Below are 134,047 nucleotides of genomic sequence, written 5' to 3' on the forward strand. Positions count from 1 at the left end.
AGTTTTGTATATTTTTATACTTAGAAGTTATTCAAATAGCCAAAGATTATTTACCAGTGAATTCAACCTAATATTTAAAACCTTAACAAATGTTAACTAAAGATCTGGAAATTGTAATTTTAGCTAACACACTAAGCCCTTATGATCTGTAGAATCATAAAAAATTTATAAACTCAAACTCTTTTAAAAGATATCTGTCATTAAATTCTCATTTAGTGAAACACCATTTTCATTTAGTGAAACACAATTTGGTAAACTTTAACATCTTGTGGAAACAATGAAAAGTTATTTGATCCATAAGACCAATGTGGGAAATTTAGGAAATCTAAATCATGAGAAGTTTGGCCTTAGTTTTATATAGACTAGAACACTGGCTTGCATTAATTTTAATAGATTAAAACCAGGAGAAGACATTCTTCTAGTAACAAAGGCTATTATTTAAATGTACTTGTCATATATTTTTTAAAGTGAAAGAAGCACAGTTTATTACACTTTTTCTTTCTCATAGACATTTATGAATATTTATCTGTACTAGATGTTCTTAGAATATGAATATGACAGAATGATCTTTCTGATCAGTTACCTTTAAAATTTCCCAAGTAATGAAAAGAGAAAAAAATGTAATAGAAGAGAAGGAGCAAGTTGTAGAATAAAATTATCACTCTAAAAGCTAAACACCCATTTGGACATATAGTCATATATACACATCCACACTAGAGTCATTAGAGGTGTTTTAAACAATAACTTGGGGCCTTGATAATTTCTTAAAATTTTATTGAAGTATAGTTGATTTACAATGTTGTATTAATTTCTGCTGTACAGCAAAGTGATTCAGTTATACATATATATATATTCTTTTTCATATTCTTTTCCATTATGGTTTATTACAGGATATTGAATACAGTTCCCTGTGTTATACAGTAGGACCTTGTTGTTTATCCATTCTATATATAATAGTTTGCATCTGCTAACCCCAAACTCTCAATCCTTCCCTCCCCCAACCCCCTCCCCCTTGGTTACCACAAGTCTGTTCTTATATCTGAGTCTGTTTCTGTTTTCGTAGATATGTTCATTTGTCGTATTTTAGATTCCACATATAATGATATCATGTGGTATTTGTCTTTCTCTTTCTGACTTACTTCGGTTAGTATGATAATCTCTAGCTCCATCCATGTTGCTGCAAATGGGCATTATTTCATTCTTCTTTATGGCAGAGTAATATTCCATTGTAGATATATACCACATCTTCTTTATCCACTCATCTGTCGATGGGCATTTAGGTTGTTTCCATATCTTGGCCGTTGTGAATAGTGCTGCTATGAACATAGGGGTGCATGTATCTTTTTGAATTATAGGCTTGTCTGGATATATGCCCAGGAGTGGGATTGCTGGATCATATGCCAAGTCTATCTTTAGTTTTTTAAGGAAAATCCATACTGTTTTCCATAGTGGCTGCACCAATTTACATTCCTACCAACAGTGTAGGAGGGTTTCCTTTTCTCCACAGCCCCTCCAGCATTTGTGATTGGCACCTTGATAATTTTATCAAGTCATACTATTAAAAAGCCAGTACTTATTGATATTAACACTTGTATGGAAAAAATAACATGGTCTCTCTCTTTTAGACAAGCCAGTCTCCTCATGAGTATTTTTGGTCTCTTTTTGTTCTAAAGCTCCTCTCAGATGAACAATCTTATTCATGTCAAAGTTGCCCAAAGTGGCCACTACAATTCCAAACTGTCCTCAGTGAAGTTATGCCGGAAGTTAGTACAAGTTTATTAGCAAACAAAGCCAGGAGAAATCGGCTGACACTTGGTCAGGTGTAAAAATATCACTTACAAATGAGTTGGGCCCTTAACGCTAATGTTAAGTCACCTCGACTGCTGACTGGAAGAATCAGCAGCCTCCCGGAAGGCAGAATATTTACAAAGATCTCGTCCAAAGTCAATTTCTCATAAGTTCTCAGACAAACAACAGACAAGATGGTGGACACGCAGATGATAGAAGATGGTGTTAAAAGCTAAATTTCACCAGAGGACACCAAAGTCTGATCAGACCTCTAAAATCCCAGGAGACAAATGACACATCTGATACCAGAGGGCCAAAGAAATCAACAGAGTCCAGATTCAGAGCAAAAATCCATGTAATCAGGGACAGAGATGCCTCAAGTGGACGAGATGCAAGGGGCTGCAGATGTGCACGTGATTACTGAGTCAAAGGCCCTGGTCGGGCTTCCCTGGTGGCGCAGTGGCTGAGAGTCCGCCTGCCGATGCAGGGGACACGGGTTCGTGCCCCGGTCCGGGAAGATCCCACATGCGGCAGAGCGGCTGGGCTGCGAGCCATGGCCGCTGAGCCTGCGCGTCCGGAGCCTGTGCTCCGCAACGGGAGAGGCCGCAACACTGAGAGGCCCGAGTACCGCAGAAAAACAAAGAAACAAACAAAAAAAAGGTCCTGGTCCATGTCAGTGAGGATCTCAGCCGTACCTTGGTAGAAACTCCAAATTATTCTAGCCTAATATGCCCAAGACCACCAGGGACAAACCTATAGCCTGACAAAATCAGTTTTAATTGACCCATCATGGTGAGGGACACCTGGGATGGCTTTGGCTGATGGCCTGGGGAGCCGTTAAAGACCTGGCTGGCATGTCTGTGTGATGAGGGAACAAGAATGAATGGCAGCAGTGAGGCTGTCTCACATGCCTCAAGCTACCATGCACACTATTCAGTTGGGACAGAATTAGGCCCTCAACAAGGCTTGCTACTTTGGATTTCTGTTCCGATGACTACATTATGGCCAACCCAGGAAGACTCTCCCGAGGCTGATAAAAATCTCACGGAATACCATGGAAGAAGCTATTCGAAGCCCGAGTGCTGTAGGTGCTCCAGACTGACAATGAGCATTGGACAGAATGACAGCCCCCCACGATGAGCCTCTCACTGCAGAGAATGGCTGGAAAGATACTTCGATCTGCCCGCCGCCCCAAGTGGAAGAAAGACTCCATTATCTTTGTTTTAGTACTTGGGGGCCCTCTGTGGTAGGCTGTGATGATGCTGAGCCCCAAAATGCCCAGGATAAAGATAGGCACCCCAAACCAGGCACAGACTGTGATCTAAGACAAAACTAAGGAAGGGAAAGGCACAACAGTCTTTTCTTATTTCATGAAAATAATAGAGTCAAGGGAGAAGCAAGCCTAGTCCCACAAGTGAATAGATTGTGGCCACACTTTTAGGGGCCATTGTAGCTCCCTCTCCTAGATGACTCTGAGAGCAGCCTTTGGCTCCCTAGGGAGAAAGAGTGGCTACTGACCTAGAACAAATGAACTTTGTGGCCACGGAAAGAGAACAATAACCCTGGTACCTGAAGAATGAACACCTTCATTCCCTAGGAAGTTTGAGGTGGTGGGAATATTTAATGCTTTCTTTGTCCCCTAGACCCAGCACTGCAGCATCACAAAATAATCACATGGTCCCCTTGAGTCAAGCAGTGGGTGCAATTGGCAATATAACCCTGCTGCTGGGTTTGTCATCCCATCTGAGTGCTAGGAAAAGAGAAGAACTCATGTGGGTGTGGCCAGAACAAAACTATTCTGCTGTGTGGGACACCCGCACCATAGCAGGACTATTCAGTTCTGCCTGATACCCTCAGGAAAGCTGGACTGCTTGGGTGTGTCTGACACCTCAGCTCCCCCCTCATATGCGCACCAGTGTAACCTTTTTTCAATCTGACTGATAGGAATTAAGGCATTGAGCCCTTGGCCCTGGGTTCCTTAGCTGTGATGCATCTCACTGCTCACAGACTCTGTCTGGGCTCATTGAATAACTCCCTGGGACTTGGGGGCATGAGAACCAGAGCTACCATGCTGATGCCTCTGCTGTTGCTGTGCTGAGTCTTACTCTGATCACGTGATCTAGTTCCAGTACCTATGGATGCCAGGTTTACTCCTTGCAATCCAGAGGTTGAGGGTTCTTCCCTAACAAAGGTAGAACAAGGCAAGGTGAGATTTTTTATCTCTTTTTTTATTGCGGTACGCGGGCCTCTCACTGTTGTGGCCTCTCCCGTTGTGGAGCACAGGCTCCGGACGCGCAGGCTCAGCGGCCATGGCTCACGGGCCCAGCCGCTCGGCGGCATGTGGGATCTTCTGGACTGGGGCACGAACCCGTGTCCCCTGCATCGGCAGGTGGACTCTCAACCACTGCACCACCAGGGAAGCCCAGATTTTTTACCTCTTAATGAAGAATATAATAATTGTATTCTAAATGGGTTCCTTCCCCCTTCTTTCTGTTTCTAACAATACCCCTCTTTTCCTCTTTCCTTTGTTCACCCACTAGAAATCATTTATTTAAAAGATACTGAATTTTACCAAGAGGTATCTGCACCCTCCGTGTTCATTGCAGCATTATTCACGACTGCCAAGACATGGAAACAACCTAAGTGTCTGTCAACAGATAAAGAAAATGTGGAATACACACACACACACACACACAAATGCATGCATGCACGCATATTATTTAGCTATAAAAAAAAAGGAAACCCTGTCATTTGTGACAACATGGATAAAACTTTGAGGGCAGTATGCTAAGTCAAATAAGTCAGATGTAGAAAGACAAATACAGTGAACACTTGAACAACATGGGTTTGAACTACAGTGAATTTTTTTATTTGACTAAATTTGTACTACATGATCCATGGTTGGTTGAATCCTCAGATGGAGAACGGTATGTACAGAGGGCTGATTGTGAAGTTAGACATGGATTTTTCAACTGGGCAGACGGTCAGTGCCCTCACCCCTCACCTTTTTAATATTTATTTATTTATTATTTATTTAGGCTGCTCCAGGTCTTAGTTGCAGCACGTGGGATCTTCGTTGCAGTATGCGGGATCTTTTGTTGAGGCATGCGGACTTTTAGTTGTGGCCTGCGGGCTTCTAAGTTGCGGTATGTATGTGGGATCTAGTTCCCTGACCAGGGATCGAACCTGGACCCCCTGCATTGGGAGTGCAGAGTCTTACCCCCTGACCACCAGGGAAGTCCCACCCCTCACCTTTTTAAAGGGTCAACTGTACTCTATGATCTCAGATATATTTAGAATCTAGAAAAGCCAAACTCATAGAAACAAAGAGTAACTTGGTGGTTGCCGGAAGTTGGGGGAAATGGGGAGATGTTGGTCAAATGGTACAAACTTCCAGTTATAAGATGAACAAGTTCTGGGGATCTAATATGCAGCATGGTGACTAAAATAGTTAACATGTATTGTACACTTGAAAGTTGCTAAGAAAGTAGATCTTAAATGTTCTCACCACAAAATTTTTGAAAAGGTAACTATGTGAGGTGAAAAAAAAAGATACTGAATTTTAGCAAAGCTAGAAATTTTTAAGATTATAAATTTGTGTGTGTGTGTGTGTTTTTTGAGAGTCCCTTGGAAACATTCTTATATCAAGGCCTGAAACAGAAATTGTTAAAATATTTGACATTTTCATCTGTTTTACAAGCAGTTATAATTAAAGTTTCTTGTAGTTTTCTTTTTTAATGTTAGTTTTAAACACTCTATAAATTACAAAAAAAGTTTTTAAAATCTGAAAAATTGAGTAGATATATATTAGAGGCTGTTCATTAGGAAAGAAAAAAGATCTGGGCCTTTAGTTTACTACCCATTCTTAATCTTTTTTTTTTTTTTTTGGCTGCACTGCGCAGCATGTGGGATCTTAGTTCCCTGACCAGGGATCAAACCCATGCCCCCTGCAGTGGAAGCATGGAGTCTTAACCACCAGACCACCAGGAAAGTCCCCCCTCCCCCAGTTTTTTTTATTGTGTATATTTTACACATACAGAAAAGAAGAGAAAGAATGGAGTATAATGAACTCCCATGTATCCATCATCAACTTTAACAACTGTCAACGTTCTGCCAATCTTATTTCAGCTACCTCCCCCAACTTTTTTTTCTGAGCCATTTAAAAAGAACTCCTAGACACTTGATTTCACATGTAAATATATGAAAGTCAGTCTTAATCCCAAATAAGTTAATGCAATATAAATAAAATTACAGTGTATAGATGAAGGAATATGCCTGTTCTATTCACTCATTAAAGCCAGATAGCTAGGCACTATGTTAGCTGCTGGGAATATCAGAGAGAGCCACTTGAGGGTAGGAGAAGACAGAACGTTCATAGGTTATTAGGTGAAGAATCAAATATAAACATTATTGCTCCTAGGGGATGATAATGATAATAGTTAATATTTATAGATCAATTACTGTTTTAAGCCCTTTGCAAACGTTATTAAGAATAAATGTTAGGGATTGGTTCAAGATGATGGAGTAGAAGGACGTGCACTAATTCCCTCTTGTGAGAGCACTGGAATCACAACTAACTGCTGAACAACCACCGACCAGAAGACACTGGAACTCACCAAAAAAGATACCCCACATTCAAAGACAAAGGAGAAGCTGCAATGAGATGGTAAGAGGGGCGCAATCATAATAAAATCAAATCTCATAACCACTGGGTGAGTAAGTCACAAACTGGAGAACAATTATATCACAGAAGTCCACCAACTGGAGTGAAGGTTCTGAGCCCCACGTCAGGCTTCCCAACCTGGGGGTCTGGCAACAGGAAGAGGAATTCCCAGAGAATCAGACTTTGAAGGCTAGTGGGATTTGATTGCAGGATTTCAACAGGACTGAGGGAAACAGAAACTCCACTCTTGGAGAGCACACACAAAGTAGTGTGCACATTGGGACCCAGGGGAAGGAGCAGTGACCCCATAGGACACTGAACCCAACCTACTTGCTAGTGGTGGAGGGTCTCCTGCAGAGGTGGGGGGTGGCTCTGTCTCACCACGGAGACAAGGACACTGGCAGCAGAAGTTCTGGGAAGTACTCTTTGGCATGAGCCCTCCCAGAGTCCGCCATTAGCCCCACCAAAGATCCTGTAGCCTCCAGTGCTGGGTATACTCAGGCCAAACAACCAACAGGGAGGGAACTCAGCCCCACCCAATAGCAGACAATTAGATTAAAGTTTTGCTGAGCTCTGCCCAACAGAGCAACACCCAGCTCTACCCACCAGTCCCTCCCATCAGGAAGCTTGCACAAGCCTCTTAGATAGACTCATCTACCAGAGGGCAGACAGCAGAAGCAAGAAGAACTACAATCGCGCAACCTGTGGAACAAAAACCACATTCACAGAAATATAGACAAAATGAAAAGCCAGAGAACTATGTACCAGATGAAGGAACAAGGTAAAACCCCAGAAAAACAATTAAATGAACTGGAGATAGGCAACCCTTACAGAAAAAGAATTCAAAATAATGATAGTGAAGATGATCCAGGACCTCAGAAAAAGAATGGAGGCAAAGATCGAGAAGATGCAAGAAATGTTTAACAAAGACCTAGAAGAATTAAGGAACACACATCTAGAAGAATTAAAGAACAAAAAAACAGAGATGAACAATACAATAACTGTAATGAAAACTACACTAGAAGGAATCAATAGCAAAATAACTGAGGCAGAAGAACGGATAAGTGATCTGGAAGACAGAATGGTGGAATTCACTGCCGCAGAACAGAATAAAGAAAAAAGAATGAAAAGAAATGAAGACAGCCTAAGAGACCTCTGGGACAACATCAAATGCACCAACATTCACATTATAGGGGTCCCAGAAGGAGAAGAGAGAGAGGAAGGACCTGAGGAAATATTTGAAGAGATTATAGACGAAGACTTCCCTAACGTGGGAAAGGAAATAGCCACCAAAGTCCAGGAAGCCCAAAGAGTCCCAGGAAGGATAAACCCAAAGAGAAATATGCTGAGACACATAGTAATCAAATTGACAAACATTAAAGAGAAAGAAAAATTATTAAAAAGCAACAATGGGAAAAACGACAAATAATATACAAGGGAACTCCCATAAGGTTAATAGCTGATTTCTCAGCAGAAACTCTACAAGCCAGAAGAGAGTGGCATGATATATTTAAAGTGATGAAAGGGAAGAACCTACAACCAAGAGTACTCTACCCATCAAGCATCTCATTCAGATTTGATGGAGAAATCAAAAGCTTTACAGACAAGCAAAAGCTAAGAGAATTCAGCACCACCAAACGAGCTCTACAACAAATGCTAAAGGAACTTCTCTAAGTGAGAAACAAGGAGAAGAAAATGACCTACAAAAACAAATCGAAAACAATTTAGAAAACGGTAATAGGAACATACATATCAATAATTACCTTAAATGTGAATGAACTAAATGCTCCAACCAAAAGACACAGCTTTGCTGAATGGATACAAAAACAAGACCCATATATATGCTGTCTACAAGAGACCCACTTCAGACCTAGAGACACATACAGACTGAAAGTGAGAGGATGGAAAAAGATATTCCATGCAAGTGAAAATCGAAAGGAAGCTGGAGTAGCAATACTCAATCAGATAAAATAGACTTTTTTTTTTACATCTTTATTGGAGTATAATTGCTTTACAATGGTGTGTTAGTTTCTGCTTTATAACAAAGTGAATCAGTTATACATATACATATGTTCCCATATCTCTTCCCTCTTGCATCTCCCTCCCTTCCACCCTCCCTATCCCACCCCTCTAGGTGGTCACAAAGCACCGAGCTGATCTCCCTGTGCTATGCGGCTGCTTCCCACTAGCTAGCTATTTTACGTTTGGTAGTGTATATATGTCCATGCCACTCTCTCACTTTGTCACAGCTTCCCCTTCCCCTTCCCCATATCCTCAAGCCCATTCTCTAGTAGGTCTGTGTCTTTATTCCTGTCTTACCCCTAGGTTCTTCATGACATTTTTTTTCTTAAATTCCATATATATGTGTTAGCACACGGTACTTGTCTTTCTCTTTCTGACTTACTTCACTCTGTATGACAGACTCTAGGTCCATCCAGCTCATTACAAATAGCTCAATTTCGTTTCTTTCTATGGCTGAGTAATATTCCATTGTATATATGTGCCACATCTTCTTTATCCATTCATCTGATGACGGACACTTAGGTTGTTTCCGTCTCCTGGCTATTGTAAATAGAGCTGCAATAAACATTTTGGTACATGACTCTTTAAAATAGACTTTAAAATAAAGAATGTTACAAGAGACAAGGAAGGACACTACATAATGACCGAGGGATCAATCCAAGAAGAAAATATAACAATTATAAATATATATGCACCCAACATAGGAGCACCTCAATACATAAGGCAAATGCTAACAGCTGTAAAAGAGGAAATCGACAGTAACACAAAAATAGTGGGGGACTTTAACACCTCACTTACACCAATGGACAGATCATCCAGACAGAAAATTAATAAGGAAACCAAGCTTTAAATGACACAATAGACCAGATAGATTTAATTGATATTTATAGGACATTCCATCTGAAAGCAGCAGATTACACTTTCTTCTCGAGTGCATATGGAACATTCTGCAGGATAGATCACATCTTGGGTCACAAATCAAGCCTTGGTAAATTTAAGAAAAGTGAAATCATATCAAGTATCTTTTCTGGCCACAATGCTATGAGATTAGAAATAAATTGCAGGGGAAAAAAACGTAAAAAGCACAAACACATGGAGGCTGAACAACAGTCTACTAAATAACCAAGAGATCACTGAAGAAATCAAAGAGGAAATCAGAAATTACCTAGAGAGAAATGACAACAAAAACACGATGATCCAAAGCCTATGAGATACAGCAAAAGCAGTTCTAAGAGGGGAGTTTATAGCAATACAAGCCTACCTCAAGAAACAATAGAAATCTCAAATAAACAATTTAAGCTTACACATAAAGGAACTACAGAAAGAAGAACAAACAAAACCCAAAGTTAGCAGAAGGAAAGAAATCATAAAGATCAGAGCAGAAATAAATGAAATAGAAACAAAGAAAACAATAACAAAGATCAATAAAACTAAAAGCTGGTTCTTTGAGAAGATAAACAAAATTGATAAACCTTTAGCCAGACTCATCAAGAAAAAGAGAGGACTCAAATAAATAAAATTAGAAATGAAAAAGAAGTTACAAGAGACACTGCAGAAATACAAAGCATCATAAGAGACTACTACAAGCAACTGTATGCCAATAAAATGGACAACCTGGAAGATATGGACAAATTCATAGAAAGGTATAGTTTTCCAAGATTGAACCAGGAAGAAATAGAAAATATGAACAGACCAATCACAAGTAATGAAATTGAAACTGTGGTTAAAAGTCTTCCAGCAAAAAGAAGTCCAGGATCAGATGGCTTCACAGGTGAATTCTATCAAACATTTAGAGAAGAGCTAACACCCATCCTTCTCAAACTCTTCCAAAAATTTGCAGCAGACAGAACACAGCCAAATTCATTCTATGAGGCAACCATCACCCTGATACCAAAACCAGACAAAGATATTACAAAAAAAGAAAATTATAGACCAATATCACTCATGAATATAGATGCAAAAATCCTCAACAAAATACTAGCAAACAGAATCCCATAACACATTAAAAGGATCATACACCATGATCAAGTGGATTTATCCCAGGAATGCAAGGATTCTTCAATATATGCGGATCAATCAATGTGATACACCATATTAACAAATTGAAGAATAAAAGCTATATGATCATCTCAATAGATGCAGAAAAAGCTTTTGACAAAATTGAACACTGATTTCTGATAAAAACTCTCCGGAAAGTGGGCATAAAGGGAACTTACCTCAACATAATAAAGGCCATATATGACAAATCCACAGCAATCATCATTCTCAATGGTGAAAAACTGAAACCATTTCCTCTGAGATCAAGAACAAGACAAGGACGTCCACTCTCACCACTATTATTCAACATAGCTTTGGAAGTCCTAGCCACAGCAATCAGAGAAGAAAAAGAAATAAAAGGAATACAGATTTGAAAAGAAGAAGTAAAACTGTCACTGTTTGCTGATGACATGATACTATACATAGATAATCCTAAAGATGCCACCAGAAAGTTACTAGAGCTAATCAATGAGTTTGGTAAAGATTCAGGATACAAAATAAATGCACAGAAATCTCTTGCATTCCTATACACTAACAACAAAAGATCAGAAGGAGAAATTAAGGAAACAATCCCATTCACCACTGCAACAAAAAGAATAAAATACCTAGGAATAAGCCTACCTAAGGAGTTTAAAGACCTGTACTCAGAAAACTATAAGACACTGATGAAAGAAATCAAAGATGACACAAACAGATGGAGAGATATACCATGCTCTTGGATTGGAAGAATCAATATTGTGAAAATGACTATACTACCCAAAGCAATCTACAGATTCAATGCAATCCCTATCAAGTTACCAATGGCATTGTTTACAGAACTAGAAAAAAAATCTTAAAATTTGTATGGAGACACAAAAGACCCCAAATTGCCAAAGCAATCTTGAGGAAAAAAAACAGAGCTAGAGAAATCAGACTCCCTGACTTCAGACTATACTACAAAGCTACAGTAATCAAGGCAATATGGTACTGGCAGAAAAACAGAAATATAGATCAATGGAACAGGATAGAAAGCCCAGAGATAAACACACACACACCTATGGTCAACTAAACTATGACAAAGGAGACAAGGATATACAATGGAGAAAAGACAGTCACTTCAATAAGTGGTGCTGGGAAATCTGGACAGCTACATATAAAAGAATGAAATTAGAACACTCCCTAACACCATACACAAAAATAAGCTCAAAATGGATTAAAGACATAAATGTAAGACCAGACACTATAAAACCCTTAGAGGAAAACATAGGAAGAACACTCTTTGACATAAATCACAGCAAGCTCTTTTTTGACCCACCTCCTACAGTAACGGAAATAAAAACAAAAATATGCAAATGGGACCTAATGAAACTTAAAAGCTTTTGCACAGCAAAGGAAGCTATAAACAAGAAGAAAAGACAACCCTCAGAATGGGAGAAAATATTTGCAAATGAATCAGTGAACAAAGGATTAATCTCCAAAATATATAAACAACTCATGCAGCTCAATATTAAAAAAACAAACAACCCAATCAAAGAATGGGCAGAAGACCTAAATAGACATTTCTCCAAAGAAGACATACAGATGGCCAAGAGGCACATGAAAAGCTGCTCAACATCACTAATTATTAGAGAAATGAAAATCAAAACTACAATGAGGTACCACCTCACACCAGTTAGAATGGGCATCATCAGAAAATCTACAAACAACAAATGCTGGAGAGGGTGTGGAGAAAAGGGAACCCACTTGCACTGTTGTTGGGAATGTAAATTGACACAGCCACTATAGTGAACTGTATGGAGGTTCCTTAAAAAACTAGAAATAGAACTACCATATGACCCAGCAATATCACTACTGGGCATACACCCAGAGAAAACCATAATTCAAAAAGACACATGCACCCCAATGTTCATTGCAGCACTATTTACAATAGCCAGGTCACGGAAGCAACCTAAGTGCCGTCGACAGATGAATGGATAAAGAAGATGTGGTTCATATATACAATGGAATATTACTCAGCTATAAAAAGGATGAAATTGGGTCATTTGTAGAGACGTGGATGGACCTAGAGACTGTCATACAGAGTAAAGTAAGTCAGAAAGAGAAAAACAAATATCCTATATTAATGCATATATGTGGAACCTAGAAAAATGGTACAGATGAACCAGTTTGCAGGGCAGAAACAGAGACACAGATGTAGAGAACAAACGTATGGACACCAAGGGGGTAACGTGCCGGGGGGGGGACGGGTGGTGGTGGTGGGATGAATTGGGAGACTGTGATTGACATATATACTCTAATATGTATAAAATAGATAACTAATAAGGACCTGCTGTATAAAAAAATTAAATAAAATTCAAAAAAATGTCAGTTTTCAATAAGTTTTAAGAAAACACAAATGAATATATCTATGAAACAAAAACAGACTCACATATATAGAGAACAGACTTGTGGTTGTGGTGTGGGGGACATGGGGGAGGGAGGGTTTGGGAGTTTGGGATTAGCAGATGCAAACTATTATATATAGGATGAATAAACACCAAGGCCCTACTGTATAGTACAGGGAACTATATTCAATATCCTGTGATAAACCATAATGGAAAAGAATATGAAAAAGAATATATGTGTGGGCTTCCCTGGTGGCGCAGTGGTTGAGAGTCTGCCTGCCGATGCAGGGGACACGGGTTCGTGTCCCGGTCCGGGAAGATCCCACATGCCGTGGAGCGGCTGGGCCCGTGAGCCATGGCCGCTTAGCCTGCGCGTCCGGAGCCTGTGCTCCGCAACGGGAGAGACCACAACAGTGAGAGGCCCGCGTACCGAAAAAAAAAAAAAAAAAAGAATATATGTGTGTATAACTGAGTCACTTTGTTGTATGGCAGAAATTGAACACAACATTGTAAATCAACTATATTTCAGTAAAATTAAAGAAAGAATAAACATCATTTAGTTTTCATAATCATCCTTTGAGGTAAATACTATTATTACAGATGAGCAAACTGAGAAACCCAGAGAAATGAAGTAACTTCCTGGAAAGCATTAAGATCATAAGTGGTTGAGCTAGGATCTTTTTCTAAGTGGTCTGATTTCAGATGTTGTGCTCTAAGAAAAAAAGACTACCTTAATATTGTGGTAAAAACAATGTTATTTGTTCACCAAACCATTTCATTTTCTTCCTAGGCACACAGGAAGACTATACTTCCCAGCTCCCTGGCCTTTTAAACAAGCCATGTGGCTAATTCTGGCTGATGGAATGTGGGTGGATATATAAAAAAAAAAAAATCTCCAGGTTAGAGCGATGGCTTCCCAAGATGAAAAGAGACTGTATCTGTAGGTTATTACTTACAGGAGAGCCTCTCCATCAGGTACATCTTTACTGAACTTTGTGAGCACAAGAAATGAACCCTTTCTGTGCTAAGTTACTGAGATTTGGTGGGGTATTCGTTATGGCAGCTTGTGTAAATAATACTAATAGAAAATTTAAAAATTTAAAAATTATGAAATATTTCAAAAGTATTGAAAAGTGCAGAATATATTAACAATCATATCTCTATCCCCAGATTTAACATATATTAATATTGTCACATTTCCTTCAGGTTGTTCTTCAAGAAACCCATTAGATATAACTAATAGCTAATAACCAATAAAAAGCATCACCTCATCCCTAACCATTCCTTAGAAGTAACTACTATCCTGAAGGTGGTGTCTATTATCCTCATTTACATTTTTTACTTTGTCTACGATATATTAAATTATAGAGTATTTTGTGTGCTTTAAAAATAGGAATGGTATCAAAAAGATGGGGTTTTTTTCATTCCATATTGTTTTTGAGGTGTCTCCATGTTGGTACATGTAGGTCTAATTTATTCAATTACAGAGGTATGTAGAAATACAGTAATTTATGTATCCATTCTCCTACTGAGAGACAGTTGAGATTCTTCTTATTTTTTTGTTTCTACAAACAACGTTGCGATGAACTTCCTTGTACCTGCCTAGTATCATAGAGTCAGGAGAGGCCTCTCTGAGGATTTTCTCATTTAAGCTGATACTGGAAGGATGAGAAGCCAGCCACGTGAAGAGCTGGGATACCAGTGTTTCAGGTATCTGGAACAGTAGACAAGCCCTAACACCTTAGGGAATGGCATGTACTTGATCCAGTGAAGTTACAGTGAAGTGAATGAAGGAAAGAGTGGCAGGAGATGGAGGTGGAGAAGCAGGCAAGGACCACTGTGTTAATGGCTTTAGAGACCACACTAAGAAGTTTGGGTTTTCTTCTATATGCAAAGCCATCCAAGTGTTCTCATTTTTTCTAGGTTGGTCAGACCATACTCACAGTGAGTTCCTTCCCTCAACTTCACTATGAAAGGAGCATCTCTTAAATGAAAGCAGTTACTGCTTTTGCTCTCCATTTTGGAGGAATTGATTGTAATATCATAAAAAAAAGAAAGAAAAAATACTTTTCATTTCCTTTCCCAGACTTTTGTGTCTGAGGGGCAGCTGTATGTTTCAAAAGGAAACTACATTTGACCCTTGAACAACATGGGTTTGAAGTGCATGGGTCCACTTATATGCAGATTTTTTTTTTTCAGTAAATGTTACTACATGATCCGAGGTTGGTTGAAAATCGCAGAACAGCAGATAAGGAGAAATTCCAGTTAGGGAGGGCCAACTATAAATTATACATGGATTTTTGACAGCAAGGAGGGTCTGTGTCCCTAACCCCCAAGTTGTTCAAGGGTCAACTGTATATGTATCAAATTTTCAATGTTCCATCAAAAGGGCTTATAAGGAAATGTTCTTTTTCCCCCATATTTTGCAGTCAAATTGTTCCTCATTAAAATCAGATTGACTTCATGAAAGATCTAAAGTGTTAGGTTGATTTAGGAGCTGAGGAAATATGCTGCTAGTTCTGAAATTATCTCAGGTGTGATAGAATCTGGTGATGACCAAATAGAGCAACAATTGAAGAGTGGGAATGAAAAATTAGGTATTTATGCTACAGTGCCAAACATTGTACTGTAGGCTTTAAAATGATAAATTACACTATTTCCAAAAGTTTGGGTATGAGCCATTCCTTTAGAAACTCAGCCAAACATGCTAACATTTCCTCTCCTTCCTTATTCATTTTTTCGATTAGCAGTTCCTATATTTGCTTAATTGTCTGTACTATCAGGTTGGGAGGTGCGCTATAACTTTCAGTTTTCATTTAAATTACCTCCCGATCTCCAACAATTCAAGCACATCAAGTCTCACAGTTCTATTCTTGTATTTTCACCCTATTTTCCATTAGAATATCGTTTTTAATAACCAGTACTTTTCAATTTTTAAAGATACGTATTCAGACTCACAGAAATTTCATTAATATCTAACCCGATGGATGCCGGTGAAAATTCCTCTTTTCTAAAACAACCCCCATCCACCCATTACTTTTTTTTATTTGCAAATTGGTTGTAATTTCTCTAGGTAGAATCTTACTGCCAAATAGAATGAATACCAAGAGGCATGGTGTATAACTGTGTTTAATAAATGCAATAAGGCAGAGTTAAAATCCCATCAACATCACACAGAATCAGAATGTGAGTATTAGAAAAGACCTTAAGGACCATCTTGTACATCTTGTGTGTATGTGACCATCACGGCGTTTTAAGTGAAGTCAATAGTTTTCAGAAGAGGAAAAAGAACCTTCAGTAAAACAAATCAAAACAACTGCAAAAAAAGAGGTAACATTCTAACTAACTTAGAAACAATGTGTTTGTTTCCTGAGGTAGCAGCATAGGGATGAATCTTAGGGAGGTTATCTGCCCTCCAGCAACTGTACCTGTGTGTGTGGGGGTGGGAGTGTAAGTAATCTAATGTCTTTTGCTGAGTACTATGATGGTATTGTTTGTGTAAATGTGCTTTAGGATCACAAAAGAGGGAGCAAGTGATTAATTACACTCCAAAAGTTACACCCTCAAAAGACAGGTGAATGGTCTTCAAGAACGACTAAGAATTACACAAGTGGACAAGAATGAGAGTATTTTAACCTTAGGGAACAGCATGTGCATCTCTTACACCTAAGAGTTACAGATAAGAATCTGCAAATAGATGTTTGAAAAGGGTCGCAGCAATTGACGCTTTTAAACGGTTGCACATTAAAATCACTTAGGAAGCTTTTAAAAATCCTGAAGCCCAGACCAATTAAAGTCGAATGTATTGGGGGTGGGGGTGGCATAAATATTTTTTAAAGCCACCCACCCCTCCACCGCCCAAGATTCCAACGTGCAGGCAAGGTTGAGAATCGCCGCTTTAACGCAGGAAGCAAAATTATTAAACGTGAATTATGAGGGGAGAAAAAGTGGCAGTAGGGCACAGAAGATGAACTGAAAGTCCTTGGAAGGCAGGGCGGCTACTTCAAGGGCAGGGACAAGAACCAAGTGGGAGAATCAGCGGTAGAGGATTTAAGGGCTGTTTCCGTGGTAGAACTGCCAGGATTTGGGGGTCGGTAAAGAACTCAGCATATACTCAACTCCGTTAAAGTGAGGTTATTCTGCCAGTGGCCCTGCTCCTACCCCTAATCAGATTTTCTCGAATCTTTTCCCACAGTTTAAAAAAAAAAATGACGGAAACGTCTTCTATCCCACGAAAGGCGCATGGGCAGACTGTGGGCGGGGCAAAGATCTGAGAAGTCAGAAGCACGCAGCCGCAACAATTTGCGAGTCCAGAACCACAAGTCACAAACATCTGGGATGGGGTGGCCTCCCGATCGTGTTGCACCCACCTGGGGAGCGTTGATCGACACCTCAGCGCAAATTGGAGGCTTTTAAATCCCAGAGGGCGGAGAGGGCAAGGGCGCGGCAACTGCTGACGTTCGCACCGGCCCCGCCCTCACATCCACTTCCGGGGGCGCCCGGCCCCCGCTTCCGCTTTTCCCGCCAGCGCGCCGGCCCCGCCCCACTCCCACGCGCCCCCCAGCGTCCGCGCGCCCAACAGCAGGGAGAAAAGGCACAGGTTGCTGTCGGAAGTTCCCCTTTGGCTCCCTTTCAGTACTGCCTAACAACTTCCGCTTTGGGCAGTCAACAACATGGATGCTGCGGCTGCCTGGCGGAGCTGCATCTGATCGGTTGCGGGAGCGCAGCTTTTCTGCGGCGCCCGCCCCGCTTCCCCGCCCTCCCTCCTCCCCCCTGCCCCCTCCCCCCCCGCCCCTTACTCCAGTCCCTGGAGCCGGCGGGCTTGTCGCTACATGGGGGCGGGCCTCCGCGGCCGGCGCACGGCTTCCTGTTCAGAGGCGGCCTGGCGGTAGTAAGCGGCGGCGGCGGCGGCGGCGGCGGCGGCGGCGGCGGCGGCGGCGACTCCGCCCGCGCCCACATCGGCGCGGTGACCGAGCGCCCGGGAGGGAGACTCGAGGTCCGCATCTTGTGCCGCTGCGCCAAGCCCGGTTCTGCGCCGCGATGGCCCCAGTGCAGCTGGAGAACCAGCTGGTCCCGCCCGGAGGCGGCGGAGGGGGCAGCAGCGGCCCCGCGTCAGCCCCGGCGCCTCCTCCTCCGGGAGCCGCCGTGGCGGCGGCCGCTGCGGCGGCGGCTAGCCCTGGCTACCGGCTAAGCACCCTCATCGAATTTCTGCTGCACCGGGCCTACTCGGAGCTCATGGTGCTGACTGATCTGTAAGTGCCGCGAAATCCACGCCTGCTCCCCAGCCCCCCCTTCCCGCCCAGCCGGCTGAGAGGTTCGCACCTCCTTCTCCCCAAAAGGCTGCTGCTTTCTCCTCTTTGCTGGACTGCTTAGTCTAGAATTTTTGAACTCTTGGGGCCCAGCGGAGGTGGAGGAGAAGCTTTGCGTTTGGGGTCTTTCTGGAGATGAAGCAGCCGAGACTTGTGAATTATGCACGTTGTTAGACTCCCTGAAAAGCCAGTCCTTGGAATTTTTGCTCGATTTGCCAGCTGAACCCTATTGATTTCTTGGTTGGAAGCTTTCTAGCCCAGACCCCAAGATTACGGTTTAGGAATACATACTATTCGAGTTACAAAAAAAACCCCCCAAAAAACCCAAAGGTGAGAAATTGTTTTACAGCTTCTTACGGTACATTTTAAATGTGGGTTGTAATTACTCCTGACAAAGTTTGAACTCAGGAGATGTATTGTGTATAAAATAATGTGAAATTTTGGATTCCAAGTTTGTTTGTTTTTCTGGAACGTTTGGGACTGAAGTCTTCACGCATTTAGTGTAAGATTGTTTTGTAACTAGCCTGCTGTTATTGTCTCTTGGGGTATGAACGGAGTTTGTAAATCACCAAGTTACCGGGTGAAATGCCTTGCGACATGATTAGGGTGTTAATCTCTTCAGAATAGGATCGGAATACACTGTAAAGATTTTCACGTGTGTGAAGAAACTAAAATTTAGGGGTATATATACTTGAATTGCTGTTTTACACTTTTAAATTCATGTTCAGAAAAAGTAAGAGTTACTAGTTTTCATCTAGATTCGTTTTTATCTTTTATCTATTGGTAGGCTCCAGATCAGTGTATTCAGTTGAAATACACGAGTATGTAGGTATTAGGCTGTGCAGTGTCACAGTACTTTGTTGCTAGAGACTGTTAAAATATTTTTTTTTTGCAGATGACTTAAAGAATTAGAATAGGCTCCACTTATTCCTGTAAAACATCATTCTGAGAATTTTGATACACTGTACTTTACAGAAAGAAGCCTCCCCCCCCGCGCCCGTGTAATGAGAAACTTAAATAGCTGTCATGAGGGATTATTGTGGTAATATACTTCTCTGCACCATTAGTTGTTGGATTTCATAAGAATTTGAGTATCCATGAGAAGATATCATGTACCCGTCCTATGTAGAGCTATGGGAAACTGTTGAAAACTGCCGCCGTCAGTGTTTGTGTAATTTGTATAATTTGTTTCTCCATAGGGCATTTGTAGCACTTCTTTGAATTGTGTTGTTGTTACTGTTTCAGGACTTAGTTATGAAAAGAAACTTTTTTTTTTTTTTTTTGCTGTACGCGGGCCTCTCGCTGCTGTGGCCTCTCCCGTTGCGGAGCACAGGCTCCAGACGCGCAGGCTCAGTGGCCAGCCATGGCTCACGGGCCCAGCCACTCCGCGGCATGTGGGATCTTCCCGGACCGGGCACGAACCCGTGTCCCCTGCATCGGCAGGCGGACTCTCAACCACTGCGCCACCAGGGAAGCCCGAAAAGAAACATTTTATTGCTGTAGAATAAGTATATAGTTTTATACTTCATCCTGCACCCTTTATAGGTTGATGATTCCCATACTTATTTCTCCAGCACAGGCGCCTCCACTGAGCTGCAGACTCTGTATCCAGGTGCCTACGCTTAAGTACCTAATGGGCAAGTTCTGGACCAAGTCCAGAACCAAACTGCTGATTCCATTCGATGCCCCCAAAACTTTCCTATCTCACTAAATAGTACCTCCATTCTTCCTTTTGATGCTTTTAGGCCAGAAATTTTGGAGTAATTCTTGGCTCCTCTTTCTTCCAATCCCACACTCAGTACATTAGCAAGTCTTGTCATCTCTGACTTCAGAATCTGACCACTTTTCAACGTTTCCATCAAGTGTTAATCCTTTGCTCGTGTTACTGCAGTAGTCTGCTAACTGGGGCCTCTGCTGCTACCCTTGCCCCTCTACGGTTTTTCCTCCATAAAATAGCCAGGATGATCCTTTTTTTTTGTTTTTTGCGGTACGCGGGCCTCTCACTGTTGTGGCCTCTCGCGTTGCGGAGCACAGGCTCCGGACGCGCAGGCTCAGCGGCCATGGCTCACGGGCCCAGCCGCTCCGCGGCATGTGGGATCTTCCCGGACCGGGGCACGAACCCGCGTCCCCTGCATCGGCAGCCGGACTCTCAACCCCTGCGCCATCAGGGAAGCCCCAGGATGATCCTTTTAAAACTTATTTGCTCACAACTTTCCCGTGGTTCCCCATCTCACTTAGAGTAAAAACTTTTTATAGTCACCTATATAGAGAGTGACCATAAAATTTATGGTCCAAGTCAGGACACTTTTGAGCATGAAAGGTGGTGCTATTAATAGCAATGGCAGAACGACAGGCATAAACCGGGACTATCTTGAGCAAACCAAGACTGTGGTCTACCTTTAATATCCTACATGATGTGTCTTCTCTCCCTTACCTCTTTAACTTCATTTCTAATACTCTCCTTGCTTCTTCTGTTTCAGTCACGCTATTCTTATTGATCTTTCTTGATAGGGTCAGGCACACTCCACCTGCGAGCCTTTGCTCTTCTCGCAGAAATCTGTGTGGCTTGCTTTCACGTTTCCTTTAGGTCTTTGTTCAGATGTAACTTATCAGAAAGACTTTTTGGTGATCACCCATGAGAAGTACTCTGCCCCTTCAACCTATCCTTCTTACTCACTGCTTTGTTTTTCTGCAGCACTTACTGTTTGTCGTCTGTCTCCTCCTCACTGGAAGTTCTATGAGGACAGGGATTTTGAGTTGTTTGCTACCTCCCCCAGGGCTTAGAACAATAACTGTTCTAAGTCAGGGCACCTGTCATTGTAGACCTGGGGAATTTAAGGGGAAAATTCACTGTTGCTCTTGATACATAGGTATATAAAATAACTTTTTTCTCTTTTGATTTGTGGTAACCAAAATTGGTTTAGGAATATACCTTGGAAGTTCCTAAATCATGTATTTTTCCTTGTTCCAGGTAAAAACTGCCAGGATTAATGTATTAATATAAAACCAGTGTTCAAGGTATACTTTGAGTCTTATTTCTGCCACATTTGATGCTTGTCTGTGGACTATTGAAAGTAAAAAAGGTGGTTTGTTTTTGGCCCCAGATTTCTATTTTTTTTCCTTTTGCTTGTTCATTTCCTCCCCCGACTCATGTAATACATGCTTTCATTTTAGAGTTTACATTCTGCTGTGATTTTTTAGAGACGTAGGTTCTTCCTTTTAAAAACCTCTTTTAATTAAAATCAGAAAATGCTAGGATCTCAGTCATGTAAACTTGTCTTAAAACGCTTTGGTGTAAACAAGGTTTCTGTGACTTCCTCCAAAGATTCGCCCTTTAGGGTTGGTTTTTGCCCCAAGTGGTGGATTTGTCATCCATAAAGGAATTTTAAATAGATTAGGAGGAATTGGGGGGGGGAGGGATGTAGGCAGCAAAGCCTGTCCTTTGTCCCTGAAATGACACCACCTCTGGCAAGAGATGATCCTTTTAGGGTCTCGGGGGGGGGGGGGGGGGGGGGGGGGCGGCGGCTAGAACAATGATTCCTATTCTTTCTACCCCCAAAGGCTCTACTCTTCTGTTTTTCTCCCTCTCTCACATACAAGTATCCATGGTTCTCATTCTCTCCCTCTCTTGAGGACAGGGGAGTCTTCTCAAGGAGTGTTTTCCGGATCTTTCACAGGTATAGGAACTTCCCAGTAGCTGCTTTTACTTGCAGTCTTATAATAAGGCCTTAATTTTTGCTTCATCCTCTGATCTGCTGGCCCTTCTAGCTCCTATCTAGTTTCTTGTATCACTTGGATCATAACTTGAGCTTCCATCCCATTGTCTACCCGGAGAATTGTAGGTAACTCTAAGTCAGAGCTCATTTTAATAGTTTCCCTTCCTTGTACCTCGAATCTCTGGCGGTGGTTTTCGTTTTTCTGCACTTGTGGCGTGTCGGGGGGAAGAGGGTCTAAGCGGTTCAGTGTGTTTTCTTCAAGAGCCTATCAGATGTAGGGGAGGCTTTAGAGTTCAGGCTGTTGAATCTTGGACCATAGGATAGAGGTTTACAGAATGTGGTGATTCAGGAAGCAAATCAGGATGTTTCTAAGCATCGGTGGATGTGAGAGTGTTAAATGGTATAATTTCAGGGAAAAGGGTGACATTGGTTGCTGGCTTTTGTACTGGACAACTAGCAAAAAAGAGATCAAAACCTCACTGGAGTTGTTTAAAAGTAATCATTTGCATCTAACCAAGCAACATCATAATTACTGTACATCCCTTGGCTGACGCTGGCCCTTTTGTGTGCCTAGCTTCTAGTTTTGCCCACCATAACAAAACATGGAGGGATTAGTGCTTGGAAGCAAGGTTCCATTGAATATGGGGAGGCTGGCAACTAAGTAGTACCTTGCAACCGTGATCATTTTGGTCTTAAAAGAATATTTTCTCTGACTCTCTATGATGTAGTGTGCTAAGGTAAGACTTGGTCTTTTTAAATGTTTGAGGTTCATGCAGTATCTTTTGAAGCACTTTGAATGGAGAGAAATGTTCCTTTGTTAGTTTTTCCTTTGTAGCTATATTGCCGGAAACTCATAAAATAAAAAAGAGTAGGGAGCCACACAAGCCTGTAGTGTCTATTCATCCAGTTTTTCTGAAATACTAAGGTATTTAATAAGTCAAAGTAAAGACCATTATCATATTTTAATGAAGGTGTGCATGTATTTAGTCAGTTTCTTTTTTTTTTCTTCTTAGACTGCCAAGGAAATCTGATGTGGAAAGGTGAGTATGAAAAAAACCTTAAATCTGTGTCTGTGTTGATATATCTATGAGTATGTGTGTGTGTGAGTGAGAGAGAAAGTGGCGGGGCGGGGAGGTATGTGTAGGTATGGGTGGTAGAGCTGTGGACCAGGAACATAGGCGCAGAGAGCCTAGGGTGACTTCACACCATTTGTTTAAGGAGCCCTGGGAAATACAATTTCCTCATCCTTGACAATTCTTGGTATGAGGCCAGCTCTGGACCTTCTCTTCTAGAAATCTTTATTGAATCACTGACCAGGTCAAGTGCCTGAGGGGGTAGGAAGATGTAGAAAATCAGAACTAAATGGAGAAAGCTGAGGAAGAGACTGACTTTAGAAAGTTTGCTGCTAATTTATCATTTGCTGCAGTGATGCTATTAGAGATCTATAGAGAGTGGACATTTGTCTACTGCTATTGCTGTTTTATAGTTAAGAGAATTTTGATTCAGTTGGAGTTTGGGGCTTAAGACATTTCTAAATGCTAGTATGTTTCCATAGTCCAAAGGAACAAGATAAATTAAGCTTTCAAAGAAATTAGGTGAGGGAGATTTAAACTGTGGCTACAGTATAGGCTACGTGACTCTATATTTGGAACTACTTATGCTCCTTGGTTGATCTTTTTATTAAATACCAAGTCACTAGGGCGGACTTGAGCATTTATTAGTGACTACGCTCCACTCCCTACCCCCAGTGACCTTTCTGAGAGAGTTAGACATAGATCGAAAAGATAGAAGTGGAAGAGACAATTGAAGCATACCTGTATTATGGTTTGGCTGGTCCGTTTTTAAGGAAGGAAATGAAAATCAGGATTTGAACAAAAATAAACAGATGGGACCTAATGAAACTTAAAAGCTTTTGCACAGCAAAGGAAACCATAAACAAGACGAAAAGACAACCCTCAGAATGGGAGAAAATATTTGCAAATGAAGCGGCTGGCAAAGGATTAATCTCCAAAATTTACAAGCAGCTCATGCAGCTCAATATCAAAAAACAAACAACCCAATCAAAAAATGGGCAGAAGACCTAAATAGACATTTCTCCAAAGAAAATATACAGATTGCCAACAAACACATGAAAGAATGCTCAACATCATTAAATCATTAGAGAAATGCAAATCAGAACTACAATGAGGTATCACCTCACACCAGTCAGAATGGCCATCATCAAAAAATCTAAAAACAATAAATGCTGGAGAGGGTGTGGAGAAAAGGGAACCCTCTTGCACTGTTGTTGGGAATGTAAATTGATACAACCACTATGGAGAACAGTATGGAGGTTCCTTAAAAAACTAAAAATAGAACTACCATACGACCCAGCAATCCCACTACTGGGCATATACCCTGAGAAAACCATCATTCAAAAAGAGTCATGTACCACAATGTTCATTGCAGCTCTATTTACAATAGCCAGGACACGGAAGCAACCTAAGTGTCCGTCAACAGATGAATAGATAAACAAGATGTGGTACATATATACAATGGAATATTACTCAGCCATGAAAAGAAACGAAATTGAGTTATTTGTAGTGAGGTGGATGGACCTAGAGTCTGTCATACAGAGTGAAGTAAGAAAGAGAAAAACAAATACCGTATGCTAACACATATATATGGAATCTAAAAAAAAAAAAAAAAAGGTTCTGAAGGACCTAGGGGCAGGACAGGAGTAAAGACGCAGACTTAGAGAATGGACTTGAGGCCAAGGGGAGGGGGAAGGTTAAGCTGGGACGAAGTGAGAGAGTGGCATGGACATATATACACTACCAAATGTAAAATAGATAGCTAGTGGGAAGCAGCCAGGGAGATCAGCTCGGTGCTTTGTGACCACCTAGAGGGATGGGATAGGGAGGGTGGGAGACGCAAGAGGGAAGAGATATGGGGATATATGTGTATATATAGCTGGTTCGCTTTGTTATAAAGCAGAAAGTAACACACCATTGTAAAGCAATTATACTCCAATAAAGATGTTAAAAAAATATATTTGACACCAGCCAAAAGTAAATAAAATACCCACAATGCATTCATTTGGGGAAGAAAAAAAAAAAAGAAAATCAGGGTTTGTTCTGTCCACTCTGGGGTAGGAAGGGAAACTGGGCCTTGGAAAACCAACTCATGCTGCCTATCACTTGGGACAGCGTGGTGTCAAGAAAAAACCGTATTAAAATAGTTTACAAAGGGGGATGTCTCCTTTCCAGTAGAGGAGCTCCTCTGGCAACAGAATTAGTAATATACAAATATGTTTACTCTGTGAGAGAAGAGACCTCACATCCTCTGTAAGCCGTTGCTGAGTTAGAATGACAGCACTGAGGCTCCTAGCACTGAGGTGACTGCCAGATCTTAGTGTACATTTAACATTTCTGCTGTGTTCCAGTCTTGCCTGTGATGCTCTCTGCTTGTTTTATCTCTAAGGATCCTTCACAGACCCTGGCAAAGAGTCATAATTGTATCAGTGTCCTTGATTCTTCTCTTTCTACCACCAATAATCATATTGCAGGCTGAACCTTAAGGAAGTCTTTCAGGTTGTTTGTGGGGTATGTATGCTCTCAATAGGATCTAGACTCTGTGGTCTTCAGTTAGGATTATGCTTCAGCAGAAACTTTCATTTTGGCGCATTGCATCATGGTATTGCTGTTGGTGAGATACAGAGGTGTGGGTCGGATCCACAGGTCAGTGAACAGCTGTAACAAGATTAATATGTCAGAGTCCACTTGGAGGGAGGTTGGTGTCTTGCTGGGGCCTGTCATCAGTCCTGGCCTGTCGAATATTTTTGTGTGTGTCATAAGGTAAACCATGAAAGGTATGATTATCAGTTTTGTAGCCGACATGAAGTTGAGAGGTCTAGCTAACACGCTGATTGACAATGTAAAGCTTTTAGTAAAGCTTTTAAGCCTTTATGAGGAGATGATAAAAATACTGATGAGTATGGGGAGAAAAAGCATTGTAGTGGGTATAGTATAAAAATAGATATGGACAGACCTTTTAGCTTTTATTTTTAGTACTTTGTTATTGAAATTAGTTTGGTCAGGAGTTGCATAGTTAAGCTCTTTATTCAATTTTATAAATCATGCTCTTGCAAGATGGGAAATGGGCCCTTGCCTTTGTAGAAATAATACAGTTTCAGGTTTTGGTAAAGAGCTATTTCACTTCCTTTCTCTTACCAGAAAGGTTACTAATTCATAATTTCAACTTCAAACCATAATTTGGTCCCCTTTGTGACCCAGTTAACTTCTATATAATAATTTTATATTTGTGAATTTAGTATATTTTAGTAAACAACTTTTATTGCAGTATAAAATTAATTTGAAAATGTGATTCATTGCTTAAGCATTCTATTGGAGATGTTACTCTGAGGTAGAAAATGAAGTATATGCAGGTGGTATACAAAATGTGACAATAATTCATATTTAAATAAATATTTTAGGTGGTTCATTTCATTGTAATGGTTGTAAACAAAGACTGATTCATATTTTAGCTCAGATAAAATAAATTGTGAAATACTCCTTCAAATGTGTTGGTTCATTAAGAGTTGTTTTGTTTTATTTTAAAGGAAAATAGAAATAGTGCAGTTTGCTAGCCGGACACGCCAACTCTTTGTTCGATTATTAGCTTTAGTAAAATGGGCTAATAATGCTGGCAAAGTGGAAAAATGTGCGGTGAGTTAAACTTTTGACTTTATTTTATATAAAATAACTTTTTTGGAATGTTAGCTTGTAATAGGCATAATTTCTAATTTTAGCTCTAACTTATATCTGCTGATATGTTTTGGGATACATTACTTATGTGAGTAATCATTATTTCTGTATGATACTGTATAGTATATATCTGTAGAAACTTAGTATTTGTTTATGGAAACCTAATCAGAAAAAAGAGTAGGCCATATCTGGAGATGTCGTTACGCTAGAAGACATTAAATATGAGACTGGACCTAAAGGGGGAAATGGTTAGCTTACATTCGTATGCTTCCTTAGAGTTTGCAAAGTATTCCCTAAATTTGCCTATTGATTTCTTGACAACCCTTTGAGAATGGCAGAGTCAGTCTTTTCTTATTTTACAGATGAGGAAATAAGGTTCCTCGAAGTTAAATGGCTTTTTCAAGGCCCCAGAGCTGATGATAGCACTTATCTGTCCCTTCGTTTATTCATCTGTTCATTCTCCAACCCTTTATTGCACACAGGGCATAAGGCATAGTGGATGGAGACTTGAATAAGGCATAGTCCTTGCCCTCAGGAAGCTCATGGTCTTTTGACTGTTGGTTGAGTCATTCTTTTGAATTCAAAGGAGTGACCTGTAGCGAAGTGTACCAAAGATTCTAAAACATGCACCCCCTACCCCCCACAAAAGTTTTAAGCTATGTTCAAGAAACGTTAAGGAGGAGAAACATCAGTAGGGATCTTGTGTTAGCCTATTGAGCTCATAACTTGGGGAGGATGATATGGTGTTAACAGATGAGACACAAAATGAGGAGAATAGATTTCGTATTGGAAAGGGTAGAGTAATTATAATAAAATGAATAAAATCTTAAAATAATGAGAGCATTTATTTATCCACCATAGTTTATTTTTTGCACCCTGACAAGCTAAGTTGAAATATTTTTATAGTAACTTTACATTTGCAGGTCTATTGGGGTTTGCATATTCCATAAAATTTCCCTTTAGAAAGAAATCTACAACACAGTGTGTTTCTGCATATGATTTTCTGACATCTCCCCTCAATTTTAGCCCAGTGCATTTGCTATCCTCAGTTTCACTAGGTTCCCTTATCATTAGAAAGAAAGCTTATGTGAAAATTGCTAAAGTGAAAGGAAAAAAGAGGTTTGAAGAAGTTGAGAATTTAAAATTCTAGAATAATATATTTTTTGAAAGTTAAAAGAAGACACATTTCTAGCCACAGATCTTTTGTCTCTAGGAGTAAGCTGGTATCATCCTTTTATATAGCATTGATCAAAGGGGGAGGATATTTTGTACCATATATTGAATTTTCTTTATGGGGGAAAAAGTTATTTTATTCATGTTGTCATCAAAGGATAGTTTTTATTATAAATATTAATAAACAGGCTTATTCCAAGCTTATTTACCAGAAAGTTTACAATTCATTTCATTGTTTTGCAAATTTGGGCACCAAGTCTAATGAATCTATTTTGGCCAAAATGAAGAAGCATGGTAGTATTTCTGAGAAGCCTAAGGTTTCTTTTCAGTAATTCGTTAATTTGAGGTAATCTTTTCCTAAAGGTATTCAGACTTTCAGTGAAGAGTTAAGTATTACTGAGGTATATAAAATCCAAGTATTCAATTTTTCAAATCTAGCTTTAAATCCCTAATTATACCATGGGTATTTAAATTACCTGTTTGATACTACTGAGCTGTATGTCGTTAAAATAATATCAAGCAAAATCCAAAACTCTTGGTTTTGATATTGAGCCGTATTGTATTTATCTTTCATTAATTCATGGTATAGTATTTTCCTATTAGTTTTTTGAATTGGCTGTTCCAGTAAGTCGCATTCTGAATAAAGTCTCATGTTGAACTTTATACATAAAGTTTTGGTATTTTTGTTTTGTGAATGTAGATACAGAGATGTGTTTTTGTCAGGGATAAAGTCCATCAGCTGGAGAATTAGAGGATTATTCACGTTTTGACACTTGTGTTCTCAACCTAATGATTATTTAACTAGACTCATTAGAGGTTCTTAATAGATAATGATCTTTAGCCACGCCAGACATATAAAGTGTTTAGATGAGTGTATAAATACGCGGTTTATAGAACTCTAACTAATGGTAAAGCAGTCTGGATAATGTTTTAGCTAAGAAAAAGAAAAAATATCTCTCTCCTCCTTGAGCTTTTTTTAAAAGCAATTTTGAGATATAATTCACATACCATACAATCTATCCATTTAAAGTGTACAATTCTGGGAATTCCTTGGCGGTCCAGTGGTTAGGACTCCGCGCTTCCACCGCAGGGGGCACAGGTTCAATCCCTGGTCAGGGAACGAAGATCCCGCACGCTGTGCGGTGCGGCCAAAAAAAAAATAGTAATAATAAAGTGTACAATTCAGTGGTTTTTAGTATATTCACAGATATGTGCAACCATTAGCAGTCAATTTTAGAACACTTTCGTCACCTCAAAAAGAAAATCATTACCCTTTATCACCCCAAGCACCCCCCAGCCCTAAGCAACCTCTGCTGTCTCTATAAATATGCCTATTCTGAACATTTCATGTAAATGGAATCATAATATATGGTCTTTTGTGATTGGCTTCTGTCATTTAGCATGATGTTTTCAAGGGTCATCCACGTTGTACTTGTATCAGTATTTCATTTTTATAGCTGAATTGTATGGATCTGCTACATTTTGTTTATCCATTCATCAGTTAATGGACTTGTAGGTTGTTTCCAGTTTTTGGCTATTATGAATAATGTTGCTATAAACATTCATATACAAGTTTCTCTGTGGACATGTGTTTTCATTTCTCTTGGGTATATACCTAGGAGTGGAATGGTTGGGTCATACGGTAACTGTATATTTAATAATCATTTGAGGAACTGCCAGACTGTTTTCCAGAATGGCTCTACTATTTTACATTCCCACCAGCAATGTCAGAGGGTTCTAATTGCTCCATGCCAGCACTTGTTATCGTCTGACATTTTGATTCTGGCCGTTCCTGGTAGGTAGGTGTGAAGCGGCACTTCGCTGTGTTTTTTGTTTGTATTTCTCTGATGACTAGTGATGTTGAACGTCTTTTCATGTGCTTTTGGCCATTTGTCTATTTTCCTTAGAGAAGTGTCTCTTTGGTGCTCAGTTAAATTTTAAAGGAGATTGGTATTAATCATATCAACAGTTGGTATGTGAGTACTTAAGAATAAAAAAAGAGCATGATTATTAGGGACCTATATGGATTCACTAATAAGTAACTCAAAACTAAACTTTTATCTTTATTAATTTGATTTCGAAGTCAAAGAAATATAGCTGGAGCTAGTTTATTTTGAGTTGAGCAAGGTAGTTTAGAGAGTTTCATTAATAACCCACATTTAAGGTGGAGTGATGTAGGCTCGAAGAACTGTGGCACCCCACTAGGGTTGACGCACATCTTCCTGGACGGAAATCTTTAGTATTCTTTGGCCTAAGCATTTTTACAGTGTCTTGAGTGAATGGAGACTTGGGATGACCTAAATCTGAGTAAAAACCTATACGGAAGTTGAGAGAAGCAGGATTCAAATATGTTAAAAATCAGAGTACAGTCATGCTTTAGGTTCCGGGTGGGAAAGGGGACCTTGCTTGATAGAGATTCATGCACAGAAGATCAAGGCCTTTTAGTTAACTTCAAGCTTGCTGTGTGTTAGCAGTGTCGTGGCTGCTGATAAGAAGTTAGTGTTGGTGGTGTTAATAGAACTCCATTTTACTAGTCATGAGGGGCTGTGCTGGTCTAACTAAGAGTTAGAAAAAACATTTTTTGGTTCCAGCTTCTCTGATTATTCACTATCTTTGAGCAAGTGTCTAAACCTCAGCCTCAATTTTCTCATCTCTAAGATAATAGTAATTATCTTGTTTTGTCTATTTCCTAGAGTCGTGAAAATCAGATAGTAAAATAAGTGTGGGAATACTGAGAAAATGTAGGGCATTATGTGTGCATGATGTGTTATTAATTCTGGATACCATATTTTAAGTTGATCACTGATAAACTGGAGCATTTCCAGGCAGTGGAATAGGGATGGTGAGTCAGGAATTTGGAATGTTCAGCTTGAAGATGGAGTGGGCTTCCCCCGTTTGAAGGACGTGAAAGACTTTTAAGTATTGTTCCAGAAAGGAAGTAGTTTTCAGCTTCGTGATGACCTCTACTAGTTTAGGCACACTTGTGAAATGCATTGAGTAGACAACTGATGGAAAGGATTTCTATATTGGACGTGAAGTTGGCCTAGATCTCATAATGGACAATGTTTACTGTGTGTTTTGTATGTTCTAGGCACTGTTCTAAAGGTTTCATATGCATAAACTCTTAATCCTCGAACAACCTTATGAGGGGGAGGAAATCATCTCCATTTTATATTGAAAAAACTGAGGCAAAGAGGGATTTAAGCAACTTGCCCAAGGTTATAGGGCTAGTGAGTTGCAGAATTAAAGTTGAGACCAAGGCAGTCTGGGTCCAGGAGACCATGCTTTTATGTCTCCTTTATTACCAATCAACTCTAGAAGTCTGTAAGAGAAAAAGCATTGTATTCTATTTATTTTTCCTAACTTGTCATATGTATGTGTAATGTTAAAGATGGAGAAACGAATCGGGAAACCTTTTATTTAAATTGATAGAAAATTACTGGTTTTTAAAAATATTTCTTCTTTCCTCAAATTACTGGAAAATTTTTTGATGAAATATTTTGAAATACGGAAAAGCTATAGTAATTCCTCTCAGAGTTTACTTTGGAATCAATAAATGATATTTGACGTGAAAAGTGGCTGGTTTTCAAGGAAGCGTAATACATATACCCTTTGCTTTGAAGATGATCTCGAGCTTCTTAGATCATCAAGCCATCCTCTTTGTGGATACTGCTGATCGCCTGGCCTCATTAGCTAGAGATGCTCTGGTCCATGCACGCCTGCCTAGTTTCGCCATCCCATATGCTATTGATGTACTGACTACTGGATCTTACCCACGGCTACCAACCTGCATTAGGGTAAGTGCATTCCTACCCCAGCCCACCCTCAAAAGTTGAAGGCTTTGGCATTGGATTCTACAATATTAATAAGTAGCCCAGCCAAAACAAAAAACTGTTCTGTATTTTTAAAACAAATATTTCATGTAGTTTGCTTTTTTCTCTATAATTAAAATTTGGAGGGGGCGGGTTTGAAATAAATTGGAGCCAGAATGTGAGTAGCTATCAAAATGAGTTTGTTTATTTATTTATTTAGGTGGGGGTGAACAGAATTATGAAGGTAACTTAACATCTATTTCAGATGTGAAAATACGGCTCGCTAGTTGCTTTTTGGAAGTGTTTTTAAAAATTTGTTGTTGTGGTAGTTGTTGACTCACTTGGTGCTGTTGTATTTTATACTTCTAAGAAGTGGTGAAAGTCATCTAGTGACATTAAGTTGGTTTCATAAATAGAACATGAAGAAGATCGTGTTGCATTACCATCTTAGCTGGGGGACTGGTGGAATCATTGACACTCTAATGCATGATAGTAATGGTCACTATTATTGGATGTAGACTGCAGAAATGAGTGTTGAGGTTCTCTTGGGTAAAGTAAGAAAATACTGTGTTAGAACAGGCGCAGGTAAAAATTATGTCTCTTTGTACATTATTTTTAGATTACTTAAACTTTTTTGTAGGATAAAATTATTCCTCCAGACCCAATTACCAAAATTGAGAAACAAGCTACACTTCACCAGCTGAACCAGATTCTTAGACATCGACTTGTAACCACAGATCTTCCTCCTCAGTTAGCAAATCTTACAGTTGGTATGTACCTGAAATACATTTTTAAAGAATTGACTCGTTAGAATATTTTTCAAACAGCTTTTGGGGTTTTATCTTTTAAAATATCCTTATGAAGTCTTGACCTACAATTTTGGTGGTGTTTGAATCCGAAACTTGTGCCATATCATTTCCCTTTAGTACCTGGAAATACAGTGCTGGTATTTGAAGCTGGGGAGTGGGCAGGATTACCTGGGGCTGGAGGAGAGACTAGGTCCTAGAGTTGAGCCTCAAGAAAATACTGTTCCTTGATGTTAGAAGAGTTGCCTTTGGTTTCTTGATGACCTGGAAGCTGGCTACTGTTTATGCAGGAACCAGTGAATTGTCTGAACACTTATGAAAGATTCTTAAGTCTGTTTAAAATTTCTCGTGAGCGAGACTGAAAGTTCTAGGTTAGTGGGAAGCTGCTTATTTTCTAGCAAAGTAGACCTTCTTCTTCTTCTTCTGAAAGCAAATGGCCGAGTGAAGTTTCGAGTGGAAGGAGAATTTGAAGCCACCTTGACTGTGATGGGAGATGACCCTGATGTTCCCTGGCGTCTTCTCAAGCTAGAAATTCTAGTTGAGGATAAGGAAACAGGAGGTAAATCATAAATAATGATTTAAATCCTATGTATTGATTTAAATGTTGGGTGTTATATTATTGAAACATTCTTGCAGAATAATACATGTGTTTAGCAATTTATCCTGTAATCTGATGTAGGTTTTATGATAATTGTAACTGCCTACTGACCACAGAAGTTTCAGTGTTTCTCTAGTGTACTCTCTAGTTTTCATAGATAATTTCAGTTCTTTTTTTTAAACTCATCGTTAGTGAATATACTCTTCCTTAGTTGGTCTATGACACAATCTGTACACTTTTCTGATTAACCACCTTCTTTTCTCCTGCCAATGGAAGATGGGCGAGCCTTGGTTCATAGTATGCAGATCAACTTTATCCATCAGCTGGTACAGTCTAGGCTCTTTGCCGATGAGAAACCTCTTCAGGACATGTACAACTGCCTGCGTATCCTTCTGAAATTTGAGCCCTGTATTTGTAAAGAATTTGTGTCCCCCAACACACACACAATTTCCATCTGCCCCTAGTCCTGAACTAGAGCAGCTTAAACTCTCCCCGTCACCCTTTTTGGGTGGAAACGGGGGTTGGGGAACTGGCCAGTGTAAAGAATAGTGATATGTCTATAAAAAATGAAGTTTTAAATTTTACTATTGACTGTGCAGGTAAAAACTTTAAATGATAAGGTAGAAATAGTACTATTTGGAGAGAAAAAATAGTACCATTTAGTCTACCCATATTCTCTAAACTATGATGAATTAAGGGGCAACCTGGACCTTACATTTTGTTTATATTGGTTCAAAATTAAATACAAAACCTTTTTCTAAAATTATGTCACAAATTCCAACACTTTTTGTATAAGTCATTGGAGAAGTATAATAGCCAACTTTTGGGGAATAGAGCGTTTGTTAAATGAAGTTTGCTTATGCTTCACTGGCTGTTGTAGTAATATCTTAGATTTGCTTAACAAGATCCATCAGATTCTTTCTGCTTATCACTTCAGTTAGAAGTGCTACATTCCCAAACTCTAATGTTAATCCGAGAGCGGTGGGGAGACCTCGTACAGGTGGAAAGGTATCATGCAGGAAAGTGCCTCTCCCTCTCAGTTTGGAAGTAAGTAAAGTTGATTCTGGTGGGGTCATGCAATGACTGTAAATACTCTTTTTGTTTCTCTCTTTCTCTCATACATCTGATTTACCATATACCTCTGTGTACCTCTAGCAACATGATTTTGTATGGTAAAGTCCTATGGTATATAAACCACATAGGACATCCATAATTGACACCTTTCTTAGAACATGGCATATTTTAAATATGTAGACGTTTATCTATTTGTACTAAAACTTACTATTCTTTTTTTTTTTTTTTTTTTTTTGTGGTACGCGGGCCTCTCACTGCTGTGGCCTCTCCCGTTGCGGAGCGCAGGCTCAGCGGCCATGGCTCATGGGCCCAGCCGCTCACGTGGCATGTGGGATCCTCCCAGACCGGGACACGAACCCGTGTCCCCTGCATCGGCAGGTGGACTCTCAACCACTGTGCCACCAGGGAAGCTCAAAACTTACTATTCTTAAAGATTAGATTACTCTGGCTTCATACCAGATTGCTAAAAGACCATTAGGTTAGATTATCAGGTATCATTTTTAAAAAAAGTCTTGCTTATCACAGTGTTATATTTTGGATTGCACCTTTTAAAAACTTTTGGGGAAGTTTTTTGGGGGAAAATCAGTATCAGGCTGTTTTCCAATCCTCTATTCCCTATTTGAACTTTGCTTGATTCCCATTTTCTGTAAAGGAATCAAAGGTGAATAGACACCACTTAAAGATTGTTTTGGCCTTTTTGTGTGTGTGTGCATGTGTTTTATTTTTAAATTCTGTGTCTGTGTTTTTTTTTTAATGTAGTAAATCATATTGTGTTGGATTACAGAATAGCTGTCTTCCCAATATTAATATTCCCTCAACGAACAGTGAGGACCTGCCATGTTCTAGACTCTGGATAAGGTGCACAATAGACTGTCTCTCTTTTATTCCAGAAGTTAACAGACTGTGTTGGAAAAAATTCTTAATATTTCTTTTTTCTCTTTAGTCAACAGGTTCTTGGGAGAAAAACAGGAACAGCATCTGTTCACAAAGTTACAATTAAAATTGATGAGAATGATGTCTCCAAGCCTTTACAGATTTTTCATGATCCTCCTTTGCCAGCTTCTGATTCCAAATTAGTAGAAAGAGCCATGAAGGTAAAAGAACTCAATATATTTCAATATTGGTTTGATTAAATGAATATAGTAATATAACTTACCATTTATACTTAAACTGTTAGCACAAATCCTTTAAAATACCTAATTGTTCCTAAAACCCTTTATGAAACTTATTTTAAATGAATGTTATGCTTGTACATTTGTTGTGGTTGTTTTAACATCTAATATAATTTTTAAGATGTTCTTTCAAATTCTGTAATTTAGATCAGATCTATAGTTGCCAGAATGTTAACTGTAGCCTTTAAGTTACCAATACCATTTAAATTTATTTTTTTAATTTTAAGTTTGCTTTCTTTTACTGGTTAACGCTTAATCATTGTGATTCTAAAAGGAAGTATCTTGGAGCACAATGATCTACTCTCGGGCTTTTAAAGTAAAAATGTTTAAATTGCACATACAATTCTGTTCTTGTTTATGCAGATTGATCATTTATCAATAGAAAAACTCCTGATTGACAGTGTCCATGCACGAGCTCATCAGAAGCTCCAGGAACTGAAGGCCATTCTTAGAGGTTTCAATGCCAATGAAAATTGTAGGTTCTTTTAAAATGGCATTTCTGTCTTTCTTTTGTTTAAATTAGTATCCACTTTTATTTTCTGAAGAGTCTTTCTTAATGATTTTTTTCCTGATATACGGATTTTGTTGTAGAGGCTGCATTTTAATTTGTGATCTACCAAGCTTGTCTTAATTTTTCCCTTACTTTCTTCTTTTTCATTTAGCTTGACCTTATTTTTGAAATGTATGTATATCAACTCTCCTTAAAACTTTTCTTTCCTATTGAAATAGAAGCTATTTTAACATATTAATATGAGTCTTCTTTTGTTTTTTCTTCTAAAAGGTTAAGGCAGCTTTGCAAATATTTATAATGTATTTATGAAATAATGCCTGTTTGAATGAAGCAAAATATATCCCTTGTCTTTTTAAAAATGTTTTTGAGTTGTTAATACATTAACAGGATTCAAAATAAGAAATAAAGATATGCACACATAGTGAAAAATCTTCTAATTACCTGGTATATTCAGAGCGTATGGGGACGGTCAGTCATTTACAAAGTAAGTGCTTTCATTCTAGGAATATCGTTTCACAGTATTACAATGAGCATATTTACTATTCCTACCCCAGTTTTTGGCTGTGATTACCTGGTGCCCACAGTATTTTTGCAATCTTAATTTTTCTAATTTTAATTATTTCTAATTTTTCAAAATAGTGAAATTCTAAAATATCATTGGGATTGTAGAAAATTGGGGGTTATGATCTTTTGATAGGCTCTGGTTTACTTTAGTATCATCTGTAAACAAGTCTTAGTAAGTAAAAAAAACCTCAGTATGATTGCCTGGGGGATATTTAAACTACTTTGAAAAATGGACTGAACGTGTGTTTACCTAGGAATAGTTTTGCGTGTTGTTCACGTAAGTTGCGAAGATTTTTCTTTAGCAGCATTTTGTAGAGATGTCACTGCTTGAGTAGCCAAAAGATGTGGGTTCAGCTGCTCTTCTGCTCTTGAACAAGTCACTTAAATTCTTTGGGCCCCATTCTCCTCATCTGTAATTTGAGGATGTTAGTCCAGGCTCTTCCTGGATCTGTTACTGTAGTGGGAGTGTGCTACAGTAGTGGTTTTCAAGCCCTACGAGTCTGTTGAGTCCTCAGTGTTAGAGAAAGGTGCTTTGGAGACTGTTTTGAAGGAGAGGGAGGTTTCTGCACGTGGGGTTTGGCCCCTCAGCCCTGCTTTAATCGGAACAATTCTGGAAACAAGGACTGCTGTAGGATAAGGTATGCTGACCCACCATTTTAGGACATATGCTTTAACTGTTTTTTTAAATTCACGTTCATGCATTTATACTCTCATGTAGTCTTACTTGATCTCTTTTGTGATGGGAAAGCATGCTTTAGTCAGATCCTTTGCTGGGACCAGGGACCATAGTCTGTTCTGCGAACCCCTTAGTGCAATTACCCTTAATTAGCTGGCTTTTCTTCCAACTCCTCACTAGAATAAGCCGAGGAAATGAGTAGCTCGGGAGAATGGAGCATTTCAAGGAAGGGCTAGGGGAGTGTACAGATAGCAGGTTTTAGACAGCCCAGGGGGCATTGTGTGGTTTCTTGAGGGTGGGAGGTGTGGGGTGGGAATGTCTCAGGGAAGGGTAGGCAGGACTCTGGGAGAGCAATTTTAAAAAGGCAGTTCAAGGCACTAAAGGTAACTTGCCCTGCAGCCCCTTCTCATCATCACCTGACTCTAGGAAGCCAGGCTGCTCTCCCTTGGGTTGTGCTCTGTCAGCACCAGATTTGGGGTCTCAAGGTCAGTTCAGAAGCTGTGAACCACACACAGCCATTCCTAATTGGGCTTAGTTGCTTCTCTTCAGTCTTCCCACTTTATATTATTGTCTGTTGGTACATTCCTCATTTTGTCCTCAATAAATAGATAGGGAGAAATGAAAGAGGAGATTTGTATATATTCCTGCTGCAGGAAGAAGTGTGCAGCTCAGTCATTTTGCACGGCCTTTAATTCTCCATAAGCTTCTCCATTCTGGATGCACTCCATTAAAACCTGTTGCCTTTAAATGCTTAAGGCCTTATATATTTTATTTTCTGTAAAGAAAAATACAGACATCGGCAGCCATAAAATATGTTCAGAGATGTACATCAAAGTATTTTCTACCTTTTGGACTGTGTTCTCTGTATTCTTCTCTGATGCCCTATCTTTTCAAAAATATTTAATTTTGTTAATTAGATTGAAATTATAGTTGTCATCCCAATTGTCAGAATTAGTTTTACTCCGTTGCTACACTTTAAAAATAGTTTTGTTTTAAAGAGTACATTCCTATCCCATTAGGAATTAAGACAGTACAGATATATTTTAAAAATCAGCAACTCTGCTTCAAATCTCTAAGCACTTTTTAAATTTGTCACACTGGTCTGAATGATAGAATATTGTAAAAGAAATTCCCGTTTGTGCCTTTTTTGTCCTGTTTTTTTGTTTGTTTTAGATGAGTTATGCTGGACCTGCCTGTCAAAGATTTGTATGCAAATATGTTAGATACACTTGAAAGCAGTTTGTTTTCCTCTGATTAAATATGCTTCCTGCAGTCTTTTTTTGATTTATTATTTTGTTTGTATAGACAGTACCAGTGGCAACATCACCTATTTTAATTGTTGCAAATTTATAACAAGAGGTTTTGGTTTGTTTCTTTGGTACATAAATACAGAAAATGTACATTATTGAGCACTTTGCTTTCTAAAGCACCTTTACAAGCTTGTCATTGCTTCTTCCTGAACCCGTGGCGTGGACAGGAAGATGTCATTGTCCTTGTTTAACAAAGTAGCACAGAGAAGTCACACCTGGTGAAGGGCTGGGCCTACGCTACCACTCTACTCACTCCCCGCCTTTCTCCTGCAGTGTAGCTTTAAAGGACTGTGGTAACCAGAAGAGCATATTCCTTTAGCAGGTCATCAATGTGATGAGCACATGGTGTGCTTTCAGGACTTTGCTCCTTTACTGGATTGTGTTATACCAACTTGTGAGATTAAGAGGAAAGTTAATCGGGCCTGGTGGAAATACTGTGAAACTCTAGAAAGAGTATATTGGCAGCTTTGGGAATTTGTGTTTAGCAGTTGCCTCTGTTCTTATTTCATCTGTGACTTGAAAATGAGGTACATAAATAACTTGAAAAAATCTTTTCCTTTATAATCAATGTTTAATAGCGTTCAGAGGTTTTTTTAAATACATGGGCCCTAATTGCCAGAAAAACCTCTCTTTATGAAAAATGGCATTAAAAATATTTAGGCCATAAATGAAGTTTATTCTATTTACCAAACAATATTTTTTTCCCATTATATCAGAAAGAAAATCCTTCAAATTAGCTTATTAGTAATTACTGAGTGAAAGTAAAACTAGAACTCAGCTCACTGATAAGGTTAAATTTTCACGAGCTATTTTAACCTTTTTAAAGGAATCTTGGAGGGTTTTTTTCTTTGCCGTAGTATTTGAGATGGGTGTGTTTGTTTCAGGTCACCTTGTAGATTACATTCTGCTTTTGAGCTACTAAGTGACGTAATATTACTAACCCAGTTTAGCAAAATTATGTTTTTCCTGTAACATTCAGGATCATTCAGCAGTTGGTTCGTTTCTACTCACTGAGAAATATATGTATTTTTTTGGGGGGGTGGATATTCAGATAGAAATATAACTTAATTCTTAACTGTTCAGCTTCCATAGAGACTGCACTTCCAGCTCTTGTTGTTCCCATCTTGGAGCCCTGTGGTAATTCGGAGTGTCTACACATTTTTGTAGATTTGCATTCTGGAATGTTCCAGTTGATGCTTTATGGACTTGGTAAGTTACTAAATGATAGACTCACTCAAGGTAAAGAAAAATACTTTTAACAAAAGCAGAATAAAAATTTTTTGCCATAAGGTATTGGGAGGGGTGGTATAAACAGTGTATGGAAAGTAGATATGGAAGGAATAACTCTGGCTGATGTCTATTCCTTGGGGCCCATTTTAACTCTCTTGTACCAGAAGTGAAACTCCCCAGTATGAAGTACAGTCATGTTGTTTCTCTTATGTAAAAGTAATAATATTGATGGCTGATCTTTTCTTAGATTAACTATTTTACCACTAATAGTAGGGTGTCATGGAGAAGACTACAATCTAATGTCATTCACAGCTGAAGAACAAATTTATGACAGTATAAACATCTCAGATGACTCAGGGTACAGAATCCTGTAGGAAAGGATTTTTTTTCTGGCTTAAACACAGTAGAAATTGAAGCTTGATTTCTAGCATGTTCTGTTACCAAGTTGGTGTTCTGAAATGATGAAATACTAGGAACTTAGTGTTTTTGTATTGCTGATGGAATAGTGTTCTTGAATATATTAGCACATTTACCATTTGAAATTAATATTAAGCTAGATAGATTGATGAAAATAAAAGGCTTTCTGGTTATATCGTATGGCTATGTCGTATGGCTATAAAGATAGATTTTTCTATGAACTGCTTATGGAAAACTGGCCTCATTACTTTGAATCACATCACATTTATGATGGCTAAATGATAAGTGACACATTAGGAAATTGTTGTTTGCTCTTCAAAACTTCATTTAACTGTTTTCTTGATGATTAACACAGTACATACTCATAAGTAGAAAAACTAAACATGTAAAAACGAGAGGAGCAAAAAAGTAGTTGCCTGTTGGTAATTATTGTTTTTAGGGGATATATGCTTGTCTTAGCTCAGGCTGCCATAACAGGGAACCACAGAGTGGGTGGCTTAAATAACAGAAACTTATTTTCTCACAGTTTTGGAGGTTTCAAGTATGAGATAAGGTTGCCACCATGGTCAGGTTATGGTGAGAGCTTTCTTCCTGGCTTATAGTCATCAGCCTTCATGCTGTATCCTCACATGGCAGGAAGAGAGAGAGAGCAAGCTCTCTGGTGTCTCTTTATAAGGGCACTAATCTTATATGAGGGCCTACCCTCATGACCTTATCTAAACCTAATTATCTCCCAAAGGCTCCACCTCTAAACACTATCACATGAGGAGTTAGGGCTTCAACATATGAATTTGGGGGGATGCAGTTCAATCCATAGCAATGCTCTTCTAATTTTTTCTATACTTCTTTCTTTAGTTGAACTCATTTTATATTTTGCTTTTTGCTCAACATTCTATTATTGGCATTTTCTAGGTCATTAAAAATTCTAAGTGACATTTAGCAAGCTAATCTTCAGCCAACAGATCGTGCTTATGCCAGAGATCATTTGTGTTTAATAAATAAACATTTTAATGGAGTTTTATAATTTTTAAGGTTCTAAGTCTAGTAATACTATGAGTTTGAAATACATACAAATTAATAATATTAACTAATTAGACTAAGAATTTTGGTAATTAAACTATAGGCAAAGAATTAATTCGTGTTGTTTGTTACTTGTTCTTCCTGCTAATGTACATTTGCTATTAATTATCCCTAAATGTTAAAGAGGGAAAACAAATTAGGTTAATTTATGCCTCATGACGCGTTCCGTTTAGTTTTTCTCTGACTCAAAAATAACACTACTTTCTGCCTAAAACAATAATTTTCATTTAAATTTTGGGCTACCTGGATATCTTGTGTCTCATGTAAGCAATTAATTAATGAAGTACTTTATGTTATAGACCAGGCCACACTGGATGACATGGAGAAGTCTGTGAATGATGATATGAAACGGATCATTCCTTGGATTCAGCAACTTAAGTGAGTTTATGTAGTTCAAAACTAAAAATGGAAACTTCTTTTGACAAGATAATATTTTCTTCTCCATCATTACTCTTGATCACCCACTATCCTTAATGTTTATGACATGAAACTTGAGTACCTTTTGGTACTTAGAATCTAAATTTTCTTGGAATAGGTCCAAGATGGCAGTGCTTTGTATCAAATTCCCTTCTAGAGCAAATATAGGTATGAAGGGCCTGACACTCAGCTTTGATTCACTCAGCTTTGACACTCACATTTTCTCCTGTGCAAGCACTCTCCCAAATACTTACACAATGAATTTTATTGTATCTAGTGTTCTTTGCAGTAGAGTCTTATTTGCTCTTATCTGGGATAATCTTCATGGTATGAATCTACCAGCTGACACTTTCAGAGTAGTCATTTCTGCTTCTCTAATACTGTCATTCAGTTTGTCTCAGAATCCTTTGAATGCTTCAGACTGTTAAACTAAATAAAACTGAAAATGGAGCTAGAGATAATTGTGTGAGGTTTCATTACCACCCTGGTACACAAAGGTACCATTATGGCAACTCTAACAGACTCTTTTTAAATCGATAAAACAGAATTCCAAGGGATAAAAATAAATATCAGAGATTAAAACCAAACTGGCAAATGGCGGGGTGGGGGAGTGGGGGTGTGGGGGTGTGGGGCCAGACTGTTCAGTGGGATTTAAATGCTTAAATCTTGATAATTCACATCTTGTATAACTTAACGCTTTTGGGCAGTTCCAGCTAGTAGAAATATAACCTAAAACCAGAAAGTCAAGTCCCAAAAGCTTTAAACTTATCAAATGTGTACCTATACTTAAACTCACATTATTTATAGGAAAGGTCCCCTGGTTGTCACTTACAGTGGTGCTTCTCAGATGATCTTTGGTGAATGACCAGTTTATCACTAATCTATCATGGGACGTTAAATTTTTTGAAATAACTATTGAAATATAATGTACATATCGTAAAATTCAACTGTTTTAAGTGTACAGTTCAGTGACTTGTATTAAATTTACTGAGTTTTGCAACCATAACCACAATCCAGTTTTAGAACAATTAGAACATTTCCGTTGCCTCAAAAAGATGCTCATTTACAGTTAATCCCCATTCCCAGCCTCAGCCCCAGGCAACTATGAATCTACTTTCTGTTTTTGTAGATTTTTCTTTTCTGGACATTTCATATAAATGGAATCATAAAGTATGTGGTCTTCTGTGACTGGCTTCTTTCATTTAGCATAATGTTTTGGGATTCATCCATGTTGAAGCATGTACCAGTACTCCATTCCTTTTTATGGCTGACTAACATTCCCTTGTATGGCTAGGCCACATTTTATTTATCCATTCATCAGTTGATGGACATTTGGATTGTTTCCACTTTTTTGGCTCTTATGAATAACACAGCTGTGAGTATTCATGTGCAAATATATGGCTAGACTTCTCATTCCACTAGGAATGGAATTACTGGATCATACAGTAAATTTAAGCTTTTAAAGAAGTTGCCATACTAGTATGCAAAGTAGTTGTGCCATTTTACAGTGACATCAGCAGTGTATGAGGGTTTCCATTTCTCTACATCCTTGTCAGCGCTCATTACTGTCTTTGACAGTGGCCATCCTAGTGAGTGGGACAGGTGTCTGACTGTGGTTTTTACTTACATTTTCTAGGGACTAATGGTGTTGGGCATCTGTTCATGTGATTACTTTTTTTTATAACATGCAATGAAAACAAATTCTAGAAAAAAGAATTGAAAAAACATGTTCAAAATATAAGCCTCCATTTTTTTTATTAGAGTGAACAGACATAAAATTGCATTTCAATACATAAAATCAGAACAAAAAATACAAGAAAAAAATTCAAAATCTATATATTTTTCATTGAAAGTGAACATATACAGACAAGATACTCTTCACTCAAATTTGTTTTTCTTTTTTTTCTTTTTTTATCATCTTTATTGGAGTATAATTCCTTTACAATGGTGTTAGTTTTTGCTTTATAACAAAGTGAATCAGTTATACATATACATATGTTCCCATATCTCTTCCCTCTTGCGCCTCCCTCTCTCCCACCCTCCCTATCCCACCCCTCTAGGTGGTCAAAAGCACCGAGCTGATCTCGCTGTGCTATGCGGCTGCTTACCACTAGCTATATTTTACGTTTGGTAGTGTATAGATGTCCATGCCACTCTCACACTTTGTCACAGCTTACCCTTCCCCCCCCATGTCCTCAAGTCCATTCTCTAGTAGGTCTGTGTCTTTATTCCTGTCTTACCCCTAGGTTCTTCATGACATTTTTTTCCCCTTAGATTCCATATATATGTGTAAGCATACAGTATTTGTCTTTCTCTTTCTGACTTACTTCACTCTGTATGACAGACTTTAGGTCCATCCACCCCACAACAAACAACTCAATTTTGTTTCTTTTTATGGCTGAGTAATATTCCATTGTGTATATGTGCCACATCTTCTTTATCCATTCATCCGATGATGGACACTTAGGTTGCTTCCATCTCCTGGCTATTGTAAATAGAGCTGCAATGAACATTGTGGTATGAGTTTGAGAAGGATAGGTATTAGCTCTTCTCTAAATGTTTGATAGAATTCGCCTGTGAAGCCATCTGTTCCTGGGCTTTTGTTTGTTGGAAAATTTTAATCCCAGTTTCAATTTCAGTGCTTGTGATTGATCTGTTCATATTTTCTATTTTTTCCTGATTCAGTCTTGGCAGGTTGTGCATTTCTAAGAATTTGTCCATTTCTTCCAGGTTGTCCATTTTATTGGCATAGAGTTGCTTGTAGTAATCTCTCGTGATCTTTTGTATTTCTGCAGTGACAGTTGTTACTTTTCCGTTTTCATTTCTAATTCTATTGATTTGAGTCTTCTCCCTTTTTTTCTTGATGAGTCTGGCTAATGGTTTATCAATGTTGTTTATCTTCTCAAAGAACCAGCTTTTAGTTTGATTGATCTTTGCTATCGTTTCCTTCATTTCTTTTTCATTTATTTCTGATCTCTTTATGATTTCTTTCCTTCTGCTAACTTTGGGGGTTTTTTGTTCTTCTTTCTCTAATTGCTTTCGGTTCAAGTTTAGGTTGTTTATTCGAGATGTTTCCTGTTTCTTAAGGTAGGATTGTATTGCTATAAACTTCCCTCTTAGAACTGCTTTTGCTGCATCCCATAGGTTTTGGGTCGTCGTGTCTCCATTGTCATTTGTTTCTAGGTATTTTTTGATTTCCTCTTTGATTTCTTCAGTGATCACTTCGTTATTAAGTAGTGTATTGTTTAGCCTCCATGTGTTTATATTTTTTACAGATCTTTTCCTGTAATTGATATCTAGTCTCATAGCGTTGTGGTCGGAAAAGATACTTGATACGATTTCAATTTTCTTAAATGTACCGAGGCTTGATTTGTGACCCAAGATATGATCTATCCTGGAGAATGTTCCATGAGCACTTGAGAAAAATGTGTATTCTGTTGTTTTTTGGATGGAATGTCCTATAAACATCAATTAAGTCCATCTTGTTTAATGTATCATTTAAAGCTTGTGTTTCCTTATTTATTTTCATTTTGGATGATCTGTCCATTGGTGAAAGTGGGGTGTTAAAGTCCCCTACTATGAATGTGTTACTGTCAATTTCCCCTTTTATGGCTGTTAGTATTGGCCTTATGTATTGAGGTGCTCCTATGTTGGGTGCATAAATATTTACAATTGTTATATCTTCTTCTTGGATCGATCCCTTGATCATTATGTAGTGTCCTTCTTTGTTTCTTCTAATAGTCTTTATTTTCAAGTATTTTGTCTGATATGAGAATTGCTACTCCAGCTTTCTTTTGGTTTCCATTTGCATGGAATATCTTTTTCCATCCCCTCACTTTCAGTCTGTATGTGTCTCTAGGTCTGAAGTGGGTCTCTTGTAGACAGCATATATATGGGTCTTGTTTTTGTATCCATTCAGCCAGTCTGTGTCTTTTGGTGGGAGCATTTAGTCCATTTACATTTAAGGTAATTATCAGTATGTATGCTCCTATTCCCATTTTCTTAATTGCTTTCGGTTCGTTATTGTAGGTCTTTTCCTTCTCTTGTGTTTCTTGCCTAGAGAAGATCCTTTAGCATTTGTTGTAAAGCTGGTTTGGTGGTGCTGAACTCGCTCAGCTTTTGCTTGTCTGTAAAGGTTTCAATTTCTCCATCAAATCTGAATGAGATCCTTGCTGGGTAGAGTAATCTTGCTTGTAGGTTTTTCTCCTTCATCACTTTAAATATGTCCTGCCAGTCCCTTCTGGCTTGCAGAGTTTCTGCTGAAAGATCAGCTGTTAACCTGATGGGGATTCCCTTGTGTTATTTGTTGTTTTTCCGTTGCTGCTTTTAATATGTTTTCTTTGTATTTAATTTTTGACAGTTTGATTAATATGTGTCTTGGCATGTTTCTCCTTGGATTTATCCTGTATGGGACTCTATGTGCTTCCTGGACTTGATTAACTATTTCCTTTCCCATTTTAGGGAAGTTTTCAACTATAATCTCTTCAGATATTTTCTCAGTCCCTTTCTTTTTCTCTTCTTCTGGAACCCCTATAATTCGAATGTTGGTGCGTTTAAAGTTGTCCCAGAGGTCTCTGAGACTGTCCTCAGTTCTTTTCATTCTTTTTTCTTTCTTCTGCTCTGCAGTAGTTATTTCCACTATTTTATCTTCCAGATCACTTATCCGTTCTTCTGCCTCAGTTTTTCTGCTATTGATCCCATCTAGAGTATTTTTAATTTCATTTATTGTGTTGTTCATCATTGCTTGTTTCATCTTTAGTTCTTCTAGGTCCTTGTTAAATGTTTCTTGCATTTTGTCTATTCTATTTCCAAGATTTTGGATCGTCTTTACTATCATTATTCTGAATTCTTTTTCAGGTAGACTGCCTATTTCCTCTTCATTTGTTAGGTCTGGTGGGTTTTTATCTTGCTCCTTCATCTGGTGTGTGTTCTTCTGTCTTCTCATTTTGCTTAGCTTACTGTGTTTGTGGTCTCCTTTGTGCAGACTGCAGGTTCGTAGTACCCATTGTTCTTGGTGTCTGTCCCCAGTGGCTAAAGTTGGTTCAGTGGGTTGTGTAGGCTTCCTGGTGGAGGGGACTAGTGGCTGTGTTCTGGTGGATGAGGCTGGATCTTGTCTTTCTGGTGGGCAGGTCCACGTCTGGTGGTGTGTTTTGGGGTGTCTGTGGACTTACTATGATTGTAGGCAGCCTCTCTGCTAATGGGTGGGGTTGTGTTCCTGTCTTGCTAGTTGTTTGGCGTAGGGTGTCCAGCACTGTAGTTTGCTGGTCGTTGAGTGAAGCTTGGTGTTGGTGTTGAGATGCAGATCTCTGGGAGATCTTCACCATTTGATATTACGTGGAGCTGGGAGGTCTCTTGTGGACCAGTGTCCTAAAGTTGGCTCTCCCACGTCAGAGGCACAGCACTGACTCCTGCCTGCAGCACCAAGAGCCTTTCATCCACACAGCTCAGAATACAAGAGAGAAAAAGTAGAAAGAAAGAGGATAAAAGAAAATAAAGTAAGATAAAATAAAATAAAGTTATTAAAATAAATATTATTAAGAAAAAATTTTTTTAAAAATGTAAAAAGAAACCGGACGCACAGAACCTTAGGACAAATGGTGAAAGCAAATCTATACAGACAGGGCTTCCCTGGTGGCACAGTGGTTGAGAGTCCGCCTGCCGATGTAGGGGACACAGGTTCGTGTCCCGGTCCACAAAGATCCCACATGCTGCAGAGCGGCTGGGCCCGTGAGCCATGGCCGCTGAGACTGCGCGTCCGGAGCCTGTGCTCCGCAACAGGAGAGGCCACAATAGTGAGAGGCCTGCGTACCGCAAAAAAAAAAAAAGCTATACGGACAAAATCTCACACAGAAGCATATACATACACACTCACCAAAAGAGGAAAAGGGGAAAAAATAATAAATCTTGCTCTCATAGTCCACGTCCTCAATTTGGGATGATTCGTTGTCTATTCATGTATTCCACAGATGCAGGGTACATCAAGTTGATTGTGGAGATTTAATCCGCTGCTCCTGAGGCTGCTGGGAGAGCTTTCCCTTTCTCCTCTTTGTTCGCACAGCTCCCGGGGCTCAGCTTTGGATTTGGCCCCGCCTCTGCATGTAGGTCACCTGAGGGCGTCTGTTCTTCGCTCAGACAGGGCGGGGTTAAAGGAGCAGCTGATTCGGGTCTCTGGCTCACTCAGGCCAGGGGGAGGGAGGGGTACGGATGCAGGGCGAGCCTGCAGAGGCAGAGGCCAGCGTGACCAGCCTGAGGGCGCTGTGTGTTTTCCCAGGGAAGTTGTCCTTGGATCACGGGATCCTGGCAGTGGCGGGCTGCAGAAGCTCCCGAGAGGGGAGGTGTGGATAGTGACGTGTGCTCGCACATAGGCTTCTTGGTGGTGGCAGCAGGGGCCTTAGCCTCTCATATCCGCCTCTGGGGCCCGCGCTGTTAGCCCCGGCTCGCACCCGTGTCTGGAGCTCCTTTAAGCAGCGCTCTTAATCCCCTCTCCTCACACACCAGGAAACAAAGAGGGAAGAAAAAGTCTCTTGCCTCTTCGGCAGCTCCAGACTTTTTCCCGGACTCCCTCCCGGTTAGCTGTACTAGCCCCTTTCAGGCTGTGTTCACGCCGCCAGCCCTCTCCCTGCGCTCTGACCGAAGCCCGAGCCTCAGCTCCCAGCCCCGCCCGCCCCAGCGGGTCAGCAGACGAGCCTCTTGGGCTGGTGAGTGCCGGTCGGCACCGATCCTCTGTGCGGGAATCTCTCCACTTTGCCCTCCGCACCCCTGTGGCTGCGCTCTCCTCCGCGGCCCCGAAGCTCCCCCCCTCCCGCAGTCTTCGCCCGTGAAGGGGCTTCCTAGTGTGTGGAAACCTTTCCTCCTTCACAGCTCCCTCCCACTGGTGCAGGTCCCGTCCCTATTCTGTTGTCTCTGTTTATTTTTTCTTTTGCCTTACCCAGGTACGTGGGGGAGTTCCTTGCCTTTTGGGAGGTCTGAGGTCTTCTGCCAGCATTCAGTAGGTGTTCTGTAGGAGTTGTTACACGTGTAGATGTATATCTGATGTATCTGTGGGGAGGAAGGTGATCTCCGAGTCTTACTCTTCCTCCATCTTCCGCCCGTAACTCACTCAAATTTTTTTTTTCTTCTGCAAAGTCGTAACAAAAAGTTGAGTGAGGGCTTCCCTGGTGGCGCAGTGGTTGAGAGTCCGCCTGCCGATGCAGGGGACGCAGGTTCATGTCCCGGTCTGGGAAGATCCCACATGCCGCGGAGCGGCTGGGCCCATGCGCCATGGCCGCTGAGCCTGCGCCTCCGGAACGGGAGAGGCCACAACAGTGAGAGGCCTGCGTACCGAAAAAAAAAAAAAAAAAAAAAAAAAGTTGAGTGAAATAGCAATCCCATATATGCTTTGAAAGAATATCTTGTATGTATTATTCACACATTTATAATTTATATATATTACATTTGTAATAGATTTAGATTTTTAATGTGGCAAATGAGCTTGTTTCTGGTTTGTTGTAATTAATCTCGGTTGGATTGTTGATGATGAAAATCACAAGAGATAATGTGTATCTTAAGTGTTTCCATGGTTTTTTTAAAATAACATCCATAGTAGAGATACCAGTCTCACAAAGGTATGTTGATGAGAGTGGACGTAGAGATCTGAAAGCAGTTTTTGCAAGTTCAGAATATTCGTTTTTAACTGTCATCCAGAATGAGGCAAGTATTGGTGTATTTTAAAAATTTATTTTCATTGTTTTATTAATAGTTCTAGCAATTGCTCCTGTGAAGCTGTAGTTAAATTTGTTTTTCAGGGTGAAAAAGCAGTTTCCAGATGCTATACATTTTGGGGGGTAATAGTTGACAAAGTGCCCTTAAAATATTATATTATTAAACATGGCTTTACTGTACATGACTAGTACATATTTTGTATCCCATGTGGCTCACCACAGAAATGCAACAACATCCAAACTGGTCTGTGCCCTGTTATGCAAGGCAAGCCTAGTGATCGTGATCTTGGATGTTGTGGCACTGTTATGTTGCTATGAAAAGCTTCTATATTTGTATTCTTATATTTTGAGTTGTCTCATTGTGGATCAGTGAGAGTTTGTGTACCAATCATTTTATCCCTTTTTCACATATTATATGGTATCCTAGCCTCAAGGATAGACAGTCAGATAAAAGGAATAAGAGGAGTACTGTAGTAGAAGCATCAAAGTGAAATCTGGTGGCTTAACTGAGAGAGCGGGGAAGAAGGTAAGCAACACTTACTGGCACCTGCTAGGCATACCTGTCACTTTATTTGCACAGTATAAAAACTGGGACTGAATATCTCCAGTGATACCAGAAAAATGAGATACTTTTATACTTATTGTTTGTTGTTCTATTTTGTTTTATAAACACTTCAGGCATTTTATAAAAGATGTTGAGATTAGTTTGTGCTGTCTTATAAAGCATAGGAAATCTTTCATCTCCTATAATAAACTGATACAGTGTCTCAGCCTTAATACTAGTTAATTCTACCTTATTAATTAAAATCCATTCACACTGCAGTTTAAACTCCTTAAACTAGAACTAGAACTAACAGTCCAGTACAAAACTAGAGGAATGATTCATCATTATGGTCATGTGTCCTTTTACTAGTTCAGTTAAATTTCATATTAATTGGTTTCTTAGTGGTCTTTAATCTATTTATAAATCAGTAGCGCACAGTTAATCAGAAAAGTCTATGATTTTGTGATTTGGATTATCTCTTTTAAGGTTTTGGCTTGGACAACAGCGTTGCAAACAATCTATAAAACACTTGCCTACAATAAGCAGTGAAACATTGCAGCTGTCCAATTATTCGACCCATCCTATTGGAAACCTTTCTAAGAATAAGCTGTTCATTAAACTTACCCGTCTTCCACAATACTACATCGTAAGTATGCAAAGGGGTGATTTGGGTGATCGAGTTCAGTAATTCTATTAGTATCTTGAATAATTTATTGTTTGCTTTAACTTGCAAACGTATTTTATTGGATATTTGAATTTTGTATGGTGATTCTCAACCCGGGAGAGGGGAGAGAGATGGTAGGGATGAGGGAGAGAGGAAAATCATGTCTGTAAGAAATTATATAATGATTAGGCAGGGTTGGTGAATATAAGGTATGCCCCTATCCCTCACCCTAGGATCTCTCCTGTAGTGAGGCCTAGTTTCTGCTTGGAATGAGGCATCTCTGTGTAAGAAAAAATTTGAAAGCAACTACTGTGAAGGTTTGGAGATGTTTTGGTGTCAGATAAACTTGTTTGGCTCTAATCAAATGTTAACTTGCATAACGCTGCCTTTTAAATATGGCTGAGTAAAGTAGCTTTATTTTCTCATCCTTAATTGATTGAAGGCATATATATCCATTTTATTGATTGCACGTACCTTTCAATACACTGTAAAATCCTCATTCCTTTTACACTCCAGATGTTTTCTAGTAGTTTCTTTGAGATCATTGAATTGGTTAAAATTTGAAAGAGTTTGAAATATGGACTCATATATTTTATAAATATATTTCCTGCTTGTAGAAATTTTTGTGTATACCAAGTAGCTATTTCTAGATAAGATTCTAAGGTGTTTGAAACAACTTAATTCAGGATTGTTGGTTGAAGGTAATGGGAGTGCATTTTTTTTTAAGGTTTTAAGCTGTACTTTTAAAAGATACTGTCATAAAAAGGTAGCCTGATATATCTTAAGTTAGGGTTACTTATGTCGATGAATAAGTCTGTCATTGATGTGAAGTTCACTTTTTTCTGAATTCTAAAATACCAGCTGTGGAACTAGATCTGGCACGTGACAGAGGATTGTTGTTTCAGTTCTCTGTGAGCTGCCCGGTCTACATATGAAATGGTATACATAATAATCAAACCTATGAACACACAAAGATCTTTTGTACCCAGCCACACACAGAAGTAAATGGTTATAATTTATTACTTTCTGACCTTATTTAGTATCAACAAAAAGCCAGGCTTTAAGCCTCAGTGACTAGTGATTTACTATAAAGCAATAATTTGTTTCTCGTGGTTTAGACCAAAACTGAATGTATACTACTCTTCATCCTTCATCTTTCTCACTTAAGGATGATACGTTCATAGTAGTGGGAAGAACTACCATGGACATTAAGAACAGAGGAAAGTCTTCCTGCCTTTAAATGTCTTTCTGCTATTTTACTTTGGCCAGCTGTATTGAGATATAATTTATATACAGTAAAAATTCAGATGTTTTAGTGTCTGAAGTTTACAAAATGCATACAGTTTTGTAACTGCCATCATCCCCCAGAACTCCCGCATGCTCTCCTCTATAATCAGGCCCTCCCCCCACTCTCATCCAGTGACCATGGACCTGTTTTCTGTCTCTGTAGGTTTGCCTTTCAGTTTCGTTTCTTTCACTCAGCATAATGCCTTTGATTGTCATCCATATCGTTGTATATATGATAGTTCATGCTTTTTATTGCTGAGTAGTGTTCCATGGTATGGATGTATCACGGTTGTTTGACCAGCCTCTCATTGGAGGCCATCTGGGTTGTTTCCAGTTTGGGGCAATTGTGAATAAAGCCGCTATAAGCCTTTGCATATAGATTTTTTTGTGAGCATAAGTTTTCTTTTGGATAAGTAACTAAAAGTGGGATTGTTGGGTCATACACTAAGTGTATGTTTAGCTTTATAAGAAACTGCCAAACTGTTTTCCAAAGTGGCCAGACCAGGGCTTCCCTGGTGGCGCAGTGGTTGGGGGTCCGCCTGCCGATGCAGGGGACACGGGTTCGTGCCCCGGTCCGGGAAGATCCCACATGCTGCGGAGCGGCTGGGCCCGTGAGCCATGGCCGCTGAGCCTGCGCGTCCGGAGCCTGTGCTAGCCGCGACGGGAGAGGCCACAACAGTGAGAGGCCCGTGTACCGCAAAACAAACAAACAAAAAAAACAAAGTGGCCAGACCATTTTGCATTCCTGCCAGCAATACGTGAGAGTTCTAGTTGCTCTGCAATTCTTGCCAGCACTTGGTATTGTGATTTTTTTTTAAAAAAGTTAGCTATTCGGGACTTCCCTGGTGGCTCAGTGGTTAAGACACAGGTTCGAGCCCTGGTCTGGGAGGACCCCACATGCTGCGGAGCAACTAAGCCCGTGCGCCACAACTGCTGAGCCTGCGCTCTAGAGCCCATGAGCCACGGCTACTGAGCCCGTGTGCCATAACTACTGGAGCCCGTGCTCCACAACAAGAGAAGCCACCGCAATGAGAAGCCCGCACACCACAACGAAGAGAAGCCCCCGTTCACCACAACTAGAGAAAGCCCGCGTGCAGCAACGAAGACCCAACGCAGCCAAAAATAAATAAATAACTTAATAAGTTAAAAAACCCCATAAACCACAACAGTAATTTCTTTAAAAAAAATGTTATCCGTTCTGATAGATGTGTAGTGGTATCTTATTGTAGTCTTAATTTATGCTGCCCTGATGGCTGATGATGTTGAATATCATTTCATGTGCTAATTTGCCATCCGTATAGCTTTAGTGAAGTTCCATTTTACTTTTTTTTTTTTTTTTAACATCTTTATTGGGGTATAATTGCTTTACAATGGTGTGTTAGTTTCTGCTTTATAACAAAGTGAATCAGTCATACATAAACATATGATCCCATATGTCTTCCCTGTTGCATCTCCCTCCCTCTCACCCTCCCCATCCCACCCCTCCAGGCTGTCACAAAGCACCGAGCCAATATCCCTGTGCCATGCGGCTGCGTCCCACTAGCTATCTACCTTACTGCGTTTGTTAGTGTGTATATGCCCATGACTCTCTCTCGCCCTGTCACAGCTCATCCTTCCCCCTCCCCATAACCTCAAGTCCGTTCTCTAAGAGGTCTGCGTCTTTATTCCTGCTTTACCCCTAGGTTCTTCATGACATTTTTTTCTTAAATTCCATATATATGCGTTAGCATACAGTATTTGTCTTTTTCTTTCTGACTTACTTCACTCTGTATGACAGACTCTAGGTCTATCCACCTCATTACAAATAGCTCAATTTCGTTTCTTTTTATGGCTGAGTAATATTCCATTGTATATATGTGCCACATCTTCTTTATCCATTCATCCGATGACGGGCACTTAGGTTGTTTCCATCTCCGGGCTATTGTAAATAGAGCTGCAATGAACATTTTGGTACATGACTCTTTTTGAATTTTGGTTTTCCCATTTTACTTTTAATCCTTCCATTTCCTCAGGTGCCTCAGCGTTTATGCTTACGTGTTGACCAAACAATTTCCTGAAGAGAGTGTGTGGGGAGGAGGAGGTGGAGAGAAGGGAGGCAGGAACAGAGACATAAAAGTATGTGTTGGTCAAGAGCCTTGTCCAATGGCATTCATTTCTCTCACTTCTTAAAGTATTTAGGGGACTTTTAAATTTTAGGTAGACCTTGAAAACAGTAAGCTGTTATAGTGAGTAAGAGCAAGGTCTCTGGATCCAGACTTCTAGGATCAAAACGTATCACTTCTCAGCTCTGAGACCTTGGGCAATTAACCTAACTTTTTTGTGCCTCAGTTTCTTTATCAGAAAAATGAAGATAAGAATCCCTACTTCATAGAGTTTTTAGGAGGATTAAATGTGTTAACATCTGTCAAGTACTTAGGACAGTACGTGGCACACAGTAAGCTCTATATCAGTGTTAACTACTGTTGATGTTATTATCCTCACAGTGACTGTATATTTCAGTTGAAAAATCAGAGTTTATTTTTATATGCTTCCAAGCATGAGAGGTAGTTGTCATTTTTCTTCTGCCATAAGAGTGGAATTCTTAGGCTGTTTCATTGGTTAAGAGAGACAGCAGGGCAATTTAAAATAGATACCATTCTAGAAAATCTAGAAGACCTGCTGGACTTAAGCAGAAAATGTTTTCAATTTATAAGCTAAGGTATGAATTCAAGAACACCTAACGCTGATAGTCTAAATGTTCCATTTGCTCTAGTTTATGGTTGCATTTACTTTTATCATTGTTCTTTAGCCTGATCTATTTTTTTAGAAAACAAATTCCATATTTAATTGCAGTGCCTTTTTTTTTGAGATCATGACTGATTTGTCCTTGTTTAAAGAAAAAAGGCATCCACATTAGGCATATAATTCTGAGCCCTACTTGATATAAGGAGGAAAATATCCAACACTTATCAGTTATGTCTCTGAGACTCATTTCTGATTTGGGGCCTTTTTAGGTTGTGGAGATGTTGGAAGTTCCCAATAAACCCACACAGCTGTCATACCAGTACTACTTGATGTCTGTGAATGCTGCAGATCGTGAAGACAGCCCTGTCATGGCCCTCCTGCTGCTGCAGTTCAAGGAAAACATCCAGGAATTAGTTTATCGTACAAAAAACGGGAAGCAGCCTAGAAGCAGCACCAAGCGCAAGGTACGATCACATACAGGGATGAGCACAGGGTTTGCGTGTATGAACTTTGCTGTGCTCTTTAACCATTTTTAAATGGGAAAGAATTTGGTATGGTTTTTAAGATACTGAGCAGCAATAAGGTTTAGGTAACAAATGTCTATGTATTCTTGCAAATGTTTCTCTCTTAATTAATAATTATATACCATTTTCCAAAAGACAGCTTGTTAAATACATAATATTTACTACTAAATTTCTAGCGTTTAGGTCAATATTTGCTCAGTAAATATTTGTTGAATGAATTAACATTTGTTTTGGTTTACCTTGACTTTTGTTACAGTGGTACAACTGCCTTAACTAATTGCATCACATGTACTTTTTTTACCCACTTGTGTTCTTTACTTAAATTCTAGTTGTCTGATGATCTGTGTCCAGTAGAACCCAAGAAAACCAAACGATCAGGAGAAATGTGTGCCTTCAATAAAGTTCTAGCTCACTTTGTCGCTATGTGTGATACAAATATGCCGTTTGTAGGACTTCGGTTGGAGGTAATTTGGGGTATCTAAGTAATTTTTAAATGCCTTGCTAAAGCTACATGAATTCCATTAGAACCAGATGGTTGTGATCACTTGTATATTTTGGGAGGGGTGGGGTTGAAATCACAGCATCTCGTGGTATACATGTAAAACATGACTTAAATTATTTCATCTCTCTGGTTCCAAATTGTGGGCCTTCTGTTCTTTGTGGAAATGGAAAGTAAATTCTTCTAGTTTGAAAAAAAAAAGACAACTTTTGAGAATTAACATCTTACTTGTATACCTCTTAGGAACATTATTTACCCTTTTAGAGATGGGTAGTTGATAAAGGGGTGGCTCATTTTTCAGTGGGTGAAGCTGTCCATATTGCTTACTAATAAAATTGGGTTCCTTTCTGAGAAGCGGGTCAGAAAGAATATTAAACTAAATTTTTACTCTTTTCCTATGGAAGAAGCAATAGACTTATGCAGAGTTAGTGTCTTTCAAGAGTACACAATCGTGATATCCAGCATGATCCCCAAACATGAAAGTAAAGGGAGGTAACAGAACCTGCGTTTCTGTATTTCCAAAAAGGGCTTTGGCCAAGGATTGGCAGCCCTTAAAAGTAATACATCAAAACCTTAATTATTTCCCTCTAGTTTAAAGTTTTACTTTCTGTAAGACTCCTCCCCTCTGTAAATTATTGGGAATGAAGAAGAGACCTAGAAACATGGAAGTGGATGATATCAGTTGGGCTGACGATGATAGTCTTGGGAAGACTTGTTGAAAACATTTTGATTCTTTAGAGCAGGAATCAACAGACTTTTTCTATAAAGGGCCAGATGGTAAATATTTTAAGCCTTTGTGGGTCATAGTCTTTTATTACAGCTTTTCAAATCTGCTGTTGTAGTGTGAGCCAGCCATAGTTGATATTTAAACAAATGAGTGTGGCTGTGTTCCAGCAAAACTTTATTTACCAAAACAGGCAGTGGCTGGATTTGGCCCATGAGCTGTTGTATGCCAACCGCTGCTTTATAGGGTTTTGGGATCTGAAGGCCGAGAATAAGGTGTGAAATTGTGAGGAGCAGCAGTAGCCCAGAAAATGCAAGCCCAGAAATAGGCTAAAGTAGATACTTATGTCCACAACGTCCCCGCTCCTAGAACTGTAAGCTTGACGGATGTCCTCTTGTCTGGGAACTGGCCAAAGCTCCAAAACTGTGCAGTGTCCGTGCTTGTATCTACTTAACTGTGTTGTTGGGCTTTTTCATCGTGCCATGTGGATTGGTTACATGAATGTCATTCAGTTACTCCCTTGCAGTGGGAAGGGAGGCTACATGATGCCCAGGGGCAGTGTAATGCCTCATTCATTGTCTGCTGTCTTCCCCATTACCCACAGGCTAGAAGTTGCAAAAGCTTGTGTCTTCGTAGTGTCCCTGTAGACACCTGTAGGCATATGGCCTCTGTCCCCCTTCCCTGTGCTCCTATACCTGTTGCACACATAGGCCATGTAACATTCTGTAGTAGTCTAGTGAACTCAGTCAAGCTCTTAAAAACGTAACTTTTTCTTCTCTCAATGAAAAAGATATGTTAAAGGTAAAAGCAAGCACATTTTCTGCTTAAAGTAATTTATATTGAGATGTGAATAACTAAATCTAGTCTTACCAGGAATGTTTATATTTCTGATCCATAGAAGAGAAGCCCTCCCACACTTTGCTTCCTTTTGAATCTGGACCCCTCCTGCCTATTTGGTCAGCAGCTATTTTCCCAAACCTCTGCTCTTCCCAGGCCCAAAGAGCAGGGCTCAGTGAAATGCTTAGGGCTGCTTTAAATCCTTTCTGGAACAAGGTGGGTATAAATAAATAAATACTCTGTCAGAGAAGGCCTGGGAATATGTGCTGAAGGCAGGCATTTCTTTGCTAGATCAGATGACTTCCTGGCATACCCAAATAACCTGTAGTTCCACTGATAAAGTCTCAGGCACTATCCCTGCATTTACCTTTTTAACTCATTTACTGAGTCCTCCAATTGGGAATGATATCTCACTGGGTAAATGCATAAAGTGGAAATCTTTTCTTCTTGGGTTTCACGGAGGAAATAGTTGTTAAAAATAAAAATGTATTCCAGAAAAGTGATAAACGGAAAAATATTGTTTGTGGTTAAAAATGAGATGTGGCTATGACTCGAACTTTGTTTTCAAACAAACATAATTGAATCACACAAGAAAACCAGTCTTATTTGGTTTCCCAGGAAATCGGATGATGGGGCACAATGCTCATGCCTAATACGTTGTCAGTTTGGGACAGAGTGACTCTAGTACAGACGCCACGAGAATAGAGACAGTAGTACTTAGAAAAGGTAGTTTCCTTTGTCAAATTGGTGGTCTGACATAACTGTGCTTTTCTGTTTTCAGCTGTCCAATCTGGAGATTCCACATAAAGGAGTGCAAATGGAAGGTGATGGCTTCAGTCATGCGATTCGCTTATTGAAGTAAGTCCCTGTCACGTGTCTGACTTGGTGCCACACACTGCAGCCACACTGCCAGTGCTGCCCCTCTCCTTCCATGAGTCAGCATAAAGCCGAGTTCAGAACCTGCGGATGTCACAGATTTCTGCATGGAATTACTACGGTCTGGGGGAGCGTTCTCTTTCACCTGCCAAGTGGAGATCCAGCAGCACTTGGTATTTTAGGATGTCTTTCCTCTGGCTTATCTTTCATTCATTCAACAGGTGTTTACTGAGTGTGAGTATGTGTCAGCCTTGAATTCTGAAAGGGCCCTTCAGGATGCTGTGGGTTCACATAGCAGGGGGATCTGGGCCAGTTCAGAAGTCAGGAAGGGTATCCCTGAGGAAGTACCAGTTGTACGTAGACTGAAGGAGAGGTGAGAATTAGCCAGAGGAAAGGGAGCTAGAATGGGAGTGGGCACCCCTAACCAGAAGGAATAACTGCGAAAATGAAGGCTTAGAGGGAAGGGAAAGCTCGGCATCCTGGACCTGAAGGAAGTTGGGCGTGGCAGGAGTTAGGAGAGATGAACCTAGAGACGTGAGCAGGAAGGGGTCAGATCCTGTAGGGTCTTTGTAAGTGTCCTTAAGGAATTTAGACTTTACCACAATGGCAGTAAGAAGCCATCAGATGATTTTAAGCAGAAACTGACATCATTAGATAGGTGTTTTTGAAAGCTCACTCTGATAGGGGAACAAGACTGAAGTAGCAAAACTAGTTGCTGAAATGGTTCACACCAGAGTTCTTAGTAGCTTGGACCAGAGAAAGTTCCATAAGGACTTAGGGGACGAAATCTTAAGGGGTTGGTGATTAGATTGATGTCGAAGGTGAGAAAGAGGAGAAGGTGGCAAAGTTAACTCTTAGTTTTATCTTGGGCAAATGATGGATGACAGTGATGTTTTCCAAGACGGGACCGAAGATGTGAGTTTGAAGGGGCTTTGCTAAGTTTGAGGTGCCTAGACATCCCTTTGGGCAGGCAGGGTTGTGTCTCAAGCCCAGGTGACTGGTCTGGGCAGGAGAAGTAACTGAGTCGGTACCAAGGTGAAAGTAATTGAGCTGGGATAGTAACTTACATCACCAGGAAAGAGCACGCAGGGGGAGATGGGCAGAGGGCTTGGTTCTAAACGGGTAGAGGACAAGGGGGCCAAAGGATGCTTAGAGGGAAAACTAAGGCAGCGTGTGTGATTTATAAGGTGACCAGGATGGACTTGCAAAGCTAGAATGCCATTTAAGAGATCACCCTTTTTGGTGCACAAAGCAGTTTTCTTTTTTGGACATTTGTATTGTTTATTAGACGTTGCTTAATAATATAAATCATAGAAGCAATTTTTATTTATTGAATTCCTGTCTGCCAAGACATGGCGGCTCTGCAATTTGAGCCAGCGGGGCTTTAATTTTTGTTACTTGGGAATCAATTTGCCCTGTGGAAGGTGGGAAGGACTCGCAGATAGCGTGCACTCCACCCATGTGTCATGGTGCTCACGTTAGATAAAGAGTTGAACTAGAATAGCTGCCCTGCCTGGTTACCTTAATGCCATCTCCACAAAAAGCTTTCTGGGGAGAGAGCTGGTCTTAGAATAGACATCAAAAGGAAAATGTAAAACTTTTAATTAATTTGCCTTTGGTTTTATATTACTTCTGCCTAAAGTATAGGGTTTTTTTCTTTTTACTCTTTTTGACAACTGTAGATTAATAGATGATAACATTTGTGTTCTAGTCTCTTAGTTATATTTTTCATGTTTTGCAAGAATCTTAAAATATCTTGCTCTCGGCATTTTTACAAAAGACATTTCAGTCCCCTTTATTCTTGAACTCAAGAGAATTCATTATAGTCCTTACGTGGAGAGGAAGCACTTCATATTTTTTAATCTTCATTTTACAATAATTTTTGAGAAAGTCTTTACTATATCCTGGCTATTGTTTCCTTTATTTAAAACTTAAAAGGAAAATATATAGAAATGGATAAAGAGATCTGTTTGGTACAAGCTGTCCGTTATCGGGGGAAGGAAAAAATAATAAATGTCTAAATATGATTTTATTAAATTAAAATCTGGGATAGATCTAATTATAATTAGTAAGTAATTGCTCCAATTCATTTAATCTTCAGAAACTCTTCTTTTAAGCATTTAGTCCTAGGTATATTCATATTAAACGGGAGTATGACTTCAAAGCTTTAAAATTGAGCATAGTTTTCTCCTCTTTGCTAAAAAATATGTTCTGTTCTTGTTCAGCTTATCTCCTTGAAAATCTGTTGAGCAGGCCTTCTTGCTGTATCTCTGAAAATATGGTAAACACCTTAGACTGCTCTGGTTCATGGGCCTGTTGCCTTGTGCAAACTCAAGAGCCTTGATCCCACCGCTCAGATGACACAGTCTCGAGAGCAGCATGCTCGCAGTGCCTTGTTTTGAGCTCTTAAGCAAACTTTCCACCCTCTCCTGAACTAACATTACAGTAATGGGCAGTGGTGCTGGTCCTCCAGCCACGCCCACAAGGTTTTTTCATCTCGTGATTCGTTTGCCTCTGGTAGCTTATGCAAGTAATGCACAGGCCCAGCTCTTTTTTGCAAGTTGTGTGACTCGGCTTGTCAGTTATGCGACTGAGTCCTGCATATGCACGTGCAATCTATATAAAATCCACCCCACTTTCCTTGTAGGTGCAGTTGTGCTGCTTTTACTAGCACTTTCAGTGATCTTCCTCCCCACTTTTGCACTGTGGGGACATAACGTGGTTACTGATGTTTGTAAAATCCCTCAGAACGAAACTGACACGCAGCACGTGACGGCGGAGAAGGAGCAGTGCTGATACACATCTGCCCTAGAAGACCAGAGCTTACTTTTCTAAATTTGTTCAGTATTCAGAATTACAGGAGAAAAATCAGTCAGGAGTAGCTGTTTAGATCAAAAAACTTTTTTGAAATGATAGAAATTTTCAGATATGTTAAATCCATTGTCCGGGGAACATCTTCCTCGGTTCTTAATTTTTGGCAAATATATTGAATAATAGTATTTTGTGTTTGTAATGATTTTGTCAGGTTTCCTTTTGGGGGAACCTGTTTTTTTTTTTTTTTTCCCCACCTCACATGATCATGCAGGGAGGATTAAAGTTATTGTTATTTCTCTCTGTTACATGTATAACCTTAAAAGCAAGTAGATATTTTGCAGGTTCCTTGAAATAAAGCCAATTATATCGGTATCACAGATTAAGAAAGTGACATAGAATGCATTTTCAGGGTCGTGTTGTCCCTGAGAACATAAATTGGAAGGAGTCTTACTTAATTCTTACTTCCAAACATGCTGACTTCTATGTGTTCATTTTCTAACCAGATGGATTTCATGAAATACCTATTTTATGTGAAAGAAGGATAATGTACTGCATTTATATTTTCAAAATCAGGATTTAAAAAATCTATCTGAATTGGCTGCTTTATAACTACTGTGGTTTAGAGGTACATTTTGAGGGGTAAGGGCAGGCAAAAGTCCTCAGTATACCCGAAGTTCGAAGCATATGTGCAGTGTATGCGATTTCTATAATAACTACCCCAAATAATGTTGGACAGAATCTTCTTGGTAGTGAGTGATAACAAGTATGTAGTATGAAATATTAACTTTTGAAAAAACTTTAAAACCTGTACTTTTTTTTTTTTTTTTTTTGCGGTACGCGGGCCTCTCACTGTTGTGGCCTCTCGCGTTGCGGAGCACAGGCTCCGGACGCGCAGGCTCAGGGGCCATGGCTCACGGGCCCAGCCGCTCCGCGGCATGTGGGATCTTCCCGGACCGGGGCACGAACCCGTGTCCCCTGCATCGGCAGGCGGACTCTCAACCACTGCGCCACCAGGGAAGCCCAAACGTGTACATTTAAAACAAGCTGTGGTGGAATTTTTAATTTACTGAGAAAATTTCAGTACATTAATTCTATTTTTATGCAACCTGGATAGCTTTCTTTCCCCCTACAGATTTTATTTTTTACCATATACAATCTCTGTCTCTTTTTTCTCTCTTAAATTGTTTATTCTAGGTCAGTGGTTCTCAACATCAGGGCAGTGTTCCCTGCCAGGGAACACTGAGCAATGTTTGGAGATATTTTTGGTTCTCATTAACTGAGAAGAAGGGGTGGGAGGTGCTACTGGCAGCTGGTAGGTAGAGGCCAGGGTAGGATAACCTGCACAGGATAGCCCTCCACAGCAAAGAATTCTGCAGCCCAGGATGTCAATATTGCCGACCCTGAGAAAGCCTGGTCTAGGTGTTATATCTGAATGAGAGGCCTGAACCAAAATTCCGTATTTCTAGTTATATTTGTTGTTTTTTGCTGATTTTGATAATTATTATACCAAGTCTGATAATTAACTCACCTTCCCTGTGAGTTAAAGGATAACGTGTAATTAATTATTATCTCATTATTTCATCCATTACTGAAAAAAACAGCCAAAATATATTACCTCATCATGTTTTATGACAAATAAGATAGTTCATAAAGTTGCAAGAGATGGGTATTTTAAGACACCGAAGCTAATACATTCCTCTTGTATATGTGGTATATATAAGTGACAGTATGTATGTTAAATGAGTTGATACATGTGTAGCCCCATCACAGTGAGTTACCTCTACAGAGGAGGAGCGGAGAAGGTGGGGGGAGATAACGAACCTGAAATTTTGTCATGGCAGTCAGTGAGCAAGACTTGGTTTTACTGCAAGGAGAAACTAACATATATGAATACCTGCTGTATCAGCCACCATAAGTACTTTATATATATGTTTTGTCATGTTTTAAAATCAGAGACCCATAAGGTAGTTATTTATCTCCATCTTATAGTTGCGAAACTGCAATTCAGAGAGGTTGAATGTGGCTGAGTCAGAATTAGAATGCAGGTCCCTTACTCCAAAGCCCTTGTTCTTTTCACTGTGTCATCCTGACTTCAAAGAGTGGTCTTAAAAATATTTTGTTCTCCTTAGCTTTTCCTTGAGGATGTTCTAGGTAGATTTCATAGAAAGCCAGTATCTTTGATTTTCTGAGAAATTGTGGTCTTTTCTAATAACAAGATTAAGGATGAAGGCGAGCATCACTGTTAAAATGAGAGTCCTAATCCATATTGATATGAATGGAAGTGGGTTAAATGCTATTAACTGCTGTGAATTGTTTCCTTCTCTTGCAGAAGCTGCCTAGTAGTGGACTTTGAACCAAAGCTCTAATATGCTACCCTGCCTGTCATTGTGTAGATTGTGCTTTTGTCTTTCTGTGATACGAAGTACACTTCATATGCTGTCTTTCATCACCAGAATTCCTCCCTGTAAGGGTGTAAATGAGGAAACGCAAAAGGCTCTGGACCGCTCTCTTCTTGATTGCACTTTCCGATTACAAGGTAGAAATAACCGCACCTGGGTGGCAGAGTTAGTGTTTGCAAATTGTCCACTTAATGGCACCTCTACCAGGGAGCAAGGTGAGATGCTTCACACACTTTGTCTTTGCATATTTCTGGGTTGTTTTTTGTATTGATTACTATTAATCTTTTCTTTTAATCTGTAGGACCATCCCGGCATGTTTATCTGACATATGAAAACCTGTTGTCTGAACCTGTTGGTGGTAGAAAAGTGGTTGAAATGTTCCTTAATGATTGGAATAGCATTGCACGATTATATGAGTGTGTGTTGGAATTTGCACGTTCTCTACCAGGTACAAGTGATAATCTTCCTTTGGTGCGGAGGGAGGGGGGGAAGCATCCGCCACCGCCTTTTTTAACTGAGGAAGTGAAACATGCACGTTGTAAAAAAAAAAAAAAAAAAAAAATCGTCAGTCTATCCCCGAGAGACAGCCACTGTGATGATTCGTATATATTGAGAAATTTTAACACACAGGTATACCAGATTATAATAATAGTGCTTATTGAGAGTTTACTGTGTGCCACACAATGTAATAAACGCTTGTATTAACTCATTCACTCCTCACAGTCACCCTATGAGGTAATTTATCATCCCTCATTTCACAAATGAAGAAAACAAGTCACAGAGACTTAAGAAACTTGCTGAAGTTCACGTAGCTAGCAAAGGGCAGAGTTGGAATTGGAACCCATAAACCACTATGCTGTACTGCTTCAGTACATCTCTGCCCCTGCCCTGGCCCCCTTTTGTCGAAATGGAAATTGAAGCCTACTACCTATTTATTTATTTCTTCTTATTACTGTTGTCAACCAACTAAGTAAACTATTAGAAATACTTTCAGCTTTTTTTTTCTTTTGAAATTTTTCTTTTTCTTTTTTACATTTATTTTTGGCTGCATTGGGTCTTCATTGCTGCGCGTGGGCTTTCTCTAGGTGCGGCGAGTGGGGGCTACTCTTCGTTGCGGTGCGCGGGCTCCTCATTGCGGTGGCTTCTCTTGTTGTGGAGCACGGGCTCTAGGCATGCAGGCTCAGTAGTTGTGGCTCGCAGGCTCTAGAGCACAGGCTCAGTAGTTGTGACGCAGGGGCTTAGTGGCTCCGCGGCATGTGGGATCTTCCCAGACCAGGGCTCGAACCCGTGTTCCCTACATTGGCAGGCGGATTCTTAACTGTTGCGCCACCAGGGAAGCCCTACTACCTATTTATGCTGTTACTATCTTTTCTCCTTTCTTTTTTTTTTTTTAAACTAAGTTATATATACAGAGACCTTTCTATCTAGGCATATACTATTGCCAAGATGCCGTCTTTTTCAAATATATATTTTAAAATTTCGTATGTATAATCTTAAACTTTTTTGTTTTCTTTCTGTTTAGACATACCCACTCATCTAAACATTTTCTCAGAAGTTCGTGTTTATAATTACCGAAAACTTATCTTGTGTTATGGAACCACCAAGGGAAGTTCAGTAAGTCTATGAATTAATTAAAACTAAAGTTCCTCGGGGATGGGGTGGCGGGGGCGGGAGCGGGAGGAGCTGTGGGGGTTCCCGGCGACGGCGGCGGCTGCGAGGAGGAGGCGGAGAAGCCGCCTGGCTGGTGGAGATGACTCCTGTGGGGGACTTGGGGTGGAATCCCCAGGAGGGGCTCCACCTCTTCAGATGGGGTGGGGATTGCCTGAGTGCGAAGCGTAGGCGAGGGGGTTCCCTGGACGGGTTAAACACTCTGTTTGTGGGGATTGGGGCGTTTTGGCAACGGTGAGTGGAGGTCAGAGGGGTTTCCAGGGGTCTCAGGGTGTCCGCTTGGCGGGGTGGGGGGGTGGGGTGCACAAAAAAACTAAAGTTCCTCTCATATATCTTTAAAAACTCAAGAATTCAAAAATTATGAAAACTTTCTTGAAATAATTGAGGGTTCAAGTAAAAATTAGGGATAAAATGGTAAATTTTAAATACTTTGTTGATAAAAAATATACTATAATGCTTAACTCTTTAAAATTGAAAACAAAAACTATACCCTCTTTGGAGTATGTATTCTTGAAGAGTTTTGGGCAAGGTAATATACTTTTGGTATTTATGGGGTTTTTTTTCTTCACTGATTTCAAATCTGCTTAGCAGCGTGATTACTATAATGAAGATTATATATGAATGGTCTTGAACAGTGTGGTATGTCTGTGCTTTTAGTCACATGGTTGTTAACATTATCTGATCCTGTATTAATCTTGAAGGTATTCCCCATAATCTGTAGTTTCTTATTTTTTTCCCCACCCCATATGTAAAGTCCTAGAAATTTAGTATATAAATTCAGCCAGCTAGCTTCTTTCTGGACTCTTCCACATAAAGTAATATCAGAAATTACTTGAGTGTTTTAAAATCTGTTAACCGAAGGTGGCATCTGTTGGGGCTGGCTTCCTTTTCCCTTTAATACGGTACTCACCTAGGGGGTGACTCTTATTCCGTTCAAGAGAAAATGGAAAAATAAGAAACAATGACAATTTTCAAATAAAGTTTAATCAAAATTTTTTCTTTAGCACCTTCTCTTTCTGTTTTATTTAGTAGAAGTGGGCTGTCTAACACACACATACTCAGTGAATGTCCATAGGGACAGCACATCTGCAGTTTACAGGGTCTCATGAGTTGCTTCCAAAAAAGACCTCATTTAGATCTTTGGCATTTTGCCTTACTGTTTAAACATTATTTTTTCTTCTGATTGACTCCGTTCCTTTCTCGGTTTCTGAAACATGTAATCTCTTTGATTTAGATTAGTATCCAGTGGAATTCCATACATCAGAAATTTCACATTTCTTTGGGAACTGTTGGTCCAAACTCGGGATGCAGTAACTGTCACAATACCATTCTCCATCAGCTTCAAGAAATGTTCAACAAAACACCAAATGTGGTTCAGTTATTACAGGTAATTAAGTTCATTTTCTATTTAAAAATAAGACTCAGTGTTAGTGTCTCGTGTAAAACTCCTCAAAAAATCATGTGGACTTGGGGGCTTCCCTGGTGGCGCAGTGGTTGAGAATCTGCCTGCTAATGCAGGGGACGTGGGTTCGAGCCCTGGTCTGGGAGGATCCCACATGCCGCGGAGCAACTGGGCCCGTGAGCCACAACTACTGAGCCTGCGCATCTGGAGCCTGTGCTCTGCAACAAGAGAGGCCACGACAGTGAGAGGCCCACATACTGCGATGAAGAGTGGCCCCCGCTTGCCACAACTAGAGAAAGCCCTTGCACAGAAACGAAGACCCAACACAGCCAAAAATAAATAAATTAATTAATTAAAGTACCCTTAACTAAAAAAAAAAAATCATGTGGACTTAACTTGTCTTTAACGACGAAAGTTTGTATGGAATGTGCCAGAAGGACATTGTCTCATTTGTGACGATTTTACGTTGAAAATTCTGAGGTTTTAGCAGAAACTGGCTGCTCTCACTGCATTTGTTCCTTGTAGGTACTGTTTGATACTCAGGCTCCATTGAATGCCATCAACAAACTGCCCACTGTGCCGATGTTGGGCTTGACCCAGAGAACCAACACTGCCTACCAGTGCTTCTCCATCCTGCCGCAGTCGTCCACCCACATCAGACTGGCCTTCAGGAACATGTATTGCATTGATATATACTGCCGGAGTCGAGGCGTTGTGGCAATACGCGATGGGGCCTATAGTCTTTTTGATAATAGCAAGTTAGTTGAAGGTTTTTATCCTGCACCAGGACTCAAGGTAATGGACTTCAGTGTTTACAGCATTAGTAAACATAAATGTGATCTCTAAAACAGTTCCTTCGAGGGGGAAATAATGGGGAGGAAAAGCAACAAATTCCTGTTTAAATTTAATGAGTAGCCATGTTAATTCATCATCTCTGCAACTTCATTCTGAAGGAGCTAGAACTTCTGGTAAAGTGCTGTGCCTAGGTATATGAAATGATAAGATGTCCTTCCTTTTATTTCCTTACCATGTAATGAGTGAAGATACTAAAGAGAGTCCTATTTGCTCTTTGGAGCTTCAAGGAACTTTAAAAGTAGTCTTTATCAGTGAATATTGAAAAGCTTTGTTCATCAGTTCAGCTGTGATACTTTTTTTAAAATGTAAGGTCTTGGGCCACAACCCCTGGAGATTTTGGTATGACAGCTCAGTTGTATGTTCTTATAGTTTAGAGTCAAATAGTTCCAAATGGCCTGTTTTGAAAATTAGTCCCAGTCTTGCCAGTTTCCTACTCTGTTTTCCACTCTTATACAGTATAGCTCATTCTCTTGGTATTTACATCCTTACCTCTAAATAGCATGCTTTCATTGCTCTTTGCTGACTTCTTAGTTGAGGGCGTTATCTGACTCTCGTAATGGGAGATGAGGATTTAATTCTTTTTTAGTTCTTTCTTATATGCCCCTTCCCCTTTTCAGGCTGCTCCCAGTACCGATTCATCTTCTTTCTTTCCTCCAACCTTGTGATATGGTTAGGTAATTTTTCAGTGTTCACATTATTATGAGTATTTAACACTATTCTACCAAGCTTACTATGATTACTTTTCCTTTCTTGCTCAGCATTTATTTTCCTGGGAACTATTAATTAACTTTTTTGTTTCTTAGCTCTCTCTGTACTTATCACTAACTCAACCTTAAAGTCTCCCATGTATGTAACTCTCCCCTCAGTACGTTCACAAATCAGATACCTTACCAGTTTCATCTTGAAGACATCTCTTCCACAGTCCTCTGAACTCCAGTCTGGAATGGTAGCGCTCCAGACCTTTTGCCCAGTTTTGATTTAGGAATCTGCAGAAGGGTGGTGAAGCAGGAGATTCCTTCACTTCTCTCCTGTGTTGCGTGCCCTGTGGCTTGGACCCCACGTCTCGTTCTTGGTTTACTTCATTGTTTTGGTGGAATACTTTCTATGTAGCTCCCTGGGAGAAGATACATGGGAGGTTAATTTGAGACCTTGTATGTCGGAAAGCATCTTTAGTTTAGCGTCATCTAGTTGAGAGAGCGGCTAGGTGTAGAATTCTAGGTTGCAGTCATTTTCTGGAAGAATTTTGAAGACATTGCTCCATTGTGCCCTAGCTTCTGTTGTGACCATTGAGACATTTCATCCTGTTCCAGTTCTTGAACCTTATGTGACTAAGTGGACTCTTTCAGTCTGGAAACTTACATCCTTTTGTTGTGGGGAATTTCCTTGTGCTCTTCCTCGAGTCTTTTCCTTTGTGTTCACTGTTAGCTCTTTCTGCTACCCCTGCTATTCTGAAGTTGGGCATCCTGGACTTATCCTCTAATTTTCTTATCTTTCCTGTTTTTTATCTCTTTGTTTCTGGGAGATTTCCTTTTTTTTTTCCAATCCTTCTATTTTTCATTTCCATCAAGAATTTTTTTTTTGCCATCTTTTAAAAAAATTCCGAGAGCTCTTTTTGATTCTGAAAGTTCATTTTATGACGTCCTGTTCTATATGGCTGCATTATCTTCTCTTACCTCTTCCTACATAATCTCCATTTCATCCACCTTTTTTGTTTTCATCTCTTTCATATTAGTAGTTTTCAAATATTAAGTGATTCTTAACTCTGTGCTTTTATTTAAAGGTGACACTTGCTGACTGTAATCTTCACTGCAGGATGATCTGCTTGGGCCATTTCATTGGGTAACTCCCAATGTCAGTAGCTTCAGGTCTTTTTGTTGGGCCAGTGTGAGTACCAAGAGAAGAGTATCAAGACTCTGCATAGCCGTTGTGCATCTGGCTCCCAATATTTGGCAAGTCAAATAAGAGAAGGAAACTAGTATTCTCAGCATTCAGTATGTAAACTTTAATCTCTATTTTTAGTATGGTACCCCTGCTGTCAATTGATCCTAGAGGTCCCCCCCTGCCCCCAATCAGAGACCTTCCACCTGGGTGGTAAAGGTCAGCCTAACTCAGTGGGAGTGCCAGAGGCTCTGGAGGGTTTCACTACTGTCTTTAAGACGTTTCACCCAGTCCTCTGCTCTTAGTCTGTTTCATTTCCATTTCCAGGGGTATCTGATGCTGCCAGTTCCTGTGTATCTTGGAGATCTGGATGGAAATAGCTTTGCTTCTTGGCTTTCCCCACTGCTTGCTTAAGAAGAAACTTCCTCACATCAGATAGTTCAGTTACCACTCAACCATCTGCTCTGCAACCTCCTAGAATTTATTGCTATTTCTCTCTTATCCCATTCTTTTTGTCTTGGTGACTTACTGCTTAAAAAAATTTTTTTAGGAGCTTCAGTGGGGTGTTGAGAGAAGATGAAATGTGTGTTGTGAATAATCTATTATCTTTAATTAGAAATCAGACTTTGTACCTTTAAAAGCTTTTCAGTAATTCTGATAAGCTTGTAATCTATATTTTTGAAGATTGGGAAGGTGGAGCATATTAAAGAGAATCTGGGACTTCCCTGGTGGTGCATTGGTTAAGAATCCGCCTGCCAATGCAGGGGACACGGGTCCGAGCCCTGGTCCAGGAAGATCCCACATGCCGTGGAGCAGCTAAGCCCATGCGCCACAACTAATGAGCCTGCACTCTAAAGCCCGCGACCCACAACTACTGAGCCCACGTGCCACAACTACTGAAGCCTGTGCACCTAGAGCCCGTGCTCCACAACAAGAGAAGCCACCGCAATGAGAAGCCCGCGCACCGTAACGAAGAGTAGTCCCCACTCACCGCAACTAGAGAAAGCCTGCACGCAGCAACAAAGACCCGACACAGCCAAAAATAAATAAATAAATAAATGAAATTTACATTAAAAAGAAAAGAGGGGCTTCCCTGGTGGCGCAGTGGTTGAGAGTCCGCCTGCCCGTTCAGGGGACACGGGTTCGTGCCCCGGTCCAGGAGGATCCCACATGCCGCGAAGCGGCTGGGCCCGTGAGCCATGGCCGCTGGGCCTGCACGTCCGGAGCCCGTGCTCTGCAACGGGAGAGGCCGCAGTGGTGAGAGGCCCGCGTATCGCAAAAAAAAAAAAAGAGAGAATCTGTTCTTGAGACACAAATTCTGGTAGCCTTGCTTAATTTTAGATGACATAACCTATAAAACAAGACTGTCCCACTCTTGATGTTTAAGATTAAGTCACATAAAATAAAAAGGGAAAAGGTGGCTTAGTTTCTTTATTCAGCTTTCCTCTTTCATATTTTCTGGCTTAAAAAGTGAGAACTCTCACTAAATAGGAAGTTTTCCGAGTCATTGAAGTTACTTATATGCCTACCATACAACTTTTTATTCTTTTCCACGTTTTTGATTCAGAAATTAATAAGAAAATATTTTGGCCAGGGTGAACTTCTTTCTTCAACTTTTTGCTCACATAATAACATTTTAACTTAGATGTTATTTTTATTGTTGTGTTTAACTTTTCCTCAATTTTCCCCCTTTCTTCAAATTGATCACTCTCTCTTCTAGGTTGGCCTAACAATAGTGGCCACGTGTCAAACTTATATTTCAGATAATGGACATAATATGTTTGTTTCTGTTAACACATTCTCAGTGATTAAGAATATCTTACTAAAGTTAGGTAAAATAATCTAAATTTTACCTGTTTATATCCATAGACATTCCTGAATATGTTTGTTGACAGCAATCAGGATGCTCGAAGAAGGTCTGTAAATGAGGATGATAATCCCCCTTCTCCCATTGGAGGAGATATGATGGATTCTTTAATCTCACAACTCCAGCCACCACCCCAGCAACAGGTGATGTCTAGCTGCCATTCCAAACGGTGTCATATTTGTGTTACTTAACAGGTTCCATAGGTGGCTCTGCTTCTTTGCTGAAAGGCAAGGAGGTCCTTGGTGGACCCGAGATGCCCAAGAAATTCATATGAAGAAATAGTGACAGAGGGAGACAGGAGGAGGCTTCTAGTGATGGGAAGTAAATAGTACCAGAAACAGCATTAACTTCAGACTCCCGCACTTAAAATAATGTCAGGTGATCACCCATGTGGTCACAAAAGATGACGTCCAAATGGCCAGTAAGCACAGAAAAGGTGAACAGTGTCATCTGGCATCACAGAATTATACATTAAAGCCACAGTGAGATAATACCCCCATACCCACAGAAATGTCTTTAAGGAAAAGAAAATTGATAGTCCTTGCCAACATTTGGTATTAGGACCATCTGAAACTCTCATTTACTACTGGAAGGTGTATAAAATGGTACAGCTACCTTGCAGTGGTGTTCAGCATTATTCCAGAGTGCTAAGGCTGAACATTATGCATGCCTGATTTAACAGTTCTACCTTGGGTATATATGCAACAGAAATGCAGCCAAAAAACACAGGAATGTTCATAGCAGCATTATTTACGCAAAACATTGTAAACAACCCAAATATCCGGCAACAGTAGAATGAGTGAGTAAACGGGGGTATATTCATACGGTGGAATACTTCACAGAAATGAAAAAAGCTATTGCTGCATGCAACGAAATGATGAAGTTCACTGACGTAATGTTGAACAAAAGAAGCCAGACACTAATGAGTACATTCAGTATTTATATGAGATGCAAAAAACAGGCAAAACCAAGCTTGAGTGATGGAAGTCAGAGTTTGGGGAGGCGATAGAGACTTGGAAGGTGGGTGAGGGAGGCCTCTGGGGTTCTGGTAATGTCCTTCAGTATCTTGATCTATGTGGCAGTTACACTTATAGAAACTCATCAGACTATACATTTAAGAGTCGTGTGCTTTATGTGATTCATACCTCAAGTTAAAAACATAGACTAGGAAGAATTACATGGTCATTACTGGAGATGAAGGTGAAGCTGAGTAGAGATCAGGCTGAACTACCATATTTCACTGACTCTAAAACTCCACCAAATGCATTGTTTTTATGTACCGCCCGAAACAACACTGCCAGTTCAACTACGACATGCCATGAATTGGAAGACACACACTGATTTCAGAGATGTTAAAATATGGGGAAAATTTATCTTAGAATCAGTCAAATGGTAGATAAATAATATAGATAAGTCAGTTATGTGGTAGATAAAATGAGCAAAAAACATCTTGGGGGCTATAAGCAGTGGTAGTGCAAGGTCAGGAATGAGAATGTTGCTATTTTTAAAACATTTTGAAAGGAAGTTTTTTAAAACTTGCATTATTGATGTGAATTTTGGGCATTTTCATACCTCACCTTTCCTATTTGGTAACCAGGGATGTGTGTAAATGTCAACACTGTAGCTCTTTATTGGGGAAAGCCACACTCACATAACCTGCATGGTTGGCCATTTTACCAACATGGAATGTTCTTCTTTTCAGCCATTTCCAAAGCAGCCAGGATCATCAGGCGCTTATCCTCTAACTTCGCCCCCTACATCTTATCACAGCACAGTTAACCAGTCTCCCTCTATGATGCACACACAGTCTCCAGGTAAGATACTACTTATTCTCTTGTTGTGTTCAACTTTCAGATCCAAAATAGACAACACGCATACACACACGCACACACACCGTGAGAAATACTACAGATGTAGCCGTAGATGTCAGAGGGAACTGCTTTGCTAGTCCGTGGCTGGATATTTGCCATTCATTCATTATGGCAGGGTTGTGAAATCTATGTTCGTGATTCAGGAGCACTTTTAAAAGGTTTGAGTTAAGTGGAGTTGTTGTCACCCAGAGCCAGACTCATGGCGCAACTCCAAGAATCACAACGTGATCTAGGTCAGAGGTCGACACGCTAAGGCCTGTGGGCCACATCCTATCCACCACCTGGTTTTGTAAATAGTTTCATCGGAACACAGCCACATCCATTTATGTAGTGTCTGTGGCTGCTTTCCCGCTACGACGACCCGTTTCAGAAAAGCCCCCTTACAGAAGGAGTTGGCAGAGCCCAGGTGTATGTGAACAGTGCCCCACCTCAGAGTCAGGCAGGCCACAACCTACTTGTCTGAACAAGATGGCTCTGTTGGCGACCCCACGAAGTACGCTGTAAAAACTGCTGGAGAGGGACTTCCCTGGCGGTCCAGTGGCTAAGACTTCGCCTTCCGATGCACGAAAGTGCAGGTTCGATCCCTGGTCGGGGAGCTAAGATCCCACATGCCTCGCGGTCAAAAAACCAACATATAAAACAGAAGCAATAATGTAACAAGTTCAATAAAGACTTTAAAAATGGTCCACATCAAAAAAAATCTTAAAAAAAAAATTGCGGGAGAATGCCGAATTTTGACTTTTAACAGAACAATTAATTCGTTGGTTTGTCTTAAGTGGTTGCTCTGTGTCTAATGCTGCACGGTGCTGGGGATTCAGCAGTGAGCCCGATAGCAGTCCTGCTTCTCGAGCTTACCTTCTAGCGAGGAGCGCTGGTATCGGATTTTTAGCGTAGATGAGCCCTTCCCTGCTCATCAGAGATGGTGGGACCCCAGGTGAAGACTTGGAAGTCATTGTCGTGTCATTGAAGGCCCCTGAACCCTGAGCTGGTGGGAGACTCAGACCCTGTGAAGCTCCGACAGTAGACAGTGTGGGAGCCTGAGGAGGAGCAGCTGGGGAGCTAGGGGGAGAACGGGAAGCGGGGTCCCAGCACCCGAGGGGAGGGAGTTTCTAGGATGTGGGTTGAGACTGGTTTCGTATAGAAGGAAGGAGAGATGATTATTTTGAAATAATTTTAGTAGCAGACAGGTATATAGTGCTTCCTGTGTGCCAAGCCCTGTTCTAAGCACTTTACCCGTTTAAGCCCTAGGCATTAAACGGGTAATGCCTAGGGATTAAACAAATTAAACGAATTCGTTTATTCCCTAGGGAATAAACGGTTAAACGAATACCGAGGCATGGAGAAGTTAAGTCACTAGTCCAGATCACACAGCTAAATATGTAAATATAATACTTAAAGGTTAATCAAGTTGATTAACATTTATTGAATATCAATATGTTACTATTGAATTCATACTGTATTGAATTAGTACTGCATTAGATATTAATAGAACATTAAAAATATGAAATTCTCTTACATAGTAGAGAATTTGAAAGCTGCTGGTATTGGGGATAGTCATGGTAATGTAGCAAGTATTTTAATGTTGCACTGATAGTTTTGATAGCCATAGTCCCCACCCTTCATCATCCTAAATTAAAGCTAGTCCTGTGGCTAAATACCATCTTTAAGCTCATGTCTCCGAGTTTTTTATAGCTCCATCTAGGCCTCTCCCCCAAACTCGAGTCCTGTCTTTTCCAGCTAACTATTCAGCATTTCTATGTAGATGTTTAGTCAACATCTGAAACGCAGCATGGCTGAAACTGAATTCCTAACACCCCCCAACCCTGCCCTGTGCTGCTTCTCCCATAGGCACTGCATCTCAGCAGGTGGCAGCTTCTTCCTTCCTTCCTGTTACTTGGGCCAAAGCTGTAGGAGTCATGTTGGACTCCTCTTTCTCTCACACCCACAGTCAGTCAGTTACCGAATACTGTCAGCTCCATCTTCAGAATTTATCCAGAATCTAACCACCTTCACCATCTCAGCCTTCACCCTTTCCCGGGTCATTAGCCATCCCTCACCTGGGTAATTGCAGTTGCCTCTAACTGGTTTCGCTGCCTCCTGCCCTATAGTCTGTTTTTCAACAGCAGCTAGAGTGATCCTTCTGGAACAGAAGTTAGGTCATGACTCCTCTGCTCCAGACTCTGCAGTGGCCTCCCATCTCATTCAGGGTAAACCCTAAGTCCTTAGAGTGGCCTACAAGTCCCTGTGTGATCTGGGACCCTCCTCCCACCTCTCTGACCTGATCGTCTTCCGTTCCCCGCTCCCCGCCTTGCTCACGCTGCTCCAGCCACACTGGCCTCCCCCTGTTATTTATAACTGCTGCTACCATTGGGGCCTTTGCACTAGCTCTTCTGATCCTTCACTTCATGTCTCAGCCCACATAGCCCCTTCTCAGAGAGGTCCCTGGTTGCTCTATATAAAGAACAGCACCCACCTCCACCACTACACGATACAGCCCCCTTACCTTGCCCTGTTTTTCTCCATAGCACTTAGCATAACCTGACATATATTTGTTTGTCTTTCTCATTATACTAGAATATAAACTCCATGAGGGCAGGAGTTTTTGTCTCTTGTTAACTGCTGCATCCCCAGTACCTACAACAATGCTTGGCATGAAATTGATGTTCATGCCTACTTGTTGAATGAGTGAGTGAGTGGATAAAAAAGTACACTGGCTTTTTTTTTTAAACATCAGTCAATATAAGAGCTAGAATTTGGACCCCATGGAATTGATGTCTCTCTTTTTCCATACTGAAATTGTTCCAGTTTTTCTTTGTGCTACTTACGGGAGCTTTACTACTTGTTTCTTTAGTCTGTAGAGAGTCTTAACTCGGGGTCCTTGGACAGGACATAATATGTGTCCTGCAAGATCATCTATAATTATTTTCCTTTATTAGGAAATCTGCATGCCGCCAGCTCCCCCAGTGGGGCTTTGAGAGCCCCATCACCAGCATCATTTGTTCCAACTCCTCCCCCTTCCTCGCATGGAATCTCAATAGGACCAGGGGCCAGTTTTGCTAGTCCACATGGTGAGTCCATACCGGAAATTGCTAGAACATAAGAGTTTGATGTGAAAGTAGTTTTTGTTAAATAAGTTTTTGTTAAATAAATTTTCTTTTTGCAAAATTAGCACTTGTGTATTGGGGAAATAGCGAAAGAAAGTACGTTTTTCCTGGGAATTCCCTGGTGGTCCAGTGGTTAGGACTCCGCGCTTCCACTGCAGGGGGCCCGGGTTCGGAACTAAGATCCCACGTGCTGCGGCCAAAAATAAGAATACGTTTTTCCTAATCACACAACGAAGAGATCTACCAGTTAGTCTGTCTGCTTCGCACTCTCTCTCCCCCTCACTCGGCCTGTCACGCACCCCCGCTTGCCTGCCTGCCCGCCCAAATCTCTGTTGCTCTATCTTGCTCTCTACCCATCTTCTTCTCTCCCCTTAAACACCACCCCCCACACACAAAATTGGGACCCTACCATATGTATTGTTTTGAGACTTGAATTTTTTAACTCAAAAATTCTATTTTGAATTTGTTCAAAAAGAGAAAGAATAGAAGAGGTAGCCAGTGAGGTGTTTCCTTTCGAGTCCACCAACCACCTAGTTCTTCCTCCCAAAGGCATTTAGTGCTACTGATTTCTCGTGCATTCTTGGAGGGATGTCTTATGCGGGTTGTTCTTCCCCCTCTCTTTTACACACATGGCACCACACTGCACACCGTCTTCGGTGCCTTACGTTCGTCACTTAACTGTATCATGAATCCCGTGCCAAATCTGAACATAAAGAGCTTCCTCAGGTTTTACAGCTGTGTAGCATCTGTGATTTTCCTCTTTACTATTAATATTTGCAGGAACATTTCTGTCAGTAAAAACTACGTCGTCATACTAAATGGCTTCATAGTATCCCCTTGTCTGGGCATACCATGATTTAACCATTCTCTTATTACGATACGTTTAGAATGTTTCTATTTTTTCACAACTGAAAATGGTGTCTTCTCTGCTCGCAGGATTATCTTCTTAGGTAAGTTCCTAGAAGTGGAATTGCTGTCTCAAAGGGTTTGAGAAATTCTAAAGCTTTTGAAACATACTGCAAATTGCTCACCTAAAAGGCCGTACCAATTTCCTCTAGTATTGTACAAGAATGTCTGTTTTCCTGCATCATTGCCAACAAGGGGTATTGTGATTTTTTAAAATCTTGGTCATTTTGATAGGTAAAAAATGGCATATTACTGTTCGATGTGTGGTTTTTTGATTATTAGTGAAGTTGAACTATTTTTTATGTTCATTAGTCTTTCGTGTTTCTTATTGTACACCTGCCAGTTTATATCCTTTGCCTATATTCTTGTGTTTTTTCTTACCGATTTGTAAGATTTCTAAGTAAGGAACATTTATTCTCTGATATATGGTAGAAGTATTTTCTCATTTTGTCATTTGGTTACAAAGAGGTGTAAATAAGTTAAAAGTATCTGCAGGGTGAAATTTAAATATCAGATTGTTCAGGAGGTCACTGCTTTCAAAATTTGATTCTTGGTGCATTTCTTAGTCACTGTACCCTTTACTAAATAAAGAAAATGGAAAATTCCCTCTCTTCAGCCTTCTCTGAGTAGAATGAAAACATAATTTGTCAGGGTTAGTTTAAAAATATAAGATTTCTACCCTTAAAGGAGCTTTGAGATTTTTTTGCTTAATATTTTCAAACACAGTGTTTGTTATATAGTGTAAAGTAGATTGTTACATATTACACATCTTGGAGCTTGTGTAAAGGTAAATTTTATCCTTTCTCAGTATTTTTTTACCTTCCTAATTTTTTTTATCATGTTCAAAAGTACAAAAACTACACCAAATAGAGATTCAAATGTGCCATGTGCATCAGGCTTCAGTGAAATATCTTACTGAAAGACAAAATATCACCACGTGGGGTTTAAGCATTTGAATGTTGTCAGCTATTTAATAGCTTTTCAGCTATTAAAATATAGGTTTTGAAAGCCATTTGTTTACTTGTTTACAGGAACCCTGGACCCTAGTTCTCCATACACTATGGTGTCACCAAGTGGACGAGCAGGGAACTGGCCAGGGTCTCCTCAAGTGTCTGGCCCCTCACCAGCAACACGCATGCCTGGGATGTCACCAGCCAACCCATCACTACATTCTCCAGTTCCAGATGCTTCTCATTCCCCTCGAGCTGGAACAAGTGAGTGTCATCGACACTTTTATGTTAGCTTTTAGAATAACATAAATGACCTGTTTTAATCATTCTATCCTCAACCTCGCATTTGAAAGTCATGACTTAATAAGGATACTCAGTAACTTAAACTTTTATCCATTTAGTAAATTAGTTGTAACAGTAGTTAAATTTGTAAAAGTCGGGCAAAATGTAAGAAAGGAGAATGTCTCCTCCAGAAGTCTTCTGAGGTGAACCCTGTACCTCTGTTATGACTACTAACTTAGCTGCACTACTAGACCTTAAAAGATACCTAAAGGTAACTGACAAGGTTATGCAAATTAACACAGAAAAGAAGAATTGTACACATATGTTCATTAGCTTTTGCCATGTGACTTTTAGTGGCTTAAAACAACAATCATATGTTCGCTCGCTGTTCTGCAGATTGGCAATTTGGGCTGAGCCCAGCTGGGTGATTCTTCCAGGCTCTGCTGGGCTCACTCATGCATCTGTGGTCAGCTCCTGGGTTGGCTGGGGCCTGGCTTCTCTCTGCTTCTTGTGGTCTCATACTTGACCATGGGCTTGCTCACCTGGGGCTAGACAGAATTCCAAGAGAGTCAGTAAAAGCCTAGGCCTGCAGCTGGCACTGTGTCATTTCCACTGCATTCTGTAGGCCACAGCAAGTCACAAGGCCAGCCCAGATCCCAAGTAAAGAAGTAGACCCCACTCCTTGAAGGAACTGCTGCAAAGTCACACTGCAAGGGACCTGGCTGCAGGGAGGAGAATAACTGTAAGGAAACTAATATGTGATTGTTAACACCACAGGGAGTAACGGAAACAGTATGGATTGCTATAGAAAAGTAAAGGTGTTTAATAAAAGCAAAACAGGGAACAACGAGATTGTGTGTATTTGTAAAAAAAAAAATGACGTTTTCCTTCCCAAAAGGTTCCCAAACGATGCCCACAAACATGCCTCCACCTCGTAAACTACCTCAGCGCTCCTGGGCGGCCTCCATCCCTACCATCCTCACTCACAGTGCCTTGAATATTTTACTGCTGCCCTCTCCAACGCCAGGCCTCGTGCCCGGCCTAGCAGGTAGTTACCTTTGTTCTCCGCTTGAGAGATTCCTTGGATCCGTCATCATGAGACGACACCTTCAAAGAATTATTCAACAAGAAACGGTATGTGGGTACCTGCTGAATTCCTAAGTGGTGATTGTCAAAGCAGGTGCTAAGTTGCTTCCTAGAGTAGGATCTGAACTGAAGTGCTATTCCCTCACCTCCTTTAACCAGCCTGTTAGCATTGTGTTTTGCCCTCCACCCTAGCATTAAAAATGGATCCACTATTTTCTTTTCCATTCTTACATTAACAAATTCCTTCACTTATAATTTGCCATACTGTGGCTATCATGGACCTGGGGATAGGTCCCCACGATACCGTAGAACAAGTGCACCCAGGATCTGACTTGGTAGAGAATAGCATACGAGGAACTATTTGCCCTCTGGAATGCTTCTGCAGGCAGGCTGAATCGGAATCTGTGATCGTGAAATTATTTATGATCACAAGGATGAGAGCTACTTTTTAAATACACGAGCGATTGGGGATTTCCATGGCGGTCCAGTGGCTAAGACGTGCTTCCAGTGCACAGGGCCTGGGTTCGATCCCTAGTCAGGGAACTAGATTCTACATGCTGCAACTAAGACCTGGCACAGCCAGAATAAATAAATAAATAAGTATTTTAAAAAAACACATGAGCAACTGAATTGATTTAAAACTCTTATAGAAAAAGACTTCTATGCTGTGGTGATACCTTAGGAGACAGTTCAGAGTTGAGAGCACCAGTTCTATAGTCAGGCTACCCCAGTTTGTAGCCAGGCCATGCCACTGGCTGGTACGAGCTTCGGCACATTTCTTCACCTTTTTTGATAATAGTAGATAGTAGTATCTACCTAACTCACAACAGTTGTGGAAATTTGAGATAACTTCATATAAAACCTTTACATAATGTTTTGGTATTCAGTTACATCTTATTTATAATAATTATTATCGATATTTATGTTAATGAGGTAGTCAGAATGGTGAACGTTTAAAATAGCCTCACCACAGATGGCGCCAAGCTATTTTGCAACCTTTATATTCAAATTTGAAAGAAAGAAAAGTTTTAACGTAAGTTGAAATAAATTAGCATTCAAAAGTTATCATCAGACCTGTGATCTAGCCTCACCTCTGCCACTTAACAGCCATGTAAGCTTTCAGCCCTTTGCACCTCATTTTGCTCATCTGCATAATCAGCATATTAGGCTAGTGCAGAGGTCAGTAAACTATGGGCCTGGAGGCCAAGTCCTGCCCTCCACCTGTTTTTGTAAAGTTTCATTGGAACACAGCCACACGCATTCAATTGCATATTGTCTATGGGTGGTTGCAGCAGAGACCATAGAACCTCAAATATTTACCAACCCCTGGCCTAGCATATCGTCCCAGTCCAGATCTAACATTTTGTAATTGAACTCTTTATTCTTTCTTCCTACTGGATCTTTTTTTTTAAAACTTATTGTGGACAATTTTAAGCATATACAAAAGTAGAGAGAATTATATAATAAACCTGTCTGTTCTCATCACCCACCTTCAACACAGTGAACTCACACTAACATTGTTTCACCTATAACTCCTCCTCCCAGATTGTTTGACAGCAAATTCCTCACATCATTTCATCCATAGTTTCTTTATCATCAGATTTCTAATTGGTGTCCAGATTTCCCAAGTTGTCACAGGTTTTACCATCTGAATCAAAATCCATACATGTTCTTAAGTCCTTTCTAAACAATAGGTTCCCCCTCCATTTCTCATTAGATAATGTATTTGTTGAAGAAGCCATATCATTTGTCCTGTGGAGTTTCTCAGTCTGGATCTTGCTGATTGCATCCCTTTGGAATCATCTAACATGTTCTTTTGACCTCCATATTTCTGTAATATTGATCAACCCTGTGGATCTGACTACTGAATTCAGGCTCAAGCTGGTTGTGGTTTTGATAGGTGGTGTTATGTTCTTCCATCAGGAGACACATAATGTCTGATTGCCTCTCTTTGCTATATGGTTAGCAATTGCTGGTGCCCAGTGCCTAGATACCTTTTTGTGGAACAGGTACCAACTTAGTTGTTTTCCTTTTGAAACATTTCTCTAGTTAACATTTCCATTTTCCCTTTGACTTACATATTATTTCACATGTTAATCTGATGCATGCTTCTTGTTTTTCAGCTACAGCTGATAAATTCCAATGAACCTGGAGTGATTATGTTTAAGACTGATGCACTGAAATGCAGAGTAGCCCTTAGTCCCAAAACCAACCAAACACTTCAGCTGAAAGTGACACCCGAAAATGCAGGACAGTGGAAGCCTGATGAACTTCAAGTTTTAGAGAAATTCTTTGAAACAAGAGTATGTGTTTCTTAATGCATAATTTTAATACAGTCGGTGAAACAGAGGAGTCAAGGTAGAATGAAGAGTAACTTAACTTGCTTTATTTATCCTTGTAGGTTGCAGGACCGCCATTTAAAGCCAATACATTAATAGCTTTCACCAAGCTGTTAGGAGCTCCTACACACATCCTCAGGGACTGTGTGCATATTATGAAGCTAGAGTTGGTAAGTTACAGAGACACAGAGACTTTTCTAGCCAGGTCGGTCTGAGGAGGTTGGAGTTGGTGGGAACAGTATATGTTGGTTTTCACCCATTTATGTTATGTACTTCATTTTTCTCTTGCATCCTTAATTTTTAACTTAAATTTTATTTGTCTTTGGGTAGGTAACACAATCCTCTTATATCTTTTGAATTTAGAACAAGGTGATACAGTGGGAAATTTCACATCCATCCCTATCCAGCCATCTAGTCCTCCTCCCCACAGGCAATCCAAGTTATCAGTGGCTTCTCTCTTATAAAAAGATACATTTAATATACTCTTCCTACTCCCAGATCATGAAATAATCCTCCCGTGGCTTCTCCTAATACTGTTACGGAATCATTTTGTAAACTACTTACATATTTGATCTATTTAAAATATATCTTGGGGTCAAACGGTGAGGTATGGGTCCAATTTTCTCAGATGCCCCCAACTGCCCTGATACCATTTATTGAAAAATCTGTCCTTTCTGTGGAGATTTTTTTTTTTTTTTACATCTTTACTTGATCACTGTACCTTTGTAGTATAGTCTGAAGTCAGGGAGCCTGATTCCTCCGGCTCCGTTTTTCTTTCCCAAGATTGCTTTGGCTGTTTGGGGTCTTTTGTGTTTCCATACAAATTGTGAAATTTTTTGTTCTAGTTCTGTGAAAAATGCCAGTGGTAGTTTGATAGGGATTGCATTGAATCTGTAGATTGCTTTGGGGAGTAGAGTCATTTTCACAGTGTTGATCCTTCCAATCCAAGAACATGGTATATCTCTCCATCTATTTGTATCATCTTTAATTTCTTTCATCAGTGTCTTATAATTTTCTGCATACAGGTCTTTTTTTCTTGATGAGTCTGGCTAATGGTTTATCAATTTTGTTTATCTTCTCCAAGAACCAGCTTTTAGTTTTATTGATCTTTGCTATCATTTCCTTCATTTCTTTTTCATTTATTTCTGATCTCCTCTTTATGATTTCTTTCCTTCTGCTAACTTTGGGGGTTTTTGTTCTTCTTTCTCTAATTGCTTTCGGTTCAAGGTTAGGTTGTTTATTCGAGATGTTTCCTGTTTCTTAAGGTAGGATTGTATTGCTATAAACTTCCCTCTTAGAACTGCTTTTGCTGCATCCCATAGGTTTTGGGTCATCGTGTCTCCATTGTCATTTGTTTCTAGGTATTTTTTGATTTCCTCTTTGACTCCTTCAGTGATCACTTCGTTATCAAGTAGTGTATTGTTTAGCTTCCATGTGTTTGTATTTTTTACACATCTTTTCCTGTAATTGATATCTAGTCTCATAGCGTTGTGGTCAGAAAAGATACTTGGTACAATTTCAATTTTCTTAAATGTACCAAGGCTTGATTTGTGACCCAAGATATGATCTATCCTGGAGAATGTTCCATGAGCACCTGAGAAAAATGTGTATTCTGTTGTTTTTGGATGGAATGTCCTATAAACATCAATTAAGTCCATTTTGTTTAATGTATCATTTAAAGCTTGTGTTTCCTTATTTATTTTCATTTTGGATGATCTGTCCATTGGTGAAAGTGGGGTGTTAAAAGTCCCCTACTATGAATGTGTTACTGTCGATTTCCCCTTTTATGGCTGTTAGTATTGGCCTTATGTATTGAGGTGCTCCTATGTTGGGTGCATAAATATTTACAATTGTTATATCTTCTTCTTGGATCGATCCCTTGATCATTATGTAGTGTCCTTCTTTGTTTCTTCTAATAGTCCTTATTTTAAAGTCTATTTTGTCTGATATGAGAATTGCTACTCCAGCTTTCTTTCGGTTTCCATTTGCATGGAATATCTTTTTCCATCCCCTCACTTTCAGTCTGTATGTGTCTCTAGGTCTGAAGTGGGTCTCTTGTAGACAGCATATATATGGGTCTTGTTTTTGTATCCATTCAGCCAGTCTGTGTCTTTTGGTGGGAGCATTTAGTCCATTTACATTTAAGGTAATTATCGGTATGTATGCTCCTATTTCCATTTTCTTAATTGCTTTCGGTTCGTTATTATAGGTCTTTTCCTTCTCTTGTGTTTCTTGCCTAGGGAAGATCCTTTAGCATTTGTTGTAAAGCTGGTTTGGTGGTGCTGAACTCTCTCAGCTTTTGCTTGTCTGTAAAGGTTTTAATTTCTCCATCAAATCTGAATGAGATCCTTGCTGGGTAGAGTAATCTTGGTTGCAGGTTTTTCTCCTTCATCACTTTAAATATGTCCTGCCACTCCCTTCTGGCTTGCAGAGTTTCTGCTGAAAGATCAGCTGTTAACCTGATGGGGATTCCCTTGTGTGTTATTTGTTGTTTTTCCCTTGCTGCTTTTAATATGTTTTCTTTGTATTTAATTTTTGACAGTTTGATTAATAGGTGTCTTGGCGTATTTCTCCTTATATTTATCCTGTATGGGACTCTCTGTGCTTCCTGAACTTGATTGACTATTTCCTTTCCCATATTAGGGAAGTTTTCAACTATAATCTCTTCAGATATTTTCTCAGTCCCTTTCTTTTTCTCTTCTTCTGGAACCCCTATAATTCGAATGTTGGTGCGTTTAAAGTTGTCCCAGAGGTCTCTGAGACTGTCCTCAGTTCTTTTCATTCTTTTTTCTTTATTCTGCTCTGCAGTAGTTATTTCCACTACTTTATCTTCCAGGTCACTTATCCGTTCTTCTGCCTCAGTTATTCTGCTATTGATCCCATCTAGAGTATTTTTAATTTCATTTATTGTGTTGTTCATCATTGCTTGTTTCATCTTTAGTTCTTCTAGGTCCTTGTTAAATGTTTCTTGCATTTTGTCCATTCTATTTCCAAGATTTTGGATCATCTTTACTATCATTATTCTGAATTCTTTTTCAGGTAGACTGCCTATTTCCTCTTCATTTGTTAGGTCTGGTGGGTTTTATCTTGCTCCTTCATCTGCTGTGTGTTTTTCTGTCTTCTCATTTTGCTTATCTTACTGTGTTTGGGGTCTCCTTTTTGCAGGCTGCAGGTTCGTAGTTCCCATTGTTTTTGGTGTCTGTCCCCAGTGGCTAAAGTTGGTTCAGTGGGTTGTGTAGGCTTCCTGGTGGAGGGGACTAGTGCCTGTGTTCTGGTGGATGAGGCTGGATCTTGTCTTTCTGGTGGGCAGGTCCACGTCTGGTGGTGTGTTTTGGGGTGTCTGTGGGCTTATTATGATTTTAGGCAGCCTCTCTGCTAATGGGTGGGGTTGTGTTCCTGTCTTGCTAGTTGTTTGGCATGGGGTGTCCAGCACTGTAGCTTGCTGGTCGTTGAGTGAGGCTGTGTGTTGGTGTTGAGATGGAGATCTCTGGGAGATTTTCGTCATTTGATATTACGTGGAGCTGGGAGGTCTCTTGCGGACCAGTGTCCTGAAGTTGTCTCTTCCACGTCAGAGGCACAGCGCTGACTCCTGCCTGCAGCACCAAGAGCCTTTCATCCACATGGCTCAGAATAAAATGGAGAAAAAGTAGAAAGGAAGAAATGAAGAAAGAAAGAGGATAAAATAAAATAATATAAAATAAAATAAAGTTATTAAAATAAAAAATAATTAAGAAATTTTTTTTTAAGTAAAACAATAAAAGTAAATACGGACGCACAGAACCTTAGGACAAATGGTGAAAGCAAAGCTATACAGACAGGGCTTCCCTGGTGGCGCAGTGGTTGAGAGTCCGCCTGCTGATGTAGGGGACACAGGTTCGTGCCCCGGTCTGGGAAGATCCCACATGCCGTGGAGCGGTTGGGCCCGTGACCCATGGCCGCTGAGCCTGCGCGTCCGGAGCCTGTGCTCCACAAAGGGAAAGCCCACAACAGTGAGAGGCCCGCGTACCGCAAAAAATAAAAGCCAAAATCTCACACAGAAGCATACACATACACACTCACCAAAAGAGGAAAAGGGGAAAAAATAGTAAATCTTGCTCTCCACGTCCATCTCCTGAATTTGGGATGATTCATTGTCTATTCATGTATTCCACAGATGCAGGGTACATCAAGTTGATTGTGGAGATTTAATCCGCTGCTCCTGAGGCTGCAGGGAGGGATTTCCCTTTCTCTTCTTTGTTCGCACAGCTCCCAGGGGCTCAGCTTTGGATCTGGCCCCGCCTCTGCGTGTAGGTCGCCGGAGGGCGTCTGTTCTTCCCTCAGATAGGACGAGGTTAAAGGAGCAGCTGATTCAGGGGCTGTGGCTCACTCAGGCGGGGGGGGGGGGGGGGGGCGCGGGAAGGGGTAAAGATGCCGGGCGAGCCTTCGGCAGCAGAGGCCCGCGTGACGTTGCACCAGCCTGAGGCGCGGCGTGCGTTCTCCCGGGGGAAGTTGTCCCTGGATCACGGGACCCTGGCAGTGGCGGGCTGCACTGGCTCCCCAGAAGGCGGTTGTGGAGAGTGACGTGTGCTCGCACACAGGCTTCTTGGTGGAGGCAGCAGCGGCCTTAGCGTCTCATGCCCGTTTCCGGGGTCCGCGCTGATCACTGCGGCTCACGCCCGTCTCTGAAGCTCCTTTAAGCAGCGCTCTTAATCCCCTCTCCTCGCGCACCAGGAAACAAAGAGGGAAGAAAAAGTCTCTTGCCTCTTGGGCAGCTCTAGGCTTTTCCCCCCGGACTCCCTCCCGGCCAGCCAGCCAGCCGTGGCGCACTAGCCCCCTTCAGGCTGTGTTCACGCAGCCAATCCCAGCCCTCTACCTGCGCTCCTACCGAAACCCGAGCCTCAGCTCCCAGCCCCGCCCACCCCAGCGGGTGAGCAGACAAGCCTCTCGGGCTGATGATTGATTGCCGGTCGGCACCAATCCTCTGTGTGGGAATCTTCCCGCTTTGCCCTCCGCACCCCTGTGGCTGCGCTCTCTTCCGCCGCACTGAAGCTCCCCCCCCTTCCGCCACCCGCAGTCTCCGCCCGCGAAGGGGCTTCCTAGGGTGTGGAAACCCTTCCTCCTTCACAGCTCCCTCCCACTGGTGCGGGTCCCATCCCTGTTCTTTTGTCTCTCTTTATTCTTTTCTCTTTTGCCCTACCCAGGTACGTGGGGAGTTTCTTGCCTTTTGGGAGGTCTGAGGTCTTCTGCCAGCGTTCAGTAGGTGTTCTGTAGGAGTTGTTCCACGTGTAGATGTATTTCTGATGTATCTGTGGGGAGGAAGGTGATCTCCGCGTCTTACTCTTCTGCCATCTTCCCCCTCTCTCCCTCTGGGGAGGTTTTTAAATGCCTCTTCTTTCCTATGAAAGTATACAGTTATATAGCTGGAATCCAGATGGCAGCTAATTTTATTTTTCCAGTCTTGCAGTAGGCCTTTCATTTTAATGTTTCTAGCATTGCTTTGGGTAATTCCAAATACCTCATTCCTTTTTTCAGTTGGTGTTTTATTATTAATATTGGGACGGCAGTGTTCTTTTGCTAGTAGTGTCAGCATTTGGCTTCTGCTCTGATAGGCTATAGGAAACATTATTTATGTTAAAAAAAATCCATTTGAGTTTTTAAAGGAGTAAATATTTATGTCACTAAAAAAGCTCCAGTAGATATAGTTTAAAATTATTAATGCAGTTTGTTTTAGGGAAGTAGTTGGAAATGAGACTGAGAAGTCTAGATTGGCACCAGTTAAGCGCCTTGAATGCCAGTGTTGGTCCTTGGGGGGTGAGGGGGGCAGCATGGATCACTGCATGTCACTGAGCATTTGTCAGCTAGATTAGAACCATGCTCTAGGACATTTGTCTGGCAGTGGTGTAAGGACGGATTGGGAGAGGCAGCCAATGGAAGGGACCATTAGGGGGGCCACGGGAGAAGTAACGGAGCCCTGAGCTCAGTGGCATCAGTGAAAATAGAGAGGAGGGAACAGATGTCAGAGACACCGAGGAAGGAGAACCCGTAGGCCTTGGGAATTAATGAAGTGGGAGGGAAGGAAGGTGAACATATCATGAATCCAGAGCTGACTCTTCAGTTAGGACCTTCATGTGTATATTTCCTTTGAGAATAGGCAGGTTATCAACTTTATGATCTACTGATAATTGAGTATAAAATTCCCTCTAACCTTTCAGGCTCCTACACTAGAATATAATTTTAAATGTTCATATGACTTTATCATAATTTTTTTTCTTTTCAAAACAGTTTCCTGACCAGGCAACACAGCTAAAATGGAACGTTCAGTTTTGCCTGACGATCCCTCCCAGTGCACCGCCAATTGCACCTCCTGGGACACCTGCTGTGGTGCTGAAATCCAAAATGCTATTTTTTGTAAGTACCACCTGGCGTGCACGTGTTTGTGTGTGTATGTGTGTGTGTGTATATGGGTGCAGGTGCGCAGAGCTTCTGAGGGAGACTCCATTTGAGGATAACAGAGCATCTTTTGGGTACCTACAGAAATTACCTGTTGCTGCCAAATATAGGCCCAGATCCCTTAATTGTCAGACCTCACATAACCTTGGTTCCTTTAGTAAGGAATATATTGAACTAGGTAATTGTGTGACACAGTTGCATCTTAATCATAATATTTAGTTGTTTGTCACTTTTCTTGTTCTATTTAATTTTCTTTTACTTGTATCTTAATCTGACAGTAGAGTAAATGATAGTACTTTTGATACATTTACATAAATATTTTGTTTTCTTACTGTGTTTTTATTCTCTTTTGTTTGTGTTGTGTCCACAGCTTCAGCTAACTCAGAAAACATCGGTCCCTCCCCAAGAACCTGTTAGTATTATAGTTCCAATCATTTATGACATGGCTTCAGGTACCACCCAGCAGGCAGACATTCCCAGACAGCAGAACTCTTCTGTTGCTGCTCCCATGATGGTCAGCAACATTCTGAAGAGGTTTGCAGAGATGAACCCACCACGACAAGGTACATGACAAGTAGATGATATTTTATTGCATATATGTTATAAACGTTCTTTTGAGAGATCCCCCTTCTCCCCTCTGCTCCCTCCTTACCCACCTTGCCCCCCAGTCCTAGTAGTAGAGCTCTGGTTGCTGTGGCCCTCTTAATGTCTGCCTGTCGCTTTCTTCCTTTCTCACTGGTTCTTCAGTTTTGTCCATGTCTCTGCTGCCTGGACTTTATTTTTGTTAGTGATTTACTATTGGGACTGACCCAGTTGCTAATGCCAGAAGCTTGTATTTATAGCACACGTTGCCACAAAGCCCTAGGTTAGGATGATAGAATTTTCCATGGCTGTGAATTCCTGCCCCACCATCGATACCTGCCACTGTGTACATCACCAAGTTGAAATGCATGTTGCTTTCTCCTATTTCATGGTTCAGTCATGAATAGAATAATATCACTCAAACTTCTGTATCTTCTAAATGTTTTGTGAAGAATAAAAGCTGATACAAATGGCATCACTGCTCCTTGGGCTTCTTATATAAGTGTTAGGCGGGTGCAAGTGAACCTTTTCACCAAGTGCACAATGAAGCTCTCAAACTGAACATTTTCGAAGAGACCAGAATGATTCTGGTAGATAAACAAGGTCCCTTCAATACCGGAGTAGCCTATGCTTAACACGGAACTTCTGGCAGTGCTAAATTTTTTACTATAAAACATAAAGCTCAGCAAAGAGAACTTCTCTTCCATTCTGCTTATGTCTAACGTTAAGGAAATTAAATTAAAATTTGCTTATTTCTAATATTAAGGAAGTCCTCTGTATCTTTCTGTTTAGAATAGTATGATAACAGAATTAATTTTTTAAATGAGGGAAAGTTGTTCTCTGAAACATTTTTTAGGTACCACAGTGTCAAAATTTTACTAGACACAGGAATCATGGGAGAAATTATATTTTCAGCTGTTTGTTGCCCCATATTGTATACATAGACAAGTTCTCACCTACATATAGTTTATAAGGAACACACTGGGCAGTAGAGAAGGGTGTGCTTCTTTTGTTGTAATGCTTCTTCCACTTCTTATAATTTTCTGCTTTCATCCTTTGACTTCTCTTCTTTCAGCTCAGAATAGGTCCTTCAGAATCAAAGTTTAAAGCTATCAGCATTTTCCAAGTAGCAGTTCAGTGTAACTTTGATAATAAACACCATTCCTTCGCAAGCAGATGACTATCATTATTATGTCTCATGGAATTTAAAATTTAAAGGAAAGAATGTTTGATCCTGTTGGGATCGAGCAAGTTTTTCTCCCTATCAATAACGAAAATGTGTTTTTTAAAAAATAAAAAGTTGTAACTTCTTTTATTTAAGAAATTGTTGCGATATTTTGGAAGTATATTTCTTTTTTTCCTTTATTTGACCTTAGACTGGTTAAACCTTTGGATTTTTCTTTCTGTACCTTAATTTTCCAGTAGTTGGAGAGAAGGTTGCAGTGACTTGCGCAGGATCACTGCACATCCTGCCCTTTGCCGGAAGGCCATTATTCAATTGAGGTCTTCACTTCCTTCGCTCTCAGCCACTGTAGCGTTAGGCCATGCTCTAGGGAAAGGACCCGGTTTGGGGTTTCTAATATTTACAACTGGTTTTGGTTTATTGTATTGAAATATTTGAGATACGTGTGTGTGTGTGTGTGTGTGTGTGTGTGTGTGTATGTGTATGTACACATACACACACACACACACAATAAGTAAGAGGCAGGGTATTTCGTTCTTTGAGCAAAGGGGAAATTGAGAGGATGAATCATTAACCTCCCCCAACCACCCCCCCATACACACGCACACAAACGAATCTTGTTTTGGGATTGTTGGTGTGCTGTACTTTAGCCACCCCTCCCCTCCTCCCAAACTCATCACTTCCTCCCCGGTGAAGGAGAAATCATTCTATTTTTGTATTAATTGATTTTAACGTTGAACTCCAGAAGTTGATCAATTCCTGGAAATTTGAGGGAGACTCCAATAGGTGTCATAGACCTGCACTGTCCAGTATAACTGCCACTCTTCACATGTGGCTATTTAAATTTATTTAAAATCAAATAAAATGTAAAATTCAGTTCCTCAGTCACACTGGCTATATTACAAGTATTCAGTAGCCACAGCACACATATAGAATATTTCTGTCATCACAGAAGGTTCTATTAGTGCTGTCGTAGACATTTTTATCTGGCCTTTAATGCAACATCAGAAGGACACGATTGATGTTGTTAACTAATATATAAATATAAAATTAGATCTTGCATTAGATTCAAGAAAAGGTCGTCAGGAGCCTTGAAGTCCGACTTCAAAGTCTTATCCAATGCTCCAGTGTTTCTGTAGAGAAACTCTAGGCATATTGTCTTAAATTCAGATCTAACTGGGAGTTGCCCAAAATGTCTTCATGATGAAAAAAACAAAACCCAAACCAAGTATCATCTGATACTTAACGCTTAATCCCCTATAATCCGTGCAGTTAAAATCTAGTCTTTTGTTTTGGTCTTTAAAGTTCTTGCTAATCTTAGACTTAATTACCCCTACCCCCACCGGTGTGTTAACATCATCTTTCCTGTATTGCGAATAGCTAATGACCATTTTTCTCTGTTGCAGGTGAATGCACAATATTTGCCGCTGTTCGTGATTTAATGGCTAATCTTACACTGCCCCCTGGTGGGCGTCCATAGATACTATTGTTTTTAAACCAGGAAGGCTGACAAAAGAGACAAAACAACAAAAAAAAAAATCTGAATTCAGCCTTCAGTTTAAAAAAGCAAAAGGACTTTTTTGACTTTAAGAGCTGAATATTCTAAAGTGGCAAAAATTTTCAGGGTGCACTTCTTTCATCAAAAAGACCATCAATCTTTTGTATAGTGAACTTGTATAGTGTGTTTAAATGGGACACATTTCAAATTAGGTAATACGTCAGTGTCCGCTTGCCAGTAATAGATTTAATATTCTGTTTTATACTATAAAATTATGGAAATGCCAAATTTGTTTATTTAATTGTTTTCTTATGTTTTGGGTGTAATAGTCCTTTTTTGGGTTTTGTTTTTTAAGGCAGGTCTGTCATTTTTGAATACTGTAAAACTGTGATAAACTTTATATTGAAGCTGTATTTTAATATGACCGCTTTGAATCCTTACATGAAAATGTTCTGGGAGTTGTTATAAACACATCCCAAAGAAGCAATATTTAATAAAACTAGGTTAAAAAAGTGACCCCTCACTTGTGTGTATATCAGCTCTGTAGACTTCTCAGGGCCTCCCTTCATCTTTAACCTGGTGGGGCCAGTAATTAATTTCTAATAATACATGTCTGAAATTTGACCAAAATATCTTTGTTTCAAGGTTAATTTATTTTCCTTAAACATTCCTAATTTGACTGGTGGTTAACATTTAGGACCTTGGTTGTCTTTCAGTGTAGGATTTGGGTAAAAAAGAAAGAACCCAATCTTTGAGAACAAACAGTAAGTAGTTCATATTGATCAAGGATCCCAAATACTGCAGTCATTCTCTGTTGAGGATGTGGGAACTTTTCTGTTAGGCAAATTTAGTTTACAGGATACTTCTGCATATAGCATTAATTAGGAAACCAAGAACTTGAATGCTCTACCCTTGCATGAAATTTCTGTGACGTTTCTTTATCTTGATTAACTTCTCCCCCTTGCCTTCCCCACCAGAATTGGGGTGGTTCTAAACAATCCCAATTTAATTTATTGTCAACAAAATGATGAAATGTTTTACCTGGAAGAAGCCTGGTGCAGTGCACTCACTTGGAAGAATCCAAGACCCAGGGTCTGTCCAGGGTCAAATGGAGTTTCTGTTACACATCTCAGCAGAGTTTCTGTTCGGAGCACTGTGCTGTCTCTCCCAGTCCGTCGGGAACTTTTTTAAGCTTCAAAGAACATGATCCAAAGCAAAGGTCTTCTGGAGACTTGATGTTATTTGGGAAAGTTTTTTAAATGGTAATACCATGCTGAGCTATCTGATCACTGTTATACTTGTTCTCCATGAAATTTTAGATGCTTTATCTAATTCTACTTTAAGATGATTTAATTGAGCTTCTGTGACTATCAACTGCCAAATTCTAGTTTCAAGCATCTCATTGCAGTTAATATCTGTTCTCAACTTTGCTTGATTCTCCATTCATTTCTGGTCGGAACTGAGGCCTTCTTTGCCTTTCTTCTATGTCTTATTTCTGCCTTCATCTCCTGCTTCTCACCCAACTCTGCCACTATGCAGAAGCAGGTGACTAAACTTTTATCCTTCCCTTAACTTACCTTTTATCCTTCTGTTTTTGGTTCACCTTACAATGGTAATCACATCAGTTTGGCAGTCTGAGATGTCTTTTATCAAGGGTCAGCCCTTTCCTATTTGGAGCTGAATCCTTTCTTTCATGTAGAAATCTACATGTATATACAAGAAATGTATTTTTATCGGCAGGATAATATTGTCTCAAATAATTTTATTAATAGAGTTAAATTTTCAGGCATTTTCCCTTTTAATTGTGGTTTTGAAATATTAATTGCATTTTTAAACATGATACAGTCAGTGGATACTTTGTTCCTTATTATAAGTCATCTCTGAATGCATTGTGCAAATCAAAAGATAGAATTCAGTGAACAGAATTTGCTTTTGATGCTTATGAAGAGAAAACCCATGGATGTGAATTTTGATATCACGCTTGATACTTGGAATTGATGCATACTTTATTACAGCTTGAAAACACTGAGCATTTGAATCTTAGATTTCATCACAAACTATGTCTTTTGCCTCTTCTGTTAACCGAGTTCAATCGAAGGGACTGTATGCCCATAGGGATTTTGCCTAATAGGTGGTTTGGGTCTGTAGTGTATTTCAATGTGACTTTAGAAATTTCAGTAATAAATAAAATTCATACAAGTTTCAGAGAACTACCAACTCTCTAGTTAATTTTCATGAAGATGTTTTGGGTAGTAGTCTGGTTTATTATTAGCTTAACCTTGAAGAAATTGGTCCTGATTTGCCGCATTCTTTTTTCCATCTGCTGAAATGAGGACTCCGCGCTTCCAATGCAGGGAGCCGCGGGTTCAATCCCTGGTCGGGGAACTAAGATCCCACGTGCCGCGGCACGGCCAAAAGATAAAAAAAACAGAATGTATTAGAAGTATTTTCAGAATTAGAGAGGAAGAAAGCGAAAACTTTAACAGAACATATCAAGTTATTAATAACAGGAGCGCTGAACTTTGTTTGAAAACTAACACTGAGTGAGCTAAGTGCAAGCATAAACTAAAATATACATGATTTTAAATTTAAACACCACTAATAACTTTACTATGTTGTAGTTAACACAGTAACCTGTTCAGCGACGAGATACTAAATATACTGTTAGTCGTTTTGGGGATCATGGTTAATTTGATAACTTCAAGAAATATAATTTTGCTACTCTAAATCTGGGTCCAATTTCAACATAAAAAAAGATATTCCTGGGGCTTCCCTGGTGGCGCAGTGGTTGAGAGTCCGCCTGCCGGTGCAGGGGATGCGGGTTCGTGCCCCGGTCCTGGGAGATCCCACATGCCGCGGAGCGGCTGGGCCCGTGAGCCATGGCCGCTGGGCCTGCGCGTCCGGAGCCTGTGCTCCACAGCGCTCCGGAGAGGCCGCGACAGTGAGAGGCCCGCGTACAGCAAAAGAAAAAAAGAAGAAAAAAAAAAAGATACTCCTTTCTTTCATGGTTTCTTCCCCAGAAGAAATACCTATTACATTTTACTTTAATCCAGTTTACTATCATCCAAGTGTTCCTGATATAAAATCAATACACAGAAAATGATAAGAGAATTTATACTCAGGGAACTTAAGGGACAGAAAGGAAAGATGTTAATGTATATTTCATTGTTCCCTGTGGAATTTCCTTTTTCATGTGGTTTAATGGGAATGGACAGTTTGTCTAAGGGAATGATTTGAAATTTACTTGGGATGGATTTACTATCGAGGTTTTTAAGAAAAAATTAGCAGAGGCCAGCCAGCATTGTGCTGCAGAATTCCAGGAGGCTATGATCTGCTCACGGTTTTCTATAAATTGCCTCCATTTCCAGGTGGCCAGTGATTTGTTAAAATACTTTGCCCAGGAATGACTGATTGATGAAAGGGCACGTTTAGGTCAATATAAAATAATAGCTAATATTTACTGAGAGCTTACTATTGCCCGGCACTAAGTATTTCAGACTGTATTTAATTGTCACAACAACCCAACAGGGTAGGCCTCCTTTTACCGTGAGTAAACTGAGGCCTGGACAAATGAAGGAATTTGCTGAGATCAAATTAAGATTGCTTAAGATCAAACAGCTAAGAAGCAGCATTTTGAGTCCAAAGCTGACCCTCCTGAACACTGCCACTTTGCTGTGAGACAAAGTCAGGGGAAGGCTTCAATGTTTAGGCTCTTCCCTCAGGGCCTTTTGGCTACACACAATTTTAAAATGTTTTCCAAGCTCAAGCAGCTCACTAAAAGCAACTAAAATTGAGATGACCTCTTGTCATTCGGAGTTGACAAGCCATTGCCTTCTGACCCTCATGGCACTTATTTGGAACTTAGATTACCTTATGCAAGGAGCTCTAATTATCATATAACCAAGAGTACTAAGTCACCTAAGCTCGATGCTTCAAGACCATAGTGGAAGAAGTCCTCATCCCACTCGGGGCGATGCAGCCCTCCAGAATCCGGGTGATGTGTCGTCCTGTTTTGCCTCTGCTAGGTAGCCCAATGGCGGATGTCTCTGAGCTTTGTGTCACCTTGGCACACCGCAGGCGCTTAACAGGTGCGCGGTGCAGACAGCCAACGGTCAAATTTCACTAATGTCCAGATAGGCTACAGCCAACCTGCGGGCTTAGGATCCGGTTAAATAAACTTTCTAGAATTGTATAACACAAGGAACGTAAGTAATTCAATAACTGTCTTGAGCACCGTCTTACACCTCTACAATAAAAAAAAAAAAGAACAGGAGCACAGGCTTCAGGAGAGGGAGCCCAATCGTTGGCTGGCGAGGTCTCAGTTTGGGGGAACAGAGTAGAGGCTTTCTGGGCGAGCACCAAAGTACATAACGCGTCGGTCGCCATCTAAGACGGGGGTGGGGCCGACGTGCCCCGGAAACTAGAACTCCCTGCCGCCTGGCGGTTGGGGAAATCCGGGGCGCCTTCGGGCGGGGCCACGCCCAGAGCGCCGCCGTCGCCTCGGGCGCGCCCAGACTTCCGCGCCTGCGCACGACCGTCCGCCCCGCCCCTCGCTCCGTGGCCCCGCGGGCTCGTTCCCGGCATGGTGCTCTCTGAGCTGGCTGCGCGCCTCAACTGCGCCGAGTACAAGAACTGGGTGAAGGCGGGCCACTGCCTGCTACTGCTACGCGGCTGCTTGCAGGGCTTCGTCGGCCGCGAGGTGCTCGCCTTCCACCGCAGCCTGCTAGCCGCCGCCCCCGGCCTGGGCCCCCTCGCCACCTGCCGCAGCGGCTCGCGGTGCAGCCCGCGCGCCCGCCAGGTGAGCACCCGGCCCGGGGTCTTGACCGTCGCCCCTCACCCCGTCCGCGGGCGCAGTGCCTCGTGCCCTCCCCGGAGCCGGGCCGACCGCCGTGCCTGGGGTTCAGATGCCCAGACGCCGCCCCTCCCTCCCGGGCCCCTCCTCACCGCCGCCCCCTGTAGTTTCAGCCTCAGTGTCAGGTGTGCGCAGAGTGGAAACGGGAGATTTTGAAACATCACACCAGCAGAAATGGAGACGTTCACTGGGGAAACTGCCGGCCGGTCCGCTGGCCGGTCGACGCCTGGGAGGTGGCCAAGGTAAGCACCTGCGGTCGGGAGGGTAGGAGGAGTTGGCCCACCAGGTAGGAGTTACCTGGAGCCCGGGGCGTCTGTTGGGTCTGTGTGGGAGCTGGGCCCCCATAAACAGATGCAGAGAGAGATTGGGCTTTTGATCAAGGGTGTAGTGTCTAGGCGGCTCAGGGCTGTTATATCGGACCCAACGCAGCTTAGTGAAGTAGAAGATTTCAACAAGGGACGCTGGGGCAAGATGTAGAGTGGGCATCATGGGTACAGGCACAGAGGGAGAAGCAGGCAAGGCCTTTTGAGGGTAGGCTCCCTGCGTAGCTCACTTTGTCTGTAAGGTGCCATGAGGATGGCAGAATAAGCCAAGGGAAGTTGGGGTTAAGATAGAAAGGACCTTAAGTGCCTAGCTAAGGAGTAAAACTTTGGGGAGGTAGGGGTGGGGTAGGCAGCCAGATAAAAGGGGACTGTTCGGCCCGTTTTCAGATCTTGGTGATGTGACTTACTAGCTGGGCTGATTGAAGAATTTTTTTTGATTTTTTGATATTTGCCAGAAGCCCAGTAGGAGGGGGGGAGGGGGAGTCGAAGTAGCCTCCTAACACAAATTCACCTCTGGCGTCAGTCTACATGCTAGTTACCAGCAGGCACAGGCTTGGTGCCTGGGAAGCAGGGATCAGAATCTCCGCCCAGCTGCTGTGGTGCACCACTGGGCCAGCCTCTGTTCCCTAACCTCAAAAATGAGGAAGTTGGACTATATCGGTGGCCCCCAGACTTTTGGCTATCGTGGTCCAGTAAACCCATCATACCCTCTCCCCCGTTGGTTTGTTGCTGCCATAGAATTGCCAACTTCTGCTTTTACTTAGAAAAGAAGAAAACTTAAAACTCTACCCTTTGCTATGACCGTCCCTCACCTGTTTGCTTTCTGTCACTGCTTTCATACCCTCAGAATCCTCTTGAAGCCCATGCCACCTGTTTCTGCCGCTCTTTCCCTTCTTCATTGCTGTCACCTGCAGACCTAGTCTAACCACATGTGTATATTCTCTCCCCAAGCTGGACTCCCCTCTCAAACATCCTGGGATCCTCTCGACCTCAGCCTCCCACTTGCATGCTCACACCCGGACTGTGTCAGCACAGGGAGCTGCGGTGTCCAACATCCTGCTTGCCCTCGGTGTACTTATTCAACCCGCCCCCACCTCTGCCCCACCCTTCGTCCCTCTCCAAAGTCCACAGCTTTCCCCATCCCCAGCAGCCTCTGCCCTCCCAGCTTCCTTTGCTTCCTCAGCCAGCCCAGATTCCACAGTCCATCGTTCTGTTCAGTCCCTTGCAGTTGTCTCGGTCTTCTTCCTCCTTTCTCTGCACTTGCCAGGCCCAGCTCCAGCCCTGATGACACCACACCTGCTGCTCTGGGGAAGAATCTTTCGAGGGATCTTTCGCTTTCAGTTCTTGATCACGAGCCCAGCAGCCTGGCCCTGTCTCTCCGTAGGTTCCTGTTCCCGGAGACAACTGTTGCTGCCTCTCCTTCGCTGAGCTCCCACTCCTCTTCCCCCACCTGCAATCCCAGCTGCTAACCTTGCTCTCGCTTTCTTATCTTTTTACCAGACCTACCAGCCTACCTCAATGTGCACCATCTTCTTCCTTCTGCTACAAAGGAGGAAGGGCGTTTCTCCTCTTACCGCCCTGTCCCTCCACTTGAGTGTTGGACCTTATCCCCTCCCACCTGCCCAAGGACTTTGAGTCTCCACTCTTGCGACCTCCCAGTTTATTCCCATCACCGTACAAATAGCCTTAGTACTGCCTTGGTTTATTCAATTTTTTTAAAGAAAGAGATTTCAATATAGAGTTAATATATGACTTAGCAGTGCCACTCCTAGGTACATACCTGATGAAGTGGAAACATGTGTCCCCGCAAAAACCTGTGCACGAATGTTCATAGCCGTACTCTTCACAATAGTCAAGAGGTGGAAACAACACACATGTCCATCAGCTGATGAACGGATAACCAAAATGTGGTTTATCCATACAATGGGATATTATTTAGCCATAAAAAGGAATGAAGTACTGATACATGCTACAGTATTGCATGAACCTTGAAAACATTATGCTAAGTGAAAGAAGCCAGTCATATATTGTATGATTCCATTTATATGAAATGTCTAGAATAGCCAAATCTATAGAGGCAGAAAGTAGATTAGTAGTTGCCAGGGCCTGAAGGAGAGAGGGGGCAATAGCTAATGGGTAGAGGGTTTCTTTTTGGGGTGATGAAAATGTCCTAAAATTGTGGTGATAGTTGTGCAACTCTGTGAATATACTGAAAACCACTAAACTGTAAATGCTTAATTTTTTTATTGAGGTGTAATTGATTGTAACGTTATATTAATTTCGGGTATACAACATAATGATTCGATATTTAATATTTAAATATTTAAATATTTAATTTCACGATATTTAATGTGAAATGATCACCACAGTAAGTCTAGTTAATGTCCACTACCATGTGTGGTTGCAAATTTTTTTTTCTTGTGATGAGAACTTTCAAGATCTGCTCTCTTAGCAACTTTCAAATACTGCAGTACAGTATTATTAACTATAGTCACCATGCTGTGGATTACATCCCCAGGACTTATTTATTTTATAACTGGAAGTTGGTACCTTTTGACCCCCTTCGCCTATTTTGCTCACTCCCCACCCCCCACCTCTGGCAACCACCAGTCTGTTCTCTGCATCTGCGAGCTGGGGTTTTTGTTTTAGGTTCCACGAATAAGTGAGATCATATGGTATTTGTCTTTCTCTGTCTGACTTACTTCACTTAGCATAATGCCCTCAAGATCCATCCATGTCATCACAAAGAACTGTGTACTTCATTTATTTTTTTAGCCGTATTATTACATTTTATTCATTGAAAATAAATAATTACCAATGAATCCTTTCTAGATTTTCTAGTTTCCCAAAGTTCCCTGTATTCACATTCTTTTTTTTTCACACACACACACACTGTATTTTATTTTTACAAGAGATAAATAAACTGACATCGAGCATTGTAAATGGATGACCACAACAAAAGCAACAACGACTGCAATTACCGAACACGAAACACACTCATACTATGTCATGATATTGGCGTTCAGTCCAGTAATCCTCCACGGTAACAGCTGCTTTACTTTGCAGTGAAAATTGATTTGTATATTTTTTGCCTCTGAGTCCTTGTGGGATTTTTTTTTTTTTAATTCACACAGAAAGTCACAAAAATTATAATCATCCTCATCAGTTCACTCAGTCCCATGTAATTAATTTTTTTTTTCATCTTGATCTTTTGTTAGCACTTTTGTGAATTCATCAGTTTTCCATTAGAGTTCTGGAAATGCTTATTCATTCAGTTCAGCAGTATAGTCAGTTACCAGAAACCTGTGCTTGTCAGAGTCTTTTCCATGAAGGACTGTGTACTTTAAATGGGTGAGTTATATGGTATGTGAATTACATCTTAATAAAGCTTTTTTTAAAAAAGAATTGAGTGAATACTTGGAAAATAAAATTTGAAAAGAAAGAAAAACGTCCTTCATCCATTCCGTCCAGCTGTCTCCCCATTTCTCTAACTGCCTCCCACATACATACCCAGTAGAACTTCTCAAAAAGTGCTTTATGCCTAATTCTCTTTTCAGGGTTCATGCAGGTCCCGTTGACTCTTCAACCCACTCCCCTCTGCCTTCTGCCCCGCCACTCCACTGCATGTCTTGTCAGGGGCACACGTGACCTTCCGTTCTCTGGCCTCGCCCTTCCTACCTCTCAGCTATTCGGCGCTGCCGCACTGCAGGCCACTCTTCTTGAAACAGCCCTGGCTTTGTGACATCCTCCCCTCCTGGGTTTCCTCCTGTCTCCCCGGCTCCTCCTTAGCCTCCTTCTGAGTGTCGGTTGGCCTTCCTCGGGCCTTTTCTGTCCCTTCCCATCCCGCCTTCTCCCCTGGTGATACTGCCCAGGCCCGTGGAGTGAAATATTAAATACTGCGTTTCTGCTGACGGCTCCCAGATTGGTACCCCTAGCAATGCGCTGTTCTGCGCTCCGGGGGCCCATACCCAGCTGCTACTTGATGCCTCCACTTCACCACCTCCTGGGTACTTCGTCTTTTCTTCTCAAGCAGGACTCTTCATCTCTCCCCGCCAGCCTGCGCCCATGCCCCACCACCAACTACCTACAGTCATTCTTGCTTCATCTCTTTCCCCCCACCACCCCTCTTATTTGTAACGTGCAAATTATCTTTGGAATCATCCTCGCCATCTCTGCATCACAGCTCTCGCCCCCTCTCCTGCCAGCCTCCCACCTGGCCGCCTCTGCTGCTCTGCTCACCCCTGGTTGGTCCTTCACACAGCAGGATGTGCGGTCTTCATGTGGGAATCAGATCGCTTTCTTCCTTTGCCCAAAACCCTTGGATGGCTTCCCGATGTCCTTAGAGTAAACTCCAAACTCCTTGTCAAGTCCAGTAAGGCCCAGCACGTCTGGCCCCTGTTTATTTCTCCAACCTTGTCTCCTACTACTCAGTGAAGAGACAGGAGGGGGTAGTGAGAGGCAATAGCGTGTGTTTCTCACCCTGTGCTTGTCACGTACGGAACCTGGCGGTAGGCGATACCATTTTAAGAAACAGCTTTCAGAGGCAAGGAGGCGGCAGAGCCTCTGTCGGCTTCTGGTTCTGAGGAAAGGAAAGAAGTACTAGAATAAAACCTTGACGTGGGAGAGACAGGTTTATATTGGTGAGAAAATGCCAGACTGGACATACCTTGTAATGGGAAAGAAAAACTCTGCTTGGTTTTGAGGCAACTAAGGCCCCTCCCACTTTGGGTGTTCCTCTCAGCCACAGTTGGAATAAGCAGTGTTTCTTTCCTTCCTCTTTTTTTCCTCTATTTCATCAAATTAGTTTGCCTGTGATACATTAGTTCTTTGTTAACACTTGTAACATCCATAATCTACTTTCAGCGGGTTGGCCGGAGACAGTGATGGTCTTGGCTACTGTACCTTTTGATAGGGGCCATCCAGTGTGTGTAGAATTCTTCTCAGTTACATGAGGCCGAGGTGTGTGATTCTGCCACCATCAGGAACAGAGCCCTGACTCTCCTTGGGGGGTGTCGGCCCATACCGTGTTCCTTTTTCTGCATTGCACCATGAGCACTGTAGGAAGCAGCATGGTTGCTTGCCTACGGAAATGTGTTTGTTTTCAAGGGAGCAGGTCTCTTTATTTAGAGTTCTTTTTTGGCGAGTCATTTTTCATATGTCATCTCTTCTAGTCCCTTGGCAGGAATGTACTCTCGAGCTTCGTAGCTTGGTAAAGTTGTTGCCTTCAGATGTAAATTTGGAAATACTTCGGGAAAGAAATACGCCCAAGCCTTGCTATGACACCATTTTGGGGGTACACACCATAAAATGCTACAAAAGGAAAGATCATGCTCGAATGAGGCCATTCTGTTGTATCTAGTATCTCAAACCCTGGGACCCGGTCTGTAACGCCTGTGTAGGTCCTGCACACCTTGCACCATCAGCATAATAACTGCCAACATTTGTGGCCTGTGTATTAGCATGTGCCAGGCACCGTGCAAGTGGTTTACTCGCATTAACTCATTTAATTCTCGAAACATCCTTCAAGGTAGATGAGGACAGTTAGCCCCTATTTACTGATGAGGAATCCGAGGATAGGTAACTTGCCCAAGGTCGCGCAGTTGACAAGTGGCAGAGCTGGGATTTGCACCCCAGATCTGTCGCATTCCACAGCCCAGACTCTTAACTTTCTACTACCATACTGAACTTTCTCGAGTAATTTTAAAGTGTCCACTTGGGAATAACTATTACTTTTAAATCTTCTTTAACAACTCAGCCACTGAAACTTCAGTAAGGAAAAGAAAAGGGTGGTTTCTTCCCCTGCCTCATGCTTATATGCCATTAAGAAAGGACAGTTAGGTCAAGTGTGTAAGTGTCTGTAATAGCAAGTGGACAGATGGAGCAACTCTTCAGTTATTGCCCTGGGCTGAGGCTTGGCTGCCGCACTGTTTCCCAACTTGTGTTTTGGACTCGTGAGGCTCTAACTTGAAACCTCAGTAAGAGAGTTTCAGTCATCATTTGGGGAACAGGCACATAGCATTTGTCCCACTAGCCCCATATAGATAGATGTCTCCTAGGGTTGGAGGAGACTCGGGTGCCCCTTGGGCCTCCCCTGCTGCAGGCCTTCATGCCCCGAGGACTGGCAGACAAAACAGGACCCGAGGAATGTGACGCGGTTGCTCTTCTAAGTCTCATCAACTCCTGTGATCACTTCGAGGTTGATCGAAAGAAAGTCACAGAGGTAAGAACTGTCAGATTGAAAAGCAGACAGAGTTGGTCGGGTGGGTACTGTGAAGACCAGCCAGGAGCCACACCCCGTGCTGCTCACGGCTCTCCCCAGACAGTGGTGTGCGAAGGAGTTAGACTTTGGTCCACAGTTGTCATCGCTGAGCAGGCAAGCAGGGCTCACATCACATGCACCTTCCGTGATGTCCCAGAACCCCTGTGCGAATGCAGGCGGGAGACTGACCCTTCAACCCTACCCTGTCGAACTTTTCCAACAACCTGCTGTTGCACTCTTTGCCACTAAATCGACAGGCCTCACGTTTCTCTTCCCTGTTCTGCCATAAACAGAAGCAAAGTAATCTTCCATATTAAAAAAAAAAAACAAATACAGAGTGATGCGTCATTCTGTCCATTGGATGCCAGCATTGGAATCCTGCCCTTCTCAGTCTCATTGGCTAAACAGTTGCAAGGCCAATTTACCTAGAACTGAGGAAAATATAAACCCTAATGGATAAACAGTGTCAGAACAGATCGCTACGCTTGTCAGACTTCCTCTGGGAGATTTAGACTATCTCTGTTTCGCCAGAGAACAGCTCTGGCACATTTGTTACTCTGAGGATCCTTGCAAAGGGTATACAATCGACCCCTGTGGTAGCTTTTAACCAAGAGTGTGGAAGACTTGGCATGAAATGTATACTAAAAGAGTTTTGCATTGTCTGCCTTGGCCTTTGGGTATTCTCAGAGCCAGTAGCCAATAGTTTTGCTCTTTGGCAGGTTGTTTTAAGTTAGGGCGTTTGGGGGATTGTGCGAGAGATACCCACCCGGCCACGAGATTTCAAGGGCTAGCGACAGTTATAGGCGTGTTCGTATTTCTTACCCCGATTAATTTATTCAAGTGGCTGGGGGTTGAACATCCCCCTCGAGCCTTGACGGCACCTGCAGACCACACACTTGTGGATTTTAGAATTAACAAGGCCTTTCAACAGTCTTTCTCTGGAACTACAAAATCTCAGTTTACCCCACTATTGGCCTTTGAAGGCTTTTCTCTCTTCTTGTCTTTCTATAGGTGATTAAGTGTCGTAACGAGATCATGCACTCTTCAGAGATGAAAGTATCTTCTGTGTGGCTTCGAGATTTTCAGATAAAGATCCAAAATTTTCTGAATGAATTTAAGAATATCCCAGAGATTGTGGCGGTATACTCCCGAATAGAACAGGTAAAAAATCACGTTTAACAGTTCCTGCATAAAGACCTAAGGGGGAAAAAAGGAATCACAGTCACTCATTTAGAATTTGAAGCTTATTAGATTTAAACAAAATTCTAGAATGTAAGTAGGGGAACAACATTGATATGAAGTCAGAATCGTGATTGGGCTGAGCAGCTTTTCTGTGGTCACGGGATGTTTTTAGACTGGATCCAGTCAACGATGTTTAATTACAAATTCTTTGAATATCTTTTTTTTTTTTTGAATATCTTTTCCATTCAATCAGTTCATATTTGTTCGGTAACCCAACAGCTGTTGACATCTGACTGGGCTGTTTACATCCCTGAGGAGGATCAGCCAGATGGGTGTGACTATGAAACAGGAGTTTACCTGAGTGAGCACCAAGTAAACGAGATAGAAATGGAGTTACTAAAGGAAAAACTTCAAGAGCTATATCTTCAAGCAAAGGGACAAGAGATGTTGCCTGAAGAGGTAAAAAAAAAAAAACACATTATATCCTCTGTGTGAGTAAACAAAACAAAGAAAGGCACCAGGGAGGAAGAGTAGCACATTTTAACTTATTAACGGTTATGTTTCTGCTTTAAAAGTCAAATAATTTCCAGAAATGGATATTCTTTTGGCATAGATTACTGTTACCCTTAAACAAATGTTTTCACCCCATCAGCAAACGTTTGGGTGCCTAATATATGCCACAGAGTGGAAGACCACAGGAAGGGCGGCCACAGAATCCTGAACCGCAGGCTCCCGCGACTCTGCAGTTCAGAGGGGCGATTGCAGAAAAAGGCTTTGCTGAGAAGGCGCTGTTGAGCTGGGACTAAGAATCAAATCAGAGTTCAGCAAATTGGCAAGAGCATTTGCCAAGACATGAAAGACTAGCCTGGGCCAGACAGTGATGAGGCGACGTAGGAGGGAGGTATGGTCGGTTGTGAGGGTGGTCAGGTAGGTCAAAGCCGTATTTTGAAAGGTCTTCTATGCCTCACTAAGGGGTTTGGACCTAATTCCCAAAAAGCAGTTGGGAGCCAACAGAGGTTTTAAATCAGGAGAGAGTAAATGAATAGATCAGATAGGGCTTTTAGAAAGTGACGTCTTAATGGCACTTGGAGGTTGGAGACGAGCCAGGAGGCTCTTGGCAGTTGTGTGAGGGTGAGAGAAAGAGGACAGAAGCTAGAGGTGGGGGGGAGGAGCCGGGTGCGGGAGGCACTACTGGGGCTGAGCCGCAGTGGCTGGTTAGATTACTTGGGGCGTGGCCCGGGGCCGGCGGGAGGTGGCGAAGGAGGGGTTAAAGGATCGTCAAGGCTTCTAGCTCAGGATGCTGCAAGCTAACGATCGTCTCAAGTACAGGAGATATGAGTCCCCTTTGTTACATGCAAGATATTAAAAAAACTAACAGTAGTAGAATTATATTTTGGTAAGGTTCAGAAATAGCCCAGCACTTGCTGGATTAGAATTCCAGATTCCCAGGATGTCTTGGACAGATCATTTTACCTCTCCAATTCCACCTCATCCGAGGAAAGTAGTTTTACTGGCTACCTCGTGAAACACAGCGTGTTTTAATACAAAGTGTCTATTTCATTTTTTAGGCCATGCTCCGTACTGGTCCGTATGCCGACGCTAACTCTTCTGACCTTGACCCAGGTGCTTTACTCAGCTTGATGAACTCCTTTAGCACAGGGACTGGGTACCAGTGGTTTTGGGGTGCACCCACCCTGGCACACCATAGGTATTTAAAGTGACGAATAAGGCTGTTAAAGCTATTTTCTAAATCCATCTGTTTCATCTGGCTTTATTTTTTTTTTTTTATTTTCAAAAAGTATTTATTTGTTTGGCTGCATTGGGTCTTAGTTGCGGCAGGTGGGATCTAGTTCCCTGACCAGGGAGCGAACCCAGGCCCCCTGCATTGGGAGTGCGGAGTCTTAGCCACTGGACCGCCAGGGAAGTCCCTCATCTGGCTTTACTTTAAAATGCCATTAGAACCATCCCCAGTTTTCTTTCCACTGCTCCTTTTAAAAGCAGAGTCAGACAACAGAAGAAAACCGGGGGATCAGGCTCACGGTCCCTGAGTCGTCAGAAATTCTCTCCTCTTTCTCGAGGGAGCTGCAGTTCTTTTCCTGTTTGTGTAACAAAGAGCAAAATGCATCAGTAGCAACACACTGAAACCAGGAGTCTCTGCAAGTTGGGAGCGGGAAGGGACCTGGGTAATACCCTGCTTTATAGCAACCCTAAGGGGCAGGTGCTGATGGGCTCAAGGCCTCACGGCTGGGGTATGAGGGCTGGCCCGGGGGTCTTCCCGCTCTGGCCCTGGGCCTGCCTTCCCACGTGCCGTGCAGCGGCTCTCATGTCACCGAGCAGCTAGCAATTGTAAATTTCAACCCTTCATTATCTCTGTTTTACAGAGAGGAAATTGGGGTTAATTGGCTTGTCCTCTGGGTCCCCAAGTCTCTAGATAAAGGTGATAAATTCTCGTTTTTCATGCTTTCTGTTCAGTGGACCGTGGCATTTCTCTTGATATTTCAATTGATCAAGTTGTAAGTTCGGACTGATTGGCACGTTATCTCTGAGAAGCTGAAGGATGGCTTTCCACGATGTGTGGAACAGACCTCTTTTGAAAGTTCAGCAGCAAATACGATTATTCATGTTCTTTTGGGTTAGTCTCCAAAGTCAGAGGATTTGGTAAACCAAATTTGAGTGACTCTAAAACACTATGAATTGCAAGACACACCATTAATTCAGTCACTTGTAAGAAAAAAAAATGCTGCCAGTTTCCTGTAAGACACTATCAGTGGTAAGGCGCATTCTCATTCGAGATGTTAAAGTATTTAAAAATGTGCGATTAGGAATCAAGAAATGCAGTGGTTGTATTATGACCGCGGCACTTTTTGTGTGAATGTTTAGCAAGACCTGTTTCTGGTGTTCATTAAAACAGCAGAGCTCGGGTTGGAAAGCCAAGTTGAGAAGAAAGGGTTAATGGTGGTGATTTAGTGCGACAGTCCCCCGAAAGGAGCACGGGAGTGAGTGCCAGGGACCACGAAGCAGAGAGTTCATCATCTCCATTCTTTTCTGTCCAATTGGCGAGCCTTAATGATAACATTATAAAAGGGGGCTCCCATTAAAATACACTGTGCGTGCATAACTGTGATTGTAAAACGCGGTCCGCCTCAGAGCCAAATGGGAGCAGCAGCTGCCGCCCAAGAGCCCTTCACACACACCTGCCGGCCCTCGGCGCTCTGTTAGGATCTGGGGGGTTCAAAATTCAGCCAGAGAGCGTTGAGCGCAGTAAGTGGCTAAAAACCATGCAAAGAACTTGCACATTCTTGAAAATCATTACTGACTTCTTAAACCCTGGTGGGGGGACCGCTTTCAGGGGGAAACTCAGGGAGGAAGTGACAGGATGCAGTCGAGGCAGGCAGGGAAAGGATGGAAGTGACACTCCATTGGTTATAGGCCAGATTTATTTCATGAGTGAGTGCCTACTATTTGCCAGGCACAGTTCTAGAAGCTTGGCGTGCATCAGTGAACAAAACAGATGGTAAACGGTCAGCATAATAAGCAATGATGGGGCGAGGTAGAAGGAGGAGGGTTGTGTGGAGCACCGTGTGGGGATCAGGAGTGGCCGAACGGGGCTGGGGGTTGGGTTGCGCGGGGTGGCCAGGGAGGCCCCATTGGGAAGCTGAGACTTAGCGATACCTTGGAGGAGGTGCGGAGCAGCCGTGTGCGCTTCTGGAGGAGGAGCGTTCAGGCGGAGGGCAGGGCAAGCTAAGCAGGCTGGCTGGAGTGCGGTGAGGAGCTGAGCGAAGGGAAGCCTTGTGGGCCGTTGGGAGGATCCAGGCTCTTCCTCCTGAGGCGGCAGCCACACTGAGTTCTGAGCAGCAGAACGGTGAAGGGAGCACGCTGGCCGCCGTGTGGAGGATGCAGGGCCGGGGGCCAAAGATGGAAGCAGGGAGACATTAGGAGGCTGCCACAGGTACCAGGTCAGAGAGGTGGTGGTTCAGACCAAGGTGGAAGGGTGAAGAGTAGAGGTGGTGAGAAGGGGGGCACGTGTGGTGTGGGAGAGAAGGAAAGGCATCAAAGACAAGTCCAAGGGTTTTGGCTTAAGTGCCTGGGAGTATGGAGGCGCTAAGCATCTTTTGCCTAGAACAGCGCCCGCCTGGCACATAGTAGACTCTCGGTACACTTTTGTTAAATGATTGTCGGAAGGGAGGAATGTACCAGACACAGTGCTAGGTGCTTTTACTAGATTATTTCTAATCCTCACAGGAATGCTCGGTGGTGTTGGTATCATCATCCTATATTTGCATATATGGAAGTAAGCTCAGAGAGGTCAAGTGTCTTGCCCAAAGTCACACAGCTAGTTAAGTGGCAAAGCTGGGCTTCAATATCCAAGTCTGTCTGACTACTTTTCTAGCACTTTGTTTTTCCATCTTTACTTCCTTCCCCATTTAACATATAAACGTGCATAAGCCTTCCCCCATTCTTAATAAATTTATTTAAAAACTCCTTTTGACTCTTTCTCCTCCCCCCAAGCTAAAATAATCACCCCTGTTGAGCACATTTCAAGAGCAGAGAGGGTCAGGAGGTGACGGCACAAAGGATCATAGCTCCCAAGTCATGAAATGAGAAGGTCTATGGGAAGGGAGGACCCCACTCCATCTTGGAGGGTATGTGTGATGCACAGACCAGGCCGGCATGGTCTCGGGCATCTGATGGGAACCAAGGAATGGGAAGAACCCTGGGGTGCATCTAGAGCACCTGGCACAGGCAATGAGTGCTAACAGTGCAGTACCCGCAATTACTAATTACTAATGTACACTGTGAATTATGTCATTGATGTAATCTTCATTTCACGTTTTTATGGTTTCCAGATTTATTATTTAAAGCCCAGGTATCTTTCAGGAGCTGTAGGCTTGTTTCTAGCCATGTAATAAACAGCTCCAGCTGAAGGGCACATCCCCATCTACTTAGTAACCTGTCTGAAGACCTCTGGTCATCCTCAGCTCCACCCTGGCCCTCCCTGTTCCCTGTTCATCCTGGTCACAAGCCCTAGGCAGTCTTCCCCTCCCTCCCATCCCTGGCAGCCATCGTTCTGCAACCGACCGTCTCACTCACTGCCGTCACAGTAACCTGGTGCTGCTTAGGTTCTGCCCTAGCCCTACTGCACCAGAGTCCATTGTGTACATCTCTAAAGTTTAAGAACCACCACTCTGCTACGAGTAGGGTACTCCATCACTTTCCTTCGTTAGATGTCGATCATCTTGACTTAGCTTGGAATTGGGGGTCCCTCATTTTAAACAATTCACCACACCCCAAAATATTAATAACTCTCTTCTTTGTAATAAGCACAGTGACCAGTGAGGGTATCCTCGGATAAGCCGAGTGAAAACACTTCCGTGGTACTATTCTAAGAATACATGCTTTTATTAGTTTAAATGTCAGGAAGGATGTTACTGGTGGGAGTTTAAATTGGTATAACCTCTAGAGATGACAGTTTTGGCAAAATCTATTAACATTAAAACAGAAAACTCTATCAATTAAAACTTCACTCCACTTCTAAAAACAGATCCTACAAATAGCCTGTCACTTTATGCAAAATGACACATGTCCCAGGTTAGTTACTGCAGCAGTATTTCTCTTAGCAGAAGGTTTGAAATACTATGTTAATACATGAGACATCCATAACTGAAAAACTATTCAGCCATTAAAAAAAATAATGAGGCCACTCTTAACAATCTGATCTAGAAAAAAATCAGTTGAAGAACAATGTCTAATGTGCTGCCATTTGTGTTTTTAAAAATGTGCCAATTACGTCTCAATAAAGCGGAAATTTTAAAAAGCTGTGCACGCATATACATGTATGCTCACGTGTAAATGCATGGACTGCCTCTGGAAGAGACACAAGAAACTTCATTGTGGTCACCTTTAAGAGGAGCTGGGGGCTTCCCTGGTGGCGCAGTGGTTGAGAGTCCGCCTGCCGATGCAGGGGACACAGGTTCGTGACCCGGTCCAGGAAGATCCCACGTGCCACGAAGCGGCTGGGCCCGTGGGCCGTGGCTGCTGAGCCTGGGCTTCCGGAGCCTGTGCTCCGCAATGGGAGAGGCCACAACAGGGAGAGGCCCACGTACCGCAAAAAAAATAAAATAAAAGAGGAGCTGGGTGACTGGGGACAGGATGTGGAAGAGGACCAACTTTTTACGTTGTACCCTGTGTTCATCTTGAACTTTGTACCAGTATATTTATTACTAGTAAATATGTATGTATATTTTATAAATATTGAATAGTAATAAATGTATATATGTATACATATTTACTAGTAATGAGTGTGTACAAAATTCACAATCAAAGAGCATTATATGTGTGAGTGTATACATTTGTATATATGTGTGTGTGTGTGTATATATGTGTAAATGTATTTAATCATAGTAAATGGGTACAAAATTCAAAATGAAAGGGCTTTATTTTTATATATACATATATATGTATGTGTATGTATACGTATGTGTGTATATATGTGTATGCACACACACACACACATATAGGTATAGACATATAGCCCTTTTGTACAAATGCAGGAAGTTTTACAGCAAAAAAAAAATCATCTTTTAAAATTTTTTTCCAGTTTTTTTGAGATGTAATTGACATACAGCACTGTATAAGTTCAAGGTGTACAGCGTAATGATTTGACGTACATAGATCGTGAAATGATTACCACAATAAGTTTAGTTAACGTCTGTCATCTCGTATAGATACCAAAAAAAGGAAAAAAGTGTTTTTTACCTTGTGATAAGAATGCTTAAGATTTACTCACTTAACAACTTGCAAAGATACCATACAGCAGTGTTAACTATTGTCATTGTGTTGTACATTACATCCCTAGTACTTATTTATCTTGTAAACTAGAAGTTTGTACCTTTTGACCACCTTCATCCAATTCCCTATTCCCACCTCTGGTAACTGCAAATTTGATCCCTTTTTATGTGAGTTTATTTTTTTGTTTTTGTTTTAGATTCCACATATAAGTGAGATCATACAGTATCTCTCTCTCTCTGTTTGACTTAACTTAGCATAACGCCCTCTGGGTCCATCCATGTTGTCTCGAATGGTAGGATTTTCATCTTTTTTATGGCCAAGTAATATTCTATTGTGTATATATATATATACACCACATCTTCTTTACCTATTCATCTGTTGATGGACCCTCACATTGTTTCCTTGTCTTAGCTATTGTAAATAATGCTGCTATTTAACATGGAGATGCAGATATCTCTTCAGCGTGGTGTTTTTGTTTTCTTCAGATATATTCCCGGAAGTAAAATTTCTAGATCACCTGGTAGTTCCTTTTTTAAGTTTTTGAGGATCCTCCATACTGTTTTCCAGAGTGGCTACACCAATTTACATTCCCACCAGCAGTGTACGAGGGTTCCCTTTTCTCCACATCCTCGCCAACATTTGTTACCTCTTTTTGATGATGACTGTCCTTTTTTTTTGGCCGTGCCGCATGGCTTGTGGGGTCTTAGTTCCCCGACCAGGGATTGAACCCGGGCCCTTGGCAGTGAGAACACAGAGTCCTAACCACTGGACCGCCAGGGGAATTCTCGATGATGACCATTCTAACAGGTGTGAGGTGATACCTCATTGTGGTTTTAATTTTCATTTCTCTGGTGATTAATGATGTTGAGCACCTTTTCCTGTACCTGTTGGCCATTTGTATGTCTTCTTTGGGAAAATGTCTATTCAGTTCTTTGGGAAAATGTCTATTCAGGTCCTTTGCCCATTTTTTAATTGGGTTGTCTGGTTTTTTTGCTATTGAATTGTGTGAGTTCTTTTTATATATATGTGTGTGTGTGTGTGTGTATAATTTTTTATTTTTTTTGGCTGCGTTGGGTCTTTGTTGCTGCGCACAGGCTTTCTCTAGTCGTGGCGAGTGGGGGCTACTCTTCCTCGCGGTGCGCGGGCTTCTCACTGCAGTGGCTTCTCTTGTTGCGGAGCACGGGCCCTAGAGCGCACGGGCTTTAGCAGTTGTGGCTCGAGGGCTCTAGAGCGCAGGCTCATTAGTTGTGGACCACGGGCCCAGTTGCCCCGCGGCATGTGGGATCTTCCCGGACCAGGGATCAAACCTGTGTCCCTTGCACTGGCAGGCGGATTCTTAACCACTGCGCCACCAGGGAAGTCCCTCTTTATATATTTTGGATATTAACCCCTAAAAGCAAAAAATGTTAAGGAGACAAGCAAACACGCCCTTGTGTGGCCCCAGTACCAGCTATTGGTAGACACATGAACAGGAGCCAGTCTTGGAGCTAGTAAGTTTTTCATCTGAATTTTAAGTCTGCTATAAAATTATCTAAGCTGTACATTGTATGGTTTCTTCTCACAGATCTTAAATCAACTGGAAGTGGTGAAAGAATTTCTGAGAAACAACGAGGATCTTAGAAATGGTCTTACAGAAGATATGCAGAAGCTAGACAGCCTCCACCAACAGCCTCAAAAACTGGATTCGAAGGAACCTAGGGCACAGACACCTGAAGGGAAGGCCTGAAGTGAGTTTAAGCATATGATGGTAAATAAGGACAGAATAGCCTCATCTCTTTAATGTCTGTTCTTTTAGGTAAGGCCATAACACACATAGTTTCATCTGAAGTTTCCCTATGTCCTTTTTATTTGAAAGAAAGGACACTGAGCTTTGTGCTCTTTCTGATTGATGGTTCTCACATCTGTGAACTAGTTCAAGATAAACTCCCTGTCAGCTTTGTTCAGTCAAGTATACCTGAAGTCACTGGTCTAGTCTTAAATGAATCAACTTTATGACATAATCAAGAAGCATTTCAGCCCTAAAGTGATGCCAGTGATGCCTCACTCTTAGCCATGGCATGAATAATAGCAATTTGTTTATTTTCATAAGAAAAACTTGTTGGGACTTCCCTGGTGGTCCAGCGGTTAAGACTCCGCGCTCCCAATGCAGGGGGCCTGGGTTCGATCCCTGGTCAGGGAACTAGGTCCTGCATGCCACAACTAACACCCAGTGCAGCCAAATTAATTAATTAATTAATTAAAAAAATACTTGTTAAAATAAGTAACTATCTTCAGTATTTTACTTTTTTTTCTCAAATGAAGAAAATTAAATATTTTCTTTTATTTTAGGTTGACCTTCAACAAAAATCAGGCATGTTCTGTGAAAGTCAGCCGGGTTTCCATCTCAGCCGTCCTTTTCTGTGCAAAAGGGAAAACTTACCCAAGTACTCCACTCAAACAAAAAGGAATTTGTGTCATCTTTTCCTGGACTTTCCTTTAACTCTTCGGGAGTTTGTTTTGTTTTGTTTTGTTTTTTTTTAACATTCCTAATCTTGGTGTTATGTGATCTGTACCAGCCAAAAAATATTAGATACTCTTGTGCCAAACTTGCTGTCATCCGGGCTTTTTTGTTTGTTTTTTGGGTTTTGTTTTTGGTTTGGTTTTGCTGTTTAAAAGGTGAGATTCTTTTCTGGTCCTAAAACTCTAACTGCTTAAACACTAAAGGCTGTGTTCGGCCAGGCCTGTGTGAAGGGCCACGCAGAGTTCTCTGCCCACTGGCACGCAAGTCCTGTGCCCACACCCTTGCCTGAAAGTCTCATTCATGAGGATGCCCACGGGTGGGCTGTGATGTACATGTTGAGATATAAATCCTTTTCGCCAGCAGGCAAGGAAAAAAATGTGCCCGAAAGGCCATTTTCTAGCCATTTCCAGTTAGTACAGAACTGTTACTACCTGTTTCTGGTAGCTTGAGGCAGTAGGACAAAGAGGTGGGCTGGAGAACACAGTAACTTGACTGACCAAAGCAGGGGGAGGGCCCAGGCCAGCATCACAAGCAGGGATGTCCGGGCAAGTTTTGAGGTTGCTGGCTTGTTTATGGCACTCTTAAGAAAAGTCAGCCTTGGTGGCAGTCACAGCTCTTCCGGTTCAGTTATAACCTGAGTGCCGAGCACAAGGCCTGGCCCTTGCGTGCTCAATGAATATTCATCAACTGAAGAAGGGTCAACGGATAGCTTAGAGATATTCATAGACGCAGATGTTAGTTACACTGTTAACTAAGCCTTGTCCTTTGTTATGAGATTGAGGAATGAAACTTTAATATTCTTATGGAAGTTCAAAGACATCCTTTTCTTTCAGCAAATTCACAAATTCATTCATACTTCCTTATTCCTTTTACCCAAAAAGTCATACACTTTTGACTTTGTCCTGTTTGTTTCCTAAACTGCAAAACCCCTGTCCCATTGTATGCAGTGATCTGTGGGATCAGCTCTACCCTCACCTTCCCCCACCTCTGCTCATTTCCAAAGCCAGCAGTACTGAACTGGGCCTTGTCGCCCCTGGACCTTGAGGGACAGAATTGCCACATTCCCCACTGCCTGGAGGAAGTGCTTCCGTTTCGAGCCCAGGTGAAGCCCTGCTCCTTTGCTTACTCAGCTGCCCAACAAGGATGTGATTTTTAGAGAATGGGGGTGGGGGGATGCATTTTTACCCTGAAATGCATTTAATGTAGTTCTGTAAAACCTAGATGAATCCACATATGCCTGTGACTTCCTGCTTTCATCTTTCCTGCTACTATTTGGTCTTTAATCTTACATTTTCTTTCTCCCTTCATTTCATGGAGTTCCTTTAGAAGACTTCAATAGTAAAGTAACAATTTTCTTTCATCTTGCAACTTCCCACAAACTAAGATACTCCATGAAATATTTCCTAGTTTCTACATGTAAGATAACAAAACTTGGGATCACATTAAATCTTGATTCACTAACCAATTTAAGATCTGATTTCTCACCTTAGGAACTTTGGATTATGAACACTTTCATTTCATACCTCTTGTATCTATTTAGCTTTTCCTTATCTACCCAAGAAACGTTTTATCAAGTATCAACCACATGCCAGGCACTGAAGTTGATGCAAATGGAGGATATGTAAGGTATGGACAATGGTATGTGAGCTGTCATCTTACTGGATTTATTGTCTGCTCTGATGAATTAAAGATACTGTTCAGGGAATTCCCTGGCGGTCCAGTGATTAGGACTCAGCACTGTCACTCAACTGCCGGGGCCCGGGTTCGATCCCTGGTCGGGGAACTAAGATCCCAGAAGGCGGGAGGTGCGGCCAAAAAAAAAAAAAGAAGATATTGTTCAGAAAACATTATTCTGGCAACATTTAATTACATTAAAATTGAAACGAAGATAGGAAGACATGCCTGGAGGGGGCTTTAAAGCAAACGTAGCTTTACAGCAAACACAGTTTTAAGACTTCCATGGTGGCACAGTGGTTAAGAATCTGCCTGCCAATGCAGGGGAGATGGGTTCGAGCCCTGGTCCGGGAAGATCCCACATGCCGCAGAGCAACTAAGCACATGTGCCATAACTACTGAGCCTGTGCTCTAGAGCCCGCAAGCCACAACTAGTGAGCCCGCATGCCACAACTACTGAAGCCGGAGCACCTAGAGCCCGTGCTCCACAAAAGAAGCCACTGCAATGAGAAGCCTGCACACCACAACAAAGAGTAGCCCCTGGTCGCCGCAAGTAGAGAAAAGCCTGTGCGCAGCAACGAAGACCCAATGCAGCCAAAAATATAATAAATTTATTTTTTAAAAAAACTATAATTAAAAAAAATAGCAAACATAGCTTTAAAGGTTGATCCAGGGACATCAGCCCTGTGGGACTCTCTTCTACAGATCTGTGCACGTGGGCACAGGGCATGGACAAAAGAGAGAGGGGACTGGTTAATCACAGCACATCCATGCTACCGAGTATTATGCAACTGTTAAAAAGAAGGCTGCAATGCCATGATAGGGGATGACGTGTAAGACATTATAGATAGAAAAGCAGAATGTGTAACAATGCATAGCATGCTATAAAACTATGGTATTTTCAAAGAACTATGGTATTTTCAAATAACAGAGGTCTGAAAAGTTGTGTACTTTTCCCAAGCTTTTTTGCCATGTTACCACTGCCAAAGGAATTGGGGTCGAATTTGGCTTTTCTATTTTTTGCACACTCGCGTATGACATTTTTACAACAAAGCTGCACTCCTGTAGTTTGAAAACTTTCCATTCAAATTTTGCATTTCAAAATAACAGACATAAATTCAAACTGCAAGACTTACATGTCACGTTTCCTGGAATATATTGTAGCCTCCATTTTTGCGGGGGTCAGCTCCACCTCCAGGGGCACTCGTGAGTCATCAGGGTCAGGAGAGGCCCAGGAAGTGGTTTCCTTCCCGCACAGGGCTTCATCATCTCCAAGTGCCTTGTCTTTGTCCAGCAATGTGATTTGTTCCCAGCCTCTCCCTGAGACACAGTATGAGGTTCATAGTTTTGAAAGAATTAGAGGAGAAAAATGGTTGTAGCATTAGAGTTGCAAAGATAAGGCAGTTCGTTGGATTTTAGTCTGGGCTTTCCCAGGAAGGTCAGAGGACCTAAAGAGGAAGATGTTACTTATTAAACTCAGTATAAAACCCAAATTCTGGGAAGTAACAAAAGTGTGTCAATAACAAAAGCTTCCGAAAAAATAGCTCTGCCTATTTGGAAAATGTTTTTGGCTTCATAAAGTAGTGGTAGAGACCTGTAGACAGTTTAAGTTAAATTGCCAAGACCAGAAAGAATTATGTTTGAGAGTTTGGGGAGATTATGAAATGATTATTACCCTAATGATTTGAAGGGTGTGTTTTTATTAAAGTATTAATCACTTACATGGCTTTAAACACTAATATCCTAGGCAACAAAGGGTTAGAGCTCTTAGCTGGGTGGGCATGCTACAAATTAGGTCCTGTAAGTGGAGCATTGCATTAGAATGGAGGTGTTGCAATCTTTTGGATATTTGCTCTAATCGTTTTGCCCTCTAAAAATGTAGAGTGACAGGAAATTATCAGCAGGGATTACCTATTTTCCCCTTACCAGGTTAATTAGAAACGTACCTGCTCTGATATGTCTTCAACAGACAGTGGCCTTTTACTGAAATACAAGAGTCAAATTACAAAATACATTTTGTAAAACAAATCTAAAAATGCATTAATTTCCACTCATGTAAGAGCAAAGGGGGAAAATCTTTAAAATTTTAATAAAAATCTCGATACAAGGTTATGATTCATTTCAGAACTTTCAGAACTGCTTTTTATTTTATGATAGTCTGAACTATCTAAAATATTATGAGCTACCACCTATCTTCCAGAGACTTTTTTCCTGCTTCTCAAACCCATCCTCTGTAATATATGCATGTTTGTAATGACCACAAAACTGTAAACTGAGCATTTTGTGACATCTCTTGGGGAAGGTGGGCGATGACCTTAACATGATTTATTACTTTCTACTGAGTTTCAGGAAGGCAGGAGAGTTTTTATTTCAGAGCCACGTGTGGTAGGCAGTCTCCAAGATGGCCCCCAATGATCCCTGCCTCCTGCTAGTCCCACCCTTGTGTTGTCCTCCCACAGCGTACCAAGGTTGGTCCATGTGACCAAGAGAACACAGCTGAAGTGATGGTATGTCACTTCCCAGATTAAGCTATAAAAGACTATGGCTTCCATCTTGGGCTTTCTCTCTTTCGGAACACCTCTGGGGGAAGCCATGTTGTGAGCAGCCCTATGGCCCACATGACAAGGAACTGAAGCCTCCTGCAAACAACAGTGTGAGTGAGCTTGGAAGTGGATCTTCCAGCAAGTCTTCAGAAACTGCAGCCCCAGCAGACCTGAGACCCTAAGGCAGAAGCACCCAACTAGGCCCCTCCCAGATTCCTGGCCCTACAAAATTGTGCGAGATATTTGTTTTAAGTTTTTTTAAGCTAAGTTTGGGGGTGATTTGTTACACAGCAATAGATAACTCATACACTGTCACTTTCCAGAGTTTGTTTTTCCCCCTGTATGCAGAATGTGAAATGCAGAAACTGCCTACAAAGAGGACTACTGCTTAGATGCCACAGAAGGTAAAGTGCCTGTCTTGTCCAAAACCTGATGTCTTCAGAAAATTTCAGAGTTGTTTTCAGTATCTTTGCATTTGAAATCTTTAACAAAAGTAGGGGTTTTGATCACATACATGGGGGTTCCCCAGTAGACCACCCTGGAACTTCCCGCATTCTCCAGAGGGAGGGGGGATTGGGGGTCAAATCCTGAAGGGCAGCCTCTGCTGCAGAGGTAATGGCCTTACACCCAAAGCCCCACCCTTCTCTTTTCCCTCCTCATGCTCCCAAGCAGAGTCCTTTAGCACCCACAGGATTCCTAGGGGGGATACCCTGGGCTAATACTGTTTACCACTGACCCTCATCCTCACCCCTAGCTACAGTGCAACACAGGGTGATAGGTTCACCACCTTTACAAACTGTCAGTTCCCCCATTTTTAGGCATGAGGAAAAGAGGAAAGGATAATGATCTTGTTTTTATTTTCTGTTTACCTAGAATTCAGGGTTGACAGCCACTGACCTGAGTTGTTTATTTATCCTGATTCCATTGAAGGTTCTGTCATTGCTCCCGGTCACCAACAGATTCTAGGTTCTCTTGCTAAGTACTCCTTAAAAGTCTGAGCTGGATTTCACTGAATTCATTTAAACCCCCTTGGAAGTATTTCCCTCAGTAGAAGTAGCCCTTGGAATTTTTTGGTGTACAAACATTGTGGCTCATCTGGCCCGGACACCCGAAACAAGTAACAAAAGCATGTTCCCAGGAGAGCTTAAAAAAAAATAAATTAGCTAAGTTGAAGTGTCTTTCGTTCAGCCTTCCTCCCCTACATAAACTAACCCTCGAGTTGCAGGTCCCGTGGTGAGGAAGACTAGCCAATCTACCCTCACCTTCTAAAAACCATTTTATTTCCCTGTCACGAAATAAACAACACTCAACAGCTTCAGTTCTGTGCTATTTGCCATTTTTTATTAACAGAACTGCAGGTTTCAATCAGATTCGCACTGTTTCAGAGTCAAAACCAAACTTTTTATTGATCTTTTCTTTAGGAAGAACAGTTCAGTGCTTGCAAGCTGCAAAGATTTGATAGGGCCCTCTCAATCATGTTCTGGGGTCAGCGGATCGTAGTCGGTGACCTCCAGGCAGTCGCCGTCAGTCACAGGGTCTTCAGCTGCCGGGGGGGGGGGGTGGTAGCGGGGGTAGCGGCGGTAGAGCCGGGAGAAGCGACAGAGGCAGCAACGGCTGTGGCCGCCGTGGCGCCGCCGTAGTGGTAGATCAGATAGCGGCCCCCCTGCACACTGCGCCACCACGTTGGTGCTGTGACACGCTATCAGCGGCAAGCTGCGAGGCCGTACAAGGTAGGCGAAGCGCATGAAGACCATCGAGTATAAGATGAACGCCGTCGTCACGCGGCCGCTGATGATGTCCGGCGGCGCCCACATGTCCTTGATGGCAGCCAGCGGGATGCCCCAGTTGGCGACTGGACCCCAGAAGTGCGTGCTGGTCACGTAATCCCGGAACTCCTTGGTCTTCACGATCTCCACCACCCTCCGCCACAGTGCCGCCACCGCCGCCATGATCGCCGAGCCGTGGGAGCGCCAACGGATAGAACAGCCTACCGACAACGAGGTGGAGCGCAGAGCCCGGAACCGTTGATTACCCTGCGTCGGCCCGGAACCTCCGCCTTCGTGCGGCGGCCGTAAAGCGCGCTAGACAGCACGTGCCGCTGTCCTGCGTAGCTTTGGGGGCGGAGGCGCGGCCTCGCCCTCGTGCCTTCACGTTTCTGCCGTAAAGTGCACTAGATGGCACGTACAGCTGTCGTGCCTGTCTTTGGGAACGTGAGGCGCAGCCTCGCCCTCGTGCCTTCGCGTGACTGCCGTAAAGTGTGTATGCGTGTGCTTCTAAGTGAAGGTGGGCTCACAGCCTCGTCCTTCGCTCCTCGTCGTGCTGCGGCCTCCTGAAAGCTCCTCGCCCAGGGAGGCGAGGGTCCTGCTGACTGCTTCTCAGCTACACAGGGGGAAACTGTTCTCTCCAGTCTGTGGACAGCGTTGACTAGATGTTGATACAAAATTCTTCAGCCAGGTACAGAATTTTCTTTGCACAATTTGCCCGAATATTACTTGCGAAGTGACATTTCACCTCTAAATATTTCAGCATCTGGCTCTTCACAAGGACATTCTCCTACAAACCACAGTACAATAATCCACTCAGATACTTAACATGTAGTACAGTACTATCATCTAATATGCAGTGCACATTTAAGTGTTATAGTTTTATGGCTTTTTTTTTCCTTTATTGTTGGAAGGGGGAGATCCAGGATCCACTCAAGATTCACATTTAGGGCTTCCCTGGTGGCGCAGTGGTTGGGAGTCCGCCTGCCGTTGCAGGGGACGCGGGTTCGTGGCCCGGTCCGGGAGGATCCCACATGCCGCGGAGCGGCTGGGCCCGTGAGCCATGGCCGCTGAGCCTGCGCGTCCGGAGCCTGTGCTCCGCAACGGGAGAGGCCCCAACAGTGAGAGGCCCGCGTACCAAAAAAAAAAAAAAAAAAAAAAAAAAAAAAATTCACATTTAGTCATCATTTCTTTTACATTAATCTAGAAGAGTTCCCCAGCGTTTTTTTGTCTTTTGTAACATTGATATTTTTGAAAAGTACAAGTCAGTGTTTTTTTCAGAATGTCCTTAATTTGGATTAGTCTGTTTTCTCTTAAAGTTAAATGTTTTTTGGCAAGAATACTACACACGTGTGGTTGTGTCCTTAGTGCATCACAGTGGGAGGCACGTGATATCACTTTGTTCTATTATTGGTGATAGTGAGTTTGATCATTCAGTTGAGTTGTCTGCCAGATTTCGCCATTGTAAAGGACCTTTTCCTCTATGTAATCAACAGATAATCCAAGGGGAGCCTCTTATGAGAGTGTATGGATAAGTCTTTCACCTAATAGTTAATATCCATTGATGAAAATTCTTAATGACAAAACTGATGACTCTTTTCCCAGTGTTTTCTACCTTTTCCAGTAAAAGTAATGTGTTGAAAAGTAATTAAGTATACATTGAAATATTAATACTTTAAGTAGTGATTTATAAACAAGCCCATTATACTTTTAAAAATTAATACATTCATTATGTTCATTTACATCTCAGATGTTTTACAAATATAGCTTTAAAATGTACGGTATAGCCATTGTTCAAAAGGAAAGCAGCATCATTTTCATATAACCCTTTTAAAGCACTGGGCTTCCAAATATCGATGACCGGTATACTGGTGTGAGTCAGTTAAGTATACATTTGAATTAATAAATCAGCAAGCATGAATTAAGTGACATTTTAGGCCTACCCTGCCAGATGCTCCAGTGTCCTAAAAGAAATGTCCACAAGAAGCTATCAGTACTTGTAGATCGTCTCACATAGCTTGTTACTTGATTTTGATTACCTATTGCTGTGTAACAAATCACCCTAAAACATAGTGGCTTAGGACAACAACAATCCCTTATTTTACTTAAGAGATTTGCAATTTGGGTGGGACTCAATGGAGACAACTTATCTGCTCCTATCATGGCCAGCTGGGGCAGCTCAGCTTGACACTGGAAGATCCACTTTGGAAATGATTCACTAACAAGGCTGGCAAGTTGATACTGGTTGTTGACTGGGAACTCAGCTGGGACTATTAAAGCTGCTTGTGCTTCCTCACAGCATGGTGCCTAAGAACAGGTGTAACAAGAGAATCAAACAAGCTATGTGGTAGGCAGAATTCTAAAATGACCCCTGCCCTTGCATAATCTCCTCCAGGTGTGGGCAGAACCTATGAATATGATTAGATATCACTCCCATGATTATATAACAAAAGGGAATTTGCAGATATAATTAAGGTCCCAAAGCAGCTGACCTTAACATAGGGAGATTCTCTAAGTGGACATGACCTAATCACATGAGGTGTTTTGTTTTTTGTTTTTGGCTTAAGACAACAGAAGTTTATTTTCTCACAGTTCTAGAGACTAAAAGTCCAAAATTCAGCAGGGTCACGCTCCCTTTTGGGGCTGCCTCTTCCATCTTCTGGTGACTACAAGCATTCCTTGGCTTGTGGCCACAATACTCCAGTCTTGGCCTCCATGGTAACATTGCCTCCTCCTCTTCTGTGTGTCTTCTCTCTGTCACATGAGCCATTTGAGTGTGGCTCTGGAGGTCAGAGACGGAGAAAGTCAGAGATTGAAAGTGTGAGAGGGATTTGACCTGAGGGAGATTCTCTATAGCTGGCTTTGAGTGTGAAGGGGGCCACGTGGCAAGGAATTTCGGCAGCCTCTAGGAGCTGAGGGAAGCCCCAGCTGAGTGCCAGCAAGGAGAGGCAGACCTCAGTCCTACAGCCACAAAGAACTGAATTCTTCCAACAGCATGCATGCCTTTTGAGACCCTGAGCAGAGAACCTAGCCATGCTGTGCCCGGAATTCTGACCTACAGACTGTGAGCTAATACGTGGGTGTTCTTTCAAGCCACTAAGTTTGTGATGATCTGTTGTGCAGCAATAGAAAACTAATATAAGCTGTATTTATTGGCTTTTATGATCTAGCCTCGGAAGTCCCATAACATAACTTTCTCCAGACAAAAGCCCACCCAAACTCAACGAGAGCGGACATAGACCCACCTCTGTAAGGCAGGAATGTTCAAAGTCATACTTTTTAAGAAGAGCATGTGGGATGGGAAATATTGTTGGACCACCTTTGGAAACTACAGTCTACTATATTCTCTAACTTGAAATCACATGACTATAGAACATTGGATCTCACGGATTGTCTGTACAATAGGGATGATAGTGGTACCTACCTCACAGCAGTATGGTGAGGTTTCAGTGTGTTCGTCCATGTTCAGTGCTTAATATAGGGCCTGGTGTATAAGAAGTGCTCAGTGAATTTTACCTGTTATCATTATTATCGTCCAGTCCAACCCTCTCAGTTTACAAATAAGGCAGGAAGCTTTAAGGAATTGTGTCATTTGCCACGGTGACTCGGTGAATTCATGGTAGACCAGGATTAAGATTTCCTTCTCTCACTGTAATCCTCTGCACAAGTCACTTTAACGTCTGATGTGTTTCTGTCTTTCCAACTATGTTGTAAGTTCCCTTAGGCCAGCGAAAGTATCACCGAATGAAATATTCCTTCTCCCCACAAGCCTTTCTAATGTGTTGACTGGATTTGGCCCAAATTGAACAAGACAAGATCTGCCTGTTCAGAGGGGCATTTTAAAGCGAGAGAAACGGAGGTACAGACAACGTTTAAGTGACTTTCCTGGTAGATTCCCAGCTGGTAGATGCCTGGCTAAATATAGTCTCTGTGTAAGGTTTGTGCCTGGTAGATATTTGTTGGTTGTTACAGTTGCAATGAATGGCCCAAATGGAGGGTAAGACACTGTAATGGAACTTGGGGAGACTTGAGAAGGATACAAGGCTAGGAATGGGCAAAGCTGTAGAGAATCCTACCTGGCAAAGATAGTGACAAAACAGTTTTAGGATTAGAGATACATCAGTAATGCTGTCCTGGGATTACCCTTCCCCACAGGGAAATTAGGCTGCTGTATATTTCACTGTATTTTAATAGATGAGAGTAAGCAGTTAAAGGTTTATTATTATTATTGATAGTATTTCTCTACCATTATTATCATTTCTACTCTCTGTGCCAACATAAAGCTCTCAGGGCCCGCTGTGTGGCTCCACCTTGAGACACATGAACATGGAGGGCAAGTTCACTGGCATCTTTCAAAGGAAAGCGCTGGGAGAAGACTGGCAAATACTAAGATTCCCAGCTTTCCCCAGTCTACTGAAAACTTGCCCTCGCATACTTTCTTCTAACGAAGATTCCAGGTTTACAGGTCTCATGACATTTTGCTGGACGTTAAGGATCCGGACCCACGTGGCCGCTCAGTGAGTTCCAGGGCACTGGACCATGGAGAGCACACCTTTTGATTTTAATTTATTTTCTTTTTAACTTCTTATTCTGAAATAATTTCACATTCACGGAAAATTTAAATAGTTTAAAACAAGAATGACAAAGCAAGAAGTGTGAAAAGAACTCATGTATATCCTTCGCCGAGATTTACCAACTGTTAACATTCTGACACATTCACTGTATGGTTTTCTTTGCCCCTAAGAACTTCAGAACTTCAGTGTCTTTTTCCTAAGCATGCAGACGCTCGTGGACTTTCTCTTACGTTACCGCAATATACCCATCAACAGCAAGGCATTTACCATTGATACAGTACTGTAATCTACAATCCTTATTCACATTTTGCCAATTGTCCCAATAAATGTCCTGTGTCACAGTTTTCTGTTTCCAGTCCAGGATGCAGACTGGGGTCACGCATTGCATTTAATTGTGATGTCCCTGTAGTCTCCTCTAATCTACAACAGTTCCTCCGCCTTTCCTCAGCATTCATGACCTTGACACTTTAGAAGCGTACAGGCCAGTGGTTTGATAGAATGTCCCTCAGTTTGGGTTCCCTTGATGTTTTCTCACGACCACGTGCAGGGAGTTCATGTTTGGCAGGAGCCCCGCAGAAGTGACATCCTGTGCCCGGCGCGGCACCTTACCAGGCACATGATGGCCATTAGTGAGACGAAGGTGGCCTTCTGGTGACTAGTGAGAGCAAGGTAATGTTCACTAGGTCTCTCCACTGTAAAGTCAGTATTTCCCCCTTTGTAATTCATAAGTAATTTGTGGGGAGATACTTTGAGACTATGTAAATATCCATTTCCTCATCAAATATTTTAGCATCCATTGATGATTCTTGCCTGAATCAAGAATTACCGTAATGGGAGTTCCCTGGTGGGCCAGTGGTTAGGACTCGGCGCTTTCACTGCCGTGGCCCGGGTTCAGTTCCTGGTTGGGGAACTAAGATCCCACAAGCCTTGCAGTGCGGCCCAAGGGGTGGGGGGAAAGGATTACTGTAATGATGACAGCATTTAATTAATTAATTTATTTTTGGCTGCGTTGGGTCTTCGTTGCTGCACGCAGGCTTTCTCTAGTTGCGGCGAGCAGGGGCTACTCTTCATTGTGGTGCGCGGGCTTCTCACTGTGGTGGCTTCTCTTGTTAAGGAGCACGGGCTCTAGGTGCACAGGCTTCAGTAGTTGTGGCTCGCAGGCTCAGTAGTTGTGGCTTGCGGGCTCTAGAGCACAGGCTCAGTAGTTGTGGTGCACAGGATTTGCTCCGCGGCATGTAGGATCTTCTCGGACCAGGGCTGGAACCCATGTCCCCTGCATTAGCAGGGGGATTCTTAACCACTGCGCCACCAGGGAAGTCCTAGCAGTTTATTTTTTAAATGATTTTCTGTCTTGTGGTCTAAAACAAAAATCAGATTGTATTTCATTAGAGCTTCCCTGGAATGCTGGCCAACATTTATAAAACATAAGACTATTCCTGAATTATGGCTATGAAAACTGAACATTTAGTATTTAGGTATTCTATGAAATTTGTTTTGGCCATATCTTATGCTGATTTCCTTGGAATATTTGCTCTCACATTGTACCAAAGGGAATCAGTAGCACCGTGCCTCGAGAGAAGCTGGATGAATAAAACAGTAGGCAGGGGCTTCCCTGGTGGCGCAGTGGTTGAGAGTCTGCCTGCCAGTGCAGGGGACACGGGTTCGAGCCCTGGTCTGGGAGGATCCCACATGCCGTGGGGCAACTAGGCCCATGAGCCACAATTACTGAGCCTGCGTGTCTGGAGCCTGTGCTCCGCAACAAGAGAGGCCGCGATAGCGAGAGGCCCGCGCACCGCAGTGAAGAGGGGCCCCCGCTCGCCACAACTAGAGAGAGCCCTCGCACAGAAATGAAGACCCAACACAGCCATAAATAAATAAATAAAAATTAAAAAAAAAACAGTAGGCGGATATATTGGCTCTGCTATTTTCAGTTACCGCAAAAAGTAATTTTAGAGCCATCTGTGGCCCTGATTCTAATCTTTTGCCTTCTTATGCCGTTTTTCCCCCCCTACACATGTGAATACAGTGGCTGAAGCCTGCGTGGTTATGCAGCGTCTTCCAGTAGCTAAGAGGACGTCAATTAAGTGTGTCATACCTCGGCTTCTCTAGCTATAAAACGCCCCCTGTGTCCTGGTCTGGTCTGGGTCCCTCCGTGCAATTGAGTGGCAGGAGGGGATCATTGGGTCCGGCCCCCAGTGGACCGTGGCTTCCTCCGCATCTTCTGTTTCATGTCTGCCTTATTCCTGTGTCCTCAGATCAGGTCAGTGGTGAAAGAAGCAGAAGGCTGCAGGCCTTCCTCCCCCTCCCCTGCCAGGGCCTCATTCGCAGCGTCCTGTCTGTCACCGGAAATAGGTCAGTGCCTACTCCTCACACATAGTCTTGGCACCGGAAATGAAAAAACCTTTTGTTAACCTTTTACTGAAAGGATCATCAAGTATTTTAAATCTTTGAAAATTTTGATATTTTAAAACTTTGTTTTGAAAGTGTTTCACACTTACAAAAAGGTTGCAAGAATGCAGAGAATTCTCATATACCCTTTCCTGAGATCCACCAAGGTCAGATTCTATCCGGGAAGCAGGGCCGCTGGATGAGAAGGGATTTGTTGCAGCGAATAGACGGGACGGAGCTGGGGATGTTATGGGGGAGGTGGAGGGAGGAAGAGTCGACAGCCGGTCAGAGCGAGGAGCCAAAGCGGGGCCTGGGCCCTGAAGGGAGGCTGACCAGGAGTCTAGTGCTGGGCCTGGGGAGAGGCGCTGGGGTCAGCCCCGCAGTCAGGGGGACGCGCTGGCCACGGAGCAGAGAAGAGAGCAAGCTGGAGTCCACCAGCACCTCTGTGCCTGCCTGCCTGCCTTCCACTGCGTTTAACCCTGCCGCCTTCTGAGAGTCAGTTTCCTTCTGCTGCAAACCTCTTGCAGTGATGTTTGAGCCAGCTCTTCCCTGGAATCGCGCGGGGAAGGCGATTCCAGGAACCACGGTCCGGCTCAACCGGGTTGACACAGTACCAACCACTGCAGCCAAGTTGAAACTTTGCCATGTTCGTTTTAGTGTTCTCTTTATAGATATGCATGTGTATATGTGTGTGTGTGTATCTGTATATGTAACATATTTATATATATATAATCCAAACACACATTACTTTTTATCTGAACCATTTGAGAGTAGGTTGCAAACATCATTTTGCTTTACTCCTTACTACTTCACTGTGTATTTCCTAAGAACAGAGATATTCTCTGATGTAACCACGGTATAGTTATCATTGATGAAATGTTGTATACAATATTTTATGTAATTATAGTGCACATTTCAGTTTTGTCAGTGGTCCCCAAAATGCCCTTTATTGCATTTTTTCTCTTCAGTACAGGACCCATGCAGGGCATTTAGTAGTCCCCTTTCATCTGGAACAGTTCCTCAGCCTTTCTCTGTTTTTCATACCATGGACGTTTTTGAAGAGCACAGACCAGTTATTTTATAGACTGTTCCTCAGTTGGGGCCTGCCTGATGTTTCCTCACAGAGTCACATCTCAGCCAAAATACTGTCAAAGTGATCGGTGTCCTTCCCAGAGTATCACATCCAGAAGCACGTGTCTGTCTGCCCCTCACTGGTAATGTCCATTTTCATTACCTAGTCAAGGCATTGTCCAGTTTCTCCACTGCAGAGATACGACTGCCCCTTGCAGCTAATAAACGCTCAGTAGGTAATTACTTTAAGACTATGTAAATATCCTGCTCCTTGTCAGACTTTCTCTCCCATAGATTCAGCGTCCATCTTCTCCAAATCCATATTTACTGTGATGGATGCAGAGTGGTGATTTTCCAGTTCCACCAGTCCATCCATGTATATCCGTCAGCATTACTATAAGGAAGACCCTCCCTTCTCCCTCCATTTTTTGTTTGTTTGTGCTGCACCGCTTGCGGTATCTTAGTTCCCCGACCAGGGACCAAACCCGGGCCCTTGACAGTGAAAGTGCCGAGTCCTAACCACTGGACTGCCAGGGAATTCCCCCTTCTCCCCCTTTTTATATACTTACCTATTTATTATTAAGGTGGTCTCCTGGATTCCTACTTTATTCAGTGGGTTATAATCCTTTACTGTCCCCTTAATTTGATGCCCTAATCAGCCCATGTTTGGACAGTGGGAGCCTCTTGAAGCTGTCTCCTCTGACCTTTCAGCATTAAACTCCACAAAATGATACACCCTGCAAGGGCTGTCTTCTCCCCGATTTATTCCATGCTGTCCACCCCCATCCCCAAACTTACAGGTAACTAACTACATTGTTTTCTGGTTCATCCTTCCTGTGTTTCCTTTTGCAAAAGTGAGGAGATACGTGCATATTTACTTATTTCCCTTTCTTACACAAATGGGAACAGACTGTTTAAACTCCTTTTCACTTTACAGTATATCCTGGAAACCACCCCACATCACCTCACACAGATCTTCCACATTCTTTTTTCTACAGCTATGTAGTACTCCATTGTGTGGGTGTATCATCGTTTATTTAGCCAGTAGCCTTGATTTGGACACTTGGGTAGTTTCTACTATTTGGTGAGTACAAATAATGCTGAATACCCTTGTGTCTGTATTTTCTTGTTGTTACTGGTGTATTTTAAGAGGAAGGCCCTAGAAATGGTACTGCTGGATCAAAGGGTAAATACAAACCTAGTTTTGCCAGATATTGACAAATTCACCTTCCGTTTTGCATTCTCACAGTGTTTAAGAGTGTCTGTTACCGCACAGCCTTGTCAACAGTATATTGTCAGGCTTTAGAATGTTTGCTAACCTCATAGATGAGAAATGGTATCTCACTGTAGTTTTTTCTAATAACAGCTGTATTGAGGTACAGTTCACATACCGTACAATTCACCCATTTGAAATGTACAGTGGTTTTTAGTGTTTTCAGAGCTGTGCCATCATCACGGTAATCAATTTTAGAACATTTTCGTCGCCCCGAAAAGAAACCCCTTACCCGTTAGCAGTCCCTCCTCATTGTCCCCTCCCCAAAGTCCCTGGCAGCCTCTCGACTCCTTCCTGACTCTAAGAAGTTGCCTATCCTGGACATTTCATATATGTGACATTAGGTCTGGCTTCTTTCATTTAGCGTTATGTTTTCAAGGTTCGTCCATGTGGTAGTGTGTGTGTCGGTACCTCATTCCTTTTTACGGCAGAACACTCTTCTACAATGTGGAGAGACCACATTGTGTTCATCCATTCATCAGTTGATGGGCATTTGGGTTGTTTCCGCCTTTTGGCTATTGTGAATAGTGCTGCTGTGAACATCTGTGTACAAGGTTTTTGGGTTTTTTGTTTGTTTTTTTAATTGAAGTATAGTTGATTTACAATGTTGTGCCCATCTCTGCTGTACATCAAAGTGTCTCAGTTATACACATGTAGACATTCTTTGTTTGTATCCTTTTCCATTATGGTTTATCACAGGGTATTGAATATAGTTCCCTGTGCTGTACAGTAGGACCTTGTTGTTTATCCATCCTGTATATGCTAGTTTACATCTGCTAACCCCAAACTCCCAGTCCTCCCCTCCCCTCGGCAACCACGAGTCTGTTCTCTAGGTCTGTGAGTCTGTTTCTGTTTTGTAGATAAGTTCATTTGTGCCATATTTTAGATTCCACATATAAGTGATATCATATGTTATTTGTCTCTTTTTAACTTCACTTAATATGATAATCTCTAGTTGCATCCATGTTGCTGCAAATGGCATTATTTCATTCCTTTTTGAGTAGTATTCCATTGTGTGTGTGTGTGTGTATATATATATATATATATATATATATATATATACACACATACATACCACATCTTCTTTATCCATTCATCTGTCATTGGACATTTAGGTTGTTTCCGTGTCTTGGCTATTGTGAATAGCGCTGCTGTGAACATAGGGGTGCATGTATCTTTTTGAATTAGAGTTTTGTCCAGGTATATGCCCAGGAGTGGGATTGCTGGATCATATGGTGATTCTGTGTTTACTCTTCTGAGGAACCTCCATACTGTTCTCCATAGTGGCTGCACCAACTTACATTCCCACCAACAGTGTAGAAGGGGGTTCCCTTTTCTCCACACCCTCTCCAGCATTTGTTATTTGTAGACTTTTTAATGATGGCCATTCTTACAGGTGTGAGGTAGTGCCTCATTGTGGTTTTGCTTTGCATTTCTCTAATAATTAGTGATGTCAAGCATCTTTTCATGTGCCTACTGGCCATCTGTACGTCTTCTTTGGAGAAATGTCTATTAAGCTCTTCTGCCCATTTTTTGATTGGGTTGTTTTATGTGGTTGTATGTTTTCACTTCTCTTGGGTAGATCCCTAGGAGTGGAATGACTGGGTCATATGGTAACTCCATGTTTAGTCTTTTGAAAAACTGTCAGACTGTTTTTCCAAAGTGGCTTCAACGTCTTACATTCCCACCAGCGGTGTACGAGGGTTCCAATGTCTCTGCAGCCTCAGTAATGCTTGTTGTTCTGTTTTTGATCGCAGCCATCCTAGTTGATGTTCTCAGTGTAGTTTTAATTTGCACTCTTACTATTGAGTGAATTTGAGGATCTTTTCACATGTTTAAGGGCCATTTTACTATGCTTTTAGGTGAATTGTCAATTCATGTCTTTGGCTTGTTTCTATATGGGAATTTTGGACTTTTTTCCCCTCTCATTTTGAAAGTTCTCTCTGTATTAGACATATTAGTACTTTATCTGTGAGGTATGTCGCAGATATTTCCTTCTTTTGTGGTGTTTTTAGCAGCATTACTCATAATAGCCTCACACTGTGAACGGGCATTTCAAATGTGGTCTATCCATTACTGGGATACTGTTCAGCAATAAAAAGGAAGGAACTATGGATACATGCTATGACATAAATGAACTTCAAAAACCTGATGTGCAATGAAAGAAGCCAGACACAGGAGACCACATGGTATATGATGTCGTTTATATAAAATATCCAGAAAAGGCAGATATATAGAGACAGAAAGTAGAGTAGTGGTTGCCTGGCTCAGGGGATCAGAGTGCAAAATGGGATCAACAGTAAATGTGCATGAGGGATCTTGGGTATGAGAAGGTTCTAAACTGATTTGTGGCAGTGTCGCACAGCTTGGTAAATTTACTAAAACATCATTGAATTGTACACTTGAAATAGGTATGTTATATGATATCTAAAATATACCTCAATAAAATTAGAAAAAAAATTATATTTTTAGATAGTAAAATTTATCAACCTTTTCTTTCATTGCATCTGGGTTTTGAGTCGAGTTGGGAAAGCTGTTCCCTACACTTGGGCCATTGAACTAATTCACCCTGTTTTCTTCCAATACTTGTATGGTTTCTTTCTCTCTCTTTAAAATCTAGATCTCTCACCCATTTGGAGTTTGTTCTTGCGTGTGCTGGGAGATAAGGGATCTAGTTTTATCTTTTCCCAAATGGGTATCCTGTCACCCCAACATTTATTCAAAAGATCACCTTTGCCCAGTGATTTGAGATGCCACTTCTACCATATACTAAATTTCTGTATGTACTTCAGTCTGTTTCTAGACTTTCTGTTCTATTCCATTGGTTTGTCTATCAGTGCATCAATACCATACTGTTTTTTTTAGTGGAACATTTTATTTTATTTATTTATTTATTTTTGCGGTATGCGGGCCTCTCACTGTTGTGGCCTCTCCCATTGCGGAGCACAGGCTTCAGACGCGGGCTCAGCGGCCATGGCTCACGGGCCCAGCCGCTCCGCGGCATGTGGGATCTTCCCGGACCAGGGCGCAAACCCGTGTCCCCTGCATCGGCAGGCGGACTCTCAACCACTGCGCCACCAGGGAAGCCCTATTTTTTTATTCTTTCTAATAGATCTTTATTGGAGTATAATTGCTTCACAATACTGTTAGTTTCTGTTGCACAACAAAGCACATCAGCCATATGCATACACATGTCCCCATATCCCCTTCCTCTTGAGCCTCCCTCCCATCCTCCCTATCCCCACCCCCGTAGGTCATCCGCAAAGCACCGAGCCGATCTCCCTGTGCTATGCTGCTGCTTCCCACCAGCCAACTATTTTACATTCAGTAGTGTATATATGTTGATGCTACTCTCACTTTGCCCCAGCTTCGCCCTCCCATCCCATTTCCTCAAGTCCATTTTCTGCGTCTACCTCTTTATTCCTGCCCTGCAACTAGGTTCATCAGTACCTTTTTTTTTTAGATTCCATATATATGCGTTAGCATAAACCATACTGTTTTAATCATAGAGGCTTTATGTTTTAATTAATCATAGAGGCTTTATGTTTTAATATCTGGTAGAGAGTTCACCCTTGTAACTTTTCCTTTTCACTGTTCTCTTAGTTTTTCATATATAAACTTTAGGATCAACCTGTCTAGCTCCATAAAAACATTTTTATTTTCATTAGGATCAGATTAAATGTGTTAATTAACTTAGGAAGAACTGACATTTTTATGATGTTGTTGTGGGTTGAATTTTGTCCACCACAAAGATATGTTGAAGTTCTAACCCCTGGTACCACACAAGGTGACCTTATTTGGAAATAGGGTCGTTGCAGATGTAAGTAGTTAAGATGAGGTCATACTGGAGTGGGCCCAGTACTGAGGGTGGGCCCTTAGTCCAATATGACTGTTCTTATAAAAAGGAATTCTGCCTCAAGTCTAGCATAGAAATACAGGTTTGAGTTTCCAGCCTGCTGGCCTGTGCCCACAATCACATGAACCAGCTCCTTAAAATAAATGTGCATGTATATATGTGTGTGTATATGTATTTTTCATACATTCTCTGGAGCACACCGACTGATATACATGTTGTTTTTCTATTCAAAAAGATGTCTTTTCATTTGTCTATTTTTGTGTCTTTTAAGAGTGGTTCAAAATTGAAACTTGGTTTCTATAGCCATGGTTTGAGATATAACATTCTGGGCTTGTATGTTCTTTCCTTGGGTTTCTTGACAATGCTGTTCTGCCCTTGCAGTACTTTGTATATTACACATGAGAAGTCTGATGCTAGGCAAATTTTCTTATTCATATAAGTAATTTGACCTTGTGCCTGGAAGCCCTGAAGATCTTTTGTCTTAAAAGTCTAAAATTTTAATGAGATATGTCTCAGAGTTGATAGATTAGTGTCAATTTTCTGAAGTACATGGTGGGCCATTTCAATATGTAGATTTAAATTTTCTCTTATTTCTTGGATTAGAGTTTAAAAAAAGGTAATGTCACCAAAGATTAGGCATATTGAGATCATGTGCCTCCTGACATCATGAGCAAATATCAAACCAACAATTTTATAGAGAGACATTCTATAAAATCACTGGCCATTACTTTTTCAAAAGTGAACCAGTGGTCCAGTGGTCAGGACTCGGCACTTTCACTTGCTGGGGCCCCGGGTTCAATCCCTGGTCCAGTCTCTGGTTGGGGAACTGAGACTAAGGAGACAGGACAGCTAAGCGAAATGCGCTCCTGAACTGCATCTGGGTCCAGTAAAAGGTCACTAGAGTAGGACAACTGACATAATTTACCAACCAAAGTTTGTTCCTATTATTTGCAACCAAGAAACTAGCCAGTACATATCAGGGGTACAATGATGGGCCCAAGCAGAGTTCCTTGAGTTTGGTACTATTATTATAGTTTATATTAAGCATTCACAAACCTTTGAGCATGTTATCCCACTGAATGCTGACTTTCACAAGCCTGGAGTATTACCATCCCCGTTATGTAGATGAAAAACTTTGATTCAGAGAGGATTAAGGGATTTGCCCAAGATTGTTCAGCTAATAAGTGGTGAATCGGATAACTGAATTCATCTTTATTTCAGTTACAGTGCTTCTTAACTAATGCCTTTTTCTGACAACTCCTTATTTTTCCAGGAAACCACTGCATAGTCTGTCGTGAAAAGGCTGGAAAGAAACCTACCTGAAGCCAAGGTTGGAAGGCCTGATGCCACTGCACGTTTTGGAAATTGTTGGTCGATCACCCATTAAAAAGTAAGTTTATGGCCTCCATATTATTTGGTACTAGTGAAAATGGATTCAGGATGGCATTCCTTCACAAAAGACAGCCAAAGAAAGTAAAAAACCAATTTTCTATTACTCTTAACAGAATTAGGCTATAAGCAGCATCTACCACATGTAGAATCTCAGGTATTTTATAAACCTGGAATATCCCACCGATTAGATATAAAGTGACTGGGTTTTCTCTTTCAGTGTCAGTGGAATAGTCTGCCATGAGCCTGACTTTCCTGCCTCTCACACAAATCTTGACATCATGATTTATGTTCCTGAACAAATTAGACTTAAGAGCAAATCATCAGCAACAGGTATAATAATCTTGGCAGAACATTATTTTAATTAATTGCTTTCTGCCTACCACAGATGGAAGGGTGCTAATGTAAGGATTAGTGCTGTCATGTTGATTTTTTTCTTCTCCTAGAACTTAGTCTCATCAGTTTTAAATTACAAAGGCACTGGTTTACTTCATATTTCATCATAACAATCTAACTTCTGTGGCAATATTTATATAATAAACTTGTGAAAGAAGAATGAATTTTAACTGCTCTGCAGCGTTGTAGATCCCTGTTCCCCAGACATAGGCCCTGTTGGGTTCCGTGGGGGTCAGAGTG

The 134,047-nt window shown here is 41.5% G+C and overlaps 3 protein-coding genes across 13 annotated transcripts; 2 read left to right on the forward strand and 1 right to left on the reverse strand.

The window, feature by feature from the left end:
• The first annotated feature begins 17,556 nt into the window (after positions 1 to 17,556).
• MED14 (mediator complex subunit 14) lies at positions 17,557 to 91,491 on the forward strand. Of its 6 annotated transcripts, none has more exons than XM_019943544.3 (31): positions 17,566 to 18,125; positions 22,912 to 22,938; positions 26,499 to 26,604; positions 31,440 to 31,613; positions 32,269 to 32,398; positions 32,865 to 32,993; positions 33,309 to 33,416; positions 33,947 to 34,079; positions 35,050 to 35,200; positions 35,642 to 35,753; positions 39,423 to 39,548; positions 41,366 to 41,444; positions 50,214 to 50,373; positions 54,672 to 54,866; positions 55,256 to 55,390; positions 57,768 to 57,844; positions 63,130 to 63,290; positions 63,377 to 63,523; positions 64,598 to 64,689; positions 65,978 to 66,130; positions 66,671 to 66,940; positions 70,748 to 70,888; positions 72,448 to 72,559; positions 75,553 to 75,684; positions 77,658 to 77,840; positions 78,757 to 78,992; positions 81,068 to 81,247; positions 81,346 to 81,453; positions 87,545 to 87,670; positions 88,083 to 88,275; positions 90,884 to 91,491. In XM_019943544.3, the coding sequence occupies exons 1-31, from the start codon at positions 17,914 to 17,916 to the stop codon at positions 90,955 to 90,957; spliced, it is 4,362 nt and encodes a 1,453-aa protein (XP_019799103.2). In that variant the 5' UTR covers positions 17,566 to 17,913; the 3' UTR covers positions 90,958 to 91,491. The 6 variants fall into 6 exon arrangements, with proteins under 6 accessions (XP_033705959.1, XP_073655097.1, XP_019799105.2 ...); XM_019943547.3 differs by lacking the exon at positions 17,566 to 18,125 and adding an exon at positions 18,267 to 18,512; XM_019943546.3 differs by lacking the exon at positions 66,671 to 66,940 and having other exon boundaries at positions 17,565 to 18,125.
• Positions 91,492 to 95,524: 4,033 nt separating this feature from the next.
• On the forward strand, positions 95,525 to 112,965 carry CXHXorf38 (chromosome X CXorf38 homolog). 6 transcript variants are annotated; one of them, XM_033849502.2, is made up of 7 exons: positions 95,531 to 95,773; positions 95,935 to 96,069; positions 102,182 to 102,370; positions 103,421 to 103,570; positions 103,871 to 104,050; positions 111,945 to 112,127; positions 112,709 to 112,965. In XM_033849502.2, the coding sequence occupies exons 1-6, from the start codon at positions 95,558 to 95,560 to the stop codon at positions 112,104 to 112,106; spliced, it is 1,032 nt and encodes a 343-aa protein (XP_033705393.1). In that variant the 5' UTR covers positions 95,531 to 95,557; the 3' UTR covers positions 112,107 to 112,127; positions 112,709 to 112,965. The 6 variants fall into 6 exon arrangements, with proteins under 6 accessions (XP_033705394.1, XP_033705393.1, XP_033705392.1 ...); XM_033849501.2 differs by having other exon boundaries at positions 95,533 to 95,773; positions 111,945 to 112,107; XM_004319383.4 differs by having other exon boundaries at positions 95,534 to 95,773; positions 102,251 to 102,370; positions 111,945 to 112,107.
• A 5,461-nt stretch (positions 112,966 to 118,426) lies between these two features.
• MPC1L (mitochondrial pyruvate carrier 1 like) lies at positions 118,427 to 119,075 on the reverse strand. Its single transcript, XM_019943402.3, is given in 2 exon segments — positions 118,427 to 118,767; positions 118,769 to 119,075. Coding segments are annotated over 2 exon segments (420 nt in total). The 5' UTR covers positions 119,047 to 119,075; the 3' UTR covers positions 118,427 to 118,625.
• Between the last annotated feature and the right edge of the window lie 14,972 nt (positions 119,076 to 134,047).

This window comes from Tursiops truncatus, chromosome X (genome assembly GCF_011762595.2).
Source record: "Tursiops truncatus isolate mTurTru1 chromosome X, mTurTru1.mat.Y, whole genome shotgun sequence".
NCBI lineage: Eukaryota > Metazoa > Chordata > Mammalia > Artiodactyla > Delphinidae > Tursiops > Tursiops truncatus.

Coding starts and splice junctions, on each gene's coding strand:
- CXHXorf38 (XM_033849502.2), top strand. CDS start 95,558: ATGGTGCTCTCTGAGCTGGCTGCGCGCCTCAACTGCGCCGAGTACAAG. Junction 95,774..95,934: donor GCAGCCCGCGCGCCCGCCAG/GTGAGCACCCGG, acceptor CGCCCCCTGTAG/TTTCAGCCTCAGTGTCAGGT. Junction 103,571..103,870: donor TATACTCCCGAATAGAACAG/GTAAAAAATCAC, acceptor GTAACCCAACAG/CTGTTGACATCTGACTGGGC.
- MED14 (XM_019943544.3), top strand. CDS start 17,914: ATGGCCCCAGTGCAGCTGGAGAACCAGCTGGTCCCGCCCGGAGGCGGC. Junction 34,080..35,049: donor CTCTCCCTCTCAGTTTGGAA/GTAAGTAAAGTT, acceptor TTTTCTCTTTAG/TCAACAGGTTCTTGGGAGAA. Junction 55,391..57,767: donor TTGTAGGACTTCGGTTGGAG/GTAATTTGGGGT, acceptor TTCTGTTTTCAG/CTGTCCAATCTGGAGATTCC.